General features: G+C 44.9%; 1 protein-coding gene across 1 annotated transcript; it reads left to right on the forward strand.

Annotated features, from left to right (window-relative positions):
• Positions 1-1701: 1701 nt before the first annotated feature.
• Positions 1702-102366, forward strand: LOC309557644 (F-box only protein 44-like; the record flags this gene model as incomplete). Its single annotated transcript, XM_082260435.1, has 9 exons — positions 1702-1758; positions 1896-1973; positions 12957-13039; positions 13264-13350; positions 84307-84344; positions 87315-87441; positions 94595-94690; positions 100915-101050; positions 102232-102366. The coding sequence occupies 9 exons, from the start codon at positions 1702-1704 to the stop codon at positions 102364-102366; spliced, it is 837 nt and encodes a 278-aa protein (XP_082116561.1).
• Between the last annotated feature and the right edge of the window lie 41813 nt (positions 102367-144179).

Consider the following 144179-nt stretch of genomic DNA (forward strand, 5'->3'; position numbering starts at 1 on the left):
GAGGAATGGCAGTGCACTATACTGGAATTTACAGTGCCCTCTGTGGGGACTCAGGTATGGCAGCCTTCTGCAGTGGGACTTGTCATGCCCTAGACCAGTGTTTCTCAACCTTTTTTCAGTCAAGGCACCCTTTAACAATGATGGACAATCTCGAGGCACCCTTTAAAAATTATGGACAGTCTCGAGGCACGCCATTCTAAAATGTAAAAACTATTCTAATAGTTTTACATAATGCAGCAACATTCACAAGCCCAATTAGGACACTCAACATTAGAGGTGATTTATTCTTACAAAATACACTTTTGCAAACTGGTACTGACTAGTATTCCAATGTTTCTCTTCTCACTCATTTTTTCTCCATCACTCAGCTAATGTGGCACCCCCGCTAATGGAGAGAGGCAGGGTTGGGTCAAACAAGGATGCTAAGCAGGCAAATTACATCCTCTATATCAACTGATGCCATTGGTTGTTAGGGTGCCAGCAGCTAGAAGGTTGTAATGGTGGACAATGAAAACCTGTGGCTTTGTGTAACTAAAAGGCAGGCTTCATCCACATGCCGGCATGTTAACAATTTTTGGCAATTTTTAGGCATTTTGCCAAGGCACCCACTGAAGAAACCTCAAGGCACCCCGATGTGCCTGGGCACCCTGGTTGAAAAAGGCTGCCCTAGACTATGGTGGACTGAGGAAGGGAAGTGTAAGGGGGTCTCTGGAAACTCTGATGCAAGGGGGAGATTTGGTGACCACAGAGTTCCCTTTTACACCAGAGTCCCCAGCTTTTCCCCCTTAAATAATCCCCCTTACATCAGAGCCTCCAGCATTCCTCCTTAAATTGGGGTTCCCAGAACTCCCCTTACTTCAGAGTCCCCAACATTCCTCCTTAAATCAGGGTTCCCAGAACTCCCCTTACTTCAGAGTCCCCAACAGTCCTCCTTAAATCAGGGTTCCCAGAACTCCCCTTACTTCAGAGTCCCCAACATTCCCCCTAAATTAGGGTTCCCAGAACTCCTCTTACATCAGAGTCTTCAGAGTTCCCTCTTACAATGTAAGGGGGAAACTCTGGAGACTCTGATGTAAAGGGGGCTCTGTAAAATTTGATTTAAGATGGGGACTCTAATGTAAAAAGGAATTCTGTGGACTCTGATGTAAGGAGGAGATGCTGGGGGAAATTTGATTTAAAGGAGAACTCTTATGTAAGGGGAGACACTGAACTCTGATGTAAGGAGGGACTCAGGGAATCATGACCTATAGGGAAATGCTGGGGACTGTGATGTAAGAGCAGACATATATATATATATATATATATATATATATATATATATACATACATACCCTATGTTTAATGATCTTTGATTAAAGAAGAATTGGTTAGAGAAAATTCTAGAAACTGTGAAAATTCTAGAAACTGTGAATTCATAGTACAAAGGTTAAGGCTCCTAATATATGCAATTTATACAGTTCATTTTTATCGCTTGAATTATTTTCCCCATTATGGGCGTGAGTGGGGCCTCATGTCCAAGTTTTGCCTTAGGCCTCACAAAGCCTAGAGCCGCCTCTGCCCAGAGGCGGGAATTGCTGAAAGTAAATATGGGTAACCTTTTGGAAAAAAAAAAAAAAAAATGGGTAACCAACATCAGCGAGGTGAATTCAAATTTCGACACTGGATTCTACATGTTTCACGCTCTATTGCTTCTTTGGTAATATGTCAAATGGGTCAATCACTATCTTCAAAAGTTCCAAACAAATTGCCCTAAAAGAGGTAAGTGCAAAATAGCATCAGTTAAGCGGGTGGGAAACAGAGTTCATCCCAGAACCATCACGAGGCGGGGGGGGGGGGGGGGTCATCGTTAAGCTTGTTAATGTTTCCAAATTATTAGGCGTAGTTGTGTCCTTTAGGATGGATCACCCTATAAGTTCAATGTTCTGGGCAATGGCAAAGCCTTGTTCGAAGTTAATCACATTAGTAGGTACAAGGTAGGTGTCCCGTGTAGGTTATGTTAGTGCTATCCACTGACTGTATAGTCTGGAATTAGGACCTCCTTAGTCCCCTAGGTTTGTGCCAAAAGACTGTCCCCTTTTAACCACTTTACCACCAGAGGATTTTGCTGTCTTACGTCCAGGCCACTTTTTGCGATTCGGCACTGTGCGACTTTAACTGACAATTGCGCGGTCACGCAACGCTGTACCCAAACGAAATTTACGTCCTTTTTTTCCCACAAACAGAGCTTTCTTTTGGTGGTATTTGATCACCTGTGCGATTTTCATTTTTTCCGATATTAATAAAAAAAGCGACAATTTTGAAAAAATAACAATATTTTTCTACTTTGACAGTTAAAAAATATCCAATATATTCAATTTTTGTCATATATTTATGCCAACATGTATTTAGCTACATGTCTTTGACAAAAAAATTCTCAATGAGCGTATTATTAACCGCTTTATGACCGGAAGGTTTTACCCCATTCCTGACCAGGCCATATTTTGCGATTCGGCACTGCATTATTTTAACGGACAATTGCACGGTCGTGCAACGCTGTACCCAAATTAAATGTATGTCCTTTTTTTCCCCACAAATAGAGCTTTCTTTTGGTGGTATTTGATCACCTGTGCGATTTTTACTTTTTGCGCTATAAACAAAAAAAGAGCGACAATTTTGAAAAAATAACAATATTTTTCACATTTTTTTTATATGAAATTCCCCCCCAAAAAATGTAAAAATCAAAATTTTTTATCATTTTAGGCCAATTTGTTTTCTGCTGCATATTTTTGGTAAAAAAAATTGCAATAAGCGTATTTTGGTTGGTTTGCGCAAAAGTTATTGCGTTTACTAACTACGGGAAAGATTTCTGTCATTTTTGGTGTTTTTTTTTTTAACGAGTAATGGCGGCGATCTGCAATTTTTTTTTGCGGGACTACGACATTGCAGCAGACAGATCGGACCCTTGACTGACATTTTTGACACTTTTGGGGGTACCAGTGACATTACTGCAGTAATCAGTGCTATAAATATGCACTGTTACTGTAAAAATGACACTGGCAGGGAAGGGGTTAATTTTTATTGGAGAGGGAGGGGTTAATGTATGCCTGGTGCTTACTGACGTGTGGGGGGAGGTGACTGAGTGACACAGGGACAGATCGCATGTTCAGCTATGCTGAACCCTGCAATCTGACCCTGTCTGTCACTTAGGAGATCCGCCCGCTTTGTTTACACAGGCGGGCGGATTTCCACACTAGATCCCCGACGATCGGGGAAGAGCAGCGGTGATCACCGCTGCTCCTCCCCTGGCCCGACTCCCGCTGTAACTGAATACAGCGGTAGGGAGCCTCCGGTGGCGCGCGCGCCGAGAGAGGGGAATGTCTGGTGACGTAGGTCTACGTCGCCAGACGATAACGAGCCACTTTGCCGCAGTACAGTCAACGTGACTGGTTGGCAAGTGGTTAATGAGTGACGACCACCGTGACTCCACAAGGAAGGTCCGGTAACCCCTGCCCCCACTACTATGCTGTGCCATTAAATTCCATTCTGCTACTTAACATTATTTTCATATCTTTGGATACACTGAGCATGCTCAGACACTTTGCTGTTTGCCACCTGAAATGAAATGGTAGATAATGCACTCCTTGCTCTCCATCTCACATACATCTTAACCCAAACTCCCACAGCTGCCTTCACAAACCACACACAATACCTTTGCTGATGCAAATTTAAAATGAATAACAATTTGTTGGAGCCATCATTTGCAACTCCTTTTGTGCCTTTTCTCCAATAAATTCCATTCTGCTACTTTACATTATTTTGATGCAAATTTAAAATGAATAACAATTTGGTGTGTTGTTTAGTATTTTCAAATGATAAGCTTTTTCACCACAAAAATGTAATATGTGTAGCAACATCATTAATTCCCTTAATCCAGTTCAAAATGTTATTACCAACATTCAGTCGGTAATTCCTCGTACACACGCAACGATTATCGGCCGACCGATCGGCCGTCTTTTGTCCAGTGTTGTTGTGTTGGTTGAAATGTGCTCTAGACTGCACACGAATTTTCTCGGCCAACAAAAACCAACTTCAGAAGTGATGTCATGTGCTGGTTTACTTTCCATGTGTTTTTTCTTCTCTGAGCATGCCCAGTCTTGCTCATCTGATTTTTGTCTGCCGAAATCTGTACTGACTGAGGAACAATCGGCCATTCTGTTGACGGCCAACAAAAATTTTATAGCATGCACACCAGATTTTGTTCGGCCGAAAAGTCGCAGTCAGTTGTCGGAAGCATCATACTAACAAGCCGACAATCGGCGGATCGGACGTTGGCCGAAAATTCACGGCCAACAATCGGTGCGTGTGTACAAGGCTTGACACCACTATTCTACACTCACACACCAATATTTAACCACTTTACCGCTATGTACCGGAGTACTACTGCGGCAAAGTGGCTCGTTCCCGTCTGACGACGTAGACCTACGTCGCCAGACTCCTCCCCCTGTAGGCGCGCTCCCGCTGTTTTCATTCACAGCGGGAGTCGGGCCAGGGGAGGAGTGGCGGCGATCGCCGCTGCTCTGCCCCGATCGTCGGGGAATCCAGTTTGGAGATCCGCCCGCCTGTGTAAACAGAGCGGGCGGATCTCCTCAGTGACAGGGAGTGACAGATCGGAGTGTTCAGCATAGCTGGACATCCGATCTGTCCCTGTCTCACACAGTCACCTCCCCCCCCCCACACGTCAGTAAGCACCAGGCATACATTAACCCCTCCCTCTCCAATAAAATTAACCCCTTCCCTGCCAGTGTCATTTTTACAGTAACAGTGCATATGTATAGCACTGATTACTGCAGTAATGTCACTGGTACCCCCAAAAGTGTCAAAAATGTCAGTCAAGGGTCCGATCTGTCCGCCGCAATGTCGCAGTCCCGCAAAAAAAAATCGCAGATCGCCGCCATTACTTGTTAAAAAAAAAACACCAAAAATGACAGAAATCTTTCCCTTTGTTAGTAAACGCAATAACTTTTGCGTAAACCAATCAAAATACGCTTATTGCAATTTTTTTTACCAAACATGGGTAGCAGAAAACAAATTGGCCAAAAATTTGAAAAAAAAATGTTTTTTACATCTTTTTTGGGGGGAATTTCATATAAAAAAATGTTAAAAATATTGTTATTTTTTCAAAATAAACGCTCTTTTTTTGTTTATAGCACAAAAAGTAAATATCGCACACATGATCAAATGCCACCAAAAGAAAGCTCTGTTTGTGGGAAAAAAAGGACGTAAATTTCGTTTGGGTACGGCGTCGCATGACCGCGCAATTGTCAGTTAAATTCGCACAGCGCCGAATCGCAAAAAGTGGCCCAGACGTAAGACAGCAAAATGCTCTAGTGGTAAAGTGGTTAAGAAAAGATCACAGAATAAATCAAGAAACAGAACTCCTGCACTCCTGACTGATGTAATTACACCAAAATGTAGTTCAATTCTCCTGCGCTCAAGTGCATTAATAGGAAGAAAGAGGAACGTTTCCAACAAATTTGGATGGGTATGACTGAAGGTCTTGCTTCCACCTCGGGACCAAGGGTATCCGATACAAACTGGAAAAAGATAACAAAAAGAGGGGCGCCACCACATACCACAATAAATGTTTTTAGTGGTAATGCACCTGGTCTTTGCACCCCTCTTTTTGTTATCTTTTTCCAGTTTGATGTAATTACACCACCTATAGGTAAATGCCCCAAGAAATCGACTTTTTGGTTGTAGGAGGGTTCCACCACTATTGCACATTTTGCCATATGTGTTCCACGGGGAAGGACAAGAAGCAGCCTTGTGAGTTCTTCACCAGCACCAATTGCAGCCTTTTACCAATTAAAAAAAGCTGAAAAATTATAGATGGGTCTATAGGAGCATGCTGACAGTAATCGGACATACCCAGCCTTGGATCCAGGTGGCATATCACAGGTATATATAGGTATATGTATATAAACAGGTTGCTCAAAGGCACTCAGGACTTCCAGGGTACATGTGCATTGATAACCTTTAGGCACCCCAGGGAATAAGGCCTGTTTAAAGCGGAGCACCGGCCACAAAATCAACATAATCGATTTTGTGGCCACCCGCTTCCTATTTGTCACCTGAAAAAGAAATGGATAGCTACGATTTTTTTTTTTTTTACTTACCTTGTTATTGTAGAAAAATATACTCACCTTTCTTCCACTTCCTCCCTCGGCGGCCGCGGCCCGCGCCGTCACTTCCGGTTTGCAATGATTCCTGGGAGCTGAACGTCATTGCTCCCAGGAATCAATGCGCCGGCACCGGCCCCGCTCGTCACTTTCGGTGCGGCGCCGCATTCCCTGCTAAACAGCTTCTGGGCATGCCCAGAAGCTGTGGAGGAATGCGGCGCCGAACCGGAAGTGACGAGCGGGGCCGATGCAGGCGCATTCTGGGAGAAGAGGACACGGAAGAGGACACAGAAGAGGATCGGGCTGGCTTCAGCTGCCCACATCCGAAATGGAGAAGAAATTTTAAAGGTAAGTATTTCTTCTTGCAGGTAAGTGCGACCCGGGACAGTACAGAGGCTATCCATTGTGGAATGTACTAGCCCTGACTGTATTTTTATTGAAAATTTTTTTTCGTGGCCGGAACTCCGCTTTAACACCACAGAGATGGAGGCCCCATGCATGTGGCAGTACAGTGGCTAACTGGTTAGCGCTTCTAGTTTGCAGCACTGCGGTCGTTGGTTGAAATCACAAATCTTGCACTACCTAGCTAGAAGTTTCTTTGTTGTTCTAGTTTCATTTTCACAAGGTATTATATTTCTGATGGGTTTCATATAAGGGAAAACCAAGAAATGACATTCTAAAGAAAGTGACTGAGCTTTTGCACCCAATCTACAACTGTGTGTTTGTGGGCAGATATGTGGGATCCTGCACTCCTATTTGAATGTTGTATGCTGATGATGAATGACGAATGTGTTTGGTAAACAATTTGAGGGAGGCAGCCCTCACAAACTTTACATATTCTGCTTTGTACCCTCCACAATCCACATGCCCAACAACTTTCAACTTGAATAGTTTTGTTTTTGTTCTCTTTATCATGGCCAGAGCCTAAGAAATTTGTCTTCTTTCTGTTTACACTGCACACATACATATGCTGATGCATTCTTTCATTTGCCAAGAGTATGTGTTCCTGATCCACAGGTGTGATGACTTAAGACATGAGGAGACTGAATTAATTACACTGGTGGACGTTGCCTGTACTGGGTGGGGTGCTGTCAATGCAACCCTTAAGCCCCGTACACACGTACCGATGGTCGGCATACAAATGTTCCTCTTTTCTCCCCGGGATGTCGGTGTCTGTTGAAAAGTGCAAAGACAGCACAAGGACAGCACAAGAATTTTGTCTGCAGACTTCAGCTGACTGCAGAAGTGATGTCATGTAATGGTTAACTTTCCCTGTGTTTTTAATTTTCTGAGCATGCCCAGTCTTGCAAATCTGCGGTCTGTCGGCCGAATTGTGTACTGACAGGCGAACAATCGTCCGTTCTGGTGTCGGCATACAAAAATTTTCATGTTTGCAAGAAAGACTTTTGTCCGCGGATTGTGCGCAGACATCTGTCGGAGGCACCATACTAACACGCGTACAATCGGCAGATCTTTCGTCCGCCGACGTTTGTATGCCGACGATCGGTACGTGTGTACGGGCCTTAAGGCTCCTTTCACACGGCCGCTCCGTGTGAAAGGTCCGCTGCGGGACTTTTTTTTTTTTTTTTACCACGGAGCGGATGACATTTCTGTCATCCGCTCCGTGTGCCCGCATATCATCCCATCCGTTTGCGGATGATATGCGGACATAATGTAAGTATATGGCACTGCGGATGTCAGCGGATGACACCGCTGACATCCGATTTTCCTTCCTTTCCGTGTTTTACACGGAAGAAAAAATGGGTTCTGTTCCATTTGTAAAAACGGAACAGAACTGAATGGAGGAAAATCGGGTGTCAGCGGGTGGTATTCCGCTGACACCCGCAGTGCCATTCACTTACATTATGTCCGCAAATCATCCGCAAACGGATTGGATGATTTGCGGACACACGGAGCGGCCGTGTGAAAGGAGCCTTAGGCCCCTTTCACACATGTTGCCCGTTTGTCCGTTTTTCATCCATCCGTTGACGGATGAAAAACGGACATCAATGTATCTCTATGTAAAAACGGATATCAACGGATGATCATCAGTTAACATCCGTTTTCATCCGCTTCCGTCAATGTCCGTTTTTTAGAACGGATGAATGCCCTATTTTTCATCAGTCAAAAAAACGGATCGGACGAAAAACGGATGACAACGGATGAAAAACAGATAACAACTGACGAAAAACGGATGAAAAACGGATAACAACTGACGAAAAACGGATGACAACTGACGAAAAACGGATGAAAAACTGATGAAAAATGGATGAAAAACGGATGGAAAACTGATACATTTTGACGTGACTGAACTGATGAACTGAACGGACCGTATGTGTGAAAGGGGCCTTAGGCTGGTCATACATGATCCAATTTTCTTACAATTTTCTTGAAATTTACCTTCAAGTATGTAGAACAAAGGCCTGCCTAATTAGATACAAGTGAATGTGTTGTTTAGCTTTGACCTCACATTATGTGGTAATTATGTGGTTTGTGGTAGATCTACCAGAAAATTGAACAAAAGTTGAACATGTATGGCCAGCCTTATGCCCAGTACACACGATCCGAAAATCGGGCGACGTTCCATCCGTTATTTTTCGTATTCTAGCAGCTCTCAATAATATTCGCTTAAAGGGAGAGGTTACTCATGACACGAATTTTCTCGGACGATAATTCTTAGCTTCCGGTATGCGTAACCACGCTGTAGCGTGTGAGGGGAAAATGATGTCTACTGCTCATGCGCTGTCTACTGCTCACCATTTTTTTCGGACGAACAACATACTGATAATACGATTATCGTACGATGTGTCAAAATACGATCAAAATTTTTATGCTTGCACGACCGGATAATATCGGGTGAACTGTTGTGATCGCCTCTCGTAAGCTGTGTACTAACGATCCGATTATCGTCCGATCCTTTCACAAGCGTTAATTTTCGTCCGATTTTCGGATCGTGTGTACGGGCCATTAGGCCCCTTTCACACAGGGGAGTCAGTCGGCAGACTCCGTTTTTCTCAGCGGGGGATCGATCCGCCGATCTGATATAATGTGAATGTTAAGGTGTGTGCAATTATGTGTCTTATGCCCTGTACACACGTTCAGATAATCGGACGACTTATCGTTCGCATTTTGTTGCATGATACTAACATCCAATTCAACAATGCGTACAAACGGTATGATTTTTGTCGTACGATTCAGGGAAAGCTTCTTGGTTGCTTAGCTACGTATCAGATGGTGCAAAACAAAAACAATGGCAGCCTGGCTTTTTCCATGCTATTTTAGTGTTTCTGAGCATGCGCGGTCTTTGTCGATCGATTTTTAGCAGACGCATAGTGTACTGATGAAACGATTGTCGTTCGCGAGGCTGTGGTACAACAGAAGTTTTCCTGTTTGTCCCTTCGGATTTTGTTGGATGAACTGTCGTGATCGGCTGTACTAACGATCAGATTATCGTGCGATCAGGTCAAAAGCGAGTTTTGTCATACGATTATCGGAACGTGTGTACGAGGCATAACTCTTGTAGATTGTAAGCTTTTTGAAGTAGGACCCTTCTAACCATATTGTAAAATGCTGTTTTTATAATTGCTTTTTTTAATTTTTAATTTATTTTTTTAGGCCTAATACATTAATGTACCAAATGTTGATATTACTATTCTAATAAATTGTTGTTTTATTGCATTATGTTTTACTATTGCAGACTAGAAATAAATGTTTGAGAAGTGTAAGCTATTTGCCTCCTCAAAGTGGTCTCCAATCTAATTGCATACCTACTAATTTTCTTTGTCACATGTGCAAATAATTGTAATCAAGTAGCCACAATGTAATATGGGGGGGGGGGAATAATTGCAAAGATTTTGAAAATAATTTCCAAAAATAAAAAATGCTACAGTGCTGTATTCATTCTTGGTATAACATGAAAGATGTCAACTAAATCTTATTTGTCTCTGAACACCATTTTTAAAAACAAAAAAACAGAAAAAAAAAAAGGTTCACAATGGCGTACTCGAGAAATAGCGCATATGCATTCACCTCGCGTGAACCGGAAATGCCACGAAATTGGGTGCACACACTCCCGGAAGTGAACTGGTGCTCACAGAGTAACAATGGCTCGCTCCCTGTTCTCACGCGAGGAGATGCTTCTCATATGCAAAGTAAGTGTGGGAGGGGTCTTGTTGTCTCATGGGCTTGGGGGGGGGGTATGTTAGCTTGCTGCAGGGGGGATGTATTTTAGTGATCCTCACCACACATGCACTTCCTGGTTGTGCACACATGTCACTTCCGATTTCTAGCTACATTACACTTCCTGCATGTGAACATATATATATATATACCTTCCATTTGAGGATGCTCCACAGATGCTCAGTAGGGTTTAGGTCTGGGGACATGCTTGGCCAGTCCATCACCTTTACCCTCAGCTTCTTTAGCAAGGCAGTGGTCGTCTTGGAGGTGTGTATGGGGTCGTTATCATGTTGGAATACTGCCCTACAGCCCAGTCTCTGAAGGGAGGGGATCATGCTCTGCTTCAGTATGTCACAGTACATGTTGGCATTCATGGTTCCCTCAATGAACTGTAGCTCCCCAGTGCTGGCAGCACTCATGCAGCCCCAGACCATGACACTCCCACCACCATGCTTGACTGTAGGCAAAACACACTTGTCTTTGTACTCCTTACCTGGTTGCCGCCACACACACTTGACACCATCTGAACCAAATACCAGTGGCGGCTGGTGCTCAAAATTTTTTTTGGGGGGGGGGGGGGGGGCGGGCGCAAACAGAAAAATGTAATAGGCATAGCTTTGCAGCAAAAAACGCTGTAAAAAAATTGCATGACTATGAGGTCACAAAAGTGTGAAAGGGGCCTTCAGTAATCAAGGTATAGTGTACCTCCATCAATGCAGAATGACCAGCGTGCCCCCTTCAATGCAGACTGACCAGCGTGCCCCCTTTCAACGCAGACAGACCAGCGTGCCCCCTTTCAATGCAGACAGACCAGCATGCCCCCATTCAATGCAGAATGACCAGCGTGCCCCCATTCAATGCAGAATGACCAGCGTGCCCCCTTTCAATGCAGAGAGATCATCATGCCCCCATTCAATGCAGAGAGATCATCGTGCCCCCATTCAATGCAGAATGACCAGCGTGCCCCCCATTTAATGCAGAATGACCAGCGTGCCCCCTTTCAATGCAGAATGATCAGTGTGCCCCCATTCAATGCAGAGAGATCAGTGTGCCCCCTTCAATGCAGAGAGATCAGTGTGCCCCCTTCAATGCAGAGAGATCAGTGTGCCGCCTTCAATGCAGAGAGATCAGTGTGCCGCCTTCAATGCAGAGAGATCAGTGTGCCCCCATTTAATGCAGAGAGATCAGTGTGCCCCCATTCAATGCAGAGAGATCAGTGTGCCCCCATTCAATGCAGAGAGATCAGTGTGCCCCCTTTCAATGCAGAGAGATCAGTGTGCCCGCATTCAATGCAGAGAGATCAGTGTGCTCCCATTCAATGCAGACAGACCAGAGTGCCCCCTTTCAATGCAAAGATATCATCGTACCCCCTTCAATGCAGAGAGACCATCATGCCCCCTTTCAATGCAGAGTGACCAGCGTACCGTGCCCCCCCCCCCCCCGAGACCAGTGCACTTACCTGCAGCGGCGGCTTCTACTCAGTCCCCCGGCATCTCCTCGAGTCCTCCCGCCTCCTCCTCGGCCAATAGCATGGTTTTGCCTTTTGGCCAATCAGGAAGCGGGTCTCGGACCATGTTGATGGGGACATGGGCCTATTCCACGGAACCCAAGCCAGTGGTTATGGTGGCTCTGCGGCCAGGAGGCTTATTGATGTCTGTATGCCTCCTTTAACAAGTGTGCCCCCAGATTCTAGCCCCTCCTTCCACTGAATGAGTAGGGGTTGCGTTGAGTACCAAATAATTGCACCATAAAACTAAGTTAATTCCACAATCAATTTTTAAAAAGTCCCTTCTTTAAGTTACAATCAGAAACATCACTTTCCCCCATGGAGATCCATTGTCAATTAGGATGCCTGTTGCCCCACCAGCCCAAAACAAAAAGCACTGGTTGATAATGTGACAAGGGGATGGGGCCACCAGGTGACATTGCCATTTTGCCCCGCCACTCACCTATTTACCAACTGCCAGACAGAGGAGCAGCACGTTGTTAATTAGCCTTTGCTGCGGTAGGAGCTTATGTTTTTTTATATCCTTTTTTCTGTGCTGGCGGCCATTGTAATTGACTATGGATCGACATTTGTGGAAAGTGTATTTGTGTTTGGGGAAATTGCTCAATAAACCTTGCTTTGCTAAAATGTGGGTTTGTTTTTTTCTTTTGGGACAACTTTTTGGAGGGGAGTTAGTAGGGGTCCAATATAACCCATTCTCATTCACATGGGGGGGGGGGGGTGGGGGGCAGGATACGCGTGACATCTTTTAAAGTGGGCTTCACGATCCTGAAAAGCCCCCTGCCCACAGACCCGCACCAACCACTGCCCAGTGTTGTGTGGAAAAGGTCCTTGTCCCCATCAACGTGGGGACAAGATACTTTGAGGTGGGTGTTTAGAGCCCCCTTTCCCCAATGCAACCCCCATGTTGAGGCCATCAATACTTCATTACACTTTGCCACTGTGTGGTGACATAGTTAATGGAGATAGATGTGTACATAGGTGTATGTGTATCATCAGAAACAGTAAAAATGTATTTCCTTTGTGACAAATCTCTAAAGGTTTGTTATGTATGAGTTTTGATAACACAATCTTTTAGAATGTAAGTAAAACATAAATTGCTGTTTCCGCAGATCCTCCTCCTCCTCCGCCAATACGATGGCCCTATCACAAACTTCACCAAGCAGACCATTCTGCGGCGGGTCAAGCGTCAGCTGTGAGAGAGATTCCGCCACCGCACATCTGTGCTGAACCTTCAGCGCATTTGGAGCGACATTAAGAGGCGCAATCCAAGAGCGCTGAAGAAGGCAGAAGCGAGAATCTCTTGTAAGCCAAAATGTGGAAAAAATATGCCAAAATATGCATGTGTGTGTTCACAGCCTTTTGAACTCCCTTTAGAATTTGTCAGTAATTTATATCCTCTTTGTCTTCTTATTCTAGTCACAGTCGATGGCCGCCAAGTAGTGGTCGGCTTGGTAAAGAAGGGGAGGAGGAGGACTGCACTACTTCATTTTGTGGCCCTAGGGAGTGAGCCATTGCAGCGGCTCCAAGAAGTTGACGGTAAGCAGAAGCATGGGAGTTTTGTAGTTGCTAAATTTTAAACCCTTTGGGGGGAGTGTGGAGCCTAAATAATGTTTTTGTTAAATTTGGCTCCTTTGGTTCAAAACACTTCTGTCTGAAAAGTTTGGGAGCAACATCGTTGCAGTCAGCTACTCTTGAGGGGAGCAACTGATATTATTTCCTTGTCTAAAAAAATAGGATTTCTCTTCAAATGAGGACGATTGTACCAGCATTTTTTAAACTACCCTGAATAGGCTACATTCCTGACAACCAGGGCTTTTTTTTCTCAGAAAATAGGCGCAGGAACTCAACCACAATCCCCCCAAAACCCCCTCCCCCCACACACACACCCAAAACCGCATCAGATAGTGGCTGTGGTCAAATTTCACTAACAGTGGAAGGGTCTTAAAGGGGTATTAAATACCAGGAGTGCATTATATACAGAGTGCAGTGTTCAGAGGTGCGCTATGTGCAGAGTTTGAGGATGCATTATGTACAGAGTACAACTCCTTACTTTTAGTGAATTAGGGCCTATACAAGTAATGGAGGTGTTTAGTGTGTGTGTGTCACTGGCAATCAAAGGGTTAAAATGCATTACTAACTATTATGTGGCGGGCAATCTGACGGTATCCTGTATTGACGCTAACTAACGTTAATGCTAACTGATGTCACCTGTGACACTAATACAGTGATCAGAAAAAAAGATCTGTACACTCTAATAGTGAAACTGTGAGAGGGCAATGAAGGGGTAACTTGGGGGTAATCAGGGGGTTAAATCTTTATTAGGGGAGATATGGCGGGTACCCTAAACCTATCTGGGACTGCCGCTAAACTACCACTAACTGCCACTCACACTAACTTGCGTCACAAGTGACACTAATACAGTGATCAGTAAATTATCTGTAAACTGATCATAGTGTACACTGTGACAGGGAGTGAAAGGGTTAACTGTTGGGTGATCAGGGGTTAAATGTGTGCCTATGTGTACTGGTGTCAGTGTAGTGCTTGTGTACTCACTGTAGATGTTCTCTCTCTCACGCTGGAACCGCTCTCTCTCTCTTCTCACGCTGGAACCGATAAGGGCTCCAGGAGAGAAGATTGCATCATTTCCTGTGCTTGTGTTTACATTACACAGGAACAGGACGTTCTGCAATTGGTCAGAACCGATCACCAGGTCCAGGCCAAAAATCATTGGCCTGGACCTGATGACTGATCGGTTCTGAACCGAATCAGAACATCGCAGGAACTGCGGACGCGTGCACCCCCTAGCCCCGCACGTGACCGATTTAAAGTTACGCTGGTTCACGCAGCCGAGCCACCTTGCCACAGTAAATCTGCGGCGGGCGGTTGGCAACAGGTTAAGGTAATCACCTTGTGCAATGCTGATTCCCCCTGCTTCCTGGTGTCCCCTGCAGTGCTGCCAGCATCCCCCATCTCCTCTCCCACTGGCTGCTGCGGGGGATGTTTCAGGATGGATGAAGGAACACAGGGAGTTATCTGTACTGATCGCTCCTGCGTTCATTCTTAACTGAAGCATAGTCAACTATGTTGACTATGCTTCAGATTGTGAATGAACAAGAAGCCCCTCGGCAAAGAGCACTTCCCATTCGTTCACTGCCAGTGCAGCTGATGCTGCAGAGAAAGGGACTGGGGGAAGCTCTGTCCTCAGTCCCTTTCTCTCTGTTTAGACCCTGAATATTTCAACAAAGCCCCCCAATGGGGATGCTAAAAAAATTATTAAAAAATAATATTGTAAAAAATTATAAAACAAATGATAATAAAAAAAATTAAAATAAAAAAATAAAAAACTACTGACACCATCCACTGCCATACTGACACCAGTTTTTGCTCTATTGACACCCCCCCCCCCCCCCACTGCTCTGCTGATATACACATGTGTGTTTGTGCTCTGGGGGTGCACATCCTAATGCAATAGGCTGCGCACACCAATGATTAGTACATAGGGGAGCTGGAATTTAGAAGAAAAAAAGTGAACTTAGCAAATTTTCAAGAGGGAGTAGAACCAGCAGAAATTTTTGCAGATATGGAATAAGTTTGGAGAGGGTTGCGGACTCTGGAATACCTCTAAATTTTAAGTTATTCCGCCTTTATGTCTTCAAGGTCTGCAATTTTATTCTTCAGCCTCTGGATGTCAGTAGTGAGCTCTTAAAAACCATTCACTAAAAATCATTGTGTGCTTCAACAATGTCTCCCACTTTTCTCTCAATGATATCACCTGTCTCCTCTATCTGGTCAATGTGTACATGCAACTTGGATATACAGTGCATCGGGAAAGTATTCACAACGCTTCAGTTTTTCCACAATTTGTTATTTTACAGCTTTATTCCAAAATAGATTAAATTAATTGTTTTCCTCAAACAATTTTTCTACAAACAATACCCCATAATGACAACCAGGGGCAGACTGGAAACTTTCAGCCAAGGGGGCAAGTACAAACTAGAGGCCCATGGTGCAGCAACTCGGCCCCCCTCCTACTTTCCCTCTTCCTGTTCTCCTCCTGACCCTCATTCCAGGCTGAAGGTCTGCCTCCAGTACTCTACTCAATCCTGAATCCTGGCTCCCAACTTGGCCAGCAGGGGGCAGTTGGGGGAGCTGGGACAGCTTGGTTGGGGCTGGCCAGGGGAGGAAAGTCTCCAGTGGGGCATTAAACTGGCCTCTGCTCAGACACAATTTACATCATTCATGCTGGGGGGCCTGAGCTCTCTCCTTGTCTTCAACCTGCACTCAATAAGTCAGCGGAAGGGGCTTTTTACTTCTATTCACCAGGAATCCTTTAGGCATGTCTATAGCAGAAGCAGTGCAGCCTTTTTACAGGGCATCAGAGCAGCCCAGGGGGCAAATGCCCCCCTGCCCCCTGGTCCAGTCCTCCCCTGATGACAACGTGAAATAAGTTTGTTTGAAATTTGTGCAAAGTTATTAAAAATAATATGGAAAAAAAAATCACATGTACATAAGTATTCACAGCCTTTGCCATGACACCCACATTGAGCTCATGTGCATCCTGTTTCCACCGATCATCCTTGAGATGTTTCTACAACTTGATTGGAGTCCACCTGTGGTAAATTCAGTTGATTGGACAGGATTTGGAAAGGCACACACCTGTCTATATAAGGTCCCACAGTTAAAAGTGCATGTCAGAGCACAAACCAAGCCATGAAGTCCAAGAAATTGTCTGTAGACCTCTAAGATAGGATTGTATTGAGCAGGGCTGTAGATAAGGGGGTACCACCAGTCCTCCTGTACAGGGCCCAGGCCAGGAGGGGGGCCCAGGAAGCAGGGTGAATCAGATATAGGCAGGTAGGGTGATTGGTATAGCAAATGGGCAATTGCTTGAACCAATCCCATGTATGGCTCTCTCTGCAGCAGCTGAAAGCTGCCGTCTTCTCCTCTCCCTCCTGTTGATTTTCATTTGTTGCAGAGAGAGACATACAAAGGATCGGTTCTAGTACTTGCCCCCACCCCATCAATGACCCTACCTGTGCACCCTGCATTCCCCCCTGCTGCCCAGGCCCCCCCCCCTGTGTGCCCCACCTGCCCCCGCAGCGCTGCTGGCTTCCCTCCTCTTCCTCCCGCTGGCAGCTGCAAGCACACAATAGAATTCTTCAAGACTGAGAGTGGGGGAAGGGCTAGGTAAATATTTGCCAACCACTACCTTTCCTGATTGAACACAATGAGTGATCAGTACCGATCAATCACTGTGTTTATTCATAACTGAAGCATTGGCTGTATGGAGCCCCGTGTCAGGTTCTCTGTATGGGGCCCTGTGCTTTCTAATAGCAGCCCTGGTATCGAGGCACAGATCGGGGGAAGAGTACAGAAAAATGTCACAGCGGCTTCCATCATCTGTAAATGGAAAAAGTTTGGAACCACCAGGACTTTTCCTAGAGCGAGCCGCCCGGTCAAACTAAGCAATCGGGGGGAGAAGGGCCTTAGTCAGGGAGGTGACCAAGAACCTGATGGTCACTCTGACAGAGCTCCAGCATTTCTCTGTGGAGAGAGGAGAACCTTACAGAAGAACAACCATCTTCGCAGCACTCCACCAATCAGGCCTGTATGGTAGAGTGGCCAGACGGAAGCCACTCCTCAGTAAAAGGCACATGACACCCCGCATGGAGTCTGCCAAAAGGCACCTGAAGGAGAAACAAAATTCTCTGGTCTGATGAAACAAAGATTGAACTCTTTGGCCTGAATGGCAAGCGCCATGTCTGGAGGAAACCAGGCACCACTCATTACCTGGCCAATACCATCCCTACAGTGAAGCATGGTGGTGGCAGCATCATGCTGTGAGGATGTTTTTCAGTGGCAGGAACTGGGAGACTGGTCAGGATTGAGGAAAAGATGAATGCAGCAATGTACAGAGGCAATGACCCTAAACACACAGTCAAGATAACAAAGGAGTGGCTACGGGACAACTCTGAATGTCCTTGAGTGGACCAGCCAAAGCCCAGACTTGAACCAGATTGAACATCTCAGGAGAGATCTGAAAATGGCTGTGCACCAATGTTCCCCATCCAACCTGATGGAGCTTGAGAGGTCCTGCAAAGAAGAATGGGAGAAACTGCCCAAATAAAGGTGTGCCAAGCTTGTAGCATCATACTCAAAAAGACTTAAAGAACTTGAGGCTGTAATTGGTGCCAAAGGTGCTTCAACAAAGTATTGAGCAAAGGCTGTGAATAGATATGTACATGGGATTTTTTTCACTTTTTTATTTTTAATAAATTTACAAAGATTTCAAACAAACTTCTTTCACGTTGTCATTATGGGGTTATTATTTGTAGGATTTTGAGGAAAATAATGAGTTTAATGCATTTTGGAATAAGGCTGTAACATAACAGAATGGGGAAAAAGCGAAGAGCTGTAAATACTTTCTGAATGCACTCTATTCCTACCATCTCAGCCTGTAGGTCACCTATTAATCAAAAGAGAATCTCCTCTATGGTATTCTCTGAGGCTTCTTAGTTGGAGGCAAGAAATTGATCCAAGGAGTGAGCAGCAATGGAGTGGGATGCAGGAAGGGTGTTCTGCCGAAAACTCCAACTCGCCAAAATATCCAACCAGGCCACTTCCGATGACTCTACAGCAGCAATAATTGGAGATTCGGATGAGTTGCTTTTTCCACAGACCACCTGCAGCCTATATACCACGGTACATGACCAGTTGCCTGTTTTCACAGAACACCAGGTAAGGAGGAAAAAGTTGTCGCCGCCTTGGAGGCGGCCATGTTGTTGGCTAGTAGCGGGCGGACTAACAATGTCCACTCATTATAGTGTGTAGGCTGCCGGTGGTTTGTGAAAACAGCCAAGTTGTTGAAATCTCCTGTAGCAGAATTCGCAGCCACTTTGCTGGATATGGGTCCGTCAGGGTTACCGCTAACAACAGCAGCACAGTTAGGCATATTCTCCAAGTGTGAGCACTGAGACAAGAATTAGTCCTGTATCTTTGGGTTTTTTAGGTTTATTGAGAACTTGGATGGGAGAAGGGATGAGTGGGATACTCTTCTGGCTCAACTATGCACAATATTAGGGAGACAACTGAAAAAATGCCTGCTGACGCTGACTTGATGCTGGCTTAATGCCGGTCAACGCTAACGGTGCTAATGAACGCTGATTAGCACTGAACTGACTCCTGTCACTTTCTTGTGGCACAAAGTCCTTGTAGAAGTTCCCTTAACACTTTCCTTTGAGGTAGCTACTTGTACATCTGCTGCAACGCTTACCACTTCGGGGCCCGCACCGGCGCCATCTTTACACACACACACTTCTCTTCAGGGCTTAGACTCTGGCACCCCCTTTCTAAGTTTCCTCCTGGTTAGCTGGCTCCTGGATCCCTCTGACCTTCTGGAGTGGTCCCCAATCCTAGGCAGACCCCTGGGCAGTTTACAGTACTCACGACACTGCTTTCCTGGATACTTCTGCCCCAGCAGCTTCACTCGGTCCACAGCACACTGGATCTCTTTCTGCAGCTCAGCTCAACCTTCTGTCCTCTAGGCCGACCGCCAAGGACACCTTTCCTGATGCTGACAGGAGGAGAGACAGCCGTCACTCTCCTCCTGGGATTCTGCTTCCCGCCAAAGACGCTCTGTCACGTGCTCCCCTCAGACTTATATCCCCTCCCAGGATGCAATGTGGCAGATTCTGCCCTCTGGGGTAGATACAAGCCCTGGTGTGCTATTGGCAGGTTTTCCTCCACTGTCCAATGAGAGCCCTCATTGGACACAGTGGGGAGACTCCCCAAGCTCAACAGGCACACCTGAGAATACATTACAGCCTAGTTGAACAATCAAGGCCCCCCCCAGATAAGCAGACAGGGCCACCCATATACTTTTACTAGTACCTACCTGTCACGGAACCATGAACCAGACGTACAACAACAGATAAGTGAAAATAAGAAGGCTTTATTGAAAATCAAGCTGTAAAGCAAAAGTCCAAACGGATGGCAAAACCGAAGCAGAGTCTTTGCGAAGCCAGAGGTCAGGAGCCAGGAGGGTAGTCAGACGAAGCCGGGATCAGGAACCAGCAGGGTAGTCAGACGAAGCCAGGATCAGGAACCAGCAGGGTAGTCAGACGAAGCCAGGATCAGGAACCAGCAGGGTAGTCAGACGAAGCCAGGATCAGGAACCAGAAGCAGCAGCAGTCTTAGAAGCATGTGAACACAGGAGGACCAAGCAAGGAACTGAAGCCACAGACCTCCTATATATATGAGCTAGGCATCCAGCTCCTCCCAGTGGGAAGGAGGAGCCGCAGGGTGGGAGGCTACAAGAAACCCAGAAACCAAGATGGCCGCCAGCACATGTCAAACGAAGGAGAACAGCAAGAAGGTAAGACCATGACAGTACCTCCCCCTCAAGGGCCCCTCCTCCGCGGAGTAAAGAACGGTTTCTGAGGGAAGCGTGCGTGGAAGGCTCGGAGCAAGGCAGGAGCATGGACATCTGCGGAGGGAACCCAGGAACGCTCCTCTGGACCATAACCACGCCAATGAACCAAAAACTGCACCCGACCGCGGACCAGGCGTGAGTCCAGGATATTGCTCACCTCATACTCCTCACGATTGCCCACTTGGACCGGACGGGGCCGAGGAACCGAGGAAGTGAAACGATTACACACCAGTGGCTTCAACAGGGAGACATGAAACACGTTGGAGATCCGCATGCCAGGAGGAAGCGCAAGGGCATAGGCTACCGGGTTTACCCTGCGAAGCACTCGGAAGGGACCAACAAAGCGAGGCGCCAGCTTGGGAGTGGGCACTCGAAGGTTGAGGTTGCGGGTGGACAACCATACACGGTCTCCGGCCTGGTAGGAAGGAGCAGGCGCTCGTCTGCGATCAGCCTGGAGTCTCTGGCGCTGCGCAGAGACCTCAAGGGACTTCTGGATCTGTACCCAAGAAGCACGTAGGACGGAAAGGTGATCCTCCACAGCCGGAATATCCTGGGGAGAGAATACCTCCGGTAACACGGCAGGTTGGAACCCATAATTGGCCATGAAGGGAGACGTCCCAGAGGAAGAGTTCACCGCCGTGTTCCTGGCAAACTCAGCCCAAGGCAGGAGGTCAACCCAATTGTCTTGGTGATCGGAGACATAGCAACGAAGGAATTGCTCCAAGGCCTGATTGGATCGTTCTGCGGCCCCATTGGACTGAGGGTGGTAGGCCGAGGAGAAGGAGAGATGAATCCCCAACTGGGAGCAAAAGGCGCGCCAGAACCTGGACACAAACTGACTCCCCCGATCCGACACAATCTCCTTGGGCAAACCGTGCAACCGGAAGACCTCCCTGGCAAAAATCGTGGCCAACTCCTGTGCAGAGGGTAACTTCTTGAGAGGAACACAGTGGCACATTTTGGAAAATCGATCCACAATCATGAGAATGACCGTATGGCCTCGGGATGCAGGGAGGTCCACAATGAAATCCATCCCCAGGTGTGACCATGGGCGCTCCCCGGTGGCTATGGGTTGCAGAAGGCCCAACGGAAGGTGCCGAGGGGACTTACTCTGGGCACAAACGGAGCATGCCGCTACATATGCGGCGATGTCGGAACGTAGGGAAGGCCACCAGAACAGACGTGAAACAGCCCAGGACAGCTGATTCTTTCCAGGATGCCCCGCGGTCTTGGAGTTATGGTAGGTTCGCAACAACCGAGTGCGCAACTCCTCAGGCACAAAACATCTGCCGTTGGGTCTCTCAGAGGGAGCACCAGATTGAGCCGCCAAAATCTGCTCACCCAGGGGAGAGGTCAGGCTGGTGCGAATGGCGGCCAGGATCTGATTCGGAGGTATGACCGAAGTCGGAATCGACTCCTCCCTGGACAGGTCGGAGTACTGCCGTGATAAGGCATCCGCCCTGATGTTCTTGGAACCGGGTAGGTAGGAGACCACGTAATTAAAACGTGACAAGAACAGAGCCCATCTGGCCTGACGTGGTGTCAATCTCTTGGCCTCAGAAAGGTAGGTCAGATTCTTGTGGTCCGTCAGGATGAGGACCGGAACCACCGAACCCTCGAGCAAGTGCCTCCATTCTTTAAGGGCCTGCACGATGGCCAATAACTCCCTGTCACCAATCTGATAATTGCACTCCGCGGGAGACAGTTTCCGGGAGTAAAACCCACAAGGAAGCAGAGGACCCTCTGGTGTTCTACGCTGAGACAGAAGGGCGCCTACTCCCGTCTCAGACGCGTCCACCTCGAGGACAAAGGGCAACCCAGGGTTGGGATGCGACAGAATCGGAGCCGACACAAAGGCGGACTTTAGAGCCTCAAAAGCTCGGATGGCCTCGAGCGGCCAGACCTGGGAATTACTGCCCTTCCTGGTCAGATCCGTGAGAGGCTTGGCTAGCATGGAAAAGTCCCTGATGAACTTGCGATAATAATTGGCGAAGCCCAAAAAGCGCTGCAGGGAGCGAAGACCACTGGGCTGGGGCCACTGTAAGACAGCCGAAACCTTCTCAGGATCCATGGAGAACCCCTCAGCGGAAATGATGTAACCTAAGAAGGTTACCTGGGATCGGTGAAATTCGCATTTCTCAAGCTTACCGAACAGCTTGTTCTCTCGTAACCGTTGCAACACTCGTCTGACATCCAGAATGTGGGTCTCCATGGATTCAGAATATACCAAGATGTCATCCAAATAGACCACCACACACTGCTGCAACAGGTCACGGAAAACATCGTTAATGAATTCCTGAAAGACTGCGGGCGCATTGCACAACCCAAAGGGCATAACCAAGGATTCATAATGACCGGTCCTGGTGTTAAACGCGGTCTTCCACTCATCGCCCGCCTTGATCCTTACGAGGTTATATGCCGCCCTCAGGTCGAGTTTGGTAAAGACCGTGGCCCCTTTAAGGCGATCGAACAGCTCGGAAATCAAGGGTATCGGGTAAGCGTTCTTGATCGTAATGCGATTGAGACCCCTGTAATCGATGCAAGGCCCCAACTCACCGCCCTTCTTTTTCACAAAGAAAAATCCAGCCCCTGCCGGGGACGAGGATTTGCGAATGTGTCCGCGTGAAAGCGCCTCCTTCACGTACTCCTCCATGGCCTCATTCTCCGCTACCGACAGTGGATAGACCTTGCCACGAGGAGGAACGGCACCAGGTTGTAACTCGATGGCACAATCGTATGGACGGTGCGGAGGTAGGGCAACCGCGCGCACCTTATCGAATACATCCCGGTACTCCTCGTATTCAGGAGGCAACAGAGAGTCCGAGGAAGTACACAGCAACTTGACAGGCCCATGGATGCAACTAGCCCCACACTGTGGTGACCACGAGAGGATCTCGGCCGATCTCCAATCGAAAGTGGGATTATGCTTCTGGAGCCAGGGGTACCCCAAGACCACAGAGTAGTGTGGAGACGAAATGACCTGGAAGCAGACCGACTCTCTGTGAACGGCACCAATGGCTATCCCCAGTGGAAGGGTCTCATGAGTCACGTGTGGCGGCAGAAGGGGTCTGCCGTCTATCGCCTCAAGAGCCAGTATAGAACCTCGGGCCTGCAGAGGAATGGAATTGGCGGCAGCGAACACACTATCAATGAACAAACCACCAGCACCAGAGTCCACCAACGCCTGGGTCGTCACTGAACCCCCGACCCAGGAGAGGACAACAGTGATCAGTGGTTTGTCAACACGGGAAACCGGGGACGAGGAGACTCCACCCAAGATCTGCCCCCGACAGGATCTCAGGTGCGAGCGTTTCCCGGACGGTTCGGACATGCCAACCGAAAATGCCCACCGAGACCACAGTACATGCATCGGCCCTCGCGTCTCCGGAGTACCCTCTCCCCCTCGGACAGGCGAGCGAAGCCCAGCTGCATGGGTTCATCCCCAGCCAAGTCATCCCCAGGAGGCGTGGGAGGAGAGGGAGGCATGGGTGGGACAGCAAAGGTAGGCGCCAATCTGTTAGGAGGCCTCCACAGACTCTCCTTAAAGGAAGGTCTCTCCCTGAGTCTGGTGTCAATCAAAATCAGGAAAGAAATAAGAGACTCGAGCTCCACTGGTAGGTCCTTAGCTGCAACCTCATCCTTCAAGACATCCGAGAGACCATGAGAGAAAGCAGCGACCAGAGCCTCATTATTCCAGCCCACCTCTGCTGCCAGGGTACGAAACTCAATGGCGTATTCAGCTACGGATCGTGAACCCTGTCTGATGGACATAAGGAGCTTCGCAGCAGAGGCAGCACGAGCCGGCACATCGAATACCCACCGAAGAGAAGCAACAAAACCGGAAAACTCGGCAACCACCGGATTGTTGTTCTCCCATAAAGGGCTGGCCCAGGCCAAGGCCTTGTCCGAGAGCAGCGAAATTAAGAAGCCCACCTTTGATCTCTCAGTAGGAAAGGCATGTGGCAGCAGCTCTAAATAAATGCCCACCTGGTTAAGGAAACCACGGCACTGAGTTGGCTCTCCCCCAAAGCGCTGTGGAAGGGGGGCAGAACCGGTCATACCCCAAAACACCGCAGGCGCAACAACAGGTGTCGGGGTAGACTCTGGCGCAACAATCGGAGCGGCAGTAGGAGCGGGCCCAGGAGCGACAACCGACCCATCGGCAACGGGAGCGAAATGAGCCGTGCGTTCAAGCAGGATTTGCAACGCCACGGCGAACTGACCCAACAGGTGATCCTGCTGATCAAGTCTGGCAACCAGCGTGGGTAGCGAGGATGGCCCTGTACCGTCAGAATTCATGGCTTGGTCCTAATGTCACGGAACCATGAACCAGACGTACAACAACAGATAAGTGAAAATAAGAAGGCTTTATTGAAAATCAAGCTGTAAAGCAAAAGTCCAAACGGATGGCAAAACCGAAGCAGAGTCTTTGCGAAGCCAGAGGTCAGGAGCCAGGAGGGTAGTCAGACGAAGCCGGGATCAGGAACCAGCAGGGTAGTCAGACGAAGCCAGGATCAGGAACCAGCAGGGTAGTCAGACGAAGCCAGGATCAGGAATCAGCAGGGTAGTCAGACGAAGCCAGGATCAGGAACCAGAAGCAGCAGCAGTCTTAGAAGCATGTGAACACAGGAGGACCAAGCAAGGAACTGAAGCCACAGACCTCCTATATATATGAGCTAGGCATCCAGCTCCTCCCAGTGGGAAGGAGGAGCCGCAGGGTGGGAGGCTACAAGAAACCCAGAAACCAAGATGGCCGCCAGCACATGTCAAACGAAGGAGAACAGCAAGAAGGTAAGACCATGACACTACCTAGGAGGGTGCTATACTCCTATTATCGCTGCTGTAGAGTCACTGGAAGTGACGTGGTTGGAGATTTTGGCGAGTTGGAGTTTTCAGCAGAACAAGGGCATCATCTGTAGAAGCAAGCTGCTTCTTACCCTTTAGAGAGAGGCGAAGCAGCAGGGGACATGGCTGGTATTTTCTGGGAGATCTTATCTTCTCTTTAAAGAAGAGGTGTGAGGTTCTCAGGGCTTTGAGTGGAGGCTCTGTCCTGTGTAGTGAAAGAGGAGGGGGCATATTCCATGCCATCCTCCTTTTCTCCATCCCGGTCCAACATCTTGCCTGCTCCTGGGAAGAAATGGGTCTGCCTTTATGGCTGTGCTGAACTCGGCGGGTAGATGCAGTCTGGGGCATCACTGGGAGCTGTGGAATGTGTGCTGTCAGTGTCAGGTACTGGTTGGTTTAGTGCAGAGGCGCTGCTGTGAGAAGCCATTCCCCGCCGGAGCTCCTGTATCAATCGGTCATACACACTGGTGGCCGGCGGCTCTGACCCCCAAAACATCACATTTTTAAAAGACAGTAAAACGAAACTGTTTAATACTTTTACTGGTCCTTGCTGTCTGTCTCCATTCTGGGTGTCCTGGCTCTGGTTGTAGGGTAGGAGGTAATCCCAGAGACAGCGCAGATGGGGGCAGGGCTCTGGGGTACAGGCAATGCTGCCGAGGCTACTAAAGAGGATGCTGGAGGGTAAAGGAGTCAGCCCTGGAGCAGCAGAGGTTGGGCTGGGAGGAGGAGAAAACCCATTCCAGCACTTGTTTCCTCCTCTGGATCCCACTCCAGCGGATGTCCCAACCTGCAAAGCGCCAGCAGGGGGTAGTTTTGTAAGACTCACCCCAATAGCGTTACCAGCCTGTGCACAGCAAATAAAAAAATAATTTCCTGAAAAGGGATCTAGTGACCCTGTATGGTGGATCAGAGGCAGGGACACCCTAATCAGAGGAAGGGACACCCCTGAGTGCAGGTGGCTTGGACCCTCCTACCTTCCCCCGCCCTGTCCCTGCTGAAAGTGTTCCTGTCCCTGGTCACAGCTGCGACCTGTCACTTAACATATGACCTGTCAGAGCCAGAGAATAGATCAGCAGGTTGCTTACCATGAGCAGATCCCATACAAGGGGGAGCACAGCAGTCAGCATGTATCCACAGTGTCTCACCAGGCTCTCTATACTGCTTACTGACTTTCCTGTCACTACATACTGCTCACTGACTTCCCTGTCACTACATGCTGCTCACTGACTTCCCTGTCACTACATACTGCTCACTGACTTCCCTGTCACTACATACTGCTCACTGACTTCCCTGTCACTACATACTGCTCACTGATTTCCCTGTCAATACATATTGCTCACTGACTTTCCTGCCACTACATACTGCTCACTGACTTCCCTGTCACTACATACTCCTCACTGACTTCCCTGCCACTACATACTGCTCACTGACTTCACTGTTACTACATACTTCTTACTGACTTCCCTGTCACTACATACTGCTCACTGACTTCACTGTCACTGCATACTGCTCACTGACTTCCCTGTCACTACATACTGCTCACTGACTTCCCTGTCACTACATACTGCTCACTGACTTCCCTGCCACTACATACTGCTCACTGACTTCCCTGCCACTACATACTGCTCACTGACTTTTCTGTCACTGCATACTGCTCACTGACTTCCCTGTCACTACATACTGCTCACTGACTTCCCTGTCACTACATACTGCTCACTGACTTTCCTGTCACTACATACGGCTCACTGACTTCCCTGTCACTACATACTGCTCACTGACTTCCCTGTCACTACATACTGCTCACTGACTTCTCTGTCACTACATACTGCTCACTGACTTTCCTGTCATTGCATACTGCTCACTGACTTTCCTGTCATTGCATACTGCTCACTGACTTTCCTGTCACTGCATACTGCTCACTGATTTCCACACCAGTACATACTGCTCACTGACACTACATACTGCTACCACCCTACCCCTACATACAATGACCACCCTACCCTTACATACTGCTCTATTGACTGACACTGTCCGCTTTTAGAGTAGTGTAAGTTTAATTATAATTTTACAATGACATTTGTTTTATTATATTAAAGTTTTCCTTACTATTTAGTAAGCCTTGCTAATTATTTTCATTAAAAAAAAAGGTTGCCTAATTCCGGTGATCTTTGATCTCGTTCACGTTGTTCAGGTAGGTCTCTACCTCTCCAAGGTTGCCTACCCCTGCTCCAGGGTATTCAAAAGATTTTGGAGAAACTCTCCACATTTTTTCATACCTCCCCAATTCTTTTGAATTGCCCTCTCAATATGTAAATAATGGTCAGAAATAACTCTTTAGCCACTTGGAGTATCTGGGCACGGTGGGAGTATCTTGGCGTGCAATGGAAGTTGCAGGTCATAGTGGGGGGCAGTTCAACTTTTGCATTAGGGCCCACAAGCTTTAAAGCGGATTTCCGGCCTCAAATACCTTTTTTAACTAAAAATACCCCTATACAGTAATCCCCCGCTCCATCGCGGTTCAGTTTTTGCGGTCCCGGTAATTCACGTTTTTTTTGTAATGTTATTTTACTATATAAATCATTAAAAATGAAATATTTTTGTGTTTTCCATAGCTCTTGCTCTGTCTCTTAGTATCTTTTATGTGTTTAAATGAGTTTCTATTGTTTAAAAAGTGTGTTTAAAGACCTTAAAATGCTTCTACACGTACAGTGACAGTAAAATAAACATGCCTACAATGCATTTTAATAGTGTTTTTCTATTTCGCGGAATTTCACTTTTCGCGGCTGGGTCCGGAACGTAACCCCCGCAATGGAGGGGGGTTTACTGTAATACTAATTCATCGCCCTTTACAGAACCGCTATTTTCATACTTACAAGATGTACAGTATTGGATTTTAGTCAAAATCTTACTTTTAAAAACGCTGTCTGGGCGCGGCCATCTTGGATATGGGCATCTGAAGCCGCAGCGTAATCTGCTGTGTCCTTCTTCCTGATTCCAGGGAGTGTTCTGGGAGTTCTTCCTGATTCCCGGCCTCCTGGGAGTGATGACAAACAGCTCCCAGGATGCAATGCAAAGGCGGAAGTGATGTCGGTGGCCGCGGCCACAGAGGGGGGAGAAGGAGGAAGTACAATCAAAAATGCCCTGAAAATAAGGTAAGGGACCCCCAAAAAAAAATTGAAAATGTCAAATTGTTGATTAGCATAGCGAGCACTCCAGGAATCACTAAAGTTGCCAAATAGGCTGGAATTCCACTTTAAGCTACACCTCTGTTAGGCAATATTAAAAAAAAGTCACAGCAGGTAGCTTAAGAGATCTTGGGGTGGGGCAGTGAATACTTGAATTGTTACAGAACTCGTGACCCATTTGGGCATGTCTTAACATATAGAAACTATGTCAAAATATAGCTAAATCACACAACACCCCAAGTGAAATAAAAAAAATGTTTCTTATATACAATGCGTCTATCAAAAAATAAACTGGTATCATAAAAAAAGGTCCAAAAAGACAATAAATTCTCCAGTAACAATCGATCAGTCAGAAAACAAACAAATAATTTTGCCACCTCTGTGTGTGATAATCAAAAAAACAGGTGCTCAAAAGAATCCACCACCAGTATTAACTAGCAGCTCACCTCCAGCTTTGACTCCTATTTTACCAGGGAGTCAAAGTGCGCTGTTCCCCTTTGAGGATAAAGCCCCGTACACACGTACCGATCATTGGCCGAAAATATTCGGCCGGCGACCGATCGGCCGATTGTATGCTTGTTAGTATGATGCTAACGACAGACGACAGCGCATTTTCGGCCGAACAGAATCTGTCGTGCAGGCATTAAAATTTTTGTTGGCCAACACCAGAACGGCCGATTGTTCGCCAGTCAGTACAGATTTCGGCCGACAGACAGCAGATTTGCAAGACTGGGCATGCTCAGAGAAGAAAAAAGACAAGGAAAGTTAACCATCACGTGACATCACTTCTGCAGTCGGCTGTTGTTGGCCGACAAAATTCGTGTGCAGTCTTTTGCAGTTTTCAACAGACACGACAGCCCTGGACAAAAGACGGCCGATCGTTCGGCCGACGATCGGTACGTGTGTACGGGGCTTAATCGATCTCAGTGTGGATGGATGGATGTCCCTGGATCTATCAGGATCCCATGTTATCTTTAGTCAGGTGCTTGCATGATAATCAGCCATATACAGTGGGTACGAAAAGTATTCAGACCCCCTTAAATTTTTCACTCTTTGTTATATTGCAGCCATTTGCTAAAATCATTTAAGTTCATTCTTCTTCCTCATGAATGTACACATAGCACCCCATACTGACAGAAAAACACAGAATTGTTGACATTGTTGCAGATTTATTAAAAAAGAAAAACTGAAATATCACATGGTCCTAAGTATTCAGACCCTTTGCTCAGTATTTAGTAGAAGCCCCCTTTTGATCTAATACAGCCAGGAGTCTTTTTGGGAAAGATGCAACAAGTCTTTCACACCTGGATTTGGGGATCCTCTGCCATTCCTCCTTGCAGATCCTCTCCAGTTCTGTCAGGTTGGATGGTAAACGTTGGTGGACAGCCATTTTTAGGTCTCTCCAGAGATGCTCAATTGGGTTTAAAGCGGAGTTCCGGGCACAAAAACGATTTTTTTTTTGTGCCCCTCCGCTAGGTAGAGCTCACCTGAAAAGGAATTGGATAGTTATTTTTATTTTTTTTGTTTACTCACCTTTTTATTGAAGATCGTAAATACTCACCTATGACTGCTTCCTCCTCCAGCGCCGAGGCTCACCCCGTCACTTCCTGCCTCGCGATGATTCCTGGGAGCTAAACGTCATAGCTCCCAGGAATCAATGCAATGGCACCGGCCCCGCTCGTCATTTCCGGGCGACGCCGCATTCCCCTGCTAAACAGCTTCTGGGCATGCCCAGAAGCTGTTTAGGAATGCGGCGCCGCACCGGAAGTGACGAGAGGGGCCGGTGCAGTGCATTCTGGGACACGAAGACGCAGAAGAAGACAGAGAAGAGGACCGCGCCGGCTTCAGCTGCCCACAACAGAGATGGAAACGCTGTGGAAGAAATTTTCTAAGTAAGTATTTCTTCTAAAAGGTAAGTGCGAACCGGGACAGATCAGAGGCTAGCCATTGTGGAATGTGCTAGCCCTGTCTGTCCCGGGGGTATGTTCAGCAAAAAATGACATCTGTGCCCGGAACTCCGCTTTAAGTCAGGGCTCTGGCTGGGCCATTTAAGAACAGTCACATAGTTGTTGTGAAGCCACTCCTTCGTTATTTTAGCTGTGTTCTTACAGTCATTGTCTTGTTGGTAGGTAAACCTTCGGCCCAGTCTGAGGTCCAGAGCACTCTGGAGAAGGTTTTTGTCCAGGATATCCCTGTACTTGGCCCGCATTCATCTTTCCCTCGATTGCAACCAGTCGTCCTGTCCCTGCAGCTGAAAAACACCCCCACAGCATGATGCTGCCACCACCATGCTTCACTGTTGGGACTGTATTGGACAGGTGATGAGCAGTGCCTGGTTTTCTCCACACATACCGCTTAGAATTAAGGCCAAAAAGTTCTATTTTGGTCTCATCAGACCAGAGAATCTTATTTCTCACCATCTTGGAGTCCTTCAGGTGTTTTTTAGCAAACTCCATGCGGGCTTTCATGTGTCTTACACTGAGGAGAGGCTTCCGTCGGGCCACTCTGCCATAAAGCCCCGTCTGGTGGAGGGCTGCAGTGATGGTTGACTTTCTACAACTTTCTCCCATCTCCTGACTGCATCTCTGGAGCTCAGCCACAGTGATCTTTGGGTTCTTCTTTACCTCTCTCACCAAGGCTCTTCTCCCCCGATAGCTCAGTTTGGCCGGACGGCCAGCTCTAGGAAGGGTTCTGGTCGTCCCAAACGTCTTCCATTTGAGGATTATGGAGGCCACTGTGCTCTTAGGAACCTTAAGTGCAGCAGAAATCTTTTTGTAACCTTGGCCAGATCTGTGCCTTGCCACAATTCTGTCTCTGAGCTCTTCAGGCAGTTCCTTTGACCTCATGATTCTCATTTGCTCTGACATGCATTGTGATCTGGAAGGTCTTATATAGACAGGTGTGTGGCTTTCCTAATCAAGTCCAATCAGTATAATCAAACACAGCTGGACTCAAATGAAGGTGTAGAACCATCTCAAGGATGATCAGAAGAAATGGAAAGCACCTGAGTTAAATATATGTGTGTCACAGCAAAGGGTCTGAATACTTAGGACCATGTGATATTTCAGTTTTTCTTTTTTAATAAATCTGCAACAATGTCAACAATTCTGTGTATTTCTGTCAGTATGGGGAGCTATGTGTACATTCATGAGGAAGAAGAATGAACTTAAATGATTTTAGCAAATGGCTGCAATATAACAAAGAGTGAAAAATTTAAGGGGGTCTGAATACTTTTCGTACCCACTGTAAAACAAAAGCAAAGTATCTAGTGCTCTCTGTAAAAATGAATTTATTATACCACACAATAAAAAAAAGCAGTACTGTGAGGCATGCTAGCTGTGTACAGCATGAAATACAATCCTCCGGCTCGCAGTTGTCAGTGTAGTAATGGACGTGGGTGAGATTCAGATGTCAGCTCCTGCCTCCAGACACATATCGTCTTCAATAATCTTCTTCACCACCCACATTACTACACTGATGGCTGCGAGCATTTGGGCATGGTACTTCCTTTTGGCAGAGATGTATAGTAACTAAGTAGAACTACTTCACTACTGTACTTAAGTACGGAAAGGCGGTATCTGTACTTTCCTAGAGTAGAATTTTTTTCTCCTACTTCCACTTTTACTTCACTACATTTTTTCGATGATTTCAATACTTCTACTCCGATATTTTTTTTTTTTGTGCTGCATAGTTACTCGTTACTATTATAAAAATTACCACTGCCAGAACAGTAGATGGCAGGTTTCATGAAGCTCAAAACATGTGTATTATCAGCACATACGAAAATAAAAGCTACTGTATGTATAAATAAAAGCTGCATTTGAAATAATAAAAAACAATATGATGTTCAAACTTTTGACTCCTTTTTTTTTAATAACTACATAACACAGTACTTGTACTTTTACTTTCAGTACTTGAGTAGCAATTTTTTTTTTCAAAACTACTGGTACTTTTTACTTTCAGCAAAATTTAAAAAAAAAACTACTTGCAATACTTAAGTACAAAAAATGTTGAATACTTTAGTACTTCTACTCCAGTCACTTTTTGATCGAGCACTTCCACTTCTACTCAAGTCACTTTTGATCGAGCACTTCCACTTCTACTCAAGTCACTTTTTGATCGAGCACTTGTACCTCTCGGCGCTCTCTGACATGTGTGGCGGACTTCGGCCACTCCACTCCTCCCCTCCTTGTCTCCACACTGATACACTTTGCCATGGCTGGAATTACTTCAAGAGCACTCTGGGCAAAGTGTATCCTCATCCCGAGAGGGAGCGGGTGCAAGGCCAGAGAGGGCTATAGTGGATGGGAGTCGGGAAGGTTGTCACTGGTAAGAGTTAACAGAGAGATCGTTAACACCAGGTGGCGCATGCCCAATTGGATTTGGTGCATAGTTTGGATCTGCCCGAATGGGCGTGGATGTTGAGGTATTTATTTTGCTGCCGTGTCCGCCGTGGCCACGCCCCCGTGAGGAAGTCGGAAGTACGAAACGCGTCGGGGCGTGGCCAGGCGGCGTAACCTCAATCCTGTACTAGGAGTCTGCAAACCCGGAAGGCGCGCAAACCCACGGCGTGGAGCCTGGGTCTCGATCCCGAAGGGTGAACACCTCCATTCTTGATATGCTGTTATCCAGTTGAGACATGTGAGTGCAATATGTTTTATATGCTAATAAAGTGAAGTGTTTAACGATACTACACTAGTGGAGCAATTTCTCTTCCTCTGCATGTCTCACACTTGAGTGGTCCTGAGCTACTGTTCCGGTTTGGAAGCCTGAGAGAAGCTGCTTTATCTGCCTGTTCGCTCTGTCACGAGAGTGACTGAGCATATGGAGCTGGTGAGTGGGCATTGCTTATCCCCCTTCTGAGCACAAGTGGTGGTGACGGTTTGGTGACCCCATACATCTGCACCGACTGTCTGCTTATTATAACCGATATTTGAGGACTAATGCTGCATATCAATCTATGAACTGTACCCCATTGGTGATTTTTTACATATTGTCAGTGTCAGCTGACGAATTGGTAGGGGCTGGATTGTGGTCTCCCCTTGCGCTACAGGAATATTTTACCTATGTGTGTTTGATTATTCTTTTTATATGTATGATTTGTATTACGTAGCAGCATTACCATACTATTGTGAGAGTTTTTCCTCATTAAGCGCTTGGTTGCTTACAATCAATTTGGTCTCCGTGTACTTGTAAGCAGTTTTACTTATATTGAAATATATTGTTGTATATCACATTGGTTTATATATGATTTTGCGCACCAATAAGCTGTGGAGAAAAAAAAAAAACAGGCAGGGAAGAGAAGGAGGGATGCTTTAAAAGGGGAAGGGAGGGACATACTTTATCTGTTTTTTGTTTACAAAAAGTTACAGCCTAAGGAATTGTGATTGTCCTTTAGGTTAATCATTTGAAATAATAAAAACAATAACTTTCTTTAATAACTACATAACACAGTACTTCTACTTCTACTTTCAGTACTTGAGTAGAATTTTTTTTTCAAAACTACTGGTACTTTTTACTTTTAGTACTTAAGTAGCAATTTTTTTAAAACAAATACTTGCAATACTTAAGTAAAAAAAATGTTGAATACTTTAATACTTCCACTTAAGTAACTTTTTCTGCGAGCACTTCCACTTCTACTTAAGTAACTTTTTGTTCGAGCACTTGTACTTTTACTCAAGTAGAAATTTCGAGTACTTTATACAAGTCTGAGGATCGTTAGAGAGTTCTTTGCCATGAGGTGCCATGGTGAACTTCCAGTGACCAGTATGAGAGAGTGAGAGTGGTAACACCAAATATAACACACCTGCTCCCCATTCACACCTGAGACCTTGTAACACTAACGAGTCACATGACATCGGGAAGGGAAAATGGCTAATTGGGCCCAAGTTGGACATTTTCACTTAGGGGTGTACTCACTTTTGTTGCCAGCGGTTTAGACATTAATGGCTGTGTGTTGAGTTATTTTGAGGGGACAGCAAATTTACACTGTTATACAAGCTGTACACTCACTACTTTACATTGTAGCAAAGTGTCATTTCTTCAGTGTTGTCACATGAAAAGATAGAATAAAATATTTACAAAAATGTGAGGGGTGTACTCACTTATGGTGAGATACTGTATATATATATATATATATATATATATATATATATATATATATATATATATATGTGTGAACATGGTTGCAGCTGCAGCTATGATCTTGGTGTCATTTTTTACAGCTGGCAGTTGGCTGTTCAGTAAAAGTGATCTGGGCAGGTCTAAAGCCTCCTGATCACTTCTGCAATGCTGAGAGGGGCTGCCCCCTCCTACCACCACCACCCGCAGTGGTTCCCTGGTTCCCTGGTTCTCCTGTTCCTCTGGGGAGCTCAGGACCATAGTAAAGGGCCAGGATTGGTGAACAGAGACAAGATGTGGGAACATCTGTTGCCCAATTTTGTTGCCCAATTTCCACTGGGAGGAATGAAACTGGAAGCAACGATGATTTCATCACCTCCAGTTTTAGAGCGGTTATTTCCTGGCTTTTACAGTCAGAGAGGCAGCTAATCAAGCATGATGTACTGTATGCTTGATTAGCTGCTTTGGAGGGCAGAGGGCAGGGGAGACGTTGGGGGTCCATAAAGACGTTTGGTGTCTCCATAAAGAGTACCTGTCCCCTACCCAAAGCTATCACATGGAGGCTTGTTAGAGCCCTTGTTATGGCAATAAAATTAAATTAAAAAAATGTAAAATAGTGTCCAATTTTTTTTTTTTTATAAAATAAATAAAAAAATAAACGCAAGCTTTTTCCCCAAGTTCATACATTGACCTGGCTTTTGGCAGTTGCCCCCATTTTTCATGAGCTGAACTCAAAGATCTAAGACTTTTTCTATGTACAAAAAAGGCCTATTTCTCTCAAATGTTGTTCACAAATCTGTCTAAATCTGTGTTAGTGAGCACTTCTCCTTTGCCAAGATAATCCATCCACCTCACAGGTGTGGCATATCAATATGCTGATTAGACAGCATGATTATTGCACAGGTGTCTTAGGCTGGCCACAATAAAAGGTCACTCTAAAATGTGCAGTTTTATCACACAGCACAATTCCACAGATGTCACACGTTTTGAGGGAGGGTGCAATTGGCATGCTGACTGCAGGAATGTCCACCAGAGCTGTTGCCCGTGAATTGAATATTCATTTCTCTACCATAAGCCGTCTCCAAAGGCGTTTCAGAGTATTTGAATAAACAACTAATAATCACAATAATGTGCATATAGGAAAAAGAAAAATAGAATTGTGTCCAAATAAATGAGTCCCAAAGAAAAACTGATATGAAGTCAATTCATAAATCCGCATGCACAGTAATCCAAGGGGGAATTCTTCCCATGACACCAAGGGTATGTGGAGGAAAGGAACACCTCTGTGATGGGGTAAGAAAAAGCAGCTTACCAGATTACAATGGCTGCTCAACTTAATGAGTCAGCCTCTCCCAGCTTTTAATCAAGACCACTGAGGATCTGATGTTGCATGGATACTTATTCAGTACAGATGGACCACCTCTTAGAATACGTTAAGGGATCAGTACAGGATAAAATCTCCTCAGTATTTTCCAGCAATCATAAATGAATATGTAGGGAAAGAGAAAATAAAGCCCATAGCGTGATCCCGTTTAAAATACAATCTTATTTATTTAAAAAAGGTACTCACATTGTGGCATGAATAAACAGGCATATCGATTAGCAATACAAGGGATGGAAGTGCGGCGTCCCGCAGACTGTCCCCGGTAGTGAGTAATGAAGGCCGGCGAAAAAGTTTCGAGGGGCGTGTGGACGTTGCGTCTGGAATCGCCAACGTTTCGTCTCAATAGACTTCGTCTGGTACCTTTTTTAAATAAATAAGATTGTATTTTAAACGGGATCACGCTATGGGCTTTATTTTCTCTTTCCCTACATATTCATTTATGATTGCTGGAAAATACTGAGGAGATTTTATCCTGTACTGATCCCTTAACGTATTCTAAGAGGTGGTCCATCTGTACTGAATAAGTATCCATGCAACATCAGATCCTCAGTGGTCTTGATTAAAAACTGGGAGAGGCTGACTCATTAAGTTGAGCAGCCATTGTAATCTGGTAAGCTGCTTTTTCTTACCCCATCACAGAGGTGTTCCTTTCCTCCACATACCCTTGGTGTCATGGGAAGAATTCCCCCTTGGATTACTGTGCATGCGGATTTATGAATTGACTTCATATCAGTTTTTCTTTGGGACTCATTTATTTGGACACAATTCTATTTTTCTTTTTCCTATATGCACATTATTGTGATTATTAGTTGTTTATTCATTTGGACACTATTCATCATTATTGTGATTTATACTTTCAGCGCCACACTTCTATGGTTTATTATTATTTTGAGTCATTGTTGGTTGATTCTGTGTTGGCTGCAGACATTTATCATTGTTTCATTTATCACACTAGCGCGGAAATTTCTTTGAATTTTATTTATGTTTCAGAGTATTTGTCAGTACATCCAACCGGCTTCACAACCGCAGACCATGTGTAACCACACTAGTCCAGAACCTCCACATCCAGCATCTTCACCTCCAAGATCGTCTGAGACCAGCCACCCGGACAGCTGCTGCAGCAAGTCATTTGCATAACCAAAGGATTTCTGCACCAACTGTCAGAAACTGTCTCAGGGAAGCCCATCTGCATGCTTGTCATCCTCATTGGGGTCTCCACCTGACTGCAGTTCGTCGTCGTAACCGACTTGAGTGGGCAAATGCTCACATTCGATGGCATCTGGCACTTTGGAGAGATGTTCTCTTCGTGGATGAATCCCGGTTTTCACTGCGCAGGGCAGATGTCAGACAGCGTGTATGGCGTCATGTGGGTGAGCAGTTTGCTGATGTCAACGTTGTGGATCGAGTACCCCATGGTGGCGGTAGGGATTTGGTATGGGTAGGCATATTTTATGGACCACAAAAACAGGTGCATTTTATTGATGGTATTTTGAATGCACAGAGATACCGTGACGAGATCCTGAGGACCATTGTTGTGCCATTCATCCACGACCATCATCTCATGTTGCAGCATGATAATGCACGACCCCATGCTGCAAGGATCTGTACACAATTCCTGGAAGCTGAAAACATCCAAGTTCTTGCATGGCCAGCATACTCACCGGACATGTCACCCATTGAGCATGCTTGGGATGCTCTGGATCGGCGCATACGACAGCGTGTTCCAGATCCCGCCAATATCCAGTAACTTCACACAGCCATTTAAGAGGAGTGGACAAACATTCCACAGGCCACAATCACCAACCTGATCAACTCTATGCAGAGGCGTAACTAGAACCTTCAGGGCCCTGATGCAAGAAACCATGAAGGGCCCCCCAGACCCCTGGCCGGGGCCCTTACCTTCAAGCCCAGGGCTCTTCCCACTAATCCTGGGTCTCTTTACTATCGTTGCATGGCCTTTTATTACGGTCCCGCAGCAGGATCCTTTCACAGGTTCTGCAGTGGGCCCCCTTCCTGCAATCTTGGGGCCTCCCCACAGTGGTGCAATGCCAGGGCCCGGTCGCAAGTGTGACCTTTGCGATCCTGGAAGTTCACCCATTGGTTTGCTACCGGGCCCCCTGGAGCATGGGGCCCGGTAGCGATTGCAACCCCTGCAACCCCTGTAGTTACGCCCCTGACTCTATGCGAAGGAGATGTGTTGCACTGAGTGAGGCAGAAGGTGGTCACACCAGATACTGACTGGTTTTCGAAGCCCCCCCCCCCACACCCAATACAGTAAATCTGCACATTTTAGAGTGGCCTTTATTGTGGCCAGCCTAAGGCACACCTGTGCAATAATCATGCTGTCTAATCAGCATCTTGATATGCCACACCTGTGAGGTGGATAGATTATCTCGGCAAAGGAGAAGCGCTCACTAACACAGATTTAGACAGATTTGTGAACAATATTTGAGAGAAATAGGCCTTGTACATAGAAAAGTCTTAGATCTTTGAGTTCAGCTGATGAAAAATGGGGGCAAAAACAAAAGTGTTGCGTTTATATCGTTTGTTTAGTGTATCTGTGAGGATAGAGTTCTTTTACCCTTTGATACTCTCAAACAGAGATTTGGTTTATCCAATAAATACTTCTTTAGATATTTGCAACTCCATCATGCCTTCTCTACCCAATTTGGTTCTCAGTCAAACAGCCTCCTTCAATCCAACTTAGAGTCCTTATTGCATGATGACCAGATGGTTAAACCCCTATCCACCTTTTATAAAGCACTAATGCCTTCTGTTCATTTTGGCCTGAAAAAACTGTATTCTAAATGGCAGGTAGATTATCCAGAACTGGACACAGAAGATTGGGAAGATATTTGGAAATACCCTTTCCTTCGACTGGTAGCAGTTAAAGATAATTTAATCCAATTTAAGCTTATCCATCGAATTTACCTAACACCACAAAACAGAATAAAATGTTCTGGTCATGCCCCGGAATACAATCTTTTTTGGACAGGGGTTTATAGCTTTCCCGTTAACAATCACAATTCCACAGTCTGTATCAGTCTTGGATGGGCTCGGTGATGAGCACTTTGGCACACCGCACAGCAACCAAGACCCTTCTAGGTCCATTGTTATTTTATGCTCGAAGGGCAATACTTCTAAAATGGAAGCAACCTGAGGAACCCTCTTTACATTTTTGTAAGGCCCTGGTTAATTCTGCAATTCTCTTATACAAAGCCACTTACCTTTCTCGTGGATGCCTGGTTAAGTTTGACAAAGTGTGAAATATTTGGTTGGCCACTTATGCCACTCAATAGATATAGATAACTCAGATGGTTTCTGCCTCCTCTCATTAAGATCTTTTCACCCACAAATCTTGAAGGGTAACTCCACTTTCATGGGGAAAAAATCAGCAAAGAAAGAAAAAACAATATAGCGTATACAATTGCAACACAAATCATATTGTAATTGAATGTTAATAAAAATTCCTTCTCCTTTTCAATCTGCAACTGTTGTAAGTTTTTGCAACTTGTTGTAAGTGTTTTCTGAAAATGCAATGCAATATGGCTACCTGGAGCTGTTCTGTACAAAGAATATGTACTGACCACACCCCAAAAAAATAAATTCCTGCTTGTGTGATTGGCTCAACAATTTTCCCAGAGGTCTGCCTAAGATACAAGTCAGATTTCTGGCATCCCCTGCACCAAAAATCTCATTTTTTATGATATACTCCCAATAGGAATATGTCTAAAGGGATGCAGGCCCAGCAGATTCCCTCATTAGAGCCCTGCAGCTGCCCCACCTGACAGATAATTATGAAACCACTCCCATTTGACCCACTCCTCACAGAGGCACAGAGGAACAAACAATGATTTCTTCAGAATAACAATAGGTAGGAATCTGCAACAAAGTTTGTTAAAATCCTTGTAATGTACAGAGATCACCCAGGGGGGAATGTTTTCTTCTCCACAAAAGTAGAGTTACGCTTTAAATACTACTGCTCAATTATTCCAATTCTCTAATATCCTAAGCCTAGTACACGTATACCCTCTTCCAGATATTTCCACCCCTTAAAAGATAATAGTGTAGCATATGAATCATTTTATTAATGTACTATTTATTTTTATGAGAATGAGCAGCCTATGTTTCAGGGTTAACTCTGATTGTGTTTGATCGCTAACCCGACGTTAGTTTTTTTTTTTTTTTTTCCTAATTTTTTATTGTATATGTTTTGTGTCCTTCTGAGCCGGGGGAATGCCCAAAGACTCTGTTTTGTCAAATGTTTTTATTTTATTTTCGATAAATCAATATCCCCTTTTTGATGCATGCCAATATTCTGTTTGCTTTGCTTTCAGCAGCTTGGCATTGCATGCCATTGCTGAGCCTGTCATCTACTAGGACCCCCAGGTCTTTTTCCATCCTAGATTCCCCAGAGGTTCTCCCCCTAACGAGCAACTTGCATTCCAAATGCATTAATTTACATTTTTCAACATTAAACCTCATTTGCCATGTAGATGCCCACCCCAATATTTTATTTAGGTCTTCTTGTAAGGTTTCCACATCCTGCGCAGAGGTTATTGCCCTGCTTAACTTTATATCATCCACAAATATTGAAATTGACCGTCTCAATACAACGGTCTCTGTAGTTAATTAAGCAACTGCCCATTACAGGCTAGGAACATCCCGCCCCTTTGTGGATAAAGTAGCACAAAGTGGAGCGAACAGCATCACCTTCTGCCTGTTTAACCCATTATTTAACCTTTAATTTACTCCTTATTCTCCTTCTCCTTTAAATTATTAAAGTAAAAAATTATCCCCCTTGGGTTGGGACTTTAAAACGCCAACTCAGACACCATTCATTATAAAAATACTCAATTTATTTAGAATGTATAAAAAGATATATATATATATATCAAATATATCACATATATTGTCACAAACATCGTTAATAATAACATATACATCTCACAGCCATTTATATTGAACCTTCCAAAAAAGAGATACAGTGTGCACCAATTCTCCTGAACACCCTACGCGTTTCGGGACCACGCCTTCCTCGGGTGATGAGGAGGAGATGCAACAATTCACGTTTGTATCTTTTTTCTCTAAAACAAAAATCCCAATATATTGTCATTGTTGTATTAACCGTACATTACATAATATACTAGAAAGCTCATTTAGTGAGATGTTAATTTGAGCTGTACATACCATCTACTTCATTTCAAAGGGTGTAAGGCTGTAGGAATCTATTCTGGGTTAGAAAGTTGCAACGCATCATCCACACTTCACAGATTTCGGTGGACACCAGGAAATCAGGGGCAGAGCCAGCATATGAGGCCCACGGAGGTCCCCACTACTGGGCCGCCAAGGGTCCCAGCCTATCCAAAAAACAAAAGTATAATGTTAGGTAAATGAACTACAGGTATGTACGTCCTCCAAGGGTTTAAGCCACTTACTTTAGATTCTATAGGTACACAGTGGGAGCACAGGGTTCACAGATGGTCCATTCTGTGGGTGAGTCTAAATTAAATATGAATATATATATATATATATATATATATATATATATATATGTATCAATATACACAATCTCTCCCCTACTCATCAATGTGCACCCCCTATGTGTTTCCAACTGTACCTGTGTAATTGCCCAAAATCGCCAGTCCTATGGCAAGCCACATCCAGAGCAAGTGAGCGCCGCAGCTATCTAGGAACTGACTAGAGTATTTAAAGATGGCGTCGGATGCCCACGCATGCGCGATGGAACACTCGTGCATGCGCGGTTTGGCAACCAATAGGACCAACTGTCTGTGGAACGCACGGCGATGCCCCACTGCGAGTTGGGGCGGCACCATGCGCTCCACAGACAACGGCACACAACGAGCCCCATGAGCCCTGGGCACAGGAGCCCCCCGTGTGCCGGGTGAGCGGCACATACCTGCCCCTTCCCCCCATGGAGGTTATGCTCCCAGGTGATAGGGGTCCACCCCCTAGCTTCAAAGTGTGGTATAGCATCAGAGGTCACAATTAATGAGCAGAGAAATATATACAAAAAACACAAAACAGAAATGGAAAACCACCTAACTTTTCCAATACATATCATAAGGAGGGGATTCTTGAAAAATCGTTCTTGCCAGACCAATCTATTAACCTTCTACGATTAAGTGAGTTGCCATCTATATAAAGGAAGGCCTGTGGATGTGGTGTATCTGGACTTTGCAAAGGCATTTGACACAGTTCCCCACAAACGCTTACTGTACAAACTAAGGTACGTAGGTATGGACCATAGAGTGAGTACCTGGATAGCGAACTGGCTCCAGGGGAGAGTCCAGAGGGTGGTGATAAATGTGGAATACTGAGACTGGGCGGGTGTGGAAAGTGGGGTCCCCCAAGGATCTGTCCTGGGACCAATCCTGTTTAATTTATTCGTAAATGATCTAGAGGAGGGGATATCTAGCAAAATCTCGGTATTTGTGGATGATACTAAACTAAGCAGGGCAATAACTTCTATGCAGGATGTAGAAACCTTACAAGCAGACCTGAACAAAATAATGGGGTGGGCAACTACATGGCAGATGAGGTTTAATCTTGAAAAATGTAAGGTAATGCATTGGGCTTCAGGAACACGAACGCAAGCTACTCGCTAGAGGGGGGAACCTCTGGGTGAATCTAAGATGGAAAAGGACCTGGGGGTCCTAGTGGACAACAGGCTTGGCAGTGGCATGCATTGCCAAGTCGCTGCAAGCAAAGCCACAGAATACTGGCATGTATAAAAAAAGGAGATTCACTCCAGAAATAAAGAGATTATTCTCCCACTTTACAAGACTCTGGTCTGGCCACATCTGGAGTATTCCGTCCAGTTCTGGGCACGGTCCTCAGGAAGGATATGCTAGAACTGGAGAGAGTCCAGAGAAGGGCAACAAAAATAATTAGTGGAATGGAGGATCTCAGCTATGAGGAAAGACTACAAGCATTGAACTTATTCTCTCTGGAGAAGAGACGCTTGAGAGGGGATATGATATCCATGTACAAATACTGTACTGGTGACCCTAGCATAAGGAACAAACTTTTTAGAGACAGGTAATACAATAAGACACGTGGCCACTCACTAAAGCTAAAGGAAAAAGGATTTAACCCTAAAATATGTAGGGGGTTCTTTACTGTCAGAGCAGTGGGGATGTGGAATTCTCTTCCACAAGCAGTGGTATCAGCGGGGAGCATCGATAGTTTCAAAAAACTATTAGACGGGCACCTTAAAGACCACAACATAAAGGGGTATACAATGTACGGTTAACATCAAACACACACACACATCATAGGTTGAACAGGATTGGACTGATGTCTTTTTTCAACCTCACTAACTATGTAACTGTGTAACACAATAAGTATTAAATATATCATATCCATGTGTCTTCTCCTTCCTCTTTTTATTCTCCTTTTCTTAACATCAAAAACCCATAAGTGGTGAACGGGACTCTATATATATTTCATTGCTAACTAGCCACCTCATATGCCCATCAGTTATCTTGAAATGTATTGTTCCCAATCACCTGATGCAAAGCCTTCCAAAAATGGACGAAAGCTCACTGCATCATTTAGCCCCACGGGTTGGGTCACTTTCATCAACACTATCCAGCGAGTTTCACCCTGCAATAGTGTTTTATTCCAATCCCCTCCTCTCTTATTGGGGTGCACTCGGTCCAAAATGAGAAATTTGACGTTAGGAAATCTCGTACCATATACTCGACAACTGCAACTCCCTCCTCATTGGCTTACCTTTAAATAGGATATCCCCCTTCAGTCCATCAGGAATGCTGCTTCCAGGCTCATCTACCTTACCAACCGTGCGGCGTCTGCTACCCCTCTTTGCCAATCCCTCCATTGACTGCCACTCAACCAACAAATTAAATTCAACCCGACTGTCATGGTTTACTTGGGTACCAATGACAAAGTCAGAGGAAGGTAAAGAGTTATAAAAAACTATTTCATGGACTTAGGAGCTAAATTGAGTAGGACCTCCAAGGTAGTATTCTCAGAAATACTACCTGTACCTCGAGCCATGCCAGAGAGGCAGCGGGAGATTAGGGAATTTAACAAGTGGCTGAGGAGCTGGTGTAGTAAGGAGGGGTTTGGGTTCCTGGAGAACTGGGCTCTTTAGTAGGGATGGACTGCACCTAAATGGGGAGGGTGCACCTGTACTGGGAGAGAAGATGGCCAAAAATGTAGAGGGGCTTTTAAACTAGGTGATGGGGGTAGGGTCCAGATGTAGAATTAGCCAGCGGGGAGCAAGATTCAGGGGGCATTATTGGGGGCATTAGCGGTAGGGTGACCAGAAATCCAAAACCCAAGGTAGGTAGGCTGACAAATCTAAAGTGCAGCCTCATAACATCTAACAAGATTGCAGTATGCATCCGGACAAAATTACGAGGTTTGTATACCAATGCCAGAAGTCTGGCTAACAAGATGGGAGAACTGAAGCTGTTAATATATGAGGAGGATTTTGATTTTGTGGGAGTTTCCGAGACTTGGTTTGACAGCTCTCATGATTGGCTGGCAACCCATTCCCTTTATCGCAAAGATAGAGAGGGTAAAAAAGGAGGAGGGGTATGCCTGTATATCAAGAACAATCTGCAAGTGAATATGAGGGATGATATAACTAATGGAGCTAGGGAGGAGGTGGAATCCCTATGGGTAGAGCTTCAAAGGGAAGGTACTATAGGGATAGTAATATTGGGTGTATGCTATAGGCCCCCCAAAAAGAGGGAGGAGGGGAGGTGGACCTCCTATCACAGCTTGAAATGGCAGCAAGGATGGGAAATGTCATTATAATGGGGGATTTCAATTATCCGGATATAGACTGGGCAGAAGGAACCGCACATTCATCTAAGGCTCGTCATTTCCTAAATGTTTTGCAGGACAATTTCATGGGTCAGATGGTGAATGCACCAAAGAAACAGTGCGTTACTAGACCTACGAAAAAAATAGACCTGATTGCGGATGTAGAAATACGGGGCAACTTAGGAAACAGTGACCATAGGTCAATTAGTTTCAGTATAAATCATAGGAATAGGAAACACAAGGGTAATACAAGGACACTAAATTTCAAAAGAGCCAATTTCCCTAAACTGCGCTCTATGCTAGATGATATTAAACGGGATAAAATCCTAGGAACAAAGAACATGGAGGAAAAATAGGAATGCTTTAAGAACATACTAAATAAAGGTATTGGCCAGTGCATTCCAACGGGGAATACATTTAAAATAGCTAAAATAAATCCTGGGTGGCTAAACTCCAACATAAAATGCATATAAAATCTAAAGAAAATCCTTAAAAAAATACAAGGCTGAGGGGTCATTGGCAGCATTCCAACATTATAAAGAATGCAATAAGAAATGTAAGAGCAAAATCAGGGCAGCTAAAATAGAACATGAAAGGTACATAGCGGAAGAGAGTAAAAAAACCCCAAGAAATTATTTAATTATATAAATAGTAAGAAAGTGAGGCCAGAACACATTGGCTCCATAAAGGGCGACAAAGGGAATCTGGCTACAAAGGACACAGAGAAGCCAAAGGTGCTAAATAAATTCTTACCCTCACAGACGAATTGGGGGGCTATATTAACCCAGCTTGTAATGGTAAAGTTTAATAACATATCACAGGAAGCACCCTCATGGTTAACAGGAGACAGACTCAGAACTAGACCTGAAAAACCTAACATAAATAAGTCACCTAGGACCAGATTGTTTACACCCGAGGGTCCTTAAAGAACTCAGCCAGGTGATAGCCAGACCATTGTTCCTAATTTTTATGAATAGTTTACTGACGGGAATGGTACCAGCTGATTGGAAAAAAGCCAACGTGGTACCAATATTTAAAAAGGGCCAAGATATATGTTCTGTCTTTTATATCTGTTTTTTTTTTTTTTGTTGATTTGTTTGGTATTCGCATGTCTGCAGTTGCGTCAAGTCGATTTCGATACTTTGTTTTTGTTTTGATTCTTTGTTTGTTGCAGAGTAAAGCGAGTATCCAGTTTTATATAAGTATGTGCTGGCGAATGGCAACAGAACTTTGATTGTCCGCTTGGACAATTCTGGGTATTCTTTGCGTAAATCGCCCCAAAAAGCAATAAGAGAAACTTCTTTAAATTTTTGCCTTAGTTGACTGTCAGAAGTTATATCGATCAGATTCTCAAAATCGACATCAGAAAAATTGTCTGGCTTGTCTTTTATGAATGGATTTCAAACCCAGTCATTATTGTTTCCATTCAAGAATGGAAAATACTGAATAATAGATGTGATTAAATGGCGAAGATGATATACAATTTCATTGCGAATTTAATCTTCAAGTTCAATTTCTGATTCTTCAAGAAAACCCTTCAGTGTTGGCAAAGAGTTCAAATTATTTTGCTCAACAGATGAGGTCCAAAACTGCAGCTTAAGAGACAGTGAAAATATTTTATCTCTTGCAATAAAAATATTCATGTTTCTTCCTTGGAGTTATAAGCCTACGTCATTTAATTTTGTGAAAATGTCTGCAAGATATGCTACTTTGGATAACCACAGAATGTTTGTTAATCGATCGGATAATACAAATTTATGATCCAGGAAATATGCAAACAACTCTTGACGCAATTCAAATATTCTAACAAGGACTTTACCAAGTGATAGCCAACGGACTTCTGAATGTTAAAGCAGAGCATAGTGGTGACTACCCATATCTTCACATATAATTTTAAATATTCGCGACTTTTTATAAAATTAATAATCTAGACTGATTCGTCTAGCACAGTTTTAACCACTTGCCGACTGCTCACAGTATATTTACTGCAGCAGTCAGCCCCTCACAGGCAGAGTGACGTAGTACTACGTCGCTAGCCTGTGAGAGCTCTGGGGAGCGAGCGCTCCCGCACGGTCATGGACCCCCCCGCGCGTGTGACCGGCAGACCCGATGTCCGCCAGTCACTCGCCGATCGTCGGGGGAGAGGGAGAAAGGCAGGTGGCTGATGTAAACAAGCCGCCTGTCATTCTCCCCTGTGTAGGAATAGTAATCATACGGTTCTACTATGTAGGACCGTTGATCACTGTTCCTACACCTCAAGCCACAGCCAATCACAGTTAGAATCACGCCCCTAGGGACACACATAACCCCTCCCTCTCAAAAAAAGTTAACCCCTTCACTGCCAGTGTAATTTTACAGTAACAGTGCATATTTATAGCACTGATTACTGTAGAAATGTCACTGGTAACCCCAAAAGTGTCAAAAATGTCAGTCAAGGGTCCGATCTGTCTGCCGCAATGTCGCAGTACTGCAAAAAAAATCGCAGATCGCCGCCATTACGCGTTAAAAAAAAAAACAACAAAAATCTTTCCCTTTGTTAGTAAACGCGATAACTTTTGCGCAAACCAATCAAAATACGCTTTTTGCGATTTTTTTTTTTACCAAACATATTTAGCATAAAACAAATTGGCCGAAAATGTTAAAAAATTTTGATTTTTACATTTTTTTGGGGGGAATTTCATATGAAAAAATTTGAAAAATATTGTTATTTTTGCAAAATTGTCGCTCTTTTTTTGTTTATAGCGCATGATCAAAAAATCGCACAGGTGATCAAATACCACCAAAAGAAAGCTCTGTTTGTGGGAAAAAAAGGACGTCAAATTCGTTTAGGTACAGCATCGTATGACCGCGCAATTGTCCGTTAATCGCAAAATAGGCCCTGGTCGGAATGGGGGTAAAATCTTCCGGGACTTAAGTGGTTAAGTGAGATTGAAATATTTTTAGCAACCAGTGCATGTCTGTGTAGAACACAGTGAGAACTGTTGCTGTTTTTTGCTACATTTCTTATTGGTGTGACAGCACCTGCCACTTTCCCAACCATTGCTTTGGCACCATCACTGCAAACATCTACACATTTGTCCCAATTTATACTGTGTGTGTCCATGAACTTCTAGATACAGTTTAATATGTTCTCACCAGTGGTATGAGTTTTCAAAGTTTCACACAGAAGCAAGTCTTCTTCAATCTGTTTGTCAAAATTATATCTAACAAAAACCAACAAAATTGAAAGTCCTGCAACATCTGTGGACTCGTCTAATTGCAGTGAGTACCTATCACATTGATGCAGTCGAGAAATTAGTTCAGTATGGATGTCATCAGCAAGATCATGAATACGGCGCAAAACTGTGTTGTTGGAAAGTGGCACAGCTTCAATTTTTTTACTCAACTTCTCACTTAAAATACATGACTATTTCTTTTGCACATGGTTTTATTAGTGATTCCCCAATTGTGTGTGCTTCTCCTGCTAGTGCTATGCGATAACTCACTCTGTAAGAAGCCTCTGTGACTTTTTCATTAGCTTTTTGAAATTTCTTGCTCATAAATTGTTTACTCTTCTGATACTCCTTTAGCTTTTGCTTAAAAAAGTCAATGTCTTTATCTTTGTACTCTGCGTGGTTTTGCTCAAAATGATTACGTAATTTAGCAGGTACTGATGAACTGTTTGGCAATATTTTATTGCAAAATACACATTGTGCTTCAGGACAATCTTCATTGCTGGCACTTGTAAATCCAAATGACAAGTAGTAAATCCAAATGACAAGTAGCTATCATCATATTTTATTTTCTTTGTTTGAGAAGAAGATTGGCTAGCATTGTGTGCTTCTCTTTTTTTTTTTTTGACTTGTCACTTGTCTCTGCTATTTGAGGAACAGTGGATACAACTATTTCAGGCATGTTTTCTGGATTTTTAGTTGTGACTTTTGTCTCAGTTTCTGTAAGTGCCAAACAGGTAGAAGTAATAATAATTTTTCTATGAAGAGTTCCCGGCTTTAACCCGCTTTCCAAATTCATGGTTGGTTATTGTAAAAAAAATAAATAAATAAAAAACACATCTCACAACCCGACTGAAAAGGATGCTGATTTTGATAACACTCTTAGGGTCCGTTCACACAGGCGGTCCGATCAGATCCGCCTGTCAGTTTTTTAGGCAGATCTGATCAGATCCTCCATGCATCCCTATGGGGCAGCAGGTGTCAGCGGAGACATGTCCGCTGACACCCGCTGCCATCCGCATCCGATCCTGTCCGTGAAATCCGGACGGATGGAAACCCTATTTTCCATCCGTCCAGGGGATCGGATAGGATCGGATGGGAGCGGACAGGCGGTCCACTCTCATCCGATTCCCCATAGAGAGCAGCGGGGCTCTAACACCTCCCTCTTTGCACACAGTGCAGAGACGGAGCTGTCATCCGCCGGCTCAGCGGGGATCGGCAGATCGATCCCCGCTGAGCAGAGCACTGTCCGCAACGGAATGCGGACCGTGTGGAAGGACCCTTAGAAAGATCGGAACTAAAGCAGGATTTTTGAGTTAGACGTGGAGCAAAAAGATTTGAACACTTTGAAAAATACAGTTAACAGTTTTTTGCCCCTCACAGAGTCATTCAATGCCCCTGACAGAGACTTTCAAGGCCCTTGACAGAGCCTTTTAATGTCCCTTAAAGAGACTTTTAATGTTCCTAACAGAGAATTGCAGTGTCCCTGAGAGAGTCTTTCAATGCCCCTCAAAGAGTCTTTCAATTCCCCTGACAGTCTTTTTATGTCCCTTACAGAGCCTTTTAATGTCCCTAACAGGGGACTGCAATGCCCCCTGACAGAGTCTTTCAATGCTCCTGACAAAGCCTTTTAATGTCCCTTACTGAGCCTTTTAATGTCCCTAGCAGAGAATTTCAATGCCCCTGACAGAGTCTTTCAATGCCCCTCAAAGAGTCTTTTAATGCCCCTAACAGAGAATTGCAATGCTCCTGACAGAGCCTTTTAATGTCCCTTAAAGAGCCTTAGAAGATAATTTCAATGTCAATAACAGAGAATTTCAATGTCCCTGACAGAGCCTTTCAATGTACCTAACAGAGAATTTCAATGTCCCTGACAGAGCCTTTCAATGTCCCTAACAGAGAATTTCAATGTCCCTGACAGAGCCTTTCTATGTCCCTAACAGAGAATTTCAATGTCCCTGACAGAGCCTTTCAATGTCCCTAACAGAGAATTTCAATGTCCCCGACAGAGAATTTCAATGTCCCTGACAGATAATTTCAATTTCCCTGACAGAGTCTTTCAATGCCCCTGACAGAGCCTTTCAATGTCCCTAACAGAGAATTTCAATGTCCCTAACAGAGAATTTCAATGTCCCTGACAGAGTCTTTCAATGTCCCAAAAGAGAATTTAAATTTTCCTGACAGAGTCATTCAACGTCCCTAACAGAGAATTTCAATGCCCCTAACAGTGAATTTCAATTGCCCTGACAGAGTCTTTCAATGCCCCTGACAGAGCCTTTAAAAGTCCCTAACAGAGAATTTCAATGTCCCTAACAGAGAATTTCAATTTCCCTGACAGAGCATTTCAATGTCCCTAACAGAGAATTTCAATGTCCCTAACAGAGAATTTCAGTGTCCCTGACAGTCTTTCAATGTTCCTAACCGAGAATTTTAATGTCCCTGACAGAGAATTCCAATGTCCCTAACAGAGCATTTTGAATGTCCCTAACAGAGAATTTCGATGTCCCTACCTAATAGAGCTTTCTGTCTGACAATAATGGAGCTTCAACAATTAAATCCACTCTCTATCACTCCTCTGCCACGAGAAAATGGCTGACTGCTGGGTGGGCTCTCTCATGGACGAGTTCAGTAAGTGGCTGGCTGATGGCAGGGCTGGCGGCAGGGCGGGATTAAGATCACGCTCCCGCCATCTCTTATGAGATTGCGGTTGCAGGATCTCTGCTGTTTCCAACCTTCCGGGAACAGCAGGTAGCAGCGGCCATCTTGGATGTGGAAAAATGCCGCGGGACCCCAATTTTGTTCTTGCGGAACACCAATTGGGAATCGCTGATCTAAAGGAAAATCTATTCCTTTTTATATACCTCTATTGCAATCTAAATAATACTTTTATATTGTTATATTGATTCACACTAACCTTTTTTTACCGGTATTCATTTCCATTCACAACGCCCAAACCCGGCCAGGGAGTGACGCAATTTTAGAAACAACAACAAGGTTGAAAATCGGCTTTTATTTCCTCATTCCGTATCTTTTATGCAATATACAATACAGGATATTACCGGACAGGCTCCTTTCCACATAGGGTGTGTTCAGTGAACCCTAAGAATACATTCTCCATAGATAAGCATTTCATCTTTTTTGCATGTCTCTCCCTTAATTATTACCTATTAAAAACAACTTTTCCAGTAAGTAGATTTTGGCAAGTATGTTCCAGGAATTGGCCTTGTGGATAAACCTGAGCTGTAGCTACTTCCCCGTTTTCATGTAAGACTTGTTTCTTAAGCACAAATTGTAAAACAATAAGCAAGCTTAAAGAAGTCTCCCAGACTTCAGTTCACAGTGCATTGTAAATAATTAGAGAGGGTAAAGATCCTAACAAGCAGCATGTAGTGACAAGGAAGTCAGTGAGCAGTATGTAGTGACAGGAAAGTCAGTGATCCGTATGAAGTGACAGGGAAGTCAGTGAGCAGTATGTAGTGTCAGGGAAGTCAGTGAGCAGTATGTAGTGACAGGGAAGTCAGTGAGCAGTATGTAGTGACAGGGAAGTCAGTGAGCAGTATGTAGGGACAGGAAAGTCAGTGAGCAGTATGTAGTGACAGGGAAGTTAGTGAGCAGTATGTAGTGAAAGGGAAGTCAGTGATCCGTATGAAGTGACAGGGAAGTCAGTGAGCAGTATGTAGTGACAGGGAAGTCAGTGAGCAGTATGTAGGGACAGGAAAGTCAGTGAGCAGTATGTAGTGAAAGGGAAGTCAGTGAGCAGTATGTAGTGAAAGGGAAGTCAGTGATCCGTATGAAGTGACAGGGAAGTCAGTGAGCAGTATGTAGTGACAGGGAAGTCAGTGAGCAGTATGTAGTGACAGGGAAGTCAGTGAGCAGTATGTAGTAACAGGGAAGTCAGTGAGCAGTATGTAGTGACAGGGAAGTCAGTGAGCTGTATGTAGTGACAGGGAAGTCAGTGAGCTGTATGTAGTGACAGGGAAGTCAGTGAGTAGTATGTAGTGACAGGGAAGTCAGTGAGCAGTATGTAGTGACAGGAAAGTCAGAGAGCAGTATGTAGTGACAGGAAAGTCAGAGAGCAGTATGTAGTGACAGGGAAGTCAGTGAGTAGTATGTAGTGACAGGGAAGTCAGTGAGCAGTATGTAGTGACAGGAAAGTCAGTGAGCAGTATGTAGTGACAGGAAAGTCAGAGAGCAGTATGTAGTGACAGGGACATCAATGAGCAGTATGTAGTGACAGGGAAGTCAGTGAGCTGTATGTAGTGACAGGGAAGTCAGTGAGCCGTATGTAGTGACAGGGAAGTCAGTGAGCAGTATGTAGTGACAGGGAAGTCAGTGAGCCGTATGTAGTGACAAGGAAGTCAGTGAGCAGTATGTAGTGACCGGGAAGTCAGTGAGTAGTATGTAGTGACAGAGAAGTCAGTGAGTAGTATGTAGTGACAGGAAAGTCAGTGAGCAGTATGTAGTGACAGAGAAGTCAGTGAGCAGTATGTAGTGATAGGGAAGTCAGTGAGCAGTATGTAGTGACAGAGAAGTCAGTGAGCAGTATGTAGTGACAGAGAAGTCAGTGAGCAGTATGTAGTGACAGGGAAGTCAGTGAGCAGTATGTAGTGACAGGGAAGTCAGTGAGCCGTATGTAGTGACAAGGAAGTCAGTGAGCAGTATGTAGTGGCAGGAAAGTCAGTGAGCAGTATGTAGTGACAGGAAAGTCAGTGAGCAGTATGTAGTGACCGAGGAGTCAGTGAGTAATATGTAGTGACAGGAAAGTCAGTGAGCAGTATGTAGTGACAGGGAAGTCAGTGAGCAGTATGTAGTGACAGGGAAGTCAGTGAGCAGTATGTAGTGACAGGGAAGTCAGTGAGCAGTATGTAGCGACAGGGAATTCAGTGAGCCGTATGTAGCGACAGGGAAGTCAGTGAGCAGTATGTAGTGACAGGGAAGTCAGTGAGCAGTATGTAGTGACAGAGAAGTCAGTGAGCAGTATGTAGTGAAAGGGAAGTCAGTGATCCGTATGAAGTGACAGGGAAGTCAGTGAGCAGTATGTAGTGACAGGGAAGTCAGTGAGCAGTATGTAGTGACAGAGAAGTCAGTGAGCAGTATGTAGTGAAAGGGAAGTCAGTGATCCGTATGTAGTGACAGGGAAGTCAGTGAGCAGTATGTAGTGACAGGGAAGTCAGTGAGCAGTATGTAGTGACAGGGAAGTCAGTGAGCTGTATGTAGTGACAGGGAAGTCAGTGAGCTGTATGTAGTGACAGGGAAGTCAGTGAGTAGTATGTAGTGACAGGGAAGTCAGTGAGTAGTATGTAGTGACAGGAAAGTCAGTGAGCAGTATGTAGTGACAGGGACATCAATGAGCAGTATGTAGTGACAGGGAAGTCAGTGAGCTGTATGTAGTGACAGGGAAGTCAGTGAGCCATATGTAGTGACAAGGAAGTCAGTGAGCAGTATGTAGTGACAAGGAAGTCAGTGAGCTGTATGTAGTGACAAGGAAGTCAGTTAGCAGTATGTAGTGACAGGAAAGTCAGTGAGTAGTATATAGTGACCGGGAAGTCAGTGAGTAGTATGTAGTGACAGAGAAGTCAGTGAGTAGTATGTAGTGACAGGAAAGTCAGTGAGCAGTATGTAGTGACAGAGAAGTCAGTGAGCAGTATGTAGTGATAGGGAAGTCAGTGAGCAGTATGTAGTGACAGAGAAGTCAGTGAGCAGTATGTAGTGACAGGGAAGTCAATGAGCAGTATGTAGTGACAGGGAAGTCAGTGAGCCGTATGTAGTGACAAGGAAGTCAGTGAGCAGTATGTAGTGGCAGGAAAGTCAGTGAGCAGTATGTAGTGGCAGGAAAGTCAGTGAGCAGTATGTAGTGACAGGGAAGTCAGTGAACAGTATGTAGTGACAGGGAAGTCAGTGAGCAGTATGTAGTGACCGAGGAGTCAGTGAGTAATATGTAGTGACAGGGAAGTCAGTGAGCAGTATGTAGTGACAGGAAAGTCAGTGAGCAGTATGTAGTGACAGGGAAGTCAGTGAGCAGTATGTAGTGACAGGGAAGTCAGTGAGCAGTATGTAGTGACAGGGAAGTCAGTGAGCAGTATGTAGCGACAGGGAATTCAGTGAGCCGTATGTAGCGACAGGGAAGTCAGTGAGCAGTATGTAGTGACAGGGAAGTCAGTGAGCTGTATGTAGTGTCAGGGAAGTCAGTGAGCAGTATGTAGTGACAGGGAAGTCAGTGAGCAGTATGTAGTGACCGAGGAGTCAGTGAGTAATATGTAGTGACAGGGAAGTCAGTGAGCTGTATGTAGTGTCAGGGAAGTCAGTGAGCAGTATGTAGTGACAGGGAAGTCAGTGAGCAGTATGTAGTGACCGAGGAGTCAGTGAGTAATATGTAGTGACAGGGAAGTCAGTGAGCAGTATGTAGTGACAGGAAAGTCAGTGAGCAGTATGTAGTGACAGGGAAGTCAGTGAGCAGTATGTAGTGACAGGGAAGTCAGTGAGCAGTATGTAGCGACAGGGAATTCAGTGAGCCGTATGTAGCGACAGGGAATTCAGTGAGCCGTATGTAGCGACAGGGAATTCAGTGAGCCGTATGTAGCGACAAGGAAGTCAGTGAGCAGTATGTAGTGACAAGGAAGTCAGTGAGCTGTATGTAGTGACAAGGAAGTCAGTTAGCAGTATGTAGTGACAGGAAAGTCAGTGAGTAGTATATAGTGACCGGGAAGTCAGTGAGTAGTATGTAGTGACAGAGAAGTCAGTGAGTAGTATGTAGTGACAGGAAAGTCAGTGAGCAGTATGTAGTGACAGAGAAGTCAGTGAGCAGTATGTAGTGATAGGGAAGTCAGTGAGCAGTATGTAGTGACAGAGAAGTCAGTGAGCAGTATGTAGTGACAGAGAAGTCAGTGAGCAGTATGTAGTAACAGGGAAGTCAGTGAGCAGTATGTAGTGACAGGGAAGTCAGTGAGCAGTATGTAGTGGCAGGAAAGTCAGTGAGCAGTATGTAGTGACAGTAAAGTCAGTGAGCAGTATGTAGTGACAGGGAAGTCAGTGAACAGTATGTAGTGACAGGGAAGTCAGTGAGCAGTATGTAGTGACCGAGGAGTCAGTGAGTAATATGTAGTGACAGGGAAGTCAGTGAGCAGTATGTAGTGACAGGAAAGTCAGTGAGCAGTATGTAGTGACAGGAAAGTCAGTGAGCAGTATGTAGTGTCAGGGAAGTCAGTGAGCAGTATGTAGTGACAGGGAAGTCAGTGAGCAGTATGTAGTGACAGGGAAGTCAGTGAGCAGTATGTAGTGACAGGGAAGTCAGTGAGCAGTATGTAGTGACAGGGAAGTCAGTGAGCAGTATGTAGTGACAGGGAAGTCAGGGAGCAGTATGTAGTGACAGGGAAGTCAGTGAGTAGTATGTAGTGACAGGGAAGTCAGTGAGCTGTATGTAGTGTCAGGGAAGTCAGTGAGCAGTATGTAGTGACAGGGAAGTCAGTGAGCAGTATGTAGTGACCGAGGAGTCAGTGAGTAATATGTAGTGACAGGGAAGTCAGTGAGCAGTATGTAGTGACAGGAAAGTCAGTGAGCAGTATGTAGTGACAGGGAAGTCAGTGAGCAGTATGTAGTGACAGGGAAGTCAGTGAGCAGTATGTAGCGACAGGGAATTCAGTGAGCCGTATGTAGCGACAGGGAAGTCAGTGAGCAGTATGTAGTGACAGGGAAGTCAGGGAGCAGTATGTAGTGACAGGGAAGTCAGTGAGTGGTATGTAGTGACAGGGAAGTCAGTGAGCAGTATGTAATGACAGGGAAGTCAGTGAGTAGTATTTAGTGACAGGGAAGTCAGTGAGCAGTATGTAATGAAAGGGAAGTCAGTGAGCAGTATTTAGTGACAGGGAAGTCAGTGAGCAGTATGTAATGACAGGGAAATCAGTGAGCAGTATGTAGTGGCAGGGAAGTCAGTGAGTGGTATGTAGTGACAGGGAAGTCAGTGAGCTGTATGTAGTGTCAGGGAAGTCAGTGAGCAGTATGCAATGGCAGTGAGTAGTATGTAATGACAGGGACGTCAGTGAGCAGTATGTAGTGTCAGGGAAGTCAGTGAGCAGTATGTAGTGTCAGGGAAGTCAGTGAGCAGTATGTAGTGACAGCAAAGTCAGTGAGCAGTATGTAATGGCAGTGAGTAGTATGTAATGACAGGGAAGTCGGTGAGCAGTATGTAGTGACAGGGAAGTCAGTGAGCAGTATGTAGTGACAGGGAAGTCATTGAGTAGTATGTAATGACAGGTTTATTATAGTGGCAGGTCTGGGTAGTATAGTGGCAGGTTTGGGCCTCATACTGGCAGGTCTGGGTAGTATAGGGTATTACAGTGGCAGGTTTGGGTATTATATGGTATTAAAGTGGCATGTTTGGGTATTATAGTGGCAGGTTTGGTATTATAGTAGCAGGTTAGGGTAGAATAGGGATTATAGTGGCAGGTCTGGGTAGTATAGAGCATTATAGTGGCAGGTAGTGATGAGCCGAATACGACTCCCCCCCCCCCCGGTTTGGTTCGCACCAGAACACCGCGAACAGAGGATAAGTTCGTTCGAACAAACGAACGCTATTGAAGTCTATGGGACTTGAACCTCGAAAATCAAACAGCCTCATTATGAAGGCTTAAATGCAAGTAATTGCCCCAAAAAAGTGTATGGGGGCCTGGGTACTGACCTGGGGAACATGTAGCTATGAAAATGTTTTTTTTTTTAAACGATCGTTTTTAACTACCTCAATACTGGGCACTTAAACCCCCTTCCTTCCCAGATCAATTTTCATCTTTTAGCGCTGTTGCATTTTGAATGACAATTGCGCGGTCATGCAACATTGTACCTAAACCAAATTTGTGTCATTTTTTCCCCACAAATAGAGCTTTCTTTTGGTGGTATTTGATCACTGCCAGGTTTTTTCTTTTTTGGTGCACAAATAAAAAAACACAGAAAAGTTTGAAAAAAAAAAAAAGTTTTTTTGTTTAGGTTATAAAATTTTGTGAATAGATACGTTTTTTCCTGCACAGATGAGCACTGATGACGCCGCACTGACAGGCACTGATGAGGAGACACTGATTGGGTGGCACTGATGGGGTGGCACTGATGGGGTGGCACTGATATGCAGCACTGATGGGCACTGATAGGTAGCACTGATATGCAGCACTGATGGGCACTGATATGTGGCACTGATAGATAGCACTGATATGTAGCATTGGTGGGCACTGATAGGCAGCGCTGATGGGCACTGATAGGCAGCACTGATGGGCACTGATCGGCGGCACTGATGGGCACTGATGGGCACTGATAGGTGGCAATGATGGGCGGCACTGATTGGCACTGATGGGGGGCACTGATGGGCACTGATGGGGGGCACTGATGGGCACTGATAGGCAGCACTGGTGGGCAATAATGGGCACTGGTGGGTGGCACTGGTGGATGGCAATAACGGGCACTGGTGGGCAGCACTGATATATGGCATTGGTGGGCAGCACTGATAGGAGGGCACTACTGGCAGGCTGTTTGCCATCCCTGGTGGCCATGGGTGGGCATCCCTGGTGGCTCTAGTGGCACCCCACCTCCCCCAGGGCTGCACTGGTAATCAATGTTCTGATTACCAGCACAGACCCCCCCTGTGATCAGTGAGTACTTAGAAATACTCACTGATCACTCCAGCTCCAGTATCGATCCTCTTCTCCTCCACCCTGACAGGATCTGTCAGGGAGGAGAAAAGATCGAAGCCGTTACAACGGCTGTATTTACATTGCATGACGGCTGTGATTGGACACAGCCGTCATGTGATCAGGAGGGCCAATCACAGGGCCCTCCTGACGCATCTTGTTGCGCTGTGTCCGTGTATGTACAATGGCCGGGTGGGAGGTGGTTAAAGGAGCACTGATTTACTGATTTTAATGAGGCTTAAAGTGAAACTATAAAAATGAAAAATTCCTTCAAATATCGTGCCTGGGGGGGTCCCCTGAATGTACCTGTAAAGAAGTGCATCCCTACAATGTATGTAGCCTGCTGCAGCAATACTGATATTTCTAAAGCAAAAAAATGTCATATATATATATATATATATATATATACATACAAATTTCTAATCGCATGTACTTGTCATACAGGTGCAGAAGAATTGAGCCTTGTTTGTTGATGGTGCCTTAACACCATAACCAAGGCCTCAGAATTACTCTTGCTGGGTGCAGGAACGGGACCTGCTGGTAAGAATTCCATACAAATTTGAAATTGCATGTGCTATACAAGTGCCAAAAATTGGGCCTTTGCCGTAGGTGGTGCCTGAACACCGTAACCAAGGCCTCGCAGTTACTCTTGCTGGGAGCAGGAACGGCACTTGCTGGTAAGAATTCCATACAAATTTGAAATTGCATGTGTAACAGATCCCCAATACTTGGACCAAGTATTTCTGTCTTAGGTCTCCAGAATCTCACGTGATGCAATGACCTGGCCCCTCAATTCCCCCCAAACATCAGCCGAAGCTTGATGAAAGGTAAAAAAAAGACAATTTATTCACCAACTCACTTCCAATATATACAGTCTCATGAATTTGATTTCATTATCATATGCAAATGTAATTATATTCAGAACATAGTTAACATACCTTGGCCTTCTGGAAAAAGACAATAGGTGAATGAGACTGCAACATTATCATAATTAATTCAACAAACAACAAGCCCAAAACATAGCCAAATACGCATTACTAGAAGTGTGAACACACTTCACATCTAAACAGATGAAAGCATAAGACATAGGCTCTCAGACTGCCCGTCTCCATTTTCAACACACCTTATAATAACTGTCAATACACATCCCCACAGTAGACGTCATTAGCATCTCTTTAGTCTCTCAATGTGTGGAGAAGTCCTCTGCTGCAACAGGCAGTTTTAGGCCTGTAACATTGATCCCAGTCTGAGTCTGTATCTTGGGGAGACATGGATTGGAGTCCAAAGCAACACTACTCCCATGGTCCTCCAGCATATACCCCCACACAGAGGTGCACTCCCCTACAAGCCAAGGCCCATAGTCCATGGCCAGGAGGCTGGCCTCCACACTCCTCCAGTAGCCCGTGGCGAACGTCCCAGCAAATGGGTGTTCGTCACAGCATGTACTACACAGGTGCCAAAAATTGGGCCTTTGGTGTTGGTGGTGCCTGAACACCGTAAACCCTCAGTTAGCAGGGCACAGGGACAGGGCCTGCTGTTAAAAATGACATACAACATTTAAATTGTATGCACCTGTCATACAAGTGCAGAAAAATTAGGCCTTGGAGGTTGGTAGTGGCATAAACCAAAAAACATTGTTGGAAGCTAGCAGAATAAAGGTAGAGGAATAGGATAGACAGCATATGCAGTCTTCAAGGGATGGCAGACCCCTAGCAAATTCAATCAGTTACATCAGCATCAGGGGCCTGATAGCTCTTGTTGATCCAGGACTGGTTCATTTTGATAAAAGTCAGCTGGTCAACAGAGTCTGTGGACAGACGTACTCTTTTGTCCGTCACAAAACCTCCAGCAGCATTGAACGCCTGTTCGGAAAGCACGTTGGAAGCAGGACAGGCCAGTAGCTCTATTGCATATTGAGCAAGTTCTGGCCAGTGGTTCATCCTCAAGACCCAGTAAGCCAGTGGATACGCAACTGGAAAAGTCTTTAAGTCTGCTCTTGCACCTAGATAATCATGCACCATATGATTGAGATGCTGCCGATGGTTGCTTAACCCTAACAGCCCTGGGTGCTGCTGAGGACAAAAGAACTGTTTAAAGGCATCGGTCAGCCGGCCGCCTTCTCCACCATTCCTCCTTTGGCTGAACGATGCCTCAGAAACACGTCCGGAGAATGTTGACCTCCCAGTGTCTGGAAAGGCAGTAAACAAATTTTTTTTCAAGGCCTCCTCAAGGTGAATTATCCTCTGCTCCCTCTGCGAAGGCAGGATGAGCTCTGCAACTTTACCCTTGTAATGTGGATCAAGAAGGGTTGCCAATCAGTAATTATGCCTCTCCTTGATAGCACGAATCCTCGGGTCCTTTTGCAGGCTTTGCAGAATCAGGGAGCCCATGCAATGTAAGTTGCAGGAGGCATGAGCTTCTGGGTCACTAAGGATGACATTGTCCGCAGGAGCAACCTCTCCCCAACCACGTACAACTCCTGCGGTTTTTGGGGAATCAAAACCATCCCTTGAAGACTTCTGTATGCTGTCCTCTTCCTCTACATCCATGCTGCCAAAATCCTCCTCCTCCTCTTCCCCCTGTGTGTTTTGTGGCCCTGCAGGAATGATATCTGCATAAAGGGGGCCTTGTGAGGAAAGGAAGACCTCCTCTTCCTGCCGCTGTTCTGCCTCAAGTGCCCTGTCCATGATTCCACACAGCGTGTGCTCCAGCAGGTAGACTAGCGGGATAGTGTCACTGATGCATGCATCGTCCGGCTCACTATCCTTGTGGCCTCCTCAAATGGTGACATGACGATGCATGCATCCTTAATCAAAAGTCACTGGCGTGGCAAAAAAAAAAAAAGCTCCCCTGACCCTGTCCTTGTGCCATACTCACACAGGTACTCATTGATGACCCTCTGCTGCATGTGCATCTGCTGCAGCATTGCCAACATTGAGTTCCACCTGGTGGGCATGTCACAAATGAGGTGGTTGGTGGGCAGGTTGAATTCCCGTTGAATGTCAGATAAGCGAGCACTGGCATTGAACGAACGGCAGAAATGGCCACAGACTTTCCAGGCCTGCCTCCGGAGATCTTGGAAGCCCGGGTATCTGCTCAAGAAACGCTGCACCACCAGATTCATAAAATGTGCCAAGCATGGAACATGTGTCAAGCGTCCCTGTCAGAGGGCGGAGAGAAGGTTGGTGCCATTATCACATATAACCATTCCTGGCTCAAGCTGTCGTGGCGTCAACCATCTCTGAGCCTGCCCCTGCAGAGCTCACAGAATCTCTGCACTGGTGTGACTCCTATCCCCTAGACAGACCAACTGAAGCACAGCCTGGCATCTTTTAGCCCGACTGCTTGCGTAGCCCCTTGAATGCTTAGAAAACACTGCTGCTGCAGAGGAGAATTGAGCAGAAGAGGACATGGAGGAGGAGGAGGAGGATGAGGAGGTGGTGGAGTAGCCAGATGTGGCAGAACCAGCACCAGCTTTTTTGAGGCGTGGTGGCAAAACAAGCTGCAACACCGAACCTTGTCCTGCATCCTTTCCAGCTGCCAGCAGAGTTACCCAGTGCACCGTGAAAGAAATGTAATGTCCCTGTCTATGCCTCCTGGACCAAGAGTCAGCAATAATGTGCACCTTCCTGCTAACCTCTTTGTCCAACAAGGCCAAAACACTACTTTCCACATGACGGTAGAGAGCCAGAATGGCCTTATGCGAAAAGAAATGCCTTTTTGGGACCTGCCACTGTGGTGCAGCACAGAGGCGTAACCTTCAGGGCCCTGATGCAAGAAACTATAAAGGGCCCCCCAGACCCCTGGCCGGGGCTCTTACCTTCAAGCCCAGGGCTCTTCCCACTAATCCTGGGGCTCTTTACACTGGTTGCATGGCCTTTTATTACGGTCCCGCAGCAGGATTCTTTCACAGGTTCTGCAGTGGGCCCCCTTCCTGCAATCTTGTGGGCCCCCTTCCTGCAATCTTGGGGCCTCCCCACAGTGGTGCAATGCCAGGATCCGGTCGCAAGTGTGACCTTTGCGATCCTGGAAGTTCACCCACTGGTTTGCTACCGGGCCCCCTGGAGCATGGGGCCCGGTAGCGATTGCAACCCCTGCATCCCCTGTAGTTACGCCCCTGGTGCAGCACATTCCAAAAATTTGCAAAAGGGAGCCGAGTCTACCAGATGAAAAGGCAGCAACTGTAATGCTAGCAATTTGGCCAAGCTAGCATTAAGACGCTGAGCATTAGGGATGATCGAACGGTTCGGGTCCACCATCGGTTCGGCCCGAACATTGGGTGTTCGAGGTTCGGCCGAATTTAGAACTTTTTGCCCAAAAAGTTCGGAATTCCGCAACCAGAACCGCCCAAAATGCAATGCTTCAGGAAATGGGCTTTAAAAGCCCGTAATTGGACCAGAACCATTAGCAAAAGCCAATTGAGGGGGCAGAAGAATGCTAGGAATGTGATTGGAGTGACTAGGGGGTCCCTAGACCAATCATTAGTGAATACGCCCCCCAGTATATAAGATCGCCCCCGCCATATTCCTAGCATTGTTATACTGGACATGGAAGAGAGTGGAAGCAGTTCTGTTCATTTTACTTTAAAAGTGTCATTTAGCTAATTTTTAGTGTGAGGAAAGCATTTTTTATGCTGCAGGGGCTGCCACTGCCAGTGCTTTTTTGAGGACATGTTTGATGTCAGACATGACATCTGAACATGTGTATAGGGGGTATATATACACATATATGTCTGTATATATACCCCTAGACATATATAGGTGTGATAGTAGCAGAAATAAATGCTTGCGCTAATGAAATCATTTACAGTAATATATTTCTGCAACTATCACACCTATATATGTCTAGGGGTATATATTCAGACATATATGTGTATATATACCCCCTATACACATGTTCAGATGTTTTGCCTGCCTCAAAAGAACCCAAAAAAATGCCAAAAAAACGCTAGCGTCCAAAAAAAAAAATGCCCAGGTGTGTTTTTGCTGGCATTTTTAGGGGGGTTTTGGAGGCAGGCAAAACATCTGAACTTGTGTATAGTGGTGTATATACACACATCCATATATTTATATACACACCTAGACATATATAGGTGTGATAGTAGCAGAAATATATGCTTGCGCTAATGAAATCATTTACAGTAATATATTTCTGCTACTATCACACCTATATATGTCTAGGTGTCTATATAAATATATGTATGTGTGTAAGTTCAGATGTTTTGCCTGCCTCAAAAGAACCCAAAAAAATGCCAAAAAAAACGCTAGCGTCAAAAAAAAAAATGCCCAGGTGTGTTTTTGCTGGCATTTTTTGGGGGGGTTTTGGAGGCAGGCAAAACATCTGAACTTGTGCACAGTACCACTATACACAAGTTCAGATGTTTTTCCTGACTGCAAAGAACCCAAAAAAATGCCTGCTTTGAAACCGGCAAGGTGTGGAGAGAAGCTAACCCCCTGAGCTGAAAGTTTTCTAATACAAACAATCCTTTTTTTTTATGGTTCTGGACATGCTACAGAGCTGAAACTTCACAGGTACACATTTTAGACCCCCCAGACACAAAATCACACAAAAAAGTTCTTAAAAATTGTAATTTTTGATAAAAAAGACAATTATTGAAAAAAAAAAAAAGAGATTTTTTGATTTTTAGATCTGGGGGGTCTAAAAGGTGTACCTGTGAAGTTTCAGCTCTGTAGCATGTCCAGAACCATAAAAAAAAGATTGTTTGTATTAGAAAACTTTCAGGACAGGAGGTTGGCTTCTCTGCTGTAACACCTTGCCGGTTTAATAGAAGGCATTTTTTTGGGTTCTTTGCAGTCAGGAAAAACATCTGAACTTGTGTATAGTGGTACTGTGCACAAGTTCTGATGTTTTGCCTGCCTCCAAAAACCCCCAAAAAATGCCAGCAAAAACACACCTGGGCATTTTTTTTTTTGACGCTAGCGTTTTTTTTGGCATTTTTTGGGGTTCTTTTGAGGCAGGCAAAACATCTGAACTTGTGTATAGTGGTATATATACACACATACATATATTTATATAGACACCTAGACATATATAGGTGTGATAGTAGCAGAAATATATTACTGTAAATGATTTCATTAGCGCAAGCATATATTTCTGCTACTATAAAAAAAGATCATATAGGTGTTAAAGTTAAAGGAGGGTCCCGACCCACATCCCTGTTCTACTGAAAAAGTATCTTTTTTTTTTTTTCATGGTTCTGGACATGCTACAGAGCTGAAACTTCACATGCACACCTTTTAGACCCCCCAGATACTAAATCCAAAATCTTTTTTTTTTTTTTTTTTTAATTTTTTCAATAATTGGCTTTTTTATCAAAAATGACAATTTTTAAGAACTTTTTTTGTGTGATTCATAGTTAATGGGGTATGACCCAGAACCCTGGGCACTTTTTAGGGGCGTTTATTGGGTTTTTTAGGGCTTAAAAATGGTGTTTTTTGATTACCGAAGTTCGGGTCCCATTGATTTCAATGGGGTTCTGAAATCCGGGCCGAACTTTCGGGAAGTTCGGATGTTCTGGCCGAACCGAACTTTTCAAAAGTTCGATCATCCTTACTGAGAATGTGGATGGCTGGGACAGTATTTGAGCAGTTCAAATACTGGGGTAGTGAGATTTGCCTGCTGCTCAAATCAAGCAGTGGTGTACTGCTAGCAGATTGAGAAGGCATGAGGTATAGTAGGGTTAGAGATCGCAGGAGGAGGAGCAAGGTGATGTATGCTTGTTTTGATCTGGTGCCTCTTTCAGGTGCTGTTGCCAACGGACTGCATGGCAGGTCATCATATGCCTTGTCAAGCATGTGGTGCCCAAGCGGCTGGTGTTCTGGCAAAGCTTGATCTGCTTTAGACAGAGTTTGTAAACAGCAACGCTGCAGTCTAATGCACAGATGCTGAAAACAGCCCACACTAATGAACTTTTTGGAGTCCGCAGGGATTTTGCAGCACCCTGCATCTGTGGAGCTCTGTGCTGTGACGCAATAGGTTGGCTACTGCTATGGCGGCCCCTAGAGCACATCCTGCCTTGTTGGAGTTGTGCGCCCTCCTCATCCTCCCTCTCCTCCTCCTCTATCCTGTCAGGCACCCAAGTACACTCAGTGACCTCATCATCCCCTCCCTCCTCGTCACTGGAGCAAACTTGGCAATATGCTTCATCTGTGGCAACATGACTGCTGGTTTCTTGTCCGTCATTGTCACCCCCTCTCTCTAGGCTCACGTTATTCCTTTCATCAACCTGGGAACCAACATCACAGGTTTGAAATTGCTGCACATCCTCCAGGAGCATGTCATTGACACTATGATCGAATAGTTCAGGTGACTCCTCCGTGCATGATGGTGGGGCGACTGAATGAGTAGCTGTGGAGAAGAAGCCTGTGGAACGGGCCGCTTTGGGAGCTGCGTTTGAAGGCAAACTACTGGGCGCGTGGGTGTCAGAGGAAGATGATGACGGCTTCTTGATCATCTCCACCTACTCTTCCACATGTTGTGGCTGAATAGCACGGGCAGCACCGGAAATAAAGGACAGGCGTGCCCGCCTGCAGAGGGTTCACTATGTCGACTGTGACCACCACTTTTCATAATGGACACAGAGGCTGCTTGCCCTCTTTTCATGTCCTGTGAGCGTTGGCCTCTCCTTGTCAGCCTTTCAGACATGATGTTGATACAGATCAATATAGGGTATACGCAACTGACCAATAGATACTCAATGACCTGATATGATGGAATTGATAGCGCTATAGATGAGCTGTGGTGGTTATAAATGTACGCAAGTGACCAATTAACAATGATCACTGATATCTGTTGTAATCTTTAATCCTATAGATGGATGATCTGTGATGTTCATAGAATGTTCCACAACTGACCAATAAATACTCTGACTGATATCTGAAGTTATCTATATCAAATAGGTCTGTGGATATTATAGAATGTTCCACAACTGACCAATGAATACTCTGACTGATATCTGAGGTGCTCTATAATCAAATTGGTCTGTGAATATTATGGAATGTTCCACAACTGACCATTGAATACTGTGACTGATATCTGAACTGATCTATAATCAAATAGGTCTGTGAATATTATAGAATGTTCCACAACTGACCACTGAATAATTTGAATGATATCTGAAGTAATCTATAATCAAATAGATCTGTGAATATTATAGAATGTTCCACCGCTGACCAATGAATACTCTAACTGATATTTGAAGTGATATATAATCAAATAGGTCTGTGAATATTATAGAATGTTCCACCACTGACCAATGAATACTCTGACTGATATCTGAAGTGATCTATAACCCTATAGGTCTGTGATGATTATAGAATGTTCCACAATTGACCAATGAATACTCTGAATGATATCTGAATAATCTATAATCAAATAGGTCTGTGAATATTATGGAATGTTCCACAACTGACCAATGAATACTCTGATTGATATCTGAAGTGATCTATAATCAAATAGATCTGTGAATATTATAGAATGTTCCACCACTGAACAACGAATACTCTGACTGATATCTGAACTGATCTATAATCAAATAGGTCTGTGAATATTATAGAATGTTCTACCACTGACCAATGAATACTCTGACTGATATTTGAAGTGATCTATAATCAAATAGGTCTGAGAATATTATAGAATGTTCCACAAGTGACCAATGAATGCTCTGAATGATATCTGAACTGATCTATAATCAAATAGGTCTGTGAAAATTATAGAATGTTCCAAAACTAACCAATGAATACTGTGACAGATATCTAAAGTGATCTATAATCAAATAGGTCTGTGAATATGATAGAATGTTCCAGCACTGACCAATGAATACTTTGAATGATATCTGAAGTGATCTATAATCAAATAGGTTTGTGAATATTATAGAATGTTCCACAACTGACCAATGAATATTCTGACAGAGATCTAAAGTGATCTATAATCAAATAGGTCTGTGAATATGATAGAATGTTCCACCACTGACCAATGAATACTTTGAATGATATCTGAAGTGATCTATAATCAAATAGGTCTGTGAATATTATAGAATGTTCCACCACTGACCGATGAACAATACTTTGACTGGTATCTGACGTTAAAAAAGAAAGCTCTCCCTACCTCACACAGGAACCTGGCCCTCCCTACACTGCTAGAAATGTCTCTGCACTGTCTTACAAACTCCAAAAAAACCTACTCTCTCCCTGCCTCAATCGCATGCCTATCCCTGTCTCATCGCCCGCACAATGACCCTACACCCTGCGGCTGCACATTTGTTCGTCATTCGACGAACGATGTTTGAGTCTAACTTACCTTCCACTCGAAGCTCATCCCTAGTGGCAGGTTTGGGTAGTATTGGGCATTATAGTGGCAGGTCTGGATAGTATAGGGTATTACAGTGGCAGGTCTGGATAGTATAGGGTATTATAGTGGCAGGTCTGGATAGTATAGGGTATTATAGTGGCAGGTTTGGAAATTATAGTGGCAGGTTTGGGTAGTATAGGGTATTATAGTGGCAGGTCTGGATAGTATAGGGTATTATAGTGGCAGGTCTGGATAGTATAGGGTATTATAGTGGCAGGTCTGGATAGTATAGGGTATTATAGTGGCAGGTTTTGGGCATTATAGTGGCAGATCTCTGCGGTTTCCGACCTTCCGGGAACAGCCGGTAGCGGCGGCCATCTTGGATGTGGGAAAATGCCACGGAACCCCAATTTTGTTCTAGCGGGACCATAGTGTTTCGCAGAACACCAATTTGGAATCGCTGATCTAAAAGAAAATCTACCGTATTCCTTTTTATATACCTCTACTGCTACCAAAATAATAATGTTCTGTTATTATATTGATTCACATTTATCTGACCTTTTTTTTACCAGTATTCACTTCCATTCACCACGCCCAAACCTGGCCAGGGAGTGACACAATAATTGAAACAACAAGGTTGAAAATCGTCTTTTATTTCCTCATTCTGTATCTTTTATGCAATATACAATACAGGATATTACTGGTTCTGTCTGCCCATGAGGTGTTACTATACAAGAACAGGCTCCTTTCCACATAGGGTGTGTTCAGTGAACCCTAAGAATACATTCTCCATACATAAGCATTTCATCTTTTTTGCATGTTTCTCCCTTAATTATTACTTATTAAAAACAACTTTTCCAGTAAGTAGATTATGGCGTAAGTATGTTCCAGGAATTGGCCTTGTGGATAAACCTGAGCTGTAGCTACTTTACCTTTTTCAATGTAAGACTTGTTTCTTAAGCACAAACTGTAAAACAATAAGCAACTTAAAGAAGTCTCCCAGACTTCAGTTCAAAAAGCATTGCAAGTAATTTGAGAGGGTAAAGATCCTAACAAGCAGTATGTAGTGACAGGGAAGTCAGCGAGCAGTATGTAGTGACAGGGAAGTCAGTGAGCAGTATGTAGTGACAGGGAAGTCAGTGAGCAGTATGCAGTGACAGGGAAGTCAGTGAGCAGTATGTAGGGACAGGAAATCAGTGAGCAGTATGTAGTGACAGGGAAGTCAGTGAGCAGTATGTAGTGACAGGGCAGTCAGTGAGCAGTATGTAGTGACAGGGAAGTCAGTGAGCAGTATGTAGTGACAGGGAAGTCAGTGAGCAGTATGTAGTGACAGGGAAGTCAGTGAGCAGTATGTAGTGACAGGGAAGTCAGTGAGCAGTATGTAATGACAGGGAAGTCAGTGAGCAGTATGTAGTGACAGGGAAGTCAGTGAGCAGTATGTAGTGTCAGGGAAGTCAGTGAGCAGTATGTAATGACAGGGCAGTCAGTGAGCAGTATGTAGTGAAAGGGAAGTCAGTGAGCAGTATGTAGTGTCAGGGAAGTCAGTGAGCAGTATGTAGTGACAGGGAAGTCAGTGAGCAGTATGTAGTGACAGGGAAGTCAGTGAGCAGTATCTAATGACAGGTTTATTATAGTAACAGGTCTGGGTAGTATAGTGGCAGGTTTGGGCATTATAGTGGCAGGTCTCGGTAGTATATGGTACTATACTGGCAGGTCTGGGTAGTATAGGGCATTTTAGTGGTAGGTTTGGACATTATAGTGGCAGGTTTGGGTAGTACTGGGTGTTATAGTGGCAGGTCTGAGTAGTATAGGGCATTATAGTAGCAGGTTTCGGTAGTATAGGGTGTTATAGTGGCAGGTTTTGGTAGTATAGGGATTATAATGGCAGGTCTGGGTAGTATAGGGCATTATAGTGGCAGGTTTGGACATTATAGTGGCAGGTTTGGGTAGTATTAGGGATTATAGTGGTAGGTTTGGGTAGTATAGGGTATAATAGTGGCAGGTCTGGATAGTACATGGTGTTATAGTGGCAGGTTTTGGTAGTATAGGGATTATTGTGACACGTCTGGGTAGTATAGGGCAATATAGTGGCAGGTTTGGGCATTATAGTGGCAGGTCTGAGTAGTATAGTGTAGTATATTGGCAGGTCTGGGTAGTCTAAGGTATTATAGTGGCAGGTAGTGATGGGCTTAACATTTGACTTGAACATCGAGTGTTCGTGTTTTCGCTAAGCACGCGACAAAATGGGGCACTCGGCGGGAAGTTCTCCCGCCGATGAGCGCCCCATAATGCACTGTGCGATTGCAGTTCATTAAGTGCTTGTGATTGGCCAAAGCATGCAGCTGACCTGTATGCTCCAGCCAATCACAGCACAATGTCCTGTCAGAGCCATGATTTGCCAAAGGCAGGGTTCCTTTAGCCAATCATTAGCCCCACACTATATAAGGCTGCTTACACGGCAGCCGTGTGTTGTGTGTTTGGAGTAGAGATTAGGCAGGGTAGATAGTGGATTGTGCTTTGATATTTAATGCAGTCAGTGCAGTGTAGTGTAGAGCTGATGTATCTTGTGTAACACAGTGAAGTGCAGTCAGTGTAGTGTAGTGCTGTGCTGATTCATTTTGTGTAACACAGTGTACTGCAGTCAGTTTAGTGAAATACTGTGGTTATTCTTGTGTAACACAGTGTAGTGCAGTCAGTTTTTTTTTGTTGCAGCATCAGGTTCTGTTGCTGCAGTATTAGCACTACCCCTTCTGTGTCGCAGGTGCTATTACTTCTGCGTCAGCAGTGATTTCTTTTTTGTAGCACAGCACCACTAATTTTATTTAGGGCATAATTGCTGTCCCCCCTTTTGTGTCGTAAGTGCTATTCCTTCTGCGTCAGCAGTGGGTTTTTTTCTTCTTTTTTTTTTTTCGTGGCACAGCAGCACTAATAATATTTAGGGCATAATTGCTGTCCCCCCTTCTGCATCACAGGTGCTATTCCTTTTGCGGCAGCAGTGGGGGTTTTTTTTTTCGTGGCACAGCAGCACTAATAATATTTAGGGCATAATTGCTGTCCCCCCTTCTGCATCGCAGGTGCTATTCCTTTTACATCAGCAGTGGGTTTTTTTTTTCGTGGCACAGCAGCACTAATAATATTTAGGGCATATTTGCTGTCCCCCCTTCTGCATCGCAGGTGCTATTCCTTCTGCATCAGCAGTGGTTTTTATTTTTTATTTTAATTTTTTTGTGGCACAGCAGCACTAATAATATTTAGAATATAATTGCTGTCCCCCTTCTGCTTCGCAGGTACTATTCCTTCTGCGTCAGCAGTGGGGTTTTTAATTTTTTGTGGCACTGCAGAACTAATAATATTTAGGGTATGATTGCTGTCCCCCCTTCTGCATCGCAGGTGCTATTCCTTCTGCGTCAGCAGTGGGTTTTTTATTTTGAATTTTGTTTGTTGTACAGCAGCACAAATAATATTTAGGGCATAATTGCTGTCCCGCCTTCTGCATTGCAGGTGCAATTCCTTCTGCACCAGTAGGGTTTTTTTTTGTGGCGCAGCAACACTCATTTTATTTAGGGTATAATTGCTGTCCCCCCTTTTGTGCCGTAGGTGCTATTCCTTCTGCATCAGCAGGGGTTTTCTTTTTTTGGCTTTATTACATTTTTCTTTATTAAAAAAAAAACTATAATAAAATGGTTTATAGTGCACCAAGTACAAAAGTATTGTGCCCAAGCACCATATTCCCTTCCCACACTCTATAATAAAAAGTTATAAAACCCCCCCCAAAAATCCCCATCATGTCCGATAGGCCAACAAGGAGAGGCAGACGCACACAGGCCACTAAAAGAGGGCAGGCAGTATCTGTGTTCACAGTGAAAAGTGGTGGTCGCCCCATCCTCTGCAGGCGGGGCATGCTTGTCCTTTTTTCTGGTGCTGGCCGTGTTATTGAGCCATAACATGCAGAACAGTTGATGGAGTGGATAACAAAGTCGTCCTCATCCTCCATCACCAGGGCTCATATTAGTTTGCCTTCCACCGCAGCTGCCAAGGCGGCCCGTTCCACAGGCACCTTATCTACAGCTACTCCTTCCATAGCCTCACCATCATGCACAGAGGAGTCACCTGAATTATTTGATCATAGTGTCAGTTACAGGATGCTGGAGGATGCGCAGCAATTTGAATGCTCTGATGTTGGTTCCCGGGTTGAGGAAGGGAATAACATAAGCCTAGAGAGAGGGGGTGACAATGACGGACAAAAAACTAGCAGTCATGTTCCGAAAGCAGCAGCTTACTGCCAAGTTTGCTCCCATGACGAGGAGGGAGGGGATGATGAGGTCACTGATTGTACTTGGATGCCTGAGAGAATAGAGGAGGAAAGTGAGGAGAAGTAGGAGGTGGAACAACTTCAACGAGGCAGGATGTCCTCCGGGGGCTGGCTTAACTCTATTGCACCACACCACAGAGCTTCACAGATGCGGGGCGCTGCTAACTCCCCGCTCACTTCCAAAACATTATTGGTGTGGGCTATTTTCAACTCATGTGCAGCAGACCACAGCGTTGCTGTTTACAACATCTGTCTGAAGCGGATCAAGCGCGGCCAGAACACCAGCAACTTGGGCACCACATGCTTGACAAGCCATATGACGACCTGCCATACAGTCCGTTGGCAACAGCACCTGAAAGACCCACATCATAATAAAATGCAGACTTCTCCTTGCTCCTCATCTGGGATCTCTACCCCTACTATACCTCAAGTCTTCTCAAAAACCTGCACTGAGAGGGATGATGGTATGGCAAAGGGTGCCACAGGTATTTGCACCCAATCTGCTAGCAGTACACCACCTGTTGATCTGACCAGCAGGCAAATTTGGCTACCCCAGTTGCTGAACCGTAAAAAAAAAAAAAAAAAATTACTGTCCCAGCCAACCACATGCTCAGCATCTAAATGCTAGTTTGGCCAAATTGCTGGTACTACAGCTGCTGCCTTTTCATCTGACAGAATGTGCTGTACCCCAGTGACAGGTTCCAAAAATAAATTTATTTTCACGTAAGACCATCATGTGGAAGATAATGTTTTGGCCTCGTTGGATAGAGCGGTCAGCAGGAAGGTTCACATTGCTGCTGACTCATGGTCCAGCAGATATGGTCAGGGGTGTTACATTTCCTTCATGGCGAACTGGGTATCTCTGCTGGCAGCTGGGAAGGATACAGGACAGGGTTTATTGCTGGAGCTTGTTCCACCACTATGCCTGCAAAAAGCTGGTGGTGATTCTGCCACATCTCTCTGCTCCAACCCCTCCTCTTCTTCTTTCTCTATGGTCTCTTCTGCTGAATTGTCCTCTGAACCAGCAGTGCTCCCTAAGCGTTCAAGGGGCTACACAAGCAGTCAGGCTAAAAGATGTCATGCAGTGCTTCAGTTGGTGTGTCTGGTGGTTGACCCCACAGCAGCTTGAGCCAGGAATGGTTGTATGCAACAATGGAACCAACCTTCTTTCCGCTCTCCGACAGGGACACTTGACACATGTTCCAAGCTTGGCACATGTCCTGAATTTGGTGGTGCAGCGTTTCTTGAACAGGTAAGCTGGCTTCCAAGATCTTCTGAGGCAGGCCAGAAAAGTCTTTGGCCAATTACAGCTGTCCTACAATGCCAGTGCTTGGCTGGCTGACATTCAATGGGAATTCAACCTGCCCTCCAACTGCATCATTTGTGACATGCCCACCAGGTGGAACTCAACATCGGCAATGCTGCAGAGGCTGCACATGCAGCAGAGGGCCATCAATGAGTACTGTGTGAGTATGGCACAAGGACAGGCTCAGAGGAGCTTGGCTTATTTTCGCCACGCCAGTGGCTGCTGATAAAGAATGCATGCGCTGTCCTGTCACCATTTGAGGAGGCCACAAGGATGATGAGCTGCGACGATGCATGCATCAGTGACACTGTCCCTCTAGTCTTCCTGCTGTAGCACACGCTTCGTGGAATCATGGACAGGGCCCCCTTTATGCAGATACCATTCCTGTTGGGCCACAAAACACACAGGAGGAAGAGGAGGAGGAGGAGGATTGTATCAGCATGGATGTAGAGGATAACATACAGCAGTCTTCAAGGGATGGTTTTCATTCCCCAGAAACCCCAGTAGTTGTACGTGGCTGGGGAGAGGTTGCTCCTGACATTGTCATCCTTAGTGATCCAGAGGACTCAGAATCTCATGCCTCCTCAAACTTACGCTGTATGGCCTCCCTGATGCTGCAAAGCCAGCAAAAGGACCCCAGGATTCGTGGTATCAAGGAGAGGGATCATTATTGGTTGGCAATCCTTCTTCATCCACGTTACAACTGAAAAAAGAGAGAGTGTTCCCCTAGTGGTGGGATTTTAACGGCACTCCAAAAACTGATATTGAAACAACGTATATAAGATATCAACACAATACTTTATTGAAAATACATAAATATGGGGAGCATAAAATCAGCAAGCAATATATATTACATGTCACAAGATGCAGGTGATGACCACATTAGAACAGCAGGTAAGTACCCAACGCGTTTCGAAGTATGTAGTAACTTCTTCCTCAGGGTTAGTTCTAATCTTAAGTGGTGCTCTGTCAACAATTAGATACATTTACAAATAATATATACATATATATAACAAATTAATTCAAATATAACAATGTATATTAAACAGATAAGTGACATTGCTCATTAGGTATAGAACACTTGCATCAGCTGCGTTTGTGTAAGATTTATGTCGCTTGCAAAGGTTAAAAACAACAAAGTTGTGGAAAGCCTGACCGGTGAGACATGACAGGGACGATTAGCAAAGATGGAAATCCCAATATGGCTATTCAGAGTGCATGCTTACAGCCCAAGCTGGTAGGGCGGCTGAAGTCCAAAAAACTAGAGACCATGTAGAGCAAAAAAAATCAAAGAATGGTCTGCTCAAAAAGAAAAATATCCAAAAGAGTAAAAAATAAAAATAAAAAATAGATTGAGATGCACATTAAAGGCAATATCGCATATATATGTGCTTAAAAGCCATGTAAATATGTGCATCAAAGTATATGTTCTATATCTTGGAGTATCAGATGTGAGATAGTATAGAGTCATGAATAGGGGGCTTACCTTCATGTGCATATAGAGATCAAGGAACAACCACGCTCATGGCAGGCAAAACTGCAAATGAGTGCCAAAAGAGCTTTGTTTAAATACCAATTGATGATGCTGCTCAGCTGTGTCTCATATGTGGGCTTCCTGGAGCGCCGGAGCTCGGCGCCTCCCCCAACTAGCGCTCCACCGGCACGGAATTTCTTCGCTGGCATGACACGCAAGCGGAGAAACAATGAGCATGCCCTGAACCTGCTTCCTGATTGGCCAGGAGGAGGATCCGTGTGACAATAGCAAATTTTCATTCGCTATTGTCACACAATGGGTGGGCTCAGGGTGCAGAAGGTCCACCCTTTTTTGAAACCTATTAGAGCCTCTGGCTCTAATCAGGTGATTAGAAAAAAAAACCCACTCTAAACTGACTGAGCAGTGAAGAGAGGCGGCATAGGCGGGGCTTGGCTTGCAACGCCACCCCACCCTACACCAATGGACAGGTGAGGCACAGTCCAGCCCCGCCCCGACCCGCCATTTTCAGCCATAGGTGCAGACAGTGTGTGAACTGTGTATGTCAGAGTCAGACAGACAGAGTGACACTGCGGATGCGCCCCCCCAGATGTTGCGCCCAGTGCGGCCGGCCCCCCCTGCACCCCCCACGCTACGCCACTGCATATCGGTCAAGAACAAACAACCTGAAGTGAAAACAGCAAATAGCTGGAATAATTGTTGGTTCAATATACATAGAGGAAATTGTTTTTTATTTAGAATGGAGGATCAGGAAAGCATCCTAGTTATTTTTCCATACCACCCGAGGTGAAACCTTCAAGGAAAGGTCTGAAGGAAATCATCTCATTGAGACCTGGGGGTTCCGTGGCCCTGCAACTTTTCCTTGAAGGTTTCACCTCGGGTGGTATGGAAAAATAACTAGGATGCTTCCCTGATCCTCCATTCTAAATAAAAAACAATTTCCTCTATGTATATTGAACCAACAATTATTCCAGCTATTTGCCGTTTTCACTTCAGGTTGTTTGGCCTTGACCGATATGAGTATTGATATGATGCAGTGGAAGAATCCAAGGCCTTACCACTACCAACTTTAGAATTTGAGTGTACCAAATCCTCCTGGGCCATGCCGGAGCCACCAGGATTACTGACTTCCCCTATACTTGAACTGGAGAAAAGGCATAGATCAGGGAAAACACCTCCCAAGGAGTCACCAAGCCATCCACTCCGACTGCGAGTGGATCCCTGGTCCTGGACACAAATTCTTTCAACTTGTCGTTGAACCTTAATGCCAACAGATCTACATCCGGGACCCCCCCCAGCATTGGCATTTTAAAGCAAAGATTTCAGGATGTATGGAGCATTCCCCTGGAAACATTTGCAGGCAACTTAGAAAGTCTACCTGCCAGTTCTCTATTCCCATCATGAAAACCGCTGACAGGCATGGAACAAATTTTTCCAACCAGGATAGGATGTGATCCACCTCCTTCTGGGCTGACTGACTCTTGGTTCCTTCCTGATGGTTGATATAAGCCACAGCCGTGGCATTGTCAGATTGTACCCCTATGGGAAACCAACAAAGTATGAGCGTCTAGTACCTTAATGCCTGACAAACTGCTCTGATTTCCAGGATATTGATGGGGAGGCTCCTTTCTAATACCCTTGCCTGTACTGTATCCACAATGAAACCCAGATATTCCAGATGCTGGACCAGGTGCAATGCTGACTTTGCCAAGTTCAGAATCTAACCCAGACGTTCCAAGAACTGAACTGTCCGGAACACATTCTGGCTTAGAGCCGAAGCCGATCGGTCTATAAGTACTAGATATCCTACCACTGCTATCACTTGAGACCTTAGAGCAGCCAATACTGGAGCTAGGATCTTTGTGAACACCCATGGAGCCGTGGCCAGCTCGAAGGGCAAAGCCACGAACTGAAAATGACGGTCTTCTACTGCAAAGTGCAAAAACCTTTGATGGGCCTGAAAGATAGGCACATGAAGGTATGCATCCTTCATGTCTATGGATGCTATAAATTCTCCTCCCTGCCAAGAGGCTATGACTGAGCAGATTGACTCCATTTGGAAAGTGTGAGTGTTTAGAAACTTGTTCAGAGCTTTGAGATCCAGAATAGATCTCAGAAATCCCTGTTTGGCTTGGGGACTAGGAAAAAGGTTTGGGTAAAAACCCCTGAATCTCTCGTCGGCCAAAACCTCTGTAATCACTGCTTGAGGCCTTAGATGGTCCAGAGACAGAAAGAGAGATCTTCTTTTTTAGAGGATCTGCAGGTATGTTTGACTTTACAAACCGAGTATGAGGAAACACCCAAAATTCTAGTTTGTACCCCTGCAAGATAGTAGAAATAACCCAGTTGTCCTGAATCATTTCCACCCAGACCTCAGAGAACCATAGCAGCCTTCCCCCCACCCCATTGAGAGGGTACGCCTCTTCACAAGGTAGATTTAGAGCTAGACCTGGTAGGTCTCTTGGCCCAGGGTTTCTTCTGCCCTTGACCTGTAGGCTTGGTTCTAGATCCAGATGGCTGGGGCCGTTGAAATTGACTGGGATTAGAAGTACTGGGAGTCTGAGTGTTAGATACCTTAAAGGAAGGACGTTTACTTCTGCTTTTAAATGGTAGCAGGGCACTCTTCCCCTCCAAAATCTTTTGGATATATTTATCTAGAATAGATTGTCACCAAATAGGCGCTCCCCATGAAAGGGTAAGCCAGCCAGCAATTAGGTGTTTTTTGCAGGTGTTTGGAGGCAGGCATTGACATCTAAAAACTCTTGTAATCTGCCAAGGAAGATGCTCATGTACTTTTTTTGAGCTTCAGGAATTTTGCTTCAGGCACCAAAATGCTCATATGTGAACAGGGGCCATTAAAATGAATTGGATTTTGCTTGTTGGGCGTTTTGGAACTTCAGAGATAAGCGTTCTACGAGCTGAAAAACGCTCAGGTGTGAACAGGGTCTAAATGTTATACAATGCAACTTGGGTGCAACAGTTGTCCGTTGTCACTGATCAAAGCCAAAGTCGTATCCAAGTTGCACCCATCCAAAGTTGTGTTAAAGTTGCACCACAAAGTCAGTGCAACTTTGGAGTCATACAAGTGTGAATGGAGCCTTAACAGGTAACCTGTAAAGGTGTTCAAAGCGTCGCCTATGGAGATTTTTAAGTATCGTAGTTTGTCGCTATTCCACGAGCGTGTGGAATTTTAAAGTGGGTAATGTTGGGTATCTATTTCCTCGATGTAACATCTTCTTTCAAATTATACAAAAAAATTGGGGTAACTATTGTGTGTGTTTTTTTTTTTATAATTCATTAAAGTGTATTTCCAAAAAAATTGCATTTGCAAAACCACTGCGCAAATACCATGTGACATAAATTGCAATGATCACCATTTTATTCCCTAGAGTCTCTGCTAAAAAAAAATTTTAATATTTGGGGGTTATAAGGAATTTTCTAGCAAAAAAATACTTATTTATATTTGTAAACAAAAAGTGCCAGAAAAAGCCTTCAAGTGGTTAAATGTGTAGATCAATCTCTCCTTATGCAATGCTGTATGAGTTTCCCCATCTTTTTCCAAGAAGTTCCTTCCTTCTCCCTCAGGGCTAGTCAATGTCATCAACACGTTCCTTCATTGGTCCCATCCCATGCATCCTTTCCCCCCTCCCCTTTTCACATTTCTTCTATTTAAACCCCCTCATAGGAACATCGCTCACCATTGCGGCATTCACTTACACAGGCGTGTATCTGTCCTCCTGAAACTTTCCAAGCAGTAAATCCCAGGTATGATGTCTTCTAATGTTCTTCAGACCCTTTCTTATCTGCTAATACACCTTATCCACTTCCTTTCCACTCTGAGACACTTTCATATTGATATATGTTTTCTTTTACTTTTCTTTTTACTGCGGATTTATTTGGTTTTTGCTCACCCGAGTCCATCTGAATTCTCGAACTATGCTTTTACTCCTTATATCAAATGCTTTAGGAGTACACATTTCCGATTAACATTTTTGTGCCCTCATGTATGTCTTGTTGTTTAGTCGTTTAGTCGTGTCACTGAACTATGGCTCCCGCTGCTTAGCTTAAAACTCAGCTTGGTTGAAACTGCTGATCTGTCCATGCCTGTCTGAGAGAAGATCCGCCTGCTTTGTTTACATAAGCAGGCGGGTCTTCTCTCGGTTTCCAGGATGATCGTGGGAGAGCAGCCGCAATCGCCGCCACTCCTCCCGCACCCCGCCTCCCGCTGTGTCTAAACACAGCAAGAGCACGGGCGCCCGCCGAAACCACATGCACTCCAGTCACGTAGTACTACGTTACTGGACGCAGCTGAGCCACCCTGCCGCAGTAAAAAGGCGGCAGCCGGTCGGCAAGTAATATATATTAACTGTAATATTATCCTGCTTTTATTGAGATAGGGCATATCATTCTATTTATTTCACTGATAGTGCCGGTTCACATTTCTGCGATCACAAAGATCGCATGTAATTTGGAGTGCACTGCTCCTAAAATTACATGCGATCTCTGTGCGGTGCAAATTTAGCCATACAGTATGTATGGCTGAATTTGCACCACAATTGCACCCAACTCGCACAGGACCCTTTTTTTTGGTCCGCAGCAGAATCGGATCACATGGTGGTTCACTCTAGTGCGATCCGATTCTGTGCGAACTTTCAGATCGCACTGCGATATATGATCTGATCTGAGGGTGTAGTTAACCTCTAATTGACACCCCCATCGTATCGCATATGGCAGTGTGAACTGCCAGGGTTTCGGATGCGATGCGGGAACACGCAGTATATTCGCAGTGTTCCCGCATCGCAGAAATGTGAACCGGCACTTAGCTAATGAAGTGTTGTGACCTTTTTGTCTCTATGTAAGATACTGTTATCTTTGAGTTTGCTATTTACTGCAACAAGATATATACACAAATAGATATATACCCTTTGACATTTATATTCATTACTATTTGTTATTTGCGTTATCATTTTTATATTACGTCCTTTTACCTTTAGATGTATGCGTTTTGTATTTGTACTTGTTCTGTTTGCGTTGGGAGTGTGTATGGCACCCAAATCACATTGGCTCTATTCTGCTATGTTAAATTTTTTTTATTAAATGAACTTGGACTCTTGGATGTTTATTTAGCAGTCTTATTGGATTCAAGTGACGTCACATGTAGCGCCTCTGTGCACTGCAGCCCGAAACCTGGTAGAATCCTCCTCCCTCTGCTCCCCGGTGTGGCCCAGCCCCTCCTCCTCCTATGCAAAAACGTTGCAGAGAATTGTCATTGGGCACCATACAGAAATACATGTAACTGGCAGTGGCACACTTACTATGTGTCACTAGGATTAGTGTCACCTGGTGCAGTAAAACATGGTGCCACCCCCCCCCCCCCCCAAAAAAAATAATTTTCCTGGTTTCCGAAAGTGCGCTAAAGTTGCAGCATGTGGGATTTTTGGTGCGCTTTCAGAAAATGCAGAAACAAAACCCAGCAACTTAATAGAATCTATAGGACTGCAGCTATAACTGCGTGTAAAATGTAGGAAGACATTACATTACACAGCCCCCAAACCTCTGGACCCCTTTACATTACACGGCTCCGATACCTCTGGACCTTTTTACATTACACAACCCCTGCACCTCTGGACCCCTTTACATTACACAGCCCCCATACCTCTGAACCTCTTTACATTACACGGCCCCATCACCTCTGGACCCATTTTACATTACACAGCCCCCATACCTTTGGACCTCTTTACATTACACAGCCCCCATACCTCTGGAAATTACACAACATTACTATATATATTTGTGTATATAATAGTTATTGTATTTTATTTTATTAATATTATTTTTATGATCACTGAAGAACTTTATATTTTAATTAATCTATACACTTAACGTATTGAAGGAGATTTTTGCACCCTTGAAGGTTATATATATTATTGCATTTGCACAGGTGGTTGGATGCAGACTGATGTTTAGCTGCCTCCTATATCATTTATTTTTTTTAGCACAGTGTTCATAGATTTAGTTATAGTGATAGCGCGGAAGTTGTATTTATATATACGATGAGCTGATGAAACAATGCCTCCTCACCTCACTGCCTGTCAAATGCTCGATGAAGAGAGCACTACTAGTGGGAACAAGCCTTAGAACTACACTACTTTAACTGCCTCCCGCCCGCTGTATAGATTAATGATGGAGGGCAGGATGCTCTCTTGTTCTGGGCCGGTGTCATAGGATGTCGCCTAGTCTCACCGCAATCGCACCCCCACGCGCAGCACACACATGTACCTAATGAAATTATGTGACACCGACACCAGTAAGTATGTTGTGCCTTACGCCTCCGTACACCTGAGTTCTGGCTTATTCCACCCTGAACGCGGGCCCGAAAAAGATGATCGCCGCAAGTTTGTTTTTTTTGAGCCAGCCACAGAGGGCGGCGGAGCCAGCCAGCTACAGCAGTGTACCGGCCAGCCACCCACCCACAGTAGGGAGCCATCCACCCACAGTAAGGAGCCAGCCAAAGAGGATATGGGAGCTAGCCAGCCAGTCACCCACCCACAGCAGGGAGCCAGCCGGCTACAGTAGGGTGCCAGCCAGCTACCTGCGCACCAACCCACAGCAGGGATCCACCCACCCACAGAGCAGGGAGCCAGCCACAGAGGATATGGGAGCCAGTCATCCAACCCACAGCAGGTAGCCAGCCAGCCACAGCAGGGAGCCAGCCAGCCACAGCAGGGAGCCAGCCACCCACAGCAGGGAGCCAGCCAGCCACCCACAGGAGCCAGCCAGCCAACCACCCACAGGAGCCAGTCACAGCTACAGTACCCATAGTTAAGGTAAAAAGTGCCACTTTTATTTCTACTTTGTGGGAGGTTGGGGCAGGGGTGAAAGTCATGACACAAGGATGGGGTCCCATGTGGACCAGAGTGAATGAAAGTGTTTACTGTACACTCTGTTAGCAAGATGCTCCCTCCATTAGACAAGATGCTCCCTCCATTTGTAGTCTCTCATGGGGCCTGAAGGGGGCTCTTTCCAACAAAGATTATCTAATGGACACTGAAAGGGGCATCTCTGTTGGAGAAAGACCCCCCTCCAGGTCCCATTACTGTCCTTTGTAGTCTATAATGGGTCCTGGAGGGGGGGTCTCTCTCTAACAGAGACTCTCTAATGGACACTGTTAGAGAGAGACCCCCCTTCCAGGTCCTATTAGACTCTGTTATAGTCTCTAATGGGACCTGAAGGGGACTCTTTAGAACAGTCTTTACATTGGACACTGAAAGGGCCTCTGTTAGAGAGACCCCCCTTCAGGTCCCATTAGACTCCTTTGTAATCTCTAATGAGTCCTGTAGGGGGGTATCTATCTAACAGAGACTCTCTAACGGACACTGTTAGAGAGAGACTACCCTCCTGGGCCCATTAGTCTCTAATGGGTCCTGGAGGGGAATCTCTCTCTAACAGAGAATCCCTAATGGGCACTCTTAGAGAGAGAGAGAGAGAGACCCCCTCTCTGGGTCCTATTAGACTCTGTTTAGTCTCTAATGTAGCCTGGAGGGGAGTCTTTCTAACAGACTCTACATTGGACACTGAAAGGGCCTCTGTTAGAGATACCTCACTCCAGGTCCCATTAGACTCCTTTGTAGTCTCTAATGGGTCCTGGAGGGGTGTCTCTCTCTAACAGAGACTCTCTAATGAACACTGTTAGACAGAGACCCCTCTCCAGGTCCCAGTTGTACTTTGTGCAAAATGTAGGGGCGCGGCCAGGAGCAGGTCTTCGGTGGGGCCTGACAGGGGGCCCTTGCTTTATTTAGTCCAGGGGCCCTGAGTGTTGTCAGTCCGCCCCTGGCAAGTGGTTAAAGAATGTGTATCCCAAATTTCAGAGCTGGAAAGCAGCATTCTCAAAATCAGTTTTTAGTCTGTATGTATGGACTCTGCACAGTGCCGCTTCTCTTGCTCTGTATGTTGGGTATAATTCTCGGTATCTGTCCTTTTGCTGTATGTATGGACTTTTTTTTTTTTGCATGCTAATTGTATTTCTCTTATGTTTTATTTCATTTAAATAGCGGACGTGAGATCCTGTTTAGCTGAAAATATGTCGAGAACAGATAGGTGAGATTACCATTGACCTGTTCACACACTATGGGACCAATTTTCTGTGCACACACCATGCAGGATAGGGAGAAGTAGATAACATTGTTAAAGAACAGTAATTCTCAGCCAGAACAAGTTTTGGAAAATGTAGAGCTCCAGGATACAAAGATTTAAATGGAAATTATCAGTTGAAGGTATGGCGGTAACTTTTCAAGCCTGCATGAATCAATTCATATTATATACAACAATAATATATTTCAGAAACGCCACCTTTTCTCATTAAAAAGCCATCCTTGAACTCCAGTCAGTGACTTTGCCTAGGACAAGTTGATGTCATCAGTGTGCTGCAGGCAGGAGGAAGCATTTCCTCAATCTTCTCTCCTCCAGAAATCAGAATGCAATATTGTAAGTCACAAGGGGAAAGGTATAGCAATGGAGGTCGATCTGTGTCTAACCTTTGTGAACACAGGCAAGAACTGCACTGGCAACAGGATTGAGCCAGTTTAGCTGAATAGATAGATATGTAGATTGTAGAGTATGTTTAATAGAGTAGAGTATGCTAATACCAGCCTGTTACCCCAATCATCGTACGCAGACAAGATATTGAGGTAGAACCAAAAGGAATAATTTTTTTTGGACAGAAATACAGGTTTTTATACACTTCAAAAATAGAGGCGGTCATGAAAAATTTAAAGCAAATGAAACAGCCCAGAGACAAACCAAACCCTTTCTCCCAGCGTGCATGAAGCACAAATACTACAGATAGAAACTATGAGAGGCAGAACGGAGGTTCGCTTATGTAAACAAGGCAGATCGCCGTTCTGTGAGGGAGGAAAATGGAGATCTTGTGTTTCTGCTAAGCAAACACGGATCTCTGTCTTCCTCCAGTCACAGCATTCTCCCCACAGTTAGAAAGCACTTCCAGGGGACACACCTAAACCTTTGATCGTCCCTGATGTTAACCCCTTCCCTGCCAGTGTCATTTATACAGTGACAGTGCAATTTTTTTTTTTAGCACCGATCACTGTATTGGTGTCACTGGTCCCCAAAAAGTGTCAGTTAGTTTCAGATTTGACCGCTACATTATCGCAGTCCCACTAAAAATCGCTGATCGCCCCCATTACTATTAAAAACAATGGAAAAAAAAGTCCATAAATCTATCGCATAGTTTGTAGATGCTATACCTTTTGCGCTGTATACGCTTATTGGGATTTTTTTTAACCAAAAACATGTAGCAGAATACATATTGGTCAAAACTGATGAAGAAATATGTTTTTTACGTTTTTTTTAATGAATATATTTTATAGCAGAAAGTAAAAAATATTGAACCCTACGGACTAAGACTGTGATACCATTAAAGTTCAGCGCTGCGCAAACTGTTGACGCTATATAAATCCTGTATAATAATAATAATAATAATGTGCGTGTAAAGGCCGGCGTCCCAATACTTTTGGTAGTATAGTGTATATGACACTACGCTGAGAGCTGTGGATTGGATTTGATCTGTCAGTGGAAGCAGTGCCACTTTTACACTGTAAAGGCGCATACTGACCTCCTTTAGGTAGTGGGGTCCACCCAAGCAGGTGAGAAGACACCCTTAGCTGGGGTGAAGGGCACCGTGGTGAACAAAGGCCAATACACACAGGATTGTTTTTGGTGTATGGGATTACACAATTCACGGAAGTTCATAAAGTCAGGCGTCCCAATACTTTTGACAATTTAGTGTAGACTCTGGTTTGAGGTCTAGGGCCACATCAAAGGGCTCCACGGGGTACAGGTTGAGCACCCCTGATTTACATCATCCTCGGCACCAGGCCCATTCATGACATCTTAGAGATGCTGTAAGTGTACCGAGGTCCATGCGCCGTACAGAACACAGAACGTAAAAAATCACTAGGGGAAAGTGGAAGAAGTTTTGACAGAAGACTCTGCATATTTCCTGCCAAACATCCATAACTCCTAGCAATTGTTTTAAAACCCAGAACCAAAAATTAGCCTTCACTATTAAGTACTGTCTGATACTTTTTTCATTCATTCACCAAAATCCAGATTTTCAGGACAAGGTTTTGGGGTGTACCCCCTTTAAGGTCCAAGCAGTACGAACGCACAAAATGTCAGCCAAGGAAAATTGACCAATTTCACAAACCTCTAATTGATACCTGTATGGCCAACATGAGTTGTAAACATTTTTAAATACTGTAGTTTGTGTTTTTAGAGTCTGTTTGGGTTTTAAGATTTTCCGATGTTTTAATGTTAATCTTTCACCAATAACTAATAATAATTTTCTCCTATCCAGCCAGAAAAAAAACTTGATCAAAAATCCACGTGCTCTGGGTGAGATTCCTATTCCTATTTGAGATTATGAAAGAAAATGTGATTAGTTACATGAAAAACATTTTTATATATACACATGTGCTTACAGAACTTTTACAAAGTATTCACACCCCTTGAAATTTTCCACATTTTGTCATGTTACCACCAAAAACATATATTTTATTGGGATTTAATGTGATAGACCGACACAAAGTGGAAGGAAAATGATAAATGGTTTTTAATTTTTTTTTTACAAATAAATATGTGAAAAGTGTGGCGTGCATTTGTATGCCCCCCCCCCCCCCCCTTCCCAGAGTCAATACTTTGTAGAATCACCTTTAACTGCAATTACAGCTGCAAGTCTTTTTGGGGATGTCTCTACCAGCTTTCCACATCTAGAGAGGGACATTTTTGCCCATTCTTCTTTGCAAAATATCTCAAGCTCTGTCAGATTGGATGAAGAGCATCTGTGATCAGCAATTTTCAAGTCTTTCCACAGATTCTCAATTGGATTTAGGTCTGGACTTTGACTAGGCCATTCTAACACATGGATACGCTTTAATCTAAACCATTCCATTGTAGCTCTGGCTGTATGTTTCGGGTCATTGTCCTGCTGGAAGGTGAACCTTCGCCCCAGTCTCAAGTCTTATACAGTCTCTAACAGGTATTCTTCTAGGATTGCCCAGTATTTGGCTCCATCCATCTTATCTTCCCATCAACTCTGACCAGCTTCCCTGTCTCTGCCACAACATGATGCTGCCACCACCATGTTTCACGGTGGGGATGGTGTGTTCAGGGTGATGTGCAGTGCTAGTTTTCCACCACACATAGTACTTTGCTTTTAAGCCAAAAAGTTCAATTTTGGTCTCATCTGACCAGAGCACCTTCATCACATGTTTGCTGTGTCCCCCACATGGCTTCTCGCAAACTGCAAGTGGGACTTCTTATGGCTTTCTTTCAACAATGGCTTTCTTCTTGCCACTCTTCCATAAAGGGCAGATTTGTGGAGCGCACAGCTAATAGTTGTCCTGTGGACAGATTCTCCCACCTGAGCTGTGGATCTCTGCAGCTACTCCAGAGTTCCCATTGGGCCTCTTGGCTGCTTCTCTGATGAATGCTCCCCTTGCCCGGCCGGTCAGTTTAGGTGGACGGCCATGTCTTGGTAGGGTTGCAGTTGTGCCATACTCTTTCCATTTTTGGATGACAGATTGAACAGCGCTCCGTGAGATGTTCAATGTTTGGGATATTGTTTTATAACCTAACCCTGCTTTAAACTTCTGCACATCTTTATCCCAGACCTGTCTGGTGTGTTCCTTGGCCTTCATAATGCTGTTTGTTAACTAAGATTCTCTAACAAACCTCTGAGGGCTTCAAAGAACAGCTGTATTTATACTGAGATTAAATTACACACAGGTGGACTCTATTTACTAATTAGGTGACTTCTAAAGGCAATTGTTTCCACTAGATTTTAGTTAGGGGTAGCAGAGTAAAGGGGGCTGAATACAAATGCACGCCACACATATTTATTTGTAAAAAATGTTGAAAACCATTTATCATTTTCCAACCACTTCACAAATATGTGCCACTTTGTGTTGGTCTATCACATAAAATCCCAATAAAATCGCTACGCGTTTTGCTATGCAGCTTCTTCAGGGGAATCCATTGGAGCTAGGAGACATAGCATAATTAGTATACATTCTATAGTACACAGAAATATTCAATATATTATAATATATACTATACTGTATACTATAGAATGCAGTGGTGGCCCGTCCATTTGGGGCGCAGGGGTGCCTCCCCCCCCAATTCATGTGTTCGGCCCCCTAATCTACAAGCAGTGCACCGGACGCATGGATTCCAATGGGGTTTTTTTTTTTCTGAAGCACGTGATTAGAGCCAGAGGCTCTAATAGGCTTCAAAAAAGGGTGGACTCGGAGCGCAGAGCACTACGCCCTAAGCCCACCCAGTTGTGTGACAATAGCGAATGAATATTCGCTATTGCCACACTGATTCTCCTCCAGGCCAATCAGGAAGACCCGTTTTCCCGATTGGCCGAAAGGACAAGCCATGCTATTGACCAAAGAGGAGGAGGAGGGATGAGACGCAGGGGAAGCCCAACCCATGGAGGAGACTGAGGGGGAAGTCGCCGCCGCTGCCTGCCCAGGGTGAGTGAGCCAGCGACCGGGGGGGGGTTAAATGTGCGGGCTGGAGCTGGTGTGGTCCGGGGGGGGGGGGGTATGGTGTGGTCCGTCTGCCCCCCGGCCCATGGAGCACCAGCCGCCACTGATAGAATGCATACTCATTATGCTAGGTCTCCTAGCTCCAACGGAATCCCCAGGAGGTGGACCATATTTATGGTCCTCAGACATAGACCCTGTTATTTGTCGGACCACACATGGGTTCTTTTGGTTTAGTGTATATTCATCCCTGTGATAGTTTTTATGTAATTTGATATCAACAAATTTTGTTTGTATTTATACTACTTAAGATTGTACCTTTTTTGTGAGATTAATCAGTGGATGCCTACAAAGTCCTACTATCCTTGGGGGTTACTGTCCTTTTTCTTTCCCCCTTATTTGTGTTCACTCATTTCATGGGATGTGGCACCACTACATTTTGGATCACGTCTCAATCTTTGTACAGATAGGCCCAGGATGACTTGGGCTCAGAGGAAGTGGAAGGAATGATGATGGCCATCAGCAGAAAGGCACTGAGGGGGAAATATGTGTATTGAAGCTGAATATTACAGCTAACACAGGTTTTATCTATATATTTTATTAGACTTTTTTTAATATGAGGTTCATGGCTAGAGTTCTGCTTTAATAATTCCACATATGTGGAAGTTATTAAAGCAGACTTCACGATGTGTGCCTACAATCAATTTTATATCATAACATTTATACTGACAGCCTTGGCAGAAACAGGAATTTCATTTTGCTTTGTGTTGTCTAAACTACATGTGTTTTCTGATTCTGTGTTCCCCCGCTTCAGAGGGTTTGACAAACTGGACGATAAATGCAAATGGCGGTGATCAATGGGCGGTGGAAGATTTGCCTGGAGGTGAAGGAGTGAATTTTCCAAATCCATCAGTCACAAAATACTTTGTAACCTCTTTTGAGTAAGGCCAATTTTCCTTCATTTATGTCATTAACACAAAAATGCTGTAAACTGTTTTATAGATTTTCATTTTACACTTCTAATGGGACATGGGATGGTTGAACTCCGGGGAAAAAAGCTACAGAATACGTCTCTGCGCTCTGCTACTAATGGCCTGTTTGAGTTGGCAACTGTGTCTCTACTACACTGAAATTCAGACCAGTGTCAGCCGTACCTAGTTATCCTTTGCTGGACTACATAAAGCCTCCCCCTCCTCGTCTCCATCACATAAAGGGGAGCAGACTGTTTTACTTGCCAAATCATAAACAATAGCAGTATTCTCTTCTGAATGGCCCCAAAAGAAACATAAACCTACTCCCAGTCTCCTTCAGTTTTAAAAGTCACATTATTTAGGTGGTGGAATTGCATTTTAGAGATGCTTATATAATAAAGATACACTATATTACCGCAAGTAGTGGGACGCCTGCCTTTACACACACATGAACTTTAATGGCATCCCAGTCTTAGTCCGTAGGGTTCAATATTGAGTTGGCCCACCCTTTGCAACTATAACAGCTTCAACTCTTCTGGGAAGGCTGTCCACAAGGTTTAGGAGTGTGTCTATTGGAATGTTTGACCAATCTTCGACAAGCACATCTGAGAGGTCAGGCACTGATGATGGTCAAGAAGACCTGGCTTGCAGTCTCCACTCTAATTCATCCCAAAGGTGTTCTATCGGGTTGAGGTCAGGACTTTGTGCAGGCCAGTCAAGTTCCTCCACCCTAAACTCGCTCATTCGTGTCTTAATAGACCTTGCTTTGGGCACTGGTGTGCAGTCATATTGAAAAAGGAAGGGGCCATCCCCAAACTGTTCCCACAAAGTTGGGAACATGAAATTGTCCAAAATGTCTTGGTATGCTGATGCCTTAAGAGTTCCCTTCCATGGAACGAAGGGGCCAAGCCCAACCCCTCACCATAATCCCCACTCCACCAAATGATTTGGACCAGTGCACAAAGCAAGGTCCATAAAGACACGGATGAGCGAGTCTCGGCTGGAGGAACTTGACTGGCCTACATTACTTACAAAAAAAATAAATTAAAAAAGGTTTTGTCTTTAGTCCACCTTTCTGACCATGTTTTATGTGCACCCAAAATTTAGGGTGTACTATGAATTAGCCTCAATCGTGGGGTGCTTCTGCCCATAGCATCCTGTACTTTTATGTAAATTGCATGGCTCACCCACACAGCTACTTTATCTACTCAGATAATGCACCTGAGGCTGGGAAATAGTGTGCAGAAACCTAAGCATGGCACCCATGATCCACTGATCGCAGTTGCATGCTTTGCTAATGCAAACAATAACTGGATTTTTGTAAGAACTTACTGTAAAACCCTTTTCTCTGAAGTCCATTGACAGACGCAGCAGCTATGCTCCTTGACCATTGGGTTATGCGCCATCTACAGGAGTAGTACTAGGTACTGAAAAAAATTCACTGACACGCCTACAGGGGCTGTCCCTTCCGGCATAACCCCCCACACACGTAGCAAGCAGTGAAAAAGAAGACACAAACCATCCCCAAACAGAGGTGTGCGTGCTGCATCTGTCAATGGTCTTCAGAGAAAAGGATTTTACGGTAAGTTCTTACAAAAATCCAGTTTTCCCTATCGTCCATTGATAGACGCAACAGCTATGCTTTTTGACCATGGGGATGTCCCAAAGCAGTGTAGGCATGAGGGGTGGGAAGAACACAACCAAAAAAGTTAATGTATTTCCAAAAGGCTAAAACATAGCCAACTGGGTAACAAGCTCAATAAGGAATTACAGGAGCTTACCCAAAAAGACAAAAAATTAACCCCTGAAAGAGGAAAAAACTAGTCTCTTTAAACAGCAGCCTGCAAAACCTTGCGGCCAAAGGAGGCATCTGAAGATGCCAATAAATCTACCTTGTAGAATTTTGTAAACGCATGCACGGACGACCAGGTCGCCACCTTACATACTTGAGTAACAGAGGCCTGATGGCGAAAAGCCCAAGAGGCACTTAGCACCCTAGTAGAATGCGCTTTTACAGGTAAAGGAGGAACCTGATCCTTCAATGAATAGGCCTGAACAACCTTCTGCCTAATCCATCTGGATATAGTCACAGCAGACACAGCCAAACCCTTACGAGATCCCTCAGTAAGGACAAAAAGAGAATCTGATTTCCGAAAGGACAAACCCTGATCGCCCGAACCACATCCAGAGAATGCAATGCATATTCCTTGGGATGCTTTGGATTAGGACAGAGTGAAGGCAAAACAATGCCTTCATTTAAATGGAAATCAGACACCACCTTAGGAAGAAAAGACGGATTAGGTCAGAGAATCACCTCTCTGTGGATGACCAAATAAGGCGAACGACAGGAAAGCGCCGCCGACTCAGACACTATGGGGGCAGAAGTAATGACCACCAAAAAGGCAACCTTCTGAGATAACGAAAGCAGAGAAATGTCTCTAATATTCTCAAAAGGAGACTTTTGAAGAACAGACAAAACCCAATTCAGATCCCACGGAGGCAATGGGGATCTTCACGGAGGAGCCAGATGATGCACCCCTTGAACAAAGGTGCGGATCAAAGGAGTTGCAGCCAACAGATGTTGGAAATATATCGCCAAGGCCGACACCTGGTCCTTTATCGTACCCAAGGCTAACCGTTGCTCAACCTTTTTCTGCAAGAAAGCCAAGACCCTCGCAACCGAAAACAAGTGAGGGTGCAAAGTTTGCGATTCACACCAGGAATATACATCTTCCACATAAGATGATAAACCTTCCTGGAAGTCACTTTTCTAGCCCTCAACAGGGAAGGGATCACAGACTCAGAGAGACCTCTGTCTCTCAGAACCTGACCTTCAACAGCCATGCCGTTAAAGCCAGCGACCGTAAAGCAGGATGGAAGACCGGCCCTTGGGACAGCAGGTCCTCCCTTAGAGGCAGCCCCCAGGGTGGCTTGATGACCTTCTTTACCAGGTCTGTGACAAGGCCAGTCTGGGGCCACCAAAATCATTGGAACATTTTCCACCGCCAGCCTGCGGAGAAATCTCGACAACAGCTGTATCGGAGGGAAGGCATAAATCAGCCGATACCGGCTCCAAGGAGCTACCAATGCATCTGAAGCGGCGGCTAGAGGGTTCTGAGCCCTGGCCACGAACCTTTGCACCTTCCTGTTTAGACAAGATGCAAATAGGTCAACCTCCGGGGTGCCCCGATGGACACACAGGAGACCAAATAACTCCAGATGAAGAGGCCATTCCCCTTGATCCAGAACCTGACAACTCCAATTTTCCACTCCCGGAATGTGAACTGCGGAAAGAGCCGGAACATGTTCCTCGGCCCTTGTCAAAATCTCAGCCACCTCCTGGGCTGCCCGGGCACCCTTGGTGCCCCCTTGATGATTGATGTAGGCCACAGCCATGGCATTGTCTGATTGGATCCGAACCGGGGAACCTCGTAGCTGATTCGTCCAGTGGAGCAGGCAAAGCTTGATTGCTCTGAGTTCTAGAACATTGATTGGTAAGGAAGACTCCTCTGTCGACCAAAGTCCCTGGGCACAGAGATTGTCCAGCACTCCCCCCCCCCCCCACACCAACAGGCTGACATCCGTGGTGACCACCGTCCACAACAGTGGGGAAAGGACTTACCCTGACTCAAGGCGGCGACAGAAGCCACCAAGACAGCGTTGACCTCGTTAGGCGGCTCAAACATATCATACTGTCTAAGGACCATGGATCCTTGTTCCACAAGAATCTCTGTCTGCAGAGGCCTGGAATGAAACTGAGCGAATGTGACCGCCTCAAAGGTCGACACCATCAGACCCAAGGGTCTAATGCATGTTTGTAGAAAGGAGAGATTGTTTTCCATCAGCAATCGGAGCTCCTCTCAGCAGAAGATCGTACAGGTATCCTAGGATCGCAATCCCTCATTTGCGTAGCAATGCCAACACCGGAGCCAAAACTTTTGTGAAGACTCTGAGAGTGAAGGAGAGACCAAAGGGTAAAGTCACAAATTGAAAGTGCTCCTCCGCCACTGCAAAACTGAGATATCTTTGATGTCGATGGAGGCTAGAAAATCCCCCTGATTTAAAGACGCTACTACCTACCGAATGGATTCCATCCAAAACTTCTGCACCCGCACAAAGCGGTTCAGTGACTTGAGGTCCAAAATTGGACCCACCTTGTCCTCTTAAAACCGTTAACAGGTTTGAATAGAAACCTCAAAATCATTCCTGCGGAGGAACCGCCACAACCACTTCTTGTGCTAAGAGGTCCTGCACTGCCTCCCGGAGATCCCGCAAGCAATCTGGAGACAGACGAATATTTGAGGGAAAGAATCTGTCTGCTGGGCGAGACCGAAATTCGATCTTGTACCCTGAACGAATTCGTTTGTGAACCCTTATGTCCTGAATCAAGGATGTCCAGGGTTCCTGAAACCAACGCAGACATCCCCCCCACCCCAGAAACGGGTGAGGTTACCCCTTCATGCAGAAGAGGATTTGTCCGCCGAACCGGACTGGCTAGTCTTGGGCTTAACCGACCAAGTCTTTTTGCTCCCTCCAGAGGCCCTGAACGGTTTACCTTTTTCTTGTGCCCCTGAGGCACAAAAAACTGCCTATGAGCCGTGAAAGAGGGCCCCCGCCTACCACGGGTCACCTTGCCTTTGGAGGATTGGGGAAGAATAGTACTCTTACCCCCCCATTAACCCTTTAATCAACTCATCCAAGGAGTCCCCAAACAGACGTTCACCTAGAAAAGTGAGATCTGTTAAGGCCTTCTTAGAAGCCTGGTCCGCCGACCAGCTCTTCAGCCACACCATGTGGCGTATGGCAATCCCTACCGCTAAAACTTTGGCAACCAGAGGGCCTGCGTCCAAGGCCACATCGCACAGAAACACCAGGGCCTGGGCCATCTGGTCCGTGAGCTCAATCAAAGGGAACCATCTCAGTATTCAAGTTATCCCTTAGAACCTTAACCCATTCCATTACCGTCCGTGATACCAGAACAGACACAAATATCGGTTTTAGTACCGACCCCGCCAAAACATGTAAGTGGCGGGAAAGGGATTCCACCCATCTGTCCACCGGGTCCGTAAACTCCGGGGAATCTTCAACGAGTACCACAGTAGATTTGTTTAACCTGGAAACAGGATGATCCACCCTAGGTGGCACTGTCCAGCGTTTCAAGACCGAGTCAGCAAAGGGATAACGGCGTTTAAAGCGCTTCGGCACCACTAGCACGTGCTTAATGCGCTGCCATTGCTCATTCACAATATCGGGAAAATCCTCAGGACAAGGAAACACCTGACCTGATTTCTGGGCTTTGCGGGAGTATACCTTTGATGCCAGATTTTCCAATGCTGCAGAAAGAGACATCAGGGAATGCGAACCGGATGCACCGGCAGACACATTTAGGGGGTCAGATGGAGAATTAACCGCTTGGGACTCCATTGCAATGTTTTATTAAAAATATGTACTGCCCCTTTAAATCGCGATTGCGATCCACACCGACCGATCGGAATGTAACCGGAGTTATCCTTTAAGCTAATGGCAGGTAGCAGAGTGCGCAGTGAATGCCAAAAAAGCCCCCTAATACTGTACCACCTCAGAGAGGAACCAGCAGCATCTGCAGCATGCAGAACTGAGCACAGGAAGTGTCTCACAGTAAATTACATCAAGCACAAGAGGCCGAACTGCCTGTGTAGCTCCAAACTACACCAAAATGGTGCCAATGCAAAGGTATAGGAAGCCCAGGGAAAATGGTCGCTGCATCTCACACATGGGGAGCCGATGTCCACACTTAGGATGGTGGCCGAAAATGCTGCCACGCAGTCAGGACCCAGACAAGAGGCCACACCAGGGACTCATCAAAAAGACCCCACAGGATAAGGTAACACTGTACACCCCCCAGGGCGCCAGGCGCTGACATATAGCGCCCCCAGAACAGGAGCACTGAGGGCAGGGGGAATCCTGACAGGCCAGAGGGATCTTTTAGGACACTGGGATCCTACTATCCCCAGGAGTGGGCCCACATCTCCCGGCCCCCCCCCAGAGGCCACTAGGGACATGGGGGGTACAGTTTACTCACCATACCATGGACCGGGTGGGCTCCGCTCCAGACAGACCACCCCCCACCCTGAAAGGGGGTGCTGTCAGCCGAAGGGTACGCTGCGACTCAGGGCATTCCAGGTCGATGCGTCTCGGTGAAACGTTCAACTCGCAGGCTCGTCCTTAGCCACAGGGGCACTGTCGTGGCGAGGCCTGGTTGGACCATAACCTGCTCACGCTCATTGGCCAGGCTGGGAGACCGTAAGGATCTATATTATCCAGTGTGAAACCTCAGCTGACTGTCGCTTGTAGTTCACCAGGAGGATACCCCTGACACTAGCTAGCGATAGTGAGTAAAAAGATAAATAAACAGAAATATTCTTAAAAGAATAAAAAACTGAGACCGAAGTCCCAGCAGGAAACCTAGGTCCTACTCCTTCACTAGGCAGCAAGAAACTAGCTTGTGGCAGAGTGTGTGTGGGGTTATGCCAGAAAGGACAGCCCCTGTAGGCGTCCCTATGGTCAAAAAGCATAGCTACTGCGTCTATCAATGGACGATAGGGAAAACTGGATTTTTGTAAGAACTTACCGTAAACTCCTTTTCTCTGAAGACCATTGACAGATGCAGCACCCACCCCTCTGTTTGGGGATGGTTTGTGTCTTCCTTTTCACTGCTTGCTACGTGTAAGGGGGGTTATGCTGGAAGGGACAGCCCCTGTAGGCGTGTCAGTGAATTTTTTTCAGTACCTAGTACTACTCCTGTAGATGGCGCATAACCCAATGGTCAAGAAGCATAGCTGCTGCGTCTCACAATGGATGATAGAGAAAATGCACTTTTTTTTCTTTTTATTAGGGTTATTTTTTTACAAATGGGGGGGGGGGGGGGGGTATGCATTGATCTGCCGGCCAGCACAAGTCCAAGTTATCTTTTTTTTTTTTAAGGTTTACAACTAGGACATTTCCTCTGATGGATTTGGGGGAGCGCAACCGGGTGTGAAAGGATACGTTTTTGGAAGAAGGCTTTACATATAGATCATGTTGTATATGATTTCCTTGAGGTCCTAAATAAAGAAAATAAACAAAAATCTTTTGATCTTTGCAGGACCTGCACAAAGTCCCAGATTATTGACCTAAAACAAGAGGGGTTCTGTACTGAGACTTTGGACAAAACTCAACCAGCCATTATCGTCACAGACTGGTAAGTGTAATTTATAAGCTGGTCTCAATCTATGGAATATCTCACATGTGATTGGTGGAGGGAGAGTTGTAGGATGAATCTTGTACCTGTGCAGAGCAAATGGGAATTGTGATTTAGCTGCTTTATAGATACTGTGGGGGAGATGGAGCATTCAGAATCTGGTGCATCTGTGCATGGCAGCCAATCGGCTTCTAACTTCGGCTTGTTCAATTAAGCTTTGACTATAAAACCTGGAAGCTGATTGGTTTCTATGCAGAGCTGCACCAGATTTTGCACACTCCAGCTTTAGTAAATCTCCCCCTGTATGTCCTGATTAAGGAGGAGCTAAGGTTCTCCCCTTTTCTCTTTTACATAAGAGGTAGGTGTTTTATAGTTCACAGAGTTAGCTGGGTAAGAGTCAGTCATATTTAACAGACCAAAGGGAGCATAAAAGGGAAGTTCTTAGTTAGAGTTTACATACACTTTAATAATAAAGAATCTATTTATATTTAAAAAAAAGAAACTGCATTGCAAATGTTTCATCATTTGCTCAAACAGAACAAAAGAATGTAATGTTTGGAGCACAGTATATATAGTTACATAGTCTGGTTGAAAAAAGACACAACCCATCTAGTTCAACCAATAGAAGGAAAAACAAATTATACAGTATATACAGTATCTCACAAAAGTGAGTACACCCCTCACATTTTTGCAAATATTTTATTATATCTTTTAATTTTCACAGTCGTTAACCACTTGCCGACCGCCGCACGACTATCTACGGCGGCGGTCAGCCCCTCACAGGCAAAGTGACGTAGGTCTACGTCGCTCGCCTGTGAGGGTTTAGGGAGCGAGCGCGCGCCGCCGGAGGCGCGCTCCCGCTCCCGCGTGGTCACGGACCCCCCCGCGCGCGTGACCGGCGGACCCGATCGCCGCCGGCCACTCTGCGATCGGCGGGGGAGAGGGAGATAGTCAGGCAGCTTGTGTAAACAAGCTGCCTGTCATTCTCCTCTCTGTATGAGAGCTGATCACATGGATCTACTATGTAGATCCATTGATCACTCTGCATACAGTTGAAGCCACAGCCAATCACAGTTAGAATCACGCCCCTAGGGACACACACAGCCCCTCCCTCTCAAATAAAGTTAACCCCTTCACTACCAGTGCATTTTTACAGTAACAGTGCATATGTATAGCACTGATTACTGTAGAAATGTCACTGGTAACCCCAAAAGTGTCAAAAATGTCAGTCAAGGGTCCGATCTGTCCGCCGCAATGTCGCAGTACCGCAAAAAAAATCGCAGATCGCCGCCATTACGCGTTAAAAAAAAAAACAACAAAAATGACAAAAATCTTTCCCTTTGTTAGTAAACGCAATAACTTTTGCGCAAACCAATCAAAATACGCTTTTTGCGATTTTTTTTACCAAACATAGGTAGCATAAAACAAATTGGCCGAAAATATTAAAAAATTTTGATTTTTACATTTTTTTTTGGGGGAATTTCATATAAAAAAAAGGGAAAAATATTGCTATTTTTGCAAAATTTACGCTCTTTTTTTGTTTATAGCGCGTGATCAAAAAATCGCACAGGTGATCAAATACCACCAAAAGAAAGCTCTGTTTGTGGGAAAAAAAGGACGCCAAATTCGTTTCGGTACAGCGTCGCACGACCGCGCAATTGTCCGTTAAAGTCACGCAGTGCCGAATCGCAAAATGCCCTCTGGTCGTTTAGCAGCCAAATCCTCCGGGGCTTAAGTGGTTAATGTTTATTCCGCTGGCAACAAAAGTGAGTACATCCCTAAGTGAAAATGTCCAAAGTTGGCTCAAAGTGTCAATATTTTGTGTGGCCACCATTATTTTCCAGCACTGCCTAAACCCTCTTGGGCATGGACTTCACCACAGCTTTACAGGTTGTCACTGGAGTCCTCTTTGAGTTCTCCATGACAACATCACTGAGCTGGTGGATGTTAGAGACCTTGCGCTCCTCCTCCTTCCGTTTGAGGATGTCACAGTACATGTTGGCATTCATGGTTCCCTCAGTGAACTGTAGCTCCCCAGTGCCGGCAGTATTCATACAGCCCCAGACAGTGACACTCCAGCCACCATGCTTGACTGTAGGCAAAACACACTTGTTTTTGTACTCTCACCTGGTTGTCGCCACACAAGCTGGACACCATCTGAACCAAATAAGTTTATCTTGGTCTCATCAGACCACAGGACATGGTTCCAGTAATCCATGTCCTTAGTCTTCTTGCCTTCAGCAAACTGTTTGCGGGCTTACTTGTGCATCGTCTTGTGAAGAGGCTTCCTTCTGGAATGACAGCCATGCAGACCAATTCGATGCAGTGTGCGGCGTATGGTCTGAGCACTGACAAATTTACACTGTTATACAAGCTGTACACACACTACTTTACATTGTAGCAAAGTGTCATTTCTTCAGTGTTGTCACATGAAAAGATATAAAAAAATATTTACAAAAATGTGAGGGGTGTACTCACTTTTGTAAGATACCGTGTATGTGTATATATATATATATATATATATATATATATATATAATCCTATACCCACGGTTGATCCAGAGGAAGGAAAAAAAAAACCACAATAAAACATTAAAACATGATCCAATTTGCTCCGGCAGAAGAAAAAATTCCTTCCTGGTCCCCCAAGAGGCAATCGGATATTCCCTGTATCAACTTTACCTATAAATGTTAGTACCCAGTTATATTATGTACACCTAGGAAATGTTTCAGGGCTTTTTTACAACAATTTACAATCTACTGAGCTGGCCAGAACCAGCTCTTCAGGAAATCTATTCCACATTTTTACAGCTCTTACTATGAAGAAACCTTTCTGTATTATGAGCTAAAATATCTTTTTCTCCTGATGTAAAGAGTGCCCCCTTGTCCTCTGTGATGACCTTAAAGTGAATGCCTCAATGCCAAGTTCACTATATGAACCCCTTATGTATTTATACATGTTGATCATATCCCCCCTTAATCTCCTCTTCTCAAGAGAGAATAAATTCAGTTCCTCTAATCCACATGTATCAAACACAAGGCATGTGGCCCTCGCACCTCTCCTGCAGCTGTGGCACCCCCCTCATTTCTGCTCCTACCTTGTCTCAGCAGTCGGCAGCAGAGAGGAGGATAGAACTCCTCCACCAGATCCTGCGCTTCTCCAGGCAGCAGCAGAGAGGTTCGTCTCTGCCCACAACCCCCCTCTCAGCAGTTGGCAGCAGAGAGGAGGACAGGACTCCTCCTGCAGATCCTGTGCCTCTGTGCAGGCACCACCCCCTGGTCTCTGCCTCCCCTGGGGTCAGCATTCAGCAGACTCCAACAGCTGACTCTAGCTCTCCTTGGGTCCTCCTCCAGACCCTGCACTTTCTGCTTCCCAGCTCCACTCCAGCTTCTTCCTGGCAGCAGCAGAAGGTAAGGGAGGTGCACTGTGATGTAAGGAAGGGTGGGGGGTCTCTTGACTTCTGATGGGGGGGAGGCTTGCTCTGGACATCTAGTCTTACAGATACAACCAGCCCTTTGAGAGCAACCATAACTCTGAGGCGGCCCTCAATGAAATTGAGTTTTACACCCCTGCTCCAACCTTTCCTCATAGCTGAGCTCCTCCATGCCTCTTATCAGATTGGTTTCTCTTCCCTGCACTTTCTCCAGTTCCCCGATATCCTTTTTGTGAACTGGTGCCCAAAACTGAACTGCATATTCCAGATGAGGTCTTTCTAATGATTTGTACAGGTGAGGATCTATCTCTCTCTCTGTAGTCCATGCCTCTCTTAATACAGGAAAGGACTTTGCTTGCTTTGGAAACCACAGCTTGGCATTGCATGCTATTATTAAGCTTATGATTTACCAAAACCCCCAGATCCTTCTCCGCTATTTATTCCCCCAGTTCTACTCCACCTAGTATGTATAATGCATGCATATTCTTAGCCCCCAAGTATATAACTTTACATTTATCAACATTAAACCTCCTTTGCCACATAGTTGCCCAATGAAACAGTGCACTGAGTTCAGCTTGTAAGTTGGAGACATCCTGTAAGGAAGTTATTCCACTGCAAAGCTTGGTGTCATCTGCAAAGACTGAAATGGTAGTTTTAATCCCAGACCCTATATCATTTATAAATATATTCAAAAGTAAGGGTCCCAACACTAAACCTTGGGGTACACCACTGATAACCTTAGACCATTCAGAGTATGTATTTTCAGTTTCTATTTGTTGCCTTTTTGCCAGGTGAATGTAACATTCAATGATAAGTGAAAAATAGCCACAAGAACATTCAGCCATGAGAGTTACATAGTTACATAGTAGTTGAGGTTGAATAAAGACATCAGTCCATCCACTTCAACTTGTACAGGTGTGTGTGTGTGTCAGTGGCCTGATCATTTTCCATAACCCTGAATGTTGTGATCTGTGAGATGCACGTCCAAGAGTCTTGTAAAAGTAGCCATATTCCCCACAGCTACCACCAATTGTGGAAGAGAGTTCCACATTCTCACAGCCCTTACAGTGAAGAACCCCTTATGCAGTTTAAGGTTAAACCGCCTCTCCTCTAATCTCATTGTGTGGCCACGTGTCTTCTTACACTCCTTAAAACTAAAACGCTTTTTACCTATGCTGGGATCGCCATTGAGTTATTTGTAAATCGCTATCATGTCCCCTCTCAAGTGTCTCCTCTCCAAGGAGAAAAAATTAAGCGCTTGTAATCGATCCTTATAATTAAGGTCCTCCAATCCCCTTATTAGTTTAGCTGCCCCTCTTTGGACTATTTCCAGTTCCAGCACATCCTTTCTGAGGATTGGTTACCAGAACTGGACAGAATACTCCAGATGCGGTCGGACCAGAGTTTTATAAAGTGGTAGGATTATAGTTTTATCTCTGGAATATATCCCCTTCCTTATGCATGCTAATATTCTGCCGGCTTTGGCAGCTGCAGCTTGACATTGCATGCTATTTCTAGTCTATCTTCTATTAGAACCCCCAAATCCTTCTTCATTCTGGATTCCCCCAGAGGTTCCCCCCCTAGAGAATAATTTTTGTTTATGTTTTGTGCCCACAAGTGTAATACCTTACACTTCTCGACGTTAAATCTCATTTGCCATGTAGTTGCCCACACTGTTATTTTGTTCGGGTCATTCTGTATAATTTCTATATCTTGATGAGAAGTGATTGCCCTGCATATCTTTGTGTCATCCACGAAAACTGAGATTAAGCTCCCGATTCCGTCCTCTATGTCATTAATGAATAAATTAATTAAAATTGGTCCCAGTACTGAGCCTTGAAGGACCCCACTTACCACTCCAGACCAGTCTGAGTATGCGTTATTCATCAGTCACCACCCTTTGGACATGTACATGTAACCAGTTTTCTATCCAAGAACAAACCTTGAGGTCAATGCCCGCAGACCTTAGCTTGTAGATCAAGCGTTTATGGGGAACAAGGTCGAATGCCTTAGCGAAATCCAGGTACACCACATCCACAGGTCTCCCCCTATCTAGCTCCCAGCTCATCTCCTCGTAAAATGTTAACAGATTGGTTTGGCAAGAACATCCTTTTGTGAACCCATGCTGATTACTGCTGATGATACTGTTGTCCTTAGCAAATTCTTGGATATAGTCCCTTATCATCCCTTCCAGTAATTTACATACAATTGATGTCAGGCTGACCAGTCTATAGTTTCCCGGAATATCCCTCCTCCCTATTTTGAACATTAGCTTTTCTTCAGTCACCTGGTACAGTTCCTGTCAATATACTGTCTGTGAGGATTAGGAACAACGGTCTAGATATAACCCTACTGAGTTCCTTAACGTTAAAGAACATTCACCAATAGAAAAAATAGAGCAGAACGGCCGATTTTCCGTCAGTCAGTACAGATTTCGGCAGACAAAAATCAGATGAGCAAGACTGGGCATGCTCAGAGAAGAAAAAACACATGGAAAGTAAACCAGCACATGACATCACTTCTGAAGTTGGTTTTTGTTGGCCGAGAAAATTCGTGTGCAGTCTAGGCACATTCCAACCAACACATTCCATTCCACAACACTGGACAAAAGACGGCCGATCGGTCGGCCAACAAACGTTGTGTGTGTACGAGGCTTTACAAAATTGTGCTTAGGCATTTAGATTTAGGTGCAAAAGGGTTAAAAGTTTGATAAAAAAATAGTACCTAAGCTGTAATCTACTTATATTACTCTAAATTGAGGTAACGCCCTATGAAACTTTTTTCCCCTCAGGTATGCGGCTAGGAAGGACTGTAGCTGCCAGTATGAGTTGTGTGTCGAGCTGCTTTCTGAAGACAAGAAAGTCCTACAGAAGTTTCAACCAGAACTGGTGTCCATACCGCAATTTAGTGACGGCCAATGGCAATATGTAATATTCCAATTGCAATTCCTTACAAATCCGCAATAATGTTGCTTTACCTAAAGAGTTGCTGATGACATTTGACACATCAATATTTGTAAAATCTCATGTTTGAACAGAAATCCAGATATATTGACACCACTCATAGCAACCCTTTCCTCCATTGCAGCATTCAGTCTCTTTGGTGTGAACACTTTTGGGAGGGCGGGATGCCTGTGTCCCCTACTCTGACCCCTGACATTCAAAGACAGGGTTTATTTTTAACTTGGCAACTCTGACATAGAATGTTCTAGATGAGCTGAAACCTTTCACACACAAAGTCCTGACAACCTTATAACATTTCCTATAAACTTTACCCCTTTTCTACATCCATTTTGTGTGTAGCAACCCTTGACCACTTGCCGACTGCCTAACGTACATTTACTGATGTGGCTCTATTGCGCAAAATCCAAGACCTATATGGCATTTACATGTGTTACAGCCACTAGATGGTATGTGCGCGCTGCCGGAGGCTCCATCGCACGCTGATTGGACAGAGGGGGACCAATCAGTGGATCAGGTGGACCCGATGTCCGCCGGCCACCCGCGATCATTCCCAAAACAAGCAGAACGGCGATCTGCCTATGTAAACAAGGCAGACCACCGTTCTGACAGGGGAGAAGATAGAGATCTTGTGTTCCTGCTAAGCAGGAACCCAGATCTTAGTCTTCCTGCAATCAGAGCACCTCCCCTACACAGTTAGCAAGCACTCCCTAGGAGCACACTTAACCTTTGGATCGCCCCTGATGTTAACCCCTTCCCTGCCAGTGTCATTAGTACAGTAACAGCGCATATTTTTTAGCACTGATTACTGTAGTAATGTCACTGGTCCCCAAAAAAGTGTCAAAAGTGTCAGTTAGGTGTCCTATTTGTCCACAGCAATGTCGCAGACCCGCTACATATCGTTGATCACCCCCAATATTATAAAACAAAAAAAATGCCTTAAAAATATCCCATAATTTGCAGATGCTAAGGCTACGTTCACATGTTAGCGTAACGGTTCGCGGCAGAATCACCGCGATTCTGCCCGCGATCCGGAAATCATTGCAAATCGTGGGACGCCTGGTCATTAAGGGGGTAAAACCTTCTGGGGCTCAAGTGGTTGATTAAATTTTATGTTAAGATTTTTCTACTTTCTCTTCCCCTTTTAGAAAACACACACATTCAATAACTATGGACCAGGAGTGCGCTATATATCTTTCCAGCATGGCGGGAAGGACACGAAGTTCTGGAAGGGCTGGTACGGAGTGCGAGTCACCAACAGCAGCGTCACTATAGACATTTAGGATCCAACTGCGTGAATGTGACATGTTTTCATTTTCCCTTCTAGTGTGGAAGGGCACTGCTAACCTGAAAATTTAATATGCAGTTATCTCTGAATTGTAATTCAAAGCAAATATGAAACATTACTATGTCATTGTTCTGGAACCCCAAAGTGTCAATAAAACATGACTCTCATCCTCAGACGTATTTATTCTACATATAAATCTAATGGACAATATATTTGGCTTACTCAACAACCAGTTGAAGTGAAGCTCTCAGTGAAACCTCTAGTACCTATAGTCACTAAGCTCAATCTGTGTTGAGGAGGATGTTAACATGCATCCATTTATTATGAAAGGGCTGCCAATGAATGACAACAACGCAAAAAAATGCAAGACTCCTGACAGGGACTAGCGTACTCACTATGGCCTGCCCAGCCGAAACCCGGCAGACCCCGTTCTCTGGGAGGACTGTCGAAACAGCCCACCCCAAGTACTAGGTGGGGCTCCCCCGAAGGGAGACCCCAAGAGAGAGGGTGAACTAAGCCAGAAGGCCATATCCACCCCCTCCCAAGACTTTCAAGGTAAAACCTTGACAGGCTCCTCGGCCAGGAATAAAAAATTCACCTGGGCCCGGCCAAAAGGCTCGTCCCAGGAGATAGGTGTAAAAAAAGTGTGTGTGGTGTAGTGACCAAGGTGCCAAAAACTCAAGGTGAGCTCCCCCACCAGTGAAAATTACGGCACCCGTGGGCTGCCACCCCAGGGGCACATACAGTACACCACGGGCTTCTTTCAGTCCCAGCCTTCGGCCAGACCAGCGTAGCCCATCCCTACCAGGAGGCATCGGAACTTAGCCATCACCATTCCTTACCAATTGCATCCAGGAGCAGTACTAGCCGGGAATTGGCGAAACCGGCTTTCTCGCTCCCTTCAAACTGATAGGGGCGGATCCCATTCAAATCAGGAGGCAACGGACTCTTCCAGCATTCTCTGACAGTACCTACTTCCCGGCCCCCCAGTTACGTCCAGGGCTCCGGTTCATTTTAGTCCCTGCTGATACTAACCTTCCAGGTCAATACCAACTGATAAGAACAGATACTACACTTGATCTTAGCCAAAAGGCTAGAAATTAGGTTTTTTTTTTGTTTTTTTTCTTTTAAAGCCCGAGGTGTGTGAACACACTCAGACTATCACCTGGTGCATAAAAAAGTGCACACACACAAACGTGAAGAACACAAAAAGTGACCTTGATCCCCCGGGGCGCAAGACTCCTGACAGGGACTGAGATACTTCCATGGTCTGCCCGGCCGAAAACCAGGCAAACCCCGTTCTCTGGGAGTGCTGTCGAAACAGCCCACCCCAAGTACTAGGTGGGGCTCCCCCGAAGGGAGACCCCATGAGAGAGGGTGAATTAAGCCAGAAGGCCATATCCACCCCCTCCCAAGACTTTCAAGGCAGGCCCGAGGATCCACACCCTACTCATCATATGGAAGAAAAAGGTGAAAGTGAAGTGAGACTACAACAAAGAAAACACACACAAACAAAAAAGTGGGGAAAAGGAAGTGAGGAAAGTGCTTAGTGCCATAGTGAGGTACCACGGCAGGCCTTCCGGCCAGGAATAAAAAATTCCTCTGGTCCGAGCCAAAAGGCCTGTCCCAAGAGGCAGGTATGAAAAAAGTGTGTATGGTGCAGTGACCAAGGTGCTGAAAAACTAAAGGCGAGCTGCCCCTCACCAGTGAGAATTAAGGCACCCCTGGGCTGCCACCCCAGGGGCACGTACACCACTGGCTTTTTTCGGTCCCGGCCTCCGGCCAGACCCGGTGTAGCCCATCCCTACCAGGAGGCATCGGAACTTAGACTGCTTAGGGAGAACCTACACACACTGAGGAGCGACTCAATACAGGAGGATGGCCCTTCCACCACCATCACCATTCCTTACCAATTACATCCAGGAGCAGTATTAACCAGCGGCGGCATACCAGCTTTCTCGCTCCCTTCATACTGATAGAGGCGGATCCCATTCAAATCAGGAGGCAATGGATCCTTCCGGCTTTCTCTGACAGTACCTACTTCCCAGTCCCCCAGTTTCGCCTGGAGCGCCCTGGATCATTTCAGTCCCTGCTGATAGTAATCATCAAGGTCCATACCCACTGATAAGAACAGATACTACACTTGATCTTAGCCTAAAGGCCGAGAAGCGAAGGCTAGAAATGAGAGGTTGCTGCACTTAGAAATCTCTGAATACTAGAAAATATATAAAGGGCACTATTCTGAATTTTTGTGGACTTTGGGAATGCACAACACTTTTAAGAGTTTTTGCACCTAAAAGTTTTGAGTTTATCCAAGGCACTCAGTGGGATTTTGGACTTTCAATCATTGATATCACATTGATCTCACTTCATCACTTTATGCAATTGTGCATTATTTGTATATTTGTTTATGCATCATATTGTTTTAGCGCACCTATTATTTACACATCCTATTCACTGAAGCACAGTTCAGGTAGCAGCTTTCATTCATTCAATACCAGCGCACCTTCACACACATTCACTATTCTGAATAGGCACTTGCTAAATTGGCTTTAGCAAAGTAAATTGTGAATCCTTGCTATGTACTACTAAACTTTGAGCTCAGCACTTAGCACTATTTATTGAATAAGCCCATAAATGTTTCTAAGAATCAATATGATGCTCTGGTAGCCTAGCCACCTTCCCCATATACCTGAATGTTATTGGGTAACCTGGGGGGGGATAAGGGTTGGGCCAGTTTGGAAGGTGCCACTAAACACATACATTGGGCACAAGCAGGGTTTTTTTTCTCAGGGAATAGGTGTAGGTACTCTCCCTTTCCAAATCACCCCTCATCTCAGCTTCCTACCCCCCTTCAAGCATTCAAGCATCATCCCTTGATTCCACTCCCTAATTACCTCCCAGTACCACCCCTTTTGAGGAATACAGAACCTAGTAATTTGTATGGAATTTGGCATTGATAACAAGAAAAGCAATAAAATAGATCCCCTTGCAGCCAACAATACACCCCCCACATCAACAATAGACCCTCCCTAGCAACAAAAGATCCACCAGCAATAATAAACCCCTCAACAACAAAAGAGATGTCACAAACAACTACCCCCCACCCAGGGTCATCTTTAATATTGATTGGACCCTGGGCAAACATTTTCTAGGCCCCCCCCCCCCCAGTTAGACTCAAAATTAGTTTACTGCAGCAGATCAGGCATAGATTGCAATTGGCTGCCAGAGGTTACAGCACATCATCACTGCTCACTGATTAGTTGTTAGAGGTTACATCACATAATTTCCGCTTGCTGATTGTTTGCTGGAGGTTACAGAACATCATTACTGCTCACTGATTGGTTTCTAGAGGTTACTGCACATCAGAGTTCATGGGAGAGCTAGGTGCACAGTGCAGGGGTGCGCTAGGTGCAGAGTGCAGGGGAGCATGGCTCTCCTCCCCCCCAGATTCCAGTACAGAGCTCCATTCCCTCCCCCCCCCAATTACAAGGCTCACCTCCCACCCCTGATTCCAGGCCAGAGCTCCACTCCCCCAAGTACAAGGCTCTCCAAACCCCCCCCCCCCCCTTTCGATTCCAGTACAGAATTTTTCTCTGTCCCAAATGCTGCTCACAGCATGTCCGATGTCCGTGCAGCCTGCCGGTTTCAGAAGCTGCTTCTCCTGTGCAGAGTTTGCTCACACCCTTCAGAGCGGCCACCGAGGGAAGAGTGCTGTCACTTAAATATACAGAAGCAGCGCTTTTGTATTTACAAGTGACCGTAACAGCACTTCTGTATTTAAAAGTGAAAGTAGCAAGCAGCCAGCATGTGACCAGTGCCAGAGGTGGCCAAACTCTGGCAGGCTCAAGGAGCAGCTGCTTTGGGCCCCCCAATAAGATGCCTAATTTATGCCCCTAGAATGCCTAAAGGTGCTCTTTGGATTTCGGAAACCCTTGTATGCATCTAGGCTATGAAAAGGTCTCATACATGTGGTATCTCCATACTCAGGAGGCATAGCAGAACATGTGTTGGGGGTGTAATTGCAAGTATGCCTATGCTATGTGTTAGAAATAGCTTTTTAAAAGGACAAACGAATGTCTTCATTTTCCAAAAAACTGTGACAAAAAAAAACAACCTCAAAAAAACTCACAATGCTTCTTACTAAATACATTGAACTGTCTACCTTCCAAAAAGGGGTAATTTGGGGGTAATTTGTACTGTCTTGTTATTTTAGGGTCTCAAGAAATGAGATTCTCAGTACATCAGAAATGATCAATTTTCTTTTTTTTTTTTTTATCAAAAAAAGGTTTTATTTAGTTTAACACGTCCAGTTACAATGCGGTGACAACAAGTTTAACTTGACATTGACTTATCCAGAACAATTGCCAGATTCACAGGTTACAGTGCAGTATTTAGTGCTACTTTTGCAGTTACATTACCGATACAAACAGTGTAATCATCCCATTGTATTACCATGCTGCCTAATGTTATCTTACAAAGCTTCCAAAGACATACAAATTACATTCTGCAACCCATTATACTTGTGCAGGTCTAGTCAGACACAGCATCACCCGCATTCAAACCAGTTCTCAGGGGCTAAGACCTAGAGTATCTAGCCATGGTACACATAATCTTTCATATTTACCCATACAACCTCTATGCTGGTATACATGCATTTCAAAAATTAGTGTATAGCACATGTGAGTTACCAATTGCCGAGATGAAGGGGAACCAGGTGTTTACTACTGCAGCAGCAATACTCTACGGGCTTGGAAAAGAGTGTGAGTAAAGGGTTCAAGTCTGGGCTCTGACTGGGCCACTCAAGGACATTCACAGAGTTGTCCCATAGCCACTCCTTTGTTATCTTGGCTGTGTGCTTAGGGTCATTGTCCTGTACGAGGATGAACCTTTGCCCCAGTCTGAGGTCCACCGCTCTGGAGCAAGTTTTCATTAAAGATGTCTCTGTACATAGCTGCATTCATCTTTCACTAGATCCTGACTAGTCTCCCAGTTCCTGCCGCTAAAAAACATCCCCACAACATGATGCTGCCACCACCATGCTTCACTGTAGGGATGATCTTGACCAGGTGATGAGCGATGCCAGGTTCCCTCCAGACATGACGCTTGCCATTCAGGCCAAAGAGTTTATTCTTTGTTTCATCAAACCAGAGAATTTGTGTCTTATGGTCTGAGAGTCCTTTAGGTGAATTTTGGCAAACTCCAGGTGGGCTGTCATGTGTCTTTTACTGAGGAGTGGATCCATCTTGCCGCTCTACCATACAGGCCTGATTGGTGGAGTGCTCCCCTGATCGCTCAATTTGGCAAGACGGCCAACTCTAGGAAGAGTCCTGGTGCTTCCAAGCTCATTGGGACCTTCAATGCTGCAGAAATTTTTCTGTACCCTTCCCCAGATCTACAGACAATTCCTTGGACTTCACAGCTTGGTTTGTGCTCTCACATGTACTGTTAACTGTTTGACCTTATAGAGACAGGTATGTGCCTTTCCAAATCATGTCCAATCAACTGAATTTACCACAGGAGGACTCCGATCAAGTTGTAGAAATATCTCAAGGATGATCAGTGGAAACAGGATGCATCTGAGCTCAATTTTGAGTGTCATGGGAAAGGCTGTGAATACTTATGTACATGTGATTTTTTCCTTTTTTATTTTTAATAAATTTGCAAAGATTTCAAACAAACTCCTTTCACATTTCCACGTCATTATAGGGTATTGTTTGTAGAATTTTGAGGAAAAATTAGATTTTTGACTTACCGTAAAATCTATTTTTCTGGTGTTCATTGACGGACACAGCTCCTGATATTCTTAACCATTGTGTTATACTGCCCCCTACAGGAGTAGGACTCTAGGCAGAAAAAAAGTCTAGCTATGCACATGGGCAGTCCCAGGGGGTATACTTCCTCTCTCTGCTATAGGCACTCAGTTTAGTTACAAGCAATGTCAGGAGAATTACAACTCCACAGAGGGGTGGGTGCTGTTTCCATCAATGAACATCAGAGAAATGGATTTTATGGTAAGTCAAAAATCCCATTTTCCCTTTCGTTCATTGACGGGTACAACTCCTGATATTCTTAACCATTGGGACATCCCAAAACAGTGTAAAACATGAGCAGTGGGAACAGTGAAAAATAAATTCCCAAGGCTAAACTATAGCCAACCAGGTAAACAGGAGCTTAACCAAACCAACTGTAGCCTACCTGAAAAAAACAATACACCCTCAAAGAGGATAAGGTCCTCTTAAACAGCAGCCTGCAAAACCTTGCGGCAAAAAGAAGCTTCCGCAGATGCCAACACATCCACTTGCTGGAATGCTTGAAGGGGGTACTTTTTAACTTTGTTAAAGTGTGCACCTTTGTTTATCAGGTGGCCGCCTTGCACACCTGCGTCACTGATGCCTAAAGACGGAAAAGCCAGGAAGCACTGAGCGCCCGAGTAGACTCCTTGACAGGGGAAGGAGGAACCTGACCCCTGATGGAATAGGCCTGAATCACCATCAGTTTGATTCATCTAGAAATGGTCGCAGAGGAAGCGGACCACCTTTTACGAGGTCCATCCGTGAGCACAAATAGAGTATGACTTCCTAAAAGACTCCATAGTTGCTAGGTACACCCTAATTGCCCAAACCACATCCAAGGTATGCAAGGCAATTTCCTTCGGATGTTTAGGCCTGGGACACAGGGAAGGCAACACAATGTCTTCATTCAAATGAAAAACAGAAACAACCTTCGGAAGGGACGGACAGAGGCAAAAAACCACCTTATCCCTGTGAATCACCAGGTAAGGTGAACGACAGGATAACGCCACCAGTTCCGACACCCTGCGAGCAGAGGTGATAGCCACCAAAAAGGCCACCTTCTGGGACAGCGTAAGCAGTGGAATCTCCTAAAGATTCTCAAAGGGAGGCTTCTGGAGAACTGAAAGCAACAAATTGAGATCCCAAGGCGGCAACGGAGCCCACACTGGAGGAACCAATGTCGAACACCCTGAAGAAAGGTACACACCAGGGAGTGTGTGGCCAAAGGTCATTGGAAGAAGACCACCAAAGCCGATACCTGGTCCTTGAATTTACTCAAGGCCGATTTCTGTTCAACCCCCCTTAGAAGGAAGGTCAAGATCCAAGCCACCGAGAAGAAGCGAGGATGAATCCCAAGAGACTCACATGACGCAATGTACGTCTTCCATGTACGATGGTAGATCTTCCTAGAAGTAGATTTCCTAGCTTTCAACAGGGTAAACATCACCAACTCAGAAAGACCCCTATCCTTCAGCACCTGGCGCTCAACAGCCAAGCCATCAAAGCCAGCGACTGTAAAGCAGGTTGGAAGATTGGTCCTTGGGACAGAAGATCCTCCCTGAGAGGAAGCTTCCATAGAATGTCGGCGAACAGCCTCACCAGATCGGCGTATCAAGCCCAGTGAGGCCAGTCCAGAGCACTAAGATGACCAGAATCCCTTCTACCTCGTTCCTGCGTAGAAGTTTTGGCAGAAGCTTGAGAGGAGGGAAGGCGTAAATCAGACGATTCTGACCCCACAGGGCCACCAGCGCGTCTGTGGCTTCCGCCAAACGATGCCTTGACTGAGCAACAAACCTCTGCACCTTTCTGTTGAGCCAAGATGCCAACAGATCCAGCTCGGGGGGTGCTCCACCGGGGACACAGTTGATGAAACACCTCCAGATGAAGGGACCACTCCCCTTGGTCCAACAGCTGCCGACTGAGGTTATCCGCCTGCAAATTTTCCCCCCTGGAAAAGTGTACAGTGGAGAGGGATGGAATGAACCATCTTGCCCACCTTAGAATGATGGCTACCTCCAGAGCCGTCAGGACACTTCTTGTGCCCCCTTGGTGATTGACATAAGCCACGGACGTGGCATTGTCCGAATGAATGTGTACATGACAACCCTGAATGCGATCCGTCCAATGGTCCAGACACAGTCTGATCGCTCGGAATTCCAAGACATTGATCGGTAGTCTGGACTCTTCCAGCTTCCAGATCCCCTGAGCAGAATGCTTGCTTAAGAGGCCTCCCTAGCCAGACAGGCTGGCATTCATGGTGACCACTGTTCAATACAAGGGGAGGAATGATTTACCCAGCCGAAGCACCGGAAAACGAAGCCACCATATCAGGAACTCCTTCGTTCCCTGACTCAGCCGGATCTGACTGTCCATAAACTGCGGAGTCTTATCCCATTTGGTCAGAATCTCCCTTTGCAGGGACCTCAATTGGAACTGTGCAAAAACGGAACCACCTCAAAGGTAGACACCATCAGGCCAAGCACCCGCATGCAAGTCCGGAGGGATGACCATCTGCTGGACAGCAGGAGACGAATTGCAGCCTGCAATTTCTAAGGCCAAATTCCAGAGTAAGGCCCAGATAGTCCAGCTTTGTGGACGGAACCAGAGCAGACTTCCGAAAATTCAGAATCCAGCCGAACTCCAGCAGAGTTTGCATTGTGACCTCCAGGTTTTCCACCAGAGCAGAAGGAGACTCCGCTCACAGAAGGAGATCATTCAAGTAGCCCAGTACCGCGATACCCCATGGTATAACAAGGCTAGCACCGGGGCTGACACTGTTGTGAAGTCCGGAGGAGCAGAGGCGAAACCAAAGGGTTACGCCAGAAACTGACAGTGTGAAAGGGGCCTTCAGTAATTAAGGTATAGTGTGCCCCCTTTCACTGCAGAGAGACCAGTGTGCCCCCTTTCAATGCAGAGAGACCAGCGTGCCCCCTTTCAATGCACAGTGACCCAGCGTGCCCCCTTTCAATGCACAGTGACCAGCGTGCCCCCTTTCAATGCACAGTGACCAGCGTGCCCCCTTTCAATGCAGTGACCAGCGTACATGCCCCCTTCAATGCAGTGACCAGCGTACATGCCCCCTTCAATGCAGTGACTAGCGTACATGCCTCCTTCAATGTAGAGATCAGCATGCATGCCCCCTTCAATGCAGTGACCAGCATACATTCCCCCAATGCAGAGATCAGCGTGCATGCCCCTTTCAATGCAGTGACCAGCATACATTCCCCCAATGCAGAGATCAGCGTGCGTGCCCCCTTCAATGCAGTGACCAGCATACATTCCCCCAATGCAGAGATCAGCGTGCGTGCCCCCTTACTTACCTGGAGCAGCAGCGGCGGCGGGCGGCTTCTCCTCAGTCCCCCGAACAGCGGCTTCTCCTCAGTCCCGGCGGCGCGTCTCCTCCAGTCCTCCCACTCCCGCCTCCTCCTCGGCCAATGGCATGGGGTTTGCCTTGCGGCCAATCAGGAAGCGCGTATCAGACGCGCTTCCTGATTGGCCAGGAGGAGGAACGGTGTGACAACAGCGAATTGTCATTCGCTATTGTCCCACAATGGGTGGGCTCGGGGCGCACTGCTCTGTGCCCCGGCTCCACCCTTTGCATCACCCTATTAGAGCCTCTGTCTCTAATCAGGTGATATAAAAAAAAAAACCCATTAAGCTCCATGCGTCCGGCACTCCTGCATGCAGATTAGGGGGCCAGACGCAAGGTTGGGGGGGCGGTGCCCCTGCGCCCTCAGTACACCGGCCGCCACTGTGCTGGTGCCCATGAGGATCCCTGTAGGCAGAGGTAGGGGAGTGTTGAGAGCGCTGCTGGAGCCAGTAGTGCAGACCTACACTGCCATGTCAGACCAGGGAGACTCACACCTCCGAAGTGAAGTGCACCCATGTAGTACAGGCCGAGTTGCAGCCAGGAAGAGGGCCAGTCACACTTGTACGAGCAGAGTCCACAGTTTCTATCAAGGCAGAGGGGAATCAATGGGCTCCAGAGAGAGAGGCTCCCAGTGTGTCAAATGAAGGGGAGGCCAGAGCCATGCGAAGATCCTGTTAGACCAGTGGGCCAGTTGGAGAAACTTTGTGCAAGTTACTACCTCAGGAGTGCGGGTAGTGGCTTGATGCCTCTTCAGAGAAGGGGATGCCAGAGTGAAGGGCCACTTGAAGAGATTTGCAATACTCACAGGTTGGACAAGCTTGCTCAGGCTCCAGCAAAACAGCTTGTCATATAAGAAGACATGTTGCCTCTGTGTTACAGGAGGAAAGGACACTGTGAACACCAGTTGTGTGGACTCCGCATGTTTTCTTTCTGAACCTGTGGGTCTGACTGTGATAGGAGGAGAGTCAGTGCCCAATGCTGAGAAGGGACTGTGCCTATCATTTAGTCACCAAAAATGGTTCACCAAGATTGGATAGGTAGTTAGCTTGGCAGGGTTTAATTATTACCTGTTCCAGGAGTAACAGTGAGAGGGGCAGAAGATCTCTACGTGAATGTGTAGTTAAAAATTATGTGGTGAGAAAGTCGCCTCTGAGGAGATCTTCTCACTGGTGTAGATAGCCATGCACTAATACATGCTTAACCTAAATTTCCTTTGCAGGCTTGCTTGGGATTTCCGGGTCTGGCTAGGTCATTCATCATTTTATGCAATGTACATATTGTATCTAGTTAGCTAGACAGGATAATGTCCTTTACCTGTCCAAGCAGATTTTTGTTTGGCGGGGGGTGCATCTACTGTGTGTTAAAAACCTTGTGAATATATGTACAGCAGAGATATAAATATATATTTTCATGTAATTTATTATATCTCCGTAGGAAATTTTTGGAAAATAGATTTTTCCCAGTGGGGACACGGCTCGGTTTGGGGGGGGGGGGTGTAGCACCCTCCTAGGTAGGTGCTTTTGAGAGAGTATAGTTTTTGGCTCTGTCTGCCTATCAGACGAGCAGCAGGCAAATCTATATTGCTTTCTGCCTACCAGAGAGCAGGATCTGTGAGTTAGGTCTGCTCATGGCACTCAGTGTGTGATTCATCTGGTCTAGAGGAGTGTTTCACACTGGTACAATAGGGAGGCATATTGGACAGTGGAGGAAATCTGACCAATGGGTACACAGGCTTTGATACAGCCCCAGTGATTGGCACAGACTGATTGTCTCGGTGCATTGTGGGGTGTGGTATAAAAGCCAGGAGCACAAAAAACAGTAACAAGTAAACATTGCAGTATAACAGTATATTATAAAGTACAGTAAAAGAAGAAAGAGTAGAAAAGTAGAGTAAGAACAGAAAATTAACTTAATAAAATGACAACTATTTTTTGGCATTTTATTTTTTAAATTTTTTTTTTTGTAACTTTTTTTTTACACGTTTTTTGTTACTGTAAAAAACTGTTCCAGGTTAAGGTCTCTCAAAATGCAAAAACCATCTAACACCTTTCGAGACCCTGTGTGAAAGTGTGCCCTAGACTGTGCTGTGCTATACCCTATACTAATACTCTACTAGTGTATGGTAGCGATGGAAACAGTCCCCCATGCAGAGACCAGGTTGTCCAGGACAGGAGGGACAAAAATAGAGGGTGTCCGGCCTATATCCGCGTTTTCGACAGACACAACATCTTCCTTGGGGTGCTTTTTGGGTAGGGGTACTAGGGAGGACATCTGGAAAATGCCTCTCATGTAGCTGGCTCACTGCATCTGGAATGTGAATTTGGACCACAGCACCTTCTGGAAACAGAAGGGCTGTGATGACCTCTTCTTGGAATTTTAGGAAGGATCCACTTCTTCCTGACACTTTGCATAGTACATAAGCATTCAGCTGAGCCAACTGGAATAAGTATACAGACACTCTTTTGTACCAGCATCTGGCCTTAAGGGAAATTAAGTACGGTGCTAACATTTGGTCGTTGAAGTCTACCCCTCCCATGTTAAGGTTGTATTCGTGGACACAGAGGGGCTTCTCAACAACACCAGTCGCCGTTGCAATTTGGACTGTCGTATCTGCGTGAATGGAGGACAGAACGAAAACATTCTGTGTGTCCCTCCACTTCACTGTAAGCAATTTATCAGACTTTAAGCAGGCTCTCTCCACCCGTCTAAGTCGGGAATCTACAAGCTGCTGGGGAAAGCCCCGGCGATTAGATCCGGTGCCAAAATCAAAAAGGTGACTAAAAAGTGGCAATAATTGTCCACGTATAAATGGTACCCCTTTCCGAATAAGAGTGATACCAAGTCCCAAACAATCTTGCCACTGCTCCCCATGTAGTCTGGGCAGTTGGGGGGCTCCACATTTCTATCTTTTCCCTTGTAAATCCGGAAACTACATATATAGCCTGTTGCCCTGTCACAGAGCTTATACATCTTGACCCCGTATCTGGCACGCTTGTTGGGGAGAAACTGTTTAAAAGAAAGGCGGTCAGAGAAGTTAATCAGGGACTTATTAACGCAGACAGCTTGTTGGGGCGTATAGAAGGCTGCAAACTTTTGGTTGCAGTGATATACAAGAGGCCGAATTTTGTGGAGCCGATCATATCCAGGGTCACCCCGAGGAAGACAGAGTTCATTGTCACTGAAGTGCATGAACCGCAAGATTTGCTCGTATCTCATCCTGGCCATGCTAGCAGAGAACACGGGAATATGGTGAATTGGGTCAGTGGACCAATATGACCGCAACTCACTCTTTTTACTAATGCCCATGTAATGCTCCTGCGTTTTCTGAAACAAGATGGATTTGCAGCTGCAGAAAAACTCCACTCAGCAGTCATGTAGAGATACGTTGAAATACCAATTCCAACTCCCAAGACTCATCACTGTGGTCTGTCTGATTCAGCATACAAATATACACACTCAATAAGATGTTCCTGGAGTGATAGATGTATAAAGCAGTATAGTGGTGATGTCTGAAGAGACAGGTATGAACAGTGACAATAGGTGTACAGCACTTGAGAGAAATGTTCATGAGAGTATAGATGGTAACAGGTAGGATGCAGATAGGTTAGCAATCATGTATGGTAGTAGGTGGTAGGATAGCAGATGACATACAGGAGAGACTAACCCAGTGCAAGGATAGATGTTAGTAAGCTCAAGAGCTAGCAATCTAAATAATAGTGCAGATGATAGTAACAGTCCTTAATATGCAGAGCTAGATAGTGTAAGCTTAGTAGGAAGGTTATGGAGGATTCCCCTGCGGGGTACTTATCACTAATAGCAAGCAGTAGTAGAGAGGTTCGGTATGAGCGAGTGATCCGGTAGCGGGATACAGGGATCAGTAGCGAGGTTCCGACAGCGAGGTACGCTTGTAAGCATATGAGCTTCAAGGCAGGTTGAACGAACATGTGAGTGAGAACGCCGGCGGTTGAAATAGCCGCTCTGCGGCGCTCAGTGATGACAGCATCGGTCTTAAAGGTGTATGCGCACCTACCAGAAGAGAATGGTGGGACGCATACACTGAATTGGAAAGTGGAATAAGGGTACCAGAGGTACCAGAACATTACAGCCCATGAGGAGGGATAAGCCCAGAAAGGTTTTAAATTTGGAAACAGTGATATGTTTCAATGCAACTTCTCTGGCAAGAGTCAAGTTTGGGTCCACAATGGATTTGTATAGATCTTCAGTAAAAAAACAGCTCATAAAATCCGAGGGGAGTAAAATTGGCTGTTTCCACCTGAATTCCGGGTTGGCCAGTGAATGGGGGAAGTACAGGCGCTGCAGAAGTGGTGGGCTCCCAATCAGGATTTGCAAACGCATCAGGAGGACACTATGGGCTCTACGGGTCTGTCTCTGAATTCTTGGTGGCTGCAGGACACTACTTGTGCTAGCCACCACACCAGCTTGAAATGCACTTATGGGATTCGCCACGTCACCAGGTGTTACTGCAGTGCTGGTTTGACTATGACCAGGATGTACTAGGCTGCCGGTGCTTGCCAGTTCACCAGAAGGTTGAGCGGCACTAGTACTGCCACTCTGCTGCATACAAGAACCCTGCGATTGTTGCATCTCAGCAACAGAGGAAGGGGTCGGGAACGCCTGACCTTAGCAGGGACCACTACTTCGTCATCAGAGCTATCTGTCAGGGTGCTGCTGCTCTCTAAAGGTTCGAATACTGAGCCTGATTCTGACAGTGAGGCTTCCCCATAGCCCTCTTTCCGAATTGGCACGCCTGGCAGTTGCCCGGGGGCCCCACTTGCCAAGGGACCCCAGGCAGGGTGGCGATTTACCCCGATCTGTCCCCCCCAGTTTAATTTACCTGGTGGTCTAGCCCCCCCCCCCCCAGACCAGTTTATTTCTCCCCAGGCGCCGGCTGCTTAATTTCTGGCTATGTGCTACACTGATTGCTAAGATGGCCAGCCAACTGGCATCTAGCAACCAGTGATGTCTGGAGGAGAGGACCCAGCATGCACAGCAGAGGAAGATCCTCCTCCTCCTCCTCCGCGCCTAGAATGGCTCCACCCACCTCCTCCCTTCAAGTTCTGTGTGCGGCAGCTGCGAGAAGGTAATGAGTCTGCGTTTTTTTTTTCTCTCTCTCGCTCTCATATGTTTGTATGTATAAGATGGCGGCTGTCCTCTTTCTGTGCTCAGAAGTGTGGCTCAGGTCCCCATGGTAGTGAGGTATTTCGGCAGTTGTATAGGACCACTACATTCACGTTTACATGGACTTTTCCTGTTTTGTTGTTTATGATTGGTTGATGGTTCTTTCCAATTATGTGATGATTGCTTTTGTCACCACTCTAGTAGTGAGGCATCTTTCTCAGGTACCCTTTATGTTTCTCCTTCTCACTGTCTGAAGAGGATCCTACCAGAAATTTCACCTTAATAAACCCAATATTAAGCAGTAATCTCACACTAGTATCAGGACAATAATTGTCCTGTCTGCTACTGCTTAACCACTTTAAGACTGGAAGGATTTTCCCCCTTAATGACCAGGCCATATTTTGTGATTCGGCACTGCGTTACTTTAACTGACAATTGCACAGTCGTGCGATGCTGTACCCAAATAAAATTGACGTCCTCTTTTTCCCCACAAATAGAGCTTTCTTTTGGTGGTATTTCATCACATGTGCGATTTTTTTTTTTTTTTTGTGCTATAAACAAAAAAAGAGCAACAATTCTGAAAAAATATATATTTTTTCACTTTCTGCTATATAACAATCTCAAAAAAATAAAATCTAAAAATCAAAAATTTTTAACATTTTAGGCCAATTTGTTTTCTGCTACATATTTTTAGTAGAAAAAAATCGCAATAAGCGTATTTTGATTGGTTTGCGCAAAAGTTATCGCGTCTACTAACTACGGGAAAGATTTATATAATTTTGTTGACTATGCTTCGGATTATGAATGAACAGGAAGCCCCTCAGCAAAGAGCACTTCCCATTCGTTCACTGTCTACTGATGCTGCAGAGAAAGGGACTGGGGGGAAGCTCTGTCCTCAGTCCCTTTCTCTCTGTTTAGACTCTTAATATATCACCAAAGCCCCCCAATGGGGCTGCTAAAAATAAAAAATAAAAATAATAAAAAATAGTATTGTAAAAAATAATAAAACAAATTATAAAAAATAAAAATGACTGACACCGACACCGTCCACTGCCATACTGACACCAATCTCTGCTCTATTGACACCGCCCACTGCTCTGCTGTGTGTTTGTGCTCTGGGGTGCACACCCTAATGCAATAGGCTGCGCACACCAATGATTGGTACATAGGGGAGCTGGAATTTAGAAGAAAAAAGAAAAAGGTGAATTTAGCAAATTTTCGAGAAGGAGTAGAACCTGCAGAAGTTGTTGCAGATATGGAATAAGTTTGGAGAGGGTTGCGGACTCTGGAATTCTTCTAAATTTTAGGTTATTCCTCCTTCATCTGTCTTCAAGGTCTGCAATTTTATTCTTCAGCCTCTAGATGTCAGTAGTGAGCTCTTGAAAACCATTCACTAAATCATTGTGTGCTTCAACAATGTCTCCCACTTTTCTCTCAATGATATCACCTGTCTCCTCTATCTGGTCAATGTGTACTTGCAACTTGGATATACAGTGCATCTGGAAAGTATTCACAGCGCTTCATTTTTTCCACAATTTGTTCTGTTACAGCCTTATTCCAAAATGGATTAAATTAATTATTTTCCTCAAAATTCTACAAACAATCCCCCATAATGACAACGTGAAAGAAGTTTGCTTGAAATTTGTGCAAATTTATTAAAAATAAAAAAGTAAAAAAATGACATGTACATAAGTATTCACAGCCTTTACCATGACACCCACATTGAGCTCATGTGCATCCTGTTTCCACTGATCATCCTTGAGATGTTTCTACAACTTGATTGGAGTCCACCTGTGGTAAATTAAGTTGATTGGACATGATTTGGAAAGGCACACACCTGTCTATATAAGGTCCCACAGTTAACAGTGCATGTCACAGCACAAACCATGAAGTCCAAGAAATTGTCTGTAGATCTCTGAGACAGGATTGTATGGAGGCACAGATCTGGGGAAGGGTACAGAAAAATGTCTGCAACAATGAGCACAGTGGCCTCCATCATCCGTAAATGGAAAAGTTTGGAAGCACCAAGACTTTTCCTAGAGCAAGCCGTCCGGTCAAACTAAGCGATTGATGGAGAAGGGCCTTAGTCAGGGAGGTGACCAAGAACCCGATTGTCACTCTGACAGAGCTCCAACATTTTTCTATGGAAAGAGGAGAACCTTCCAGAAGAACAACCATCTTTGCAGCACTCCCCCAATCAGGCCTGTATGGTAGAAGGGCCAGAAGGAAGCCACTCCTCAGTAAAAGGCAGGTGACAGCCCGCATGGAGTTTGCCAAAAGGCACCTGAAGGACTCTCAGGTCATGAGAAACAAAATTCTCTGGTCTGATGAAACAAAGATTGTACTCTTTGGCCTGAATGACAAGCGTCATGTCTGGAGGAAACCAGGCACCGTTCATCACCTGGCCAATACCATCCCTACAGTGAAGCATGGTGGTGGCAGCATCATGCCGTGGGGATGTTTTTCAGTGGCAGGAACTGGGAGACTGGTCAGAATTAAGGGAAAGATGAACGCAGCAATGTACAGAGGCAACGACCCTAAACACACAGCCAAGATAACAAAGGAGTGGCTACAGGACAATCTGTGAATGTCCTTGAGTGTCTCAGCCAGAGCCAAGAATTGAACCCGATTGAACATCTCTGGAGAGATCTGAAAATGGCTCGCCATCCAACCTGATGGGGCTTGAGAGGTCCTGAATGGGGGAAACTGCACAAAAATAGGTGTGCCAAGCTTGTAGCATCATACTCAAAAAGACTTAAAAGACTTGAGGCTGTAATTGGTGTCAAAGGTGCGTCAACAAAGTATTGAGCAAAGGCTGTGAACGGGATTTTTTTCCTTTTTTAATTTTTAATAAATTTGCAAAGATTTCAAACAAACTTCTTTCACGTTCTCATTTTGGGGTATTGTTTGCTGGATTTTGAGAAAAATAATGAGTTTAATCCATTTTGGAATAAGGCTGTAACATAACAAAATGGGGAAAAAGTGAAGAGCTGTAAATACCTTCCGAATGCCCTCTATTCCTACCATCTCAGCCTATAGGTCACCTTTTAATGAAAAGAGAATCTTCTCTATGGTATTCTCTGAGGTTTGTTGGTCCGAGGCAGGAAATTGATCCAAGGAGTGAGCAGCCATGGAGTGGGAGGCAGGAAGGTTGTTCTGCCGAAAACTCCAACTCGCCAAAATATCCAACCACGACACTTCCGGTGACTCTACAGCAGCAAAAATTGGAGATTTGGACGAGTTGCTGTTTTCACAGACCACCTGCAGCCTATACACCACCGTACATGACCAGTTGCTTGTTTTCACAGAACACCGGGTAAGGAGGTAAAAGTTGTTGCCGCCTTGGAGGCGACCATGTTGTTGGTTAGTAGCGGGCGGACTAACAATGCCCACTCATTATAGTGTGTAGGTTGCCGGTGGTTTGTGAAAACAGCCAAGTTGTCGAAATCTCCAATTATTGCAGCTGTAGAGTCACCGGAATTGGTGTAGTTGGAGATTTTGGCGAGTTGGATTTATATAGCTGGGTGGTTTAGTGCAGAGGTGCTGCTGTGAGAAGCCAATCCCCGCCGGAGTTCCTGTATCAAGCGGTCATACACACTGGTGGCCGGGTCTGCCCCCCAAACCCGATGGTCACTCTGACATTTTTAAAAAAACATTAAAACTAAACCATTTAATTATTTTACTGGTCCTTGCTGTCTGTCTCCATATTGGGTGTCCTGGCTCTGGTTGTAGGGTAGGAGGTGATCCCGGAGACAGCGCAAAGTGGAGCCGGGCTCTGGGAAACTGGCAATGCTGCCGAGGGTACTACAGAGGGTGCTGGAGGGTAAGGAGTCAGCCCTGGAGCAGCAGAGGTAGGGCTGGAAGGGGGAAAAGACCTGGTCCAGTGCTTGTTTCCTCATGACCCACCAGCACAGCGGGATCCCCCTTGCAGCCCCTTCCCCCCCCCCAGGACTGCAAAGCGCCAGCAGGGGGTAGTTTTGTAAGACTCACCCCAATAGCGTTACCAGCCTGTGCACAGCAAATAAAAAAAATTACTTCCTGAAAATGAATCTAGTGACTCTGCAGGGTGGATCAGAGGCAGAGACACCCCAATCAGAGGAAGGGACACCCCTGAGTGCAGGTGGCTTGGACCCTCCTACCTTCCCCCGCCCTATCCCTGCTGAAAGTGTTCCTGTCCTTGGTCACAGCTGGGACCTGTGACTTAACAAATGACCTGTCAGAGCCAGAGAATAGATCAGCAGGTTGCTTACTATGAGCAGATCCCATACAAGGGGAGCACGGCAGTCAGCATGCATCCATAGTGTCTCACCAGAGTCCCAGCTCTCTATACTGCTTACTGACTTTCCTGTTACTACATACTGCTCACTGACTTCCCTGTCACTACATACTGCTCACTGACTTCCCTGCCACTACATACTGCTCACTGACTTCCCTGTCACTACATACTGCTCACTGACTTCCCTGCCACTACATACTGCTCACTGACTTCCCTGTCACTACATACTGCTCACTGACTTCCCTGTCACTACATACTGCTCACTGACTTCCCTGCCACTACATACTGCTCACTGACTTCCCTGTCACTACATACTCCTCACTGACTTCCCTGCCACTACATACTCCTCACTGACTTCCCTGCCACTACATACCCCTCACTGACTTGCCTTTCAATACATACTGCTCGCTGACTTCCCTGTCACTACATACTGCTCGCTGACTTCCCTGTCACTACATACTGCTCACTGACTTCCCTGTCACTACATACTGCTCACTGACATCCCTGCCACTACATACTCCTCACTGACTTCCCTGTCACTACATACTCCTCACTCCTCACTGACTTCCCTGTCACTATATACTCCTCACTGACTTCCCTGCCACTACATACACCTCACTGACTTCCCTGCCACTACATACTGCTCACTGACTTCCCTGCCACTACATACTGCTCACTGACTTCTCTGTCACTACATACTGCTCACTGATTTCCCTGCCACTACATACTGCTCACTGACTTCCCTGTCACTACATACTGTTCACTGACTTCCCTGCCACTACATACTCCTCACTGACTTCCCTGCCACTACATACACCTCACTGACTTCCCTGCCACTACATACTGCTCACTGACTTCCCTGCCCCTACATACTGCTCACTGACTTCTCTGTCACTGCATACTGCTCACTGACTTCCCTGTCACTACATACTGCTCACTGACTTCCCTGCCACTACATACACCTCACTGACTTCCCTGCCACTACATACTGCTCACTGACTTCCCTGCCACTACATACTGCTCACTGACTTCTCTGTCACTGCATACTGCTCACTGACTTCCCTATCACTACATACTGCTCACTGACTTCCCTATCACTACATACTGCTCACTGACTTCCCTGTCACTACATACTGTTCACTGACTTCCCTGCCACTACATACACCTCACTGACTTCCCTGCCACTACATACTGCTCACTGACTTCCCTGCCACTACATACTGCTCACTGACTTCTCTGTCACTACATACTGCTCACTGACTTCTCTGTCACTACATACTGCTCACTGATTTCCCTGTCACTACATACTGCTCACTGACTTCCCTGTCACCACATACTGCTCACTGACTTCCCTGTCATTACATACTGCTCACTGACTTCCCTGTCACTACATACTGCACAATGGGTGGACACTTTTGCTTTAACAGAACTTTGGACGTGAAACATGCCTCAGCCAAGACCTATTTACATTTATCTGCAGCTCACAAGTCAAGTTCATGAATTGACCTGGCTTTTGGCAGTTCCTCGTCCTCTTTAAATTATCTGGGACCTGCAGATACTAAGCATTTGCACGAGTGTCGGTACTCGTGCAAATGATCCGATACCTGAAGCTGATACTTCCAAGCTCGTTTCTTTCAGCTTTCAGCGGGATTCCCCCACTGAAAGCCGAAATGTGAAAAAAATCCAGCAATTATTGGTTTCTAAGGAGCAGGGCTGCCACGTCCTTAACAACCGTTGACTCATTCTGCTGTCAGTGGGTTTCCCCTGTTAACAACTGATGTGTAAATGAAGTTCCAACAACTGGAGCTGTGAAAAAAGCAGCTGGAAATTTTTATCAACAACATTGCTCAGCTGCTAAAACAAAAAGATAAAAAGAAACATTGTTTAATTTTGTATCTTTCTGTTTATTCATCTGTAAATCAAAAGGGATGAACTTCAATCTGCAGATGAAGCCAGTTTAAACCAACCTGTCAAGTAAAAAAATATATATATATTTTCTTGTTTTTTTTATTAAATTTTAACCCATCATTAACCTTTAATTTACTCTAATCAGCCCTAATAAATTCCTTATTCTCCTTCTCCTTTAATTATTATGTTCCTGCTTTTTTTTTTTTTAACTTCTATTTTATAAACTATTAACAATTGAAAACGATTTTTTTTTTTTTTTTTTTTGCTTGCTTTGTTCATTAATATTTTTACACCTTTAACATATATTTACATGTTTCACATTGAAAACAGCGCAACATTTTTTAAAAAATACATTTATTTCATTTGTAAATAACTTTTCAATGCTTTGTACCATTGCTGACAGCTGAAGTGTAAACAAAACCGTTGCGTTTGGTATCGGCAATTGGTTTCGGCGAGAACTAAAAAACAAATCGTATCGTTACTCGTATTCATTGTAAAAAAAAAAAAAGGTATCGGTGCATCCCTATAACAAGCCATATTATAGTGTATTTAATAAAACAATTAGAAGCGAATAAGAGAAGCTCGTTGTTAGGGTCTATATACACTTTAAGTAATATTATGTCTCTTTCTATCTAGGTACAAGAGGCACTCATGTAGGAAAAAAACATTACAAATTGTTTTGTGATGCATGCTGAGCGCCTGAAGGAGAAATAAACTGCTTTTTCCTCATTTATTCAGTATTTTCCATGTCTTGTTAATTCACACTGACAAAAGCTCAAATTCCATCTTTTATTTACCAGGCAGGGCTGGACTTGATTGGTGTTTATAAGTAAAATGGCATTTTTTAATACTGACATCTGCTGCCTTATTCAAAGAGAGTTATTAACCCCTAACCATTTCACTGCCAGAGACTTTTTGTTGTTGTCATTTTTGCCCACATATTCTAAACATCCACAATTTTTACATGAAAACACACTAAAAACCTCAAAACATATTTTCTGAAAGCAGAGTACCCGTAGAATGACATCATTTCAGTTGCAATTTTTTATATCACACAATATTAGCGCAACTGTTTATCCGACTCATATTTTCAGTAAAAAAATACACTCAAGAGACCACTGCTCCAACGCAGAGATGAATTGGGCCAATCTCTGCAGCGTGCTAGCAGAGGACAGACTTTCTTAGGTTGTAGCTGCCTCAGAAAAAAAAAAGAACTGTAAGTATCTGAACTTTGTGTATTGATGTCCCTCGTCTCGACAACTGCAACTCCTTCCTCATTGGCTTACCTTTAATTAGGTTATCCCCCCTTCAGTCCATCATGAACGCTGCTGCCAGGTCATCCACCTTACAGACCGTGCGGCATCTGCTACCCCTCTTTGCCAATCTCTCCATTGGCTGCCACTCAACCAACAAATTCAATTCAAGATACTAACCATAACTTACAAAGCCATCTATAACTTGGCGCCCAGCTACATCACTAACGTAGTCTCAAAAATACCAACCTAATTGTTCTCTTAGTTCCTCCCAAGACCTCCTGCTCTCTAGCTCCCTTGTCACCTCTTCCCATGCTCGCCTCCAGGACTTCTCCCGAGCCTCTCCCATTCTCTGGAATGCGCTACCCCAATCTGTCCAACTATCTCGTACTTTGTCCTTTTTTAGACGATCCCTGAAAACACATCTCTTCAGAGAAACCTATCTGGCCCCCACCTAACGAGCACATCCCCCACAGTTATTACCTCTTGTACCCCTTGACCCTCCCTCTTCATGCGATCCGATTTAAGTGGTGGGGGAAAAAAATCCAATGCAAGAATCCAATGCAAGTTCAGCCTTACAACTGTATGGCTGAATTCGCATTGCACAGACCGCATGTGATGTGCACAGCATTGCGGTGCGAATCACATGCAATGTCTGACATTGCAGTAGTGTGAACCCTAATGAGAGCGATAGAGAAAAATAGAGGTTGCCACCTGAAAATGCTTAGCAGCTTGATCTGAGCTGTGCTCAATATTTTTGCCTCTATACTTTAAATTTATAGATATTCTACATACTACTATCACACAATATGAGTTTTTTTTTTTTTTTTCATTCAACCCAGTAGGCTGAATGGAAAAAACGGACTTCTCGGGAGAAGCAGCTGCACTAACTATGTGATGTTAGTATAGCGACCCCCCCCACACCGAGCTACTGTGTTCTAACAGCAAGGACCCTGACCCGCCAGAACACACCCCTCAGTAGTAACCCCCAGCTCTGCTGATCCCCACTCAATAGTAACCCCCAGCTCTGATGATCCACTGGTTTACTAACCCTCCTCTGTCCAATCCCCGCTTACCTCCCACAATATTGCTCCCACAATGTCCACTACGTGTGATATCTGCAAGTTTCTCCAGCTCTGGTCCCCAAGCTCTGCTGATCTGCTGCTGCTGAGTCTTCTCTCTGGTCCTATCTCGTCTTCTGCCATAGCATTTCAATGCTGCACACCCTGTGTGCCATCTGCTAATTGATCCGCACCAGTCCAGACCCCGCACACCTTCCTGCTGCTCCACACTGCACACCAGATGTGACGTCTACATCAGACACTTCCAGAATATATACAAATGAACCTGGAAGTGAATGCTGATGACATCTTTCCGGTTCACTTGTTGGTTTCCAAGGGCATCCTGGGATATCTCATACCTGCAATACCTCCAAAACAAAGCGAAGCTAACGCTGAATAAAAGCCCCTCAAAAGCTTCAGGTGCTGCTAGCAAGCATTGTCATAGACTTCTATGGAGGCTTTGGAGACACTTTGAAGCACCAAGAAAGCAACATGAGGTATAATTTTTGAAGCAAAGCAAACACAATGCGTGAACAGGACTGTAAGGTACAAGAGGTTTGATTGGTATTCAGAGAGTTTTATAAAAGCGTGTCCAATGCCACATTTTGAAGTAAGTGTAAATGATTTCTTAAAACAATATTACACGTTGCACCCATATTTATGGTGAAACATGGTGCCAAGGGGACCACCCCATCCCTATACTACCCCACTGACATTGAGCAGGAGTTCTCTCCTGGCAAAATTGCTGTCACATTTGAAATCAGTGGGGCTCCGTCTGTACAGCCACTTCAATCGTTCACAGAGACCTGTGAATCAATAAATTGCAAGTCCCACTTGGAATTACCGGTCCCACTGCGAACAGTTGGGAATTCTGGGAGCCGTGACATCACCCATAGGCTTCCATGGCCTAGCTGTTGTTGGTGTTCCCTCCTTTTCCTCTGAAGCCACTATTCACTGACACAGGGGAGCCGGAGCTGATGGATCTTGTGACCAGAACAGAGTGGACTAAACAACTAATAAGTATACAGAATCTTTTTTCCACTGGTATCTTTAAGAAAAGGGTTAGGCTTGAATTCCATTTTATGGTTACTTACCCAGGCATTTTCCCTAAAGGCAAAAAGCTTCAAAGCAAAGTGAAATCTTTACAAGAAGTTCAGTTTCCGCCTCAATGGCATTATTTTAGTTCCCACTGAAGTACATTCCTTACAGATTAAAAAAATAAAAGTGAGAACCGGAGTAGAGCAAATGAATGGAGGATCTGCATGACTAAGGGGGTAACAGAAAAGGGTTACAAATGTGAGTTCCGTGTGCAAGGGGTGTAGGTCTTACTAGATTAGTGGTTAAAGGTCAGATGGGCAGGATGGGATTGTGTCTATAAGGGCTGCTGGATACTTGGTATTCATTCCGGAAACTTCACTAAAAGAGCAAGACCTCCCTCCCACCCACCCTTGACTTGCAATTCATTGGAAGTCAAGGATTGTTAGACAATATTAAAAAAGAAAAGTCACAGCGCGTAGGCAGGTCAGGGGTCTTGGGGTGGGGCAGTGAATACTTGAATTGTTACAAAACGTGGGGCCCATTTGGGCATGGTACTTCCTTTTGGTTTGTTATTGGTGGTTCCCCCAGGAGCTAGGTCCACTGGGAAAAAAGTAAGAATGTGTGAATTCAAAATGTCTTCAATCCAGTTGGGACACAGCTGGTGACATGGGCAATGCTAGTTATAAATTAGAATTGCTTATTAAATTGCAAAACTGGGGGTACTTCTGGGGGTGATTCTCTCAGGACGTACTGTATGTCCCCTGGGAAAAGGGTAAGAACGTGTGAGTTTGTAATATCTGTGATCCAGTTGAGACACGGCTGAGGATATGAACAAGTCTAGTTCTGAAATAGAATTGCTCATTACATTACAAATCTGGGAGTCCATCTGGGTTATGACATTTCCACTTGGCTGGTTATTGGTGGTTCTCCTAGGAGCTAGGTCACCTGGAGAAAAGAAAGAACATGTAAGTTTATGTCTTCAGTTTGGGGCACGTCTGTTAGGAAGGACATGCCAGCAGGTAAGATGTCTCCTCTAGAAAAATCTCTGTGCACAGACACAGGCTGACTAAATAATGGCACTTTTCCACTGCAAGTACCGGCTCGGCTCCGCTCGGCACTGCTTGGCTCAGCTCGGCTCAGTTTGCTTTTCCACTGCGTGGTACGAGTTGGCACGTTTCAGCATTGTATAGGCTCTACTCGGCTCGGTTTGCTTTTCCACTAAAGTGGGTGGGATTACAACGATTCTCTGACCAATCAGTGGCTAGTGACAAACAATCAAGGCTGCATGCAAAGGATTTTGGGATATTGTATAGGTACAGCCCGCTTGGAACCCCAACCGAGGTGGTACTGTTTAAGCGAGCCGTACTGAGCTGTACCATGTAGTGGAAAAGCGCTGCCGTACCGAACCGTTCTAACACGTACCATGCGGTACCATGCAGTGGAAAAGCGCCTTTATAGTCATTCACCTCCACAAATTAACCTCTTGCCGCCACACTATAGACGAAAGACAGCTACAAAGCTGGCCTAAATTGCCGGGAGGGTGTCCATGTACGTCCTCCCATGCATGTAATGCCTGAGCACCCCTGCGGGGCACGCGCAGCTTGCTCTGTGATCAGCGAGTCCATGAGACTCGGCTGATCACAGATCAGGGTAAGGGGCTGATCCCCACCCCTTACCACATGATCAGCTGTCAGCCAATGAACGCATGGAACCCGGAAATCCTGTACACGGAGCACAGATTGCTGAATACGGCTGTTTTTTTTTAGTAAGTGGATATGTATTATGTAAAATGAATTGAATTATACATGTACACTATGACTATTGGTATTGTTTTTCCATGCAAACCAGAAAAACCCGATAAGCATGGACCTTGAGCAAGAGATCCGGTCTCCACCTTGTTATAGAAAGGCTTGAGACCCCCTTGAGGGGACTGCTTTCTGGTGTGTGTGTAACCATCAGGGGAGCACTATTCGAGCACTGCAAGCACCGAATACAACCTTGAAGCACTGTTAAGAGCACCTGTCACTTTAATTTGCTGATATACAAGAACTACTAATATCACTTTTTATTATATTAGCTAATATTTTTGCTATTGCTATTAAGGACTGGTAGTTCACTGTACTCACAGATTTCATTTCTTAAGCACTGTGAAGAGCACTTGTCACTTTCATTTGATGGAACTTTAATTTTTATATTTGCATATTTATATTTTTACACTTATTTATATATGATTGATTATCCCATTTTGGAATTTTGAATTACCAGGAAATCAGTGGGGTGGTTTCCAAACACTGTTATTCCATTTAAAAAAAATGATTTTAGCACTAAGTCACTTTATATTGATCAATACATAAAAATGTTTGCACGCGTAGCATTTTGGAGCACACGGATACTTCTAATTACACCTAATGAGTAAGGATGTTAGGTGCTATTATAACATCACTGCATAAAGACCTTTACAGGCTATTAACCATAGATATATAGTATACCCTTGTTAGGTTATTTCATTTATTTCTACCATTATTAATTAAACCACAGGTGTGGAAACAGCTATCAGTTCTTCTAGCAGCACCAAACCCATCAACTTTTTATTTACAGTACTTTACTATACTTCCCGTAGGGGAAGGAGATGGGCGGCCAGCAGCTTTATTTAACATTTTATATATTTCCATATCCATACCTTTTTTTTTTGTTTCAAATGACTTTATCAGGAAAAAGCAATACCAATACAAGAATACTGTCATATATAGGTAAAACATGTATATACTCAAGATTAAAGAATGACAATGTAGTTATTTTAGTCAAAAATAGATAACAAGAAAGAAAAGGGAAGAAAAAGGAACGCATTAAACAGTTCAGTTATTAACCTGTTCCCGACTGCCCACCGCAGTTATACGGCAGCAGGCAGCCGCTCCCAGGCAAATCGCCGTACATGGAAAAATCTTCATCAAATGATTACAATGATTGTGATGTTTAAATCACTTTGGCTTAACAAAAAACGGCAATATTTCTAAATGGTACTCTAAAAACACACACAGTCTTTGATTTCAGAAATGTTTATAGTTTGAATTCATCTGGAATTCGACTTAAAATTTGATTCGAATTTAAATTAGAATTTCTGAAACTCAGACGAATTTCGTTTAGTTATTCAGAGCATTTGGTAAACTTTGATTCTACTGCTATTCGGGTATTCCGACATATCCGAATCTCCAAATGAAAAATTTGTCCTCTCTCCAGTCTCCAGACAGTTGGGTGCTGAGACTCAGTTTCAGTGCCAGCTCTCTTCTGCCCCCTGCAGGCTGGAGGGAGGCGAATGCCTAGTCCCTTTTCAGCTATTTTAGAGTGCCATGGTCCGGTCTGAATAATATGTCCGGTTTTCAGGTGGACTGAAAACCGGACACATGATTCAAAACCCGAACTGTCTTTAGAGTTCCCACTTAAATCAGAGTCTGCAGGGTTCCCACTTACATCAGGGTCCTCGGAGTTCCCACTTACATCCGTCCTCGGAGTTTCCACTTACATTAGAGTCCACAGAGTTTCCCAGCGAGGCCGGTAATTTCCAGTGGGACTTGTAGTTTATTGATTCACAGGTCTCTGTGAATGAATGAAGTGGCTGTGGAGACAAAGCCTCACTGATTTCAAAATTGACAGCTACTGTGGGAGAAGAGAACTCCTGCTGTTACACCCTAAACATGGGTGTACCATGTAATATGGATTAAAGGGCTCATTTACACTTGCTTCAAAATGTAGCTCTGGACACACTCTTTTAAAGCACTCTGAATGCCAATCAAAGCTCCTGTCACTAAATAAAATACAAACCCGATTCCAAAAAAGTTGGGACACTGTACAAATTGTGAATAAAAACAGAATGTAATGATGTGGAAGTTTCAAATTTCAATATTTTATTCAGAATACAACATACATGACATATCAAATGTTTAAACTGAGAAAATGTATCATTTTAAGGGACAAATTAGTTGATTTTAAATTTCATGGCATCAACACATCTCAAAAAAGTTGGGACAAGGCCATGTTTACCACTGTGTGGCATCCCCTCTTCTTTTTTATAACAGTCTGCACTCGTCTGGGGACTGAGGAGACAAGTTGCTGAAGTTTAGGAATAGGAATGTTGTCCCATTCTTGTCTAATACAGGCTTCTTGTTGCTCAACTGTCTTAGGTCTTCTTTGTCGCCTCTTCCTCTTTATGATGCACCAAATGTTTTCTATGGGTGAAAGATCTGGACTGCAGGCCGGCCATTTCAGTGCCTGGATCCTTCTTCTAGGCAGCCATGATGTTGTAATTGATGCAGTTTGTGGTCTGGCATTGTCATGTTGGAAAATGCAAGGTCTTCCCTGAAAGAGACGATGTCTGGATGGGAGCATATGTTGTTCTAGAACTTGGATATACCTTTCAGCATTGATGGTGTCTTTCCAGATGTGTAAGCTGCCCATGCCACATGCACTCATGCAACCCCATACCATCAGAGATGCAGGCTTCTGAACTGAGCGCTGATAACAACTTGGGTTGTCCTTGTCCTCTTTAGTCCGGATGACATGGCGTCCCAGTTTTCCAAAAAGAACTTCAAATTTTGATTCGTCTGACCACAGAACAGTTTTCCACTTTGTCACAGTCCATTTTAAATGAGCCTTGGCCCAGAGAAAACGCCTGCGCTTCTGGATCATGTTTAGATATGGCTTCTTTTTTGGCCTATAGAGTTTTAGCCGGCAACGGCAAATGGTACGGTGGATTTTGTTCACCGACAATGTTTTCTGGAAGCATTCCCGAGCCCATGTTGTGATTTCCATTACAGTAGCATTCCTGTATGTGATGCAGCGCCGTCTAAGGGTCCGAAGATCACGGGCATCCAGTATGGTTTTCCGGCCTTGACCCTTACACACAGAGATTGTTCCAGATGTACATTTAACTTTTCCGGCCTCTTATTGCTACCTGTCCCAACTTTTTTGGAATGTGTAGCTCTCATGAAATTCTAAGTGAGCCAATATTTGGCATGGCATTTCAAAATGTCTCACTTTCAACATTTGATATGTTATCTATATTATATTGTGAATAAAATATAAGTGTATGAGATTTTTAAATTAGTCCATTCCTTTTTTACTCACAATTTGTACAGTGTCCCAACTTTTTTGGACTTGGGTTCGTAGTTACCTTTCAGTCCTTTTCACAGGTTGAGTCACTTCTTCATGCTTCAAATCATCTCCAAAGCCTCCACAGAAGTCTATGACAAAGCATGCTAACAGCACTTGAAGCATTTGAGGGGCTTTTATTCAGCGTTAGCTTCACATTGTTTTGGAGGTATTGTAGGTATGAGATTTTCCAGGATCCACGGGAAAACCAACAAGTTAACCGGAAAGACGTCATCAGCAGTCACTTCCAGATTCATGTGTATATATTCTGGAAGTGGCTGGTGCAGACGTCACATCTCGTGTGCAGCGTGGAGTAGCAGGAAGGTAAGCGAGTACCTGACTGAAGTGGAGCAACTAGCAGATGGCACACGTGATGTGCAACATGGAAATGATATAGCAGAAGTTAAGAGAGAGGTTTAAACAGCAGAGGATAAGCAGAGCTGGGGGACCAGAGCAGGAGAAACTTGCAAATGTCATACGTGGTGTGCAGTGTGGTAGCAATATAGCGGGAAGTGAGCGGGGATTGGACAAATGGGGATCAGCAAACTAGTGGATCAGCAAAGCTGGGGGATACTACTGAGTAGGGGATCAGCAGAGCTAGGGGGTTACTACTGAGCGGGAAATCAGCAAAGCTAGGGGTACTACTGAGTGGGGGGATCAGCAGAGCTGAGGGATTACTGCTGAGCGGGAAATCAGCAAAGCAAGGGGTACTACTGAGTGGGGCATTAGCAGAGCTGGGAGAACTATTGAGCAAGGGATCTGCTGAATGAGGCTACTAATAAGCTGGGAATATGCTGAATAAGGGTACTAATAGGCTGGGGATGTGCTTAGTGGGGATACTACTGAGCCGAGGGTTCTACTGGACCCCTTTTAAAACAAATAGAATATAAAACACACGCAGAGCATTTACCAAGCATCATTAAACCTTCAAAAAAAGCATCACTGAAGCATGCGGGGATTTCTGTACATATATCAGTATATGGACAGGTGAATATAGATGAGAACAGAAGTAAATATGTTTCCAAATTTCCATTTATCCAGATGCTATACGTACTCCCAGGGAAATCTAAATACTACCATCTTGAAGCATTGGCCATCATTAGGGGTCTGCCATTCTCTATAAGCACGGTCCAGTCTGCACCATTCGGTCTGTCCCTGAGGGTGGGTGCTATGCTGGCTCCCCCCTTGGGTGGCGACTTAGGGATTGTGGCTCCTCACACTCCAAGGCACGCACGGTTTAACATGTACCTGACTGTTATTGTCAAAACTTGACGTAGGGTAAGCATGTAATCATGTAATACAGATAGAGTGGTTTATACGCCCAACCTATCATTTATGTAGTCATATATATTTTCTGTGTCATTATTTCTTGTAATTTTTTGTAATTTGCCTTTTTCTTTAAGTCTTTAAAGGTGAATGTTTTGCCAATCATGTTCCTGATGAAGCAGTGACTGGTTGAACCACTGAAACGCGTCGAACTGCCAACTTACAAGACACCTCACAGTCTACACAGTTTTGTTTATGTTACAATGTCATTTTATGGCTCAATGTTTTTAACATTTGTTCAATAAACTTGTTGTTTTATATATTTATGCTTACCTCCATTACTGTCAGCCCTAGACCCTACAAAGTCCTAGTAATAGATAGATCACAGGTGTCTCCTGGGACCACGTGGTCACATATCTATATAGCTTTTTCTTTCTTCAATACACAATTTTGAGGATGTGGGTCTGGGACTCTCATAGAGTTTTTGTTATAGGTATCAGTAATTGGTTTTGGCGGGAACTAAAAAAAAAAGTATCGTTACTCGTATTCGTTGTAAAAAAAAAAAAGGTATTGGTGCATCCCCATAACAAATCATGTTATAGTGTATTTAATAAAACAATTAGAAGGCAATAAGTGCCGGTTCACACTAGTACGACTTGTCAGGCGACTTGGTCAGCCTGACAAGTCGTGCACCGTCGCGGTCCATTGTGTGGTACAGGAACGGTTCTAATAACACAAGTCGCTCCGACTTAGAAAAATCGTCCTGTACTACTTCGGGGCGACCTGGAGCGACTTGCATAGACATTCATTTTATGAAGTCCATGCAAGTCGCGTCGAAGCCGCGGTGAATGGCGACTTCACAGGTCGCCCCCTAAGTCGGATCGCCATAGTGTGAACCGACACTTAGAGAAGCTCGTTGGTAGGGTCTATATACACTTTAAGTAATATTGTGTCTCTTTCTATCTAGGTACAAGAGGAACTGAGCGCCTGAAGGAGAAATAAACTGCTTTATCCTCATTTATTCAGTATTTTCTATTTCTTGTTAATTCACACTGACAAAAGATAAAATTCCCCCTTTTATTTACCAGGCAGGGCTGGACTTGATTGATGGTTATAAGTAAAATGGTAATTTTTAATACTGACATCTGCTGCCTTATTCAAAGAGAGTCAATAACTTCTAACCATTTCACTGCCAGAGACTTTTTTTGTTTTCATTTTTTGCGCACACATGCTAAAAATCCACAATTTTTACATGAAAAAACACTAAAAACCTCAAAACATTTTCAAAACAATCTCTGCAGCGTACTAGCATAGGACAGACTTTCTTCTTAGGTTGTAGCTGGCTGAGATAAAAAAAAGAGCTGTAAGTACCTGAACACTTTGTGTGTTGATGTCCCTCGTCTCAACAACTGCAACTCCTTCCTCATTGGCTTACCTTTAAATAGGTTATCCCCCCCTTCAGTCCATCATGAACGCTGCTGCCAGGTCATCCACATTAACACACTGTGCGGCATCTGCTACCCCTTTTTGCCAATCCCTCCATTGGCTGCCACTCAACCAACAAAATAAATTCAAGATGCTAAGCATAACTTACAAAGCCATCCATAACTTGGCCCCTAGCTGCATCACTAACGTAGTCTCAAAATACCAACCTAATTGTTCTCTTTGTTCCTTCCAAGACCTCCTGCTCTTTAGTTCCCTTGTCACCTCTTCCCATGCTTGCCTCCAGGACTTCTCTAGAGCCTCTCCCATCCTCTGGAATGCTCTACCCCAATCTGTCCAACTATCTCGTACTTTGTCCACTTTCAGACAATGCTTGAAAACACATCTCTTCAGAGAAGCCTATCTGGCCCCCCACCTAACATCTGTACATTTATTTTCTCCATCAGCACATCCCACACAGTTATTACCTCTTGTACCCCTGGGCCCTCCCTCTTAAATTGTAAGCTCTAACGAGCAGAGCCCTCTAATTCATACTGTATTAAAGTGTATTGGAGTTGTACTGTCTACCCTCAAGTTGTAAAGCGCTGCGTAAACTGTTGGCGCTATATAAATCCTGTATAATAATAATATAATTGTAACGCTATTTTGATCGCTCTTGGCGGCTACTGGGGTATGATGACGCCACCTGTGTAGTATTTAGGAGCAGAGTCTATATAATCTGTGTGATCAGGACAGGATTGATAGTAAGCGCCAGTGCCTCCACTCAATCAGGGTTTGTGATTAGCAAGTGAAATCCCAATTGAGAAAACATATCTATATACAGTGGGTACGGAAAGTATTCAGACCCCCTTAAATTTTTCACTCTTTGTTATATTGCAGCCATTTGCTAAAATCATTTAGGTTCATTCTTCTTCCTCATGAATGTACACATAGCACCCCATACTGACAGAAAAACACAGAATTGTTGACATTGTTGCAGATTTATTAAAAAAGAAAAACTGAAATATCACATGGTCCTAAGTATTCACACCCTTTGCTCAGTATATAGTAGAAGCCCCCTTTTGATCTAATACAGCCAGGAGTCTTTTTGGGAAATATGCAACAAGTCTTTCACACCTGGATTTGGGGATCCTCTGCCATTCCTCCTTGCAGATCCTCTCCAGTTCTGTCAGGTTGGATGGTAAACGTTGGTGGACAGCCATTTTTAGGTCTCTCCAGAGATGCTCAATTGGGTTTAAGTCAGGGCTCTGGCTGGGCCATTCAAGAACAGTCACAGAGTTGTTGTGAAGCCACTCCTTCGTTATTTTAGCTGTGTGCTTAGGGTCATTGTCTTGTTGGAAGGTAAACCTTCCAACAAGTCTGAGGTCCAGAGCACTCTGGAGAAGGTTGTTGTCCAGGATATCCCTGTACTTGGCCGCATTCATCTTTCCCTCGATTACAACCAGTCGTCCTGTCCCTGCAGCTGAAAAACACCCCCACAGCATGATGCTGCCACCACCATGCTTCACTGTTGGGACTGTATTGGACAGGTGATGAGCAGTGCCTGGTTTTCTCCACACATACCGCTTAGAATTAAGGCCAAAAAGTTCTATTTTGGTCTCATCAGACCAGAGAATCTTATTTCTCACCATCTTGGAGTCCTTCAGGTGTTTTTTAGCAAACTCCATGCGGGCTTTCATGTGTCTTACACTGAGGAGAGGCTTCCGTCGGGCCACTCTGCCATAAAGCTCCGACTGGTGGAGGGCTGCAGTGATGGTTGACTTTCTACAACTTTCTCCCATCTCCTGACTGCATCTCTGGAGCTCAGCCACAGTGATCTTTGGGTTCTTCTTTACCTCTCTCACCAAGGCTCTTCTCCCCCGATAGCTCAGTTTGGCCGGAGGGCCAGCTCTAGTAAGGGTTCTGGTCGTCCCAAACGTCTTCCATTTGAGGATTATGGAGGCCACTGTGCTCTTAGGAACCTTAAGTGCAGCAGAAATCTTTTTGTAACCTTGGCCAGATCTGTGCCTTGCCACAATTCTGTCTCTGAGCTCTTCAGGCAGTTCCTTTGACCACATGATTCTCATTTGCTCTGACATGCATTGTGATCTGGAAGGTCTTATATAGACAGGTGTGTGGCTTTCCTAATCAAGTCCAATCAGTATAATCAAACACAGCTGGACTCAAATGAAGGTGTAGAACCATCTCAAGGATGATCAGAAGAAATGGAAAGCACCTGAGTTAAATATATGAGTGTCACAGCAAAGGGTCTGAATACTTAGGACCATGTGATATTTCAGTTTTTCTTTTTTAATAAATCTGCAACAATGTTAACAATTCTGTGTTTTTCTGTCAGTATGGGGTGCTATGTGTACATTCATGAGGAAGAAGAATGAACTTAAATGATTTTAGCAAATGGCTGCAATATAACAAAGAGTGAAAAATTTAAGGGGGTCTGAATACTTTCCGTACCCACTGTAGATGTAAGGTTCTGGCACTCTCAGTGCCTCCTATCACATCATTTCCGGGTGCTTTCCATCTACCTAGATAGATGAAGCACATATAGGTGTGTTTCCCTTTAAGAGTGCTGACATCATCACTGAGCGCCGGACTGAACAGCTATTTAAATCACCAGCTCTCACTCACATGTGTTCGTTCAACCTGCTTTGTGCCTTGATGCTAACCTGTCTTTAAGCTCTCATGCTTGCAAGCATACCTCGCTGTCGGAACCACGCTGCGCTGATCCCTGTATCCCGCTACCGGATCATCCGCTCTTGTCGAACCTCTCCTCTGCTACATTGCTACTAGTGATAAGTACCCCACAGGGGAAACCTCTATAACCTTCATACTAAAGCTTACACTGTCTAGCTCTGCATACTAAGGACTGTTACTACATCTGCAATATCTAGATTGCTAGCTCTTGAGCCTACTATCATCTGCTCTTGCACTGGGTTAGTCTCTCCTGTATGTCATCTGCTATCCTATCATCTACTACCATACATGATTGCTAACCTATCTGCATCCCACCTGTTACTATCTCATTCTCAAGAACATTCCTCTCAAGTGTCTGTCACCTATCGTCTCTACTCAACCTGTCTCTTCAGCCTATCACCTCTATACTACTATATACATAGATCACTCCAGGAACTTCTTATTGAGTGTGTATATTTGTATGCTGAATTGAGATCATCCACACATGATGAGTCTTGGGGAGTTGGGATTGGTGTCTCAGCGTTTCTCTACATGACTACTGAAGTGGAATATTTCTGCAGCTGTAAATCTACATCATACATAAAACGCAGGAGCGTTACAATAGACAATAATCCACACAGCAGAGTGTTTAAATGTCCATGTATTGAAGAGATAACATTCAGTGAACGATACAACATAAGAGATTCTCCTCTCAGGAACATGAAATCATTAGCAGTGTCTCTGTGTGTCTCAGTGAGGGGATGTTACAGCACTTACAGTCTCTGTTCTCTAAGCATAAAATTCCTGTGTGTCCTCATGTCTCTCTTTTCTCCAGTCTTACCCAGCAATCCTTGCTCTGCCCTTTTTGATGACCTCATCCTTCTTGCAGAGAGACAAAGAAAGCACAGCAACCATTTTGACAAAGGGCGAAACAAACACTGCATAACAGGAATACACACTTGAAAGATGGGCAACAAAATTATCACATCACTACATTCTCCTCCTGCTGAAAATCCTTCCGACCCGGCAAGGATATACACATAAAATAACAACAGAAATTAACATAGTTGTCGCCTTCTGCAGACCACTTCTCCAGAAGCAATCTATTACAGAGCTAGCTGCAAAGAAAGCATGGTTAGTAACAAATAGACATCATGCTAACCAGTCTAGAATGAGCTGCAATCATGTCCGTCAGAACATGAGGTTGTACATAGTTCTGTACAGCATAGCAGGGTCTTCCCAAAGTGTCATAAGTAAACACCGGTGGAAGACGTCGAACACGATCTCCTCTCCTCCACCCCTCAGGCATAAATCCAGAGAACTCTGGGACAGCATTAGTGGGAAAACTTGGTGCTCCAACCATGCCTGGAATTGTAGGCACAAAATTTTGGGCTGTTGGTTCAAAAGCAGGAGTAGCTGGGTTCAAACCTCCCCTCTAAGGGAGGCCCCCATCAATACTAGGTGAAGGAACCTGTACAGGAGACTCTGGTGGAGGTGTAAACCAGTCATTGTCATCACTCTGGTCCCCACTGTTGCCACAAGGCACATCATTAGAATCTGTAGCAATGTCAGATTGTGGCTCCTCATCAACAGTAGCAACTTGTGGTACCGGAAGCAAATGATTCCTATGCCAGGCTTTGATCCGACCCTCAGGTCCTCGAATCCTGTATACTGGAATCCTAGGCAGTTTTTCCACAACTTCAAACAACTAATTTCTCCAGCGATCAGCTAACTTATGTTTGGCTTAGGGTCCCAAATTGCAGAGAAACACTTTATCACCAGGTTGTAAGTCTTTGTAACGAACTTTGGAATCAAAACGCCTTTTATTGGCAGCATTTAATTTGGCAGCATTTTCCTCAGCCATCTGATAGGCCTCTTTCAAACTCTGTTTAAGTCGTGCCACATACTGATAGTGATTCCTCTGTTCCACTCCATCAGTAGACATGCCCAACTGAATGTCAATAGGGAGAGGAGCTTCTCTCCCAAACATGAGAAAATAAGGAGAAAAGCCCGTGGATTCATGTCTGGTGCAATTGTAGGCATGTACCATAGCTCCAACATGTGGGCTCCAGGTCTGCTTAGCACCATTAGAGAGGGTACCCAACATGTTCAATAAGGTATGATTGAAATGTTCAGGGAGAGCATCACCCTCTGGATGATAAGGGGTGGTGCGGCTCTTGTTGATGTTAAGCAATGTTAACAGCTCTTTAATTAGGCGACTTTCAAAGTCTCGCCCCTGGTCAGAGTGAAGTCGATTTGGCAATCCATAGTGAACAAAAAACTTCTCCCACAGCACTTTGGCTACAGTTACTGCTTTCTGATCTTTGGTGGGATAGGCTTGAGCATAGAGAGTATAGTGATCAGTCACAATCAAAATATTTCCCACACCACTGCTGTCATTGTCAATACACAAAAAGTCCATGCACACTAAATCCATGGGACCAGAACTTTTCAAGTGTTCCATAGGAGCAGCTCGCACAACGGCGGCAATAGTCCACAACAGCTTCCCTCATTCGTGGCCAAAAGAATCGGTCTTGGATTAATCCAGTGGTTTTTTCAACTCCTAGATGCCCATGTTGATCATGCAAACTTCTCAAAACAGAGTTTCTATAGACTTGAGGGAGCACTAGCTGTCTCCTTCCAGGACGATCATGAAACAAATGTACCCTGTATAAAAGTCAATCAATTATTTTGAGCTTATCCCATTCCTTAAGATAATAGGTACTCTGCTCAGGTAGGTATTTTCTCATGTAGTTAGGATCTTTGCGGAAAACAGACTCTCTGACATGTCTGATTATTGGATCTCTTTTTTGTAGAAGGATCATATCTTTCTTTTGCAGCTGGATGTTTTCTGGCACCCCTAAAGCAGTGGGGCAGCAATACATGTTTGGAATACACTCTTCACCAGCTCCCAGGGAATCAATAGCTCGTAGGTCAGAGAAAACAATATTGTCTCCTTGTACAGCAGCTGTAGCACAATAGACAGCCACAATAGGCCCAGGTACTTCCTCCCAGTCACTTTCTTCCAAGTTCATGGGTAATCCAGGGCGCCTAGAAAGAGCATCAGCCCCAATATTCTTGGGACCCGGCTTGTACTTGAGAGTGAACTGATAATTAGACAAGGCAGCAAGCCACCTATGACCAGTGGCATCTAGCTTAGCTGTAGTCAAAACATAAGTCAGGGGGTTGTTGTCGGTTCTCACCTCAAACTGAGTTCCATACAAGTAATCATGCAGCTTTTCAACAATAGCCCACTTCAGGGCAAGAAATTCCAGTTTATGAACAGGATAATTCTTTTCTGCTGGGCTTAGACTGCGACTGATATAAGCAACAGGCCTTAGTCCTCCTGGGTACTCTTGATGTAAGACTCCTCCCAATCCATCATAGCTGGCATCCACATGCAGAATGTATGGCTTTTGTGGGTCTGCATAAGCCAACACTGGTGCTTCTGTAAGACTTTTCTTAAGCTGTAGAAAAGCTTCCTCACAAGCAGAAGTCCATCTCTCACTGAAATGGGTTTTGCGGTTTGTGTCCATGCCAGGGGTTTCTTTGAGCAAGTCATTAAGAGGCCGAGCAGTCTTGGAATAGCCTCTAATGAATCTACGATAATAGCCACAAAATCCCAAGAAGGACCTCAGTTCTGTCAGATTTGTGGGACGGGGCCAGGTTACCACAGCCTCCACCTTAGCAGGATCAGTTGCTACCCCTTCTGCAGATACGATGTGACCCACAAAGTTTACTGAAGAACGAGGAAACTTACATTTGTCCAGTGAAAGTTTCAGACCTTCCTTCCTCAAACTATCTAGCACTTTAAACAGTCTCTGGTCATGCTCCTCCAGAGTGGAGCCAAAGACAATTATGTCATCCAGGTAGACAATACATTGAGTGGGACACAGGTCTCCCAGGGTCCGATCCATTAGACGTTGAAAGGTTGCAGGTGCACCACTAATGCCCTGAGGCATGCGAACAAACTGGAAAAACCCCAGGGGGCAAATAAAAGCTGTCTTTTCTTGATCTTCCTCACTCATTGGGACCTGGTAATAACCAGATCTTAAGTCCATTACTGTGAACCATTTACTGCCTTGCAGGGCATCAAGAGCTTCCTCAATGCGAGGTAGCGTGTATTGATCTGGGACTGTTCGCCGATTTAGAGTCCTGTAGTCAACACATATTCGCACTCCACCATTTTTCTTTCTGACTACCACTATTGGGGATGCATACGGACTTTTAGACTCAGCAATGATGTTTTCATCTTTCATTTTGTGCAAGCACTCTCGAACATCATCCAGATCTTTAAGAGGTATGCGCCTGGATCTTTCTCTAAATGGGGTGCTATCTGTTAGGCGAATACTGTGCTGAGTACTTTTTGCACACCCAACATCCATGTCATCGGTAGAGAAAACATCATTGTATTCCATTAGCTGCTCTCCTAGTGCTTGTTGGTGCTCTGCAGGACTATCAGCATCATTCAAGTGAAAGTCTAATTTGGTTTCTCTCTCCTTGACTTTGGCAGTGTAGGAGCTAATGGTTTCCACTGGGTAACAATAGGCTACCTCTTTCCAGGCTGGTATTATAACTGGGTGTGTGGTAATGTTCTGGACAGTCACAACATCCATTCTTGGACATTTTACACGCTAGTCTTTCCTTTCTGGTACTATTTCCCAGCCATTCTTTGCAGCCTCTTTTGTATCAGTCTCTAGCAAAAAGAAACTACCATTTGCACTTGGTGAAATTTCCACATAAACCCGCAGCACTCTCACTCCCCCTGCTGGAAGCTCTATGGGATGCCATGGATTTCCCACACACCCTCCAGGAAGATCAGGAGCAAAAGTTTGGCAGATATTTTGAAGTTCTGGAGCAATAGGCAGTGAAGGTAGGGGAGTTCCTCGTTGGGGCTGAAGAAACCGTATGAAAGCAGCCTCAACAGCTTCAACATTGGAACCCACAATCATAGGAGCATACTCATTACCCCCAGGTGGAGGGCTCACATAAGCAATAACTTTAAGTGGGGGATCATCCTCAGCTATCACGCCAGGAATGCGAAGCTCAACTTCTAGGCAACCATCCATAAAAACAGGATTTTCTCCCACACCATAAACAGGCAAAGTGTCCACAGGTTGCAAAGGGAGGTGGTTTAAGTGTTGTTGATAGAAGGGCCTGTATATGATTGTCAGCTGAGAACCAGTATCAAACAGAGCAGTAGTGGGTATATCATTAACAAACAAATTGAAAGTACATCTGCAGCCTACCCCAGGTAGCTTGGTAAACGTTTGTTTTCTTGATCTTCCATGTTTTTTTTGGTACATATGTCCAGCTTTACTGTGAATTTCAGAACTGTCAGCAAGCAGTGGACACTGACGAACTGTGTGGCCTGCTTGTCCACAGCGGAAACATTTAATGTGGAAGAGAGGCTTATCACTGGAGGTTTTATCAGCAGATAGAGCTCTAGGCTGTGGGAGTCTACTTACTTCTTTGTTCTTAGCAACAGTTTCATTTGTGGGCTCCACCCCAGCATTCTGTTTAACTTTGCTCTTGGAAGGGGTACTAAAAAGAATATCAGACTCCTGTCGCTTTACTTCAGTCATAGTTTCAGTGAAAGTAAAGTTCCTCTCTCTCAAAACAACTCTTAGAACTGATGATATTGGGTGATGTGGCAGTAGCCCCTTTATTATTTGAGCAGTCCTTAATCTGTCAACATCTGTAGGAGAGATGACCTTGTCAGTGAGCAATCTCCCAAGTAGTACTTCTAGCCTCCTCACAAACACAGAAACATCCTCTCCCTCTTTATGCTTTGTCTGTTTAAAATCAGCAAGCATCTGATCAGGGTCACGGTGCAGTCCATAAGCATCTGTCAAAATATCAATATATTCTTGAGCACTTGTACTCACATGAGTCTCCTTGTAAGCTCTGATGATACTGGATGCTGGTGGTCTTAAACTTTCCATGATGCGCTGTTTTTTCTTTTCCTCTGTGCAGGTCCATTCCTCTATCACTTGCTGTGCAAAATCTCTCCACACCTCAAAGCTTTCTTCACCAGTGGGGACAGGTAGCACTCCTGAAAAAGCCTTTAATTTGCGATAAGAATCAGCATGTAAATTCTGGGCAATGACTTCAGTGACTTTTAGCAGCAGATGCTCAATATCCGTTTCCTGCTTAACAGCTGCAGCAGACAACATTACAGTTTCTCCTGATGAAGCAGTTTTATTCAATGGTTCACACTTATCAGGCAGGACTGGTAACTTCCGCCTTACTGGAGGTGAACTTACTGGAAATACTACAGCACAACCAATTTCTTCAGCCTCTTTCGGATATATACAAAAGGGCCCTTTAACTGGATTTAAATCCACCTCACTGAGACAGAGATAATGGGTATACAGTTCATAACTCTCATCTTCCTCTCTTTTATCCACAGGAGCGGCATACCGCAAGGTTTCATTTTCTTTTAGCGCCTCCTGCAGTTTGTGGATGCTCACACGGATAGGTACATATGAAATAGCAAATGTCCTTTTAGGTGGCAGTCCCTCTTCCAGGGCCCACTGCCTCACAGCTTCTGTAGATAACAATGACATGGTCGTTCCTTAATGTCCTGATCCAAGATTTGTATCTCAGCAGTGCCTCCAAATGTAGCGCTATTTTGATCACTCTTGGCGGCTACTGGGGTATGATGACGCCATCTGTGTAGTATTTAGGAGCAGAGTATATAATCTGTGTGATCAGGACAGGATTGATAGTAAGCACCAGTGCCTCCACTCAATCAGGGCTTGTGATTAGCAAGTGAAATCCCAATTGAGAAAACATATCTATATAGACAATAATCCACACAGCAGAGTGTTTAAATGTCCATGTATTGAAGAAATAACATTCAGTGAACCATACAACATAAGAGATTCTCCTCTCAGGAACTTGAAATCATTAGCAGTGTCTCTGTGTGTCTCAGTGAGGGGATGTTACAGCACTTACAGTCTCTGTTCTCTAAGCATGAAATTCCTGTGTGTCCTCATGTCTCTCTTTTCTCCAGTCTTACCCAGCAATCCTTGCTCTGCCCTTTTTGATGACCTCATCCTTCTTGCAGAGAGACAAAGAAAGCACGGCAACCATTTTGACAAAGGGCAAAACAAACACTGCATAACAGGAATACACACTTGAAAGATGGGCAACAAAATGATCACATCACTACATAATATTTTAGCCCTGGTTCACACATATGCGATGCGGGAATCAGCGTGATTCCAGTGCCGGTTCCCGCATCGCATTTGCCTTGCAGGCAGTTCACAGTGCCCTCTGCAAACCGATGTGGGTGTCAATATAAAGTTAATGACGCCCCAGATCGGTTCGCAGATCGCAGATACATTTGGAAAGGAATCGGATTGCATCGGTGTGAACACCCATGCGATCTGATTTAAGTGCGGGGGGGGGGGACCAATGCAAGAATCCAATGCAAGTT

The sequence above is a fragment of the Pelophylax lessonae genome, assembly GCF_965119305.1.
Source record: "Pelophylax lessonae genome assembly, chromosome: 6".
Lineage (NCBI taxonomy): Eukaryota > Metazoa > Chordata > Amphibia > Anura > Ranidae > Pelophylax > Pelophylax lessonae.